The sequence below is a fragment of the Bidens hawaiensis genome, unplaced genomic scaffold, assembly GCF_021521415.1.
Source record: "Bidens hawaiensis isolate Kalapana, Puna unplaced genomic scaffold, B.hawaiensis_p1.1 tig00017853_1, whole genome shotgun sequence".
NCBI lineage: Eukaryota > Viridiplantae > Streptophyta > Magnoliopsida > Asterales > Asteraceae > Bidens > Bidens hawaiensis.
Window position 1 is genome coordinate 403,211 of NW_027492690.1, and position 144,179 is coordinate 547,389.

At 36.6% G+C, this 144,179-nt stretch overlaps 5 protein-coding genes and 2 pseudogenes across 8 annotated transcripts; 4 read left to right on the plus strand and 3 right to left on the minus strand.

Annotated features, from left to right (window-relative positions):
- Positions 1-34,500: 34,500 nt before the first annotated feature.
- Positions 34,501-36,970, plus strand: LOC143554777 (ABC transporter G family member 6-like; annotated as a pseudogene). Its single transcript, XR_013139080.1, has 2 exons — positions 34,501-34,692; positions 34,778-36,970. The product of XR_013139080.1 is annotated as an ABC transporter G family member 6-like (transcript).
- A 4,849-nt stretch (positions 36,971-41,819) lies between these two features.
- On the minus strand, positions 41,820-52,033 carry LOC143554778 (SAC3 family protein A-like). 2 transcript variants are annotated; one of them, XM_077044464.1, is made up of 12 exons: positions 51,971-52,033; positions 50,564-51,346; positions 48,770-49,237; positions 47,590-47,691; positions 47,311-47,408; positions 44,599-45,280; positions 43,827-43,967; positions 43,664-43,723; positions 43,316-43,446; positions 43,088-43,221; positions 42,305-42,534; positions 41,820-42,224 (listed from the first exon to the last, which is right to left on the minus strand). In XM_077044464.1, exons 1-12 carry the CDS (start codon positions 52,031-52,033, stop codon positions 42,123-42,125), a joined length of 2,994 nt encoding a protein of 997 aa, XP_076900579.1. In that variant the 3' UTR covers positions 41,820-42,122. The 2 variants fall into 2 exon arrangements, with proteins under 2 accessions (XP_076900579.1, XP_076900580.1); XM_077044465.1 differs by lacking the exon at positions 51,971-52,033 and having other exon boundaries at positions 50,564-50,944; positions 51,043-51,206.
- A 15,357-nt stretch (positions 52,034-67,390) lies between these two features.
- On the plus strand, positions 67,391-69,009 carry LOC143554737 (uncharacterized). Its single transcript, XM_077044435.1, has 2 exons — positions 67,391-68,433; positions 68,646-69,009. Exons 1-2 carry the CDS (start codon positions 67,553-67,555, stop codon positions 68,881-68,883), a joined length of 1,119 nt encoding a protein of 372 aa, XP_076900550.1. The 5' UTR covers positions 67,391-67,552; the 3' UTR covers positions 68,884-69,009.
- Positions 69,010-72,683: 3,674 nt separating this feature from the next.
- LOC143554738 (uncharacterized) lies at positions 72,684-79,560 on the minus strand (annotated as a pseudogene). Its single transcript, XR_013139071.1, has 13 exons — positions 79,366-79,560; positions 78,334-78,758; positions 77,366-77,521; positions 77,158-77,271; positions 76,916-76,974; positions 76,272-76,338; positions 75,961-76,186; positions 75,780-75,863; positions 74,876-75,300; positions 73,795-73,875; positions 73,295-73,396; positions 73,083-73,207; positions 72,684-72,871 (listed from the first exon to the last, which is right to left on the minus strand). The product of XR_013139071.1 is annotated as an uncharacterized LOC143554738 (transcript).
- Positions 79,561-82,202: 2,642 nt separating this feature from the next.
- On the minus strand, positions 82,203-84,580 carry LOC143554779 (chalcone--flavanone isomerase-like). Its single transcript, XM_077044466.1, has 4 exons — positions 84,429-84,580; positions 83,611-83,769; positions 83,215-83,438; positions 82,203-82,508 (listed from the first exon to the last, which is right to left on the minus strand). The coding sequence occupies exons 1-4, from the start codon at positions 84,532-84,534 to the stop codon at positions 82,305-82,307; spliced, it is 693 nt and encodes a 230-aa protein (XP_076900581.1). The 5' UTR covers positions 84,535-84,580; the 3' UTR covers positions 82,203-82,304.
- A 1,152-nt stretch (positions 84,581-85,732) lies between these two features.
- Positions 85,733-87,263, plus strand: LOC143554762 (chalcone--flavanone isomerase 1-like). Its single transcript, XM_077044451.1, has 4 exons — positions 85,733-85,863; positions 85,988-86,146; positions 86,442-86,665; positions 86,896-87,263. The coding sequence occupies exons 1-4, from the start codon at positions 85,758-85,760 to the stop codon at positions 87,070-87,072; spliced, it is 666 nt and encodes a 221-aa protein (XP_076900566.1). The 5' UTR covers positions 85,733-85,757; the 3' UTR covers positions 87,073-87,263.
- Positions 87,264-130,361: 43,098 nt separating this feature from the next.
- LOC143554780 (ACT domain-containing protein ACR9-like) lies at positions 130,362-135,710 on the plus strand. Its single transcript, XM_077044467.1, has 6 exons — positions 130,362-130,624; positions 133,224-133,442; positions 133,532-133,637; positions 133,709-134,018; positions 134,419-134,703; positions 135,384-135,710. The coding sequence occupies exons 1-6, from the start codon at positions 130,471-130,473 to the stop codon at positions 135,528-135,530; spliced, it is 1,221 nt and encodes a 406-aa protein (XP_076900582.1). The 5' UTR covers positions 130,362-130,470; the 3' UTR covers positions 135,531-135,710.
- The last annotated feature ends 8,469 nt before the right edge of the window (positions 135,711-144,179 follow it).

A 144,179-nucleotide genomic window follows, 5' to 3' on the forward strand; every position in this document is an offset into this window, starting at 1 on the left:
AGTCCTTGAAACTTTACTAACTTGACATTTTCGACACTAAACTCCAACAACATCAAACTTGGTTCGTTTTATGCCAAGGAATGAATCCGTATATTCCAACCGATGCATCGAACCATCTTTCCGATATGTATGTATACAAACCAAATCAATGGAAATCACACACCTTTTGCAGTTCATTGTTATTTTTCACCTTCATTTTTCTTGTTATTATGGTTCTAAACTCTAAGTGATACTATTGGTAGAGTAAAACCTATGAAGAAAGGATTAAGTCAAAAAGAGGAATCCTGAGTGATACAAATTTGTTGTTTACACGAAATGAAAAGAATCAAAGTCATGGGAAACAATTTTGAAAATGCAGATCAAAGAGGTTTGATTCATCACGTAAAATCCATGGGCGGGCCAATAGTGTGAGAATGAGGGGCGACCGCCCTCCATAATTTTTTTAAGTTATATATACTATTTAAAAATCCCGATCAGCCTCCACTAGTTTTGCTATTGTGTAACATCTCAGAAGTTTCGTGCCAAAAATATCAACTATGGAAATAAAAGGGCAAATTAATCTTTTTCCAAAATACTACCTCCGTCCCATTAAAAATGTCATAGTTTGAAAAACACAAAGTTTAAGTTAGATTGAATGATTATTTATGTTGTTTACCAAATGACAATAATGTCATTGAAAATTGGGGTCAATCAATATTATTTATAATGCTAGTTGTGTGTGTTTAAAGGTAAACTTGAAAATTGGTTAATAAAATTTGAAATTGGACATTTGTAACGGGACAAATAAAAAGGAAACATAGACACTTTAATGGAATGGATAAAGTATAATTTTAGAGACTAATCTCCAGCTCTGCAAAAACTTATCCCAACAGACCATTACCGGTTAGCCGAGAATCACAAGGGGCATTGGATCTTTATCTGTTATGCCAACGGTTAGTCGCCTTAGCCATGAAGTATCAACTCGGGGACGAGACTTGCATGGCGGACAACGATTCATTACTGTGTGACACGTGTTGCTGAGTCACTGCCATGATGGTCCGCCGGTGGCTGGATAAATATCTAGTGTGAGACAATTTTAACGCTTGTCCCATGACTCGATAATCTGAAGCTCAACGAACCGCCGCCATTTACCCAATAGTCTGCCAGTGATTTCGAGGACAAGCTATAAATAGCAAGCCTCGGCTAGCCATTTTGGAGCATTACAACTCCTGGTCTCAGCCTTGTCTTGTAAAATGTGCCCCGAGCTAGTGATGTGTAGCTGTGTCTCGTCTCCTCAAAGTTCGTGCCAAGCCCGATGTTGTTCTAAATTGCTGATGTGATGTTCAAGCCTAAGTGTTGCCCAATCACTAGCATCAATACCCGTTCTTAAGGTATAGGTGATTGCCTAATGAAACAAATACATTCTAGTTTAGACCCTAGTCTCCGGGCCCCCCGGAGGGGGGGGGGGGGTAGTAGTCAAGCCTTGAATGACGTATAGACAAACTAAACTTTTCATATGAAAGGTTTTGGTATAACAGATGTTTCTTTGTCAACGGTTCTTTGAAATGAAGAAACGTAAACTCATAAAATAACTGTTTTGATAAAACAGACGTTTATTCTTGATGAAGAAGCACACACATTTGAAAAGATTAATTAGACATAAAGACTAAAGGGTTATCTTGTTAAAAATGTTTTAAACTATAAAACGAGATAAACATTGTATTACAAGGTTTGAAACTACGTTGCATTACAAGGTTTGAAACTATAGTGTCAGACAAAAGATGTCTCAAACTAGATCCTATAATGATCTAAATAATTAATATAAAACTATTTCGAACTATATATTATAAAACTATGAAGGAAATGAGGTTAATTTCATGAATAAATACGTACAAAGTACATCATATCTATTAGCAAAGATAAAAGTGGTGAGGTAGTTTGGGACGTGATCTCACTGCAGTGCTAGACTGCTAGACACGGTCTAGAGGGAGTAAATATCCTAGCATTACTTCCCAAAATAAAGATGGTTTAAAATTGAATCATGTTTACTTCCGGTATCATTTTGTGCGTTGACCTTTTATGCATTGGAAATTGGCTTGGACTTTATGTCTTTATAAGAATTGTTTTAATTTAGGAACGAACTGGCCGCATTTTGCTAACACGCATGTACTTCTCAACTAGCTCTTAATAATTTTTTACTTGCATTAATTGCATGCAGTATGTGAAGTGTGAACCTCTTTTATCCTTCCCTGTCAAACCTCCATGTACACTTGCTATTTGTAACTTAAAAATAGCTTAGCGAATAATAATAATAATAATAATAATATACACGAGATCGAGGAGATCAAAGCAATTGGATTTTTATGGATCAAACATAGGACAAAATCTTTAATTTTGACTGAAAATTGAAGCAATTTCTATTTCGTAAGCGTTGCTCATCTATGGGTTTCCTTTTTACTTTTTTTTAACAACCAACTCTCCTAATCCTGTAAGGGGTACTCGCTAAATTTTCTTTTTCAAAACTTGAACTCATGATCACCTGATGATGAAAACCTTCGAGAAAACCTCCATGACAACCACATCAAAGTGACATTTATTTATGAAGACTATGATATATTTATAAGATAAATCATTTAATATATACGGGATCAAGCCAGCGTAATTAAAAAAAAATGAACAGGTTGGTCTTTGTCCGTATAGTTTAACCCAATATTTTTCAAATTAAACTTACATTAATGAAGAAAAAACACAAATGCTTATAAAAATGTTGAATAATTAAACCATCGAATCCGGCGTTTAAAGTGAGTCTTCATGTTGTAAAATTTTGTAAACAAGTAAAATAGAAACGTAAAAGTTGTATTTAAAGTCTTTTTTGCTAAAGTATCACAAACAAAGACTTAACGTTAATTTTATGAAGGTGATATTTTACCATTTTATGAATAACCTTTTGATGGAATGGAAGTTTAGCAAATCACCAATCTCATAGCTTATTTTGCTTTGAAATATCGATATCTACACCCTTTCGATATGTAGCATTTTCTTCGTTGCTTTATGTGAAAGGAATCTACGTCTGTTAACAATCAACTTTATGATAAAATGATACTAAATTTGTTGTCAAATATGATTGATGTTGAAAAGAAAAAGAAGAAAAAGTTAACTACAACTTTCGTTAGAAAAGAAAACGCCAGAACCCCTCCAGGGACAGGCAATAAAAATAATCAAAACAATTACAACTCCAAACATTTTTATCTAGACCAATCTAATTTCATATACTTTGTTTGGCCAAGTTTTTGGATTTCAATGTAAATATATGTAGTTGAACATTTCAAAAAAAAATATGTTCATGTTAACGTAAAAACAAGAAATCGGCCACATACCACTTGTTACATTAAATCAAGTAGGTTTGTGTAGTGGAGTCAGATTAAAAGTGAATAAAATATTTGATTGTTATTTTTTGGATTTCAAGTTACTTTGGATCACCATTGTAACGGAACTGTTAAACATACGTGTAACAATTAGCTATAATATTTTTAATAGCTATAATACAAACGTTTTTTTATAGCAATAAAATATAGTACATATGTTGAAAAAAAGAGAACTCTTTTCATACCAAGTATTGATGTTTTTTGTTTTACCTCAAGGTTTTCATTACATGTTTTTCCTATAATAGGGTGAGTAAACTTAACCGTTAACCGAAATTCATTGATAACCATACCATCACTAAACCGAACTAACCGATAACCGAGATTAACTGATTGTTATGGTTAATTCTATTTAACTAACCGATTAGTCGGTTATGATTATGTTTAACCAAAATGAATTAAGACATGTTTACGTCAAGATGAATATATATGTGCATACGTATATATGCGAATCAGGTATGTGTGTCAATATTGCAACTAAATCTTGAGAATATGTTCAGGCTTCATGCAATGCCCATTTGATATCACCGATTCTAAACTCATTCAATTAAATTTTACTTCAAACCTTGTTTGGTTAAGTAAGAAAAACAAACCATAACCGATTAACCGAAACCAATGTTTAGTTACGGTTGTGATTAAATAATCGAAACTTCAATATATTTCGTTTTGTACTAGACTCTTCCTAGTCAAGTGGTTTGATGATGTTCTCTCCTAGACTCACATTCATGCCCCATCTTTCGACATAGACTGAGTTGTGCATCAGAACATACTCTCCGGCCTTTGTCATTGCCATCTTTAACGTCATCTTTCTTTCACTACAATGATGAGGCATGGCCACATGATATTAAAACCAACAACCAATGTCGGCTATGAGGCAAGGCTGGGTGGTCGATCGATCTCGGCCTGACACCCTGATAGACCCGATTTTTTTTCTTTTAAATTATATATACTTTTTTGAAACAACTATGCATTCTTAATGTTTAAATTCAAATCCAATTACTCAATTAGTTGAAGACCCGTTTTTTTTTCGCCTCGGCCTAAATGTTTTCCGGATTCTCGGAGACAGCCCTGCGAACAACTAGATTAATTAAAGACTAAATCGTGTGCAACTGAGCACTAAGCTATATAAATAGTGAGCGCATCCTAGCTAGTAATGGGAAGAATCAATTTTCTAAAACTAGTAGAGATAACTTTTAAGGCCATTCAGTGATGAAACTTAAACATGTAATTTGGGGAAAAAACACTACTAGAAAATATGGCTAATGCAACTCTTTAGAAGCAACCTTTTTCATATTAGTTGCATTTGACTCTAATGCGACTTCTTTGAACATAAAGGTTGCGTTAGAAGATCTAATGCAACCTTTTTGATACAAAGTTGCAACATTATACTAAATTTGCAACCTTTTTATTAAAAAAGTTGCGAATTTATTAGATACCGCAACCTTTTTTTTTAAATGTTGCGTCAAGAACATTTATGCGCAACTTGTATTTTAAAGGGTTGCATTTGATAAACCGAGTTATTGCTTGAAAGGTTGCATTACATTGTATTTTACGACTTTGAAAAACGAGTTTAACGGTTTCATTTAGGGGTTTTGGTTTGAAGTAGATTGTATAAATCGGACCACTGTGTAGTGAAAAATAAACATACAGATTGACTTATACCTACCATTAAAACACTAAACTATAACAAAAAAAAAAATTAATTAATAATAAAATTTAATTTGAATAAACACATTACATAATTAAATTATCAATTGGTTCTCAATTAAGATTTAGGAGGTGATACTTGAAATATTTTATAATTTGATAAGCGGGAATTAAATATTGAATGTTTTACTTACCCTCCACTCATCCTTAAACAAATACTATCGGCAAAATTCCAGTCTCACTCAAACCGCATAACCAGTTCACCACCTCAAACCGCATATGAGACCTGCTAATTCTAGTGATGACCTGTGGTTTAATCGCCAGAAGGCGTCAATACCCATAAGTTGCTCGGTTCAATCGTAGGTTAAGAGTGATTAAATCGGCGCTTCAACCCACCATCAATCCTAGGTTAGTAAAAAATGGAAACGATTATGTGTAATCGATCAAGAATGTGTGATTGTATTGTTTATGTTCAACGATGCATTTCTAGTTTTTCTTTTTCTCTTTTCAGATTGAATTAAACCTTGGTGTTAATTATTTCTTTCTTAGTTTAAGCTTTTTTGTTTGATAATCGAAGACTGCTTCTTGTTTATGTTTTCTTTCGCTAACTTAGGAACTCGTTTATCTTATTGACTAGCATTAAGGTTGCCATATTTTTTTTTTGCTAAATTATCACTTTATTCTTATATGAACTATATAATTTATAGCCAAAAACGGATAAAAATTATTTACATATCAACAAAAGTTCCATTCATTTTAACATATACAAAAATTACATGTTACTATATTATATAATTTAGTGTCAAGTAATAGTGATACTTGTCGTTAGCTAATTTATCTGTTCTAAGAGAATAAATAAAAATCAAATTTTGGGATTTATGGATCGTTCAAGGTGGTGTTAAATTGTTATTGATTCAGGTGTACATTATTCTTTTCTTGGATGGAAATAGTGTTTGATATATTAATTGTTTGAAAGAATATGTATTCTAAGCCTTTGAAAGTGTCATTATATGAACCATACATTAGGTTGGTCACTGTTCATTAGCACTCTTAAACACATTAGTTATTTGGAAATTTCAATTCACCTTGACCTTACTAATTGGGTTGTAATGATTATTGTTTTATTCAGGTTGTTGATTTGGTTGTAATCTATGAATTAGTGGCAATTCAACTATTCGACATTAAATATTGTGATTTGAAGAAACGTGGATCTACTCACTGGTAGCAGATCTACTTTCCTCGGGTATGATTAAACTGTTTCACCGATGGTTCCCTTGAATCCGTGTTCTTCCACCTACAAAATGAACAGCGCCGTTACTTACCCCTCAGAAAGGGACAGAGGGGTCCTCTTTGGGGTAACCCTCCGGCGTGAGAATCAGTATCTTTGTGGAGAAGATAATAAAGTGAGAGTCAGTGAAATCTCAAGAGTATTGCTGAATCGCTGAATACTCTTGATTGTGTGACTGTGTGTTTTCTGTAACTGACTGTGAGTGAATACAATTCAATATGATTGAATGTGATATCACTGCTTGTAACTGTCAATGATTGAGTGTGAATGAATGTCATCAAAGTGGAGTTGATGCTGTATTTATAGTGCTAGGGTTTCCACTGGCTGGGCTCAGCCTCGTTGGCCTCCTCCAATCGCACTGCGCCACGTGTCCTCTGGGACACCTGGCGCTTTCTCGTTGGTTGTAATCATGTGGTAGCACATGTGTCATGCTGAGTTGTCGACCTTTCATTTGGCAGCTGTCAACATCAGCATATTCTTACTCCTTAAAAAGATGCCTTCTAGAAGAGTGTCTGACGTGCACAATCAAGGTTGCCCTGATCCTGATTTGGATAAGGACGAGGTTGATTATGTGTACGTGTGATATGCGCCCATCCTGAGAATGCGCGAAGTCTTCTTTTTATTCTCACGCGCAGATATTTCATGCGCAGGTGTGATATGCACGAGCGTGTGATATGCGCCGCGCGCTGGTGCGCCACGCGCATATGTGACGCGCGAGCATATGTGATGTGCAAGAGCATGCGACATGCGCCGCGCGCATATGTGATGCGCGAGCATATGATGCCTGAGCATTTTTTGTATGCGCGATGCGCCTGGGTTTTGGCTTTGTGCCTTCATAATGTCTTTATCTTGTGGGTTGACCCGCCTTGCTTGGTGTTGAGGCGGGTACATACCTCTTCAAGCCCCCCCAGTCTAATGTGTGTCTTATCTTGCGCGAGCGTGGTAAGATAGATATTAGACTCACTGAATTATCCTTTTATAGGGGTTTTTATCGTTTTCTTGGTTGTTTCCATCGTCGCGCGAAGTTCTATCCATTTGGTTGAAAACGAAAGGTCCAAACACGTGGTTGGTTGGTGATGACATGCGCCGTAAACGTGTCAGACGTTTCGTGTGCTCGAGGTGCTACAGTTGCCTTTCACGTCCCCTCACACAGCTGTCTTGAACACGTGTCGCACTCGCATTGGTTAGTACCTGGGAGTGGGGGCGCGTCTCTGTTCCGTGGCAGGTCGGTTACATCTTTTTGTCCCCTCACACAGCTGTTAGGGACACGTGTCGCGCCTTCGTTGGCTTGCCCCTGCGAGTGGGGGCGCGTGAAATCCGATCAGCTGCCACATTTCTCTCTCCTGGGCCTATAAAAGCAGGCCCTTAGGAAATTTTTATCTTCATCTTCATTGTTGCTAAAATTCAAATTTCTGCTTTCACATTCTGATTTGAGTGTTTACATCGATTCGAATCCTCGATTATCGGCTATTACAGTTGTATGTCTGATAGTTCATACTCGTCTAGCCCTTCAATCACCTCCGTTGCCTCTCGAAGACGCCGTGTGAAATCTGTGGTGATGTCGACATTGAAGCAAAAGGGGAAGGGGAAGAAGGTTGTTGAGACCACATCGGAGGAAGTAGGGAGGACCAAGGCCACCAAAAGGTGGAATGAAATCCCCTGCAAATTGAAGCAGGCAGATCTCGACAACCTGATCACCTCTCAGGGCTTTCCCACCCTGTTTGGCTGCATGTTGCCTAGGTCCGGGCAAACGGCGGCGGACCCGCCTGCCGGCTATATATCCCTATATAGCCACTTTTTCACCCACTGCAACCTTCGTCTCCCGATGACAAGGTTTGTGGGTGCACTGTTGAAGTTCTATGGGATTCACATATCCCAAGTCCATCCGTTTGGACTCGTGCGCGTGACTCACTTTGAGTTCATGTGCAAATCCCAGCGCGAGGAACCCACTCCTCGGCGCTTTCAATATTTTTATAAGGCCAAGATCCAAGACAATTGGGTCTCTTTTATTCCTCGCAGTCAGAAGGTGAAGTGCTCCACTGTTTCATTCATGAGCCTTCATGACTGGTCTGAGAGGTTTTTTTACATTAAGGCCGGTGTGATCCCCATCCGTATGACCATGCGCTCTATCACTTCTGCGCCTGCGGATGAGGGTGTCCTCAAGAACCCAACTGGCGCATGGGTTAAGAAACTGACCGCCGAACCATCCCCCGCGAAGAAAATTTGCGAGGAGGCGCTGGTTGGGGTCGGCATGAGCAGGCTCTGGGCCGACAGCGCGCTTGAGCCCGTTATCCAAGTCGACGGGTTGTGTAAGTTTTTTTTTTTTTTTTCCTTTTTTTTATTTATTTATTTTTTTTTTTGCGAACATCGTTCTTTTGCTGATATCATTTAACTTGGCTTTGCGCAGTCACCAAGGATTACATCCTTGCCGCTTATGATGAACATGTGGAGGGCGGCTCCGTCGAACTTGGCGCTGGGGAGGTTGGTTTCCCGGATCGCTTCGATGACCTGTTCATCCCAGTAGATCTGGATTTTGACTTTGACGGTGACGCGCCTGGTAAGCCTTCGCACTTCTGCTCATTCCTTTAGAATACCCAAGTTTATTAACAGTTCTGTCGCTTGTTTTTGTAGATGCGCTTGAAAACTACGAGCTAGAGCTCGCGGAAGAGGAGGAGGAGGAAGAGGAGGCGCCCCTACTAAAGCGCAAAGCTAAGGGGAAATCTGGCGCAGGGGCCAGTAAGAAACAGAAGAAAGATGACACCCCTGTCGCTCATCCCCATGCTCAAACGAAGGGACGTAAGGAAACCCAGGTGTTTACCACAAAGGTTTCTTTAGCTTCTCTGCCTGTGAGAGTGGGCAGACCTCCTGTCCACTTGAGGTATGGTGGCGTCGCCTCCTCCTTTCGCGCGGCTGAAGAGAGAAGTAGTGCCGCGCCTGCAACAGGTATACTTTATTTATCTTCATCTGGCTGAATTGTTACTAAACCTTTGCTCCTTTAAATGTTTGCAGAGGCAGGGACGGTAACAGATCAGCCGAAGGCGCCACAAGGTGCCACGGCTGCGCCGGGGACTCCATCGAAATCCCCTGTTCTACCCTCTGAAAAGGGTAGAATGGATTTTATGGCGATGTTCGATGCGCGAACAGAATTGCGCCAAGGTAAGTTTTGCACATATGTCTTCTGAATTTTTCCCTTTGGAGTCAGTCATAAACAATTTTTCCTTGTTTATTTATTCATAGGAGTTGTAGCTGGCGCAACAGTTGCTGGTGATACTCCTGGCGCCGCTGCCGGCGCCGCTGGTTCTGGTCCTGCTCCTGCTAGTGCTGAGTCTCCCCTTATTGGGATTACCAAGGAGCAGGAAACCGTATTGCGCGCCGAACTGGCGGCGTCGAGACCTCCCTCGCCTCCTCCTGCACACAGCCCTCCCCGCGAGGCTGGTTTGGAGCCTTCCAGGTCGCAGGAGAAGAGGCCTGTTGAAGAAGACGAGGAGGACGAGGGGGTTCAAGTTGAAGACTCCTTGGGAGACCGCGCCAGCCCTGCGATGCCGCAAGTGTTCGCAGCGCAGACTTCTGGTGGGGCTGGCGCTGACTTTCCTGCTTCATCCCCGCAGGTATGATTTGTTGGTCCGCTGCGCGTATCTCCATATAAGTATGTTTTATGACTTAGAACTTTTCTTGTGTTTTTGCAGGAAGGTGACCACGTTTACCGCCCGAGATGGAATATTAATGAAGAGAGTTCCTTTCAATCCATGGGCGTATGCGAGGACTTCTGGGCTCATGCCGTGCCTCCTACTGAAAGGAGGTATCAGGAGGAGCGCACCCGCTCGGACTTGCTGAACGACCATGTTTTCGCAGGGTCGGCTTTCTTCGCTGCTTCCCAAGAGCTTCGTCGTGATTATATTAAAGTACGCGACGCTCTTGTGGAAGCTCAGCGAGAGGCTAAGGTGGCCGCCTGGAACCTGTCTGATGCTCGCGCGCGAGCTGAGAAACTCCAGGCGGAGCTCAGTGAAAACCGAGCAAGTGCCAACATCGCATACATCAAGCGCGGGCATGAGCTCCAAGCTGCGCGGGAGAAGCAGCAGTTGGCGGAGGCCGAAGTTGCCAAGTACGCGCGCAGAGTGCGTGTCTTGGAACAGCAGGCCGAGGCGCGTGACCAAGCTATCGTCCAGAGTATCACTGAGAAATCATCACTGGAGAGCGAGGTTGCGCGCCTGAAAAGGGATTTGGCGGCCGCGCAGGCCGATAGAGATGAGGCCTTAGCGACGGCGGCGTCTAGCCAGGAAGCACTTGGTGCTGCGCAGGCGGAGAAAGAAAAAATTTTGGCGGCAGCAGCGTCTGATAAGGAGGAACTAAAAAAGACTAAGGAAACTGTTGAGTTATTAAACTCTCAGGTTCCTGCCCTCGAGACGTCTGTTGCTGGCCTCGCGCAGGATCGCCAATGGCTGGTGTCACAGGGCATGGCTCGCTGCGCTTTGGCGATGAAATATTCCGCCGAGTTTCAAGCCCTTGTGATGGACTGCAATGCCGCCGCGCGTTTGGTGGGCCGAGCTGAAGGGTTTACGGATGGGTATGAATATGGCATGTTGAGGAAGAACCCATCCGAGTACCCTTACAAGAGCGATGCGGCCTGCGCGGACATGGCCGCGGTGGGGGAAAAGTATATGAATACTCCCATCCCCATCCTTATGCAGGTACCTTGATCATAATGAGTTTTTCTTGACTAACTTTTCTAAGTGTTTTGTACTCATTACTTTTCTGATGATTTATAGATAGCTGCGCTTGCTGACCAGCCCGACCTCGGCGCGCTAAAGAAGTTGCTTAATGATTGCGAGAGGGCTGGTGGCGATGATGGTGGCGCGGGGGATGTTGCCCCTGCCAGCGGCTCTGGCGCGGCGAAAGAATCTGCTCCTGACACCGTTGTGATCGAAGACTCCAATGAGGAGGAAGAACTTGACTATGGTCAGTTCGGGGATGAGGAGCAGACCGCGCCAGATGCTGCGGGAGATGATGAGGGTGATGAAGCGGCTGACGTCGATGTGGAGACTTGAGAAGCCCTTCATCAAATTTTGTATATTTATTTTTTATACTTGTAATTTGTAACTCATCATACTTGTAAATTTCGATCCAATGGAATGAAACTTGTTCTCTCATTTTCATATCTTGCGCATTTCCATTCATCCCCTCATGTTTGGTTGTATAGATATAAGATATGCTTGCACGTTAAAATAAGAACAAGGTTGTATGGAAATTATTCACTTAACCTCTGTTCTATTTTGTTTGTGGTTCTCGCCGTATCTTGCTCATGCTGACATGCGCGCTAACTTTTCGTTATTTTCTTTTTCGCGCGTCGTTGTCGCGCGGTATGGAAGTATGAGTTTAGCCATTACATGTCAGCTTGTGTTACTCAGATATCCACTATGATTCCGCGCGCGGCCTCGACCTGAGACCTTAACATGATATGGCATGTACTTTGCCTTAGTTGTGTTTAAGGATTTTTATGATCAGGCTGCGCTGGATGTAAGATGGATGTTTGTGAGTGTTTTGAGCTAAGGCTCTTTGTTTTGGGCTAAGGCCCTGACGTTTTTAGAGTTAAGACTCATTAACGTGTTTGAGCTAAGGCTCGTAAGTTTGGGCTAAGGCCCTGACGTTTTAGAGTTAAGACTCGTTAACGCGTTTGAGCTAAGGCTCGCGCATGTATGTTTTACTTCGCTTTATTTTGTTTTGAAGTCAATATAGTGTTGTCATATTGTTCCAATTTAATAAAGGAAGTGTGAAACATGTATGCAAAGGTAATAGAACAAATATTGAAAGATAGCGCGACAAATATTGAAAGATCGCGCGAATCATCATTCATGATGGCTTAAAAGCCTTGATTACAAATTTGAACTTTTACATGAAGCATTTTCTAAGTTGTGCCGCGTTCCACGAGCGCGGTATCTTTTTTCCATTCAAATCTTTTAAAGCGTACGCGCCTTTCCCCAAATCTTCTGAAATTTGATAAGGTCCCTCCCAATTGGGGGACATTTTTCCTGGGGGTATTGCGCGACTAGCTTCATTGTTTCGAAGGACAAAATCATTTTTCTTGAAGTGGCATTCTTTAACGCGCTGATTATAATATTTTTCCAGCTTTTTCTTGTATCTGGCTTCATTAATGATAGCCGCTTCTCTGCGCCCTTCAAGCAAGTTAAGGTCCAATCTTCTTTCGCGCTCGTTATCAGTTTTGCTCATCATGAGTACCCTATGGGATGGGCATCCAATTTCTGCTGGGATCATAGCCTCTGTCCCATAGGTTAGGCTGAACGGGGATTCGCCATTGCTAGTTTTGCTTAATGTCCTGTGCGCCCACAGGACATTCGGTAACTCTTCGACCCAAGAATGGGATTCTCCCTCCAACCTTTTCTTCAGCCCATTTAGCAAACTTTGATTCGCGCGCTCCACTTGACCATTCCCCTGAGGGTGGTAGACGGATGTGAAGATTTGGTTGATGTGCAATTCTCTGAGCCAGCTTGATATCTTCCTGTCAGTGAATTGTTTGCCATTGTCGCTCACAATTTCCATGGGAAGGCCAAAACGGCAAATGATGTGGCTCCAGATAAATTGCTTCATCGCCTCAGCTGTGATTTTTGCTAGTGGCTTGGCCTCAACCCATTTTGTGAAATAGTCTATCGCCACTACCAAAAATTTCACTCGCCCTTGCGCTTGCGGCAGGGGCCCTACAATATCAATGGCCCATTTGTGGAAAGGCCATGCGGAGGTGACTGGAATCAAGTTGTTCTTTGGACGCATGGTGTTTGGCGCGTAGCTCTGACATGCCTTGCATTTTTGGATTTCTTTTAGCGCATCCAAGTACATGCCTGGCCAATAGTAGCCTGAGCTCATCGCCTTGGCAACCACCATGCGGGGGCCAGCGTGAATTCCACAGATTCCTTCATGAATCTCCCTAATCACATAGGTTGCTTCTTCAGCATCCAGGCACTTCATGAGCGGTCCAAGATAAGAGCGCCGATATAATGTACCATCAAGTAATTCATAGTTCTGTGCCTTGTGTCTTATCTTTCTCGCCTGTGCGCGATCGTCCGGTAACTTCCCCTTCATCAGGAATTCTGTTATTGGAGTTATCCAGGATGAAGGGGTTGTATGAATTACAAGGACCGATTGCGTTTGCACTGACGGGCTGCTCATTACCTCCACCCTGACATCTTTGCCAAAGTGATCAAAATTAGTTGATGCCATTTTACTCAACGCGTCAGCGGACTTGTTTTCGCTGCGCGAGATGTGTATGATTCTGAAGAAGTCAAACTGCTCAACGAGCTTTTTTGCCTGCTCTAGATACAGAGGCATTGTGTTCTCCTTGGCGTCATATAGGCCGTTGACCTGAGCAGCTACCAAGTAAGAATCAACATGCGCCTCTAGTCTTTTAACCCCAAACTTGCGCGCGATGCGCAGACCAGCCAGGAGGGCTTCATACTCAGCCTCATTGTTGGTACTCTTGAAGTCCAACCTGATAGCATAAGTATATTCACGATTATCAGGGTCCATCAGTTTGAGGCCTGCGCCGGACCCTTCGCTGTTGGAGGCTCCATCAGTGAATAGCCTCCAAACATCTTCTTCATCATTTGCTCGCGGAGGATCTACCTCGCGCTGAGCTTCTTCAATCTTTCCGTCTGGGATTTCCGTGATGAAATCCGCCAAAACTTGACCCTTTATCGCTGGACGGGGCTTATAAGTGATCGTGTGTTCACCTAATTCCAGCGCCCACTTTGTCAGCCTTCCGGAGAGCGCGGGGCGTCGCAAGACTTGCTGGATGTTGTAACCAGTCAGAACTTCAATAGGATGACCATTGAAGTATCTATGGAGCTTGCGCGACGCGTGTGTTAGTGACAAAACTAACTTTTCCATTATGGAATAGCGCGTCTCAGGGTCTGTGAGCACCCGACTCACATAGTATATCGGCGTTTGTATCCCCTTGCGATCCACCAATAATACTGCGCCGATCGCGCGGTCTCCAGCTGACAGGTACAATGTAAGGGTCTCGCCAGGAAGTGGAGCTGTGAGCGCTGGCAATTTAATGAGACATTCTTTTATCTCAGTGAAAGCTTGCTCAGCCTCAGGCGTCCACTTGAATTGGCTCTTCTTCAAACAGTTCCTCAAGATGTTAACGAATGGAGTAGATTTGTTGGCGTGGTTCGCTAGGAACCTGTTGATTGACACCAATCTACCATTCAGCTTCTGAACCTCTTTCATGGTGGATGGTGAAGGCATGTCAAGGATGGCTTCCACCTTTTCAGGGTTCACCTTGAAACCATCCTTAGTGACCATTACACCAAGAAATTTCCCCTCTTCTGCGCCGAAAGTACATTTGCTCGGGTTGAGCTTCATGTTAACCTCCGTTAGGCGCTGGAGGGTTTCCTCGATGTCTTTGAGCATTTGTCTCTCCTCCCTGCTCTTGATTACCAAATCATCGACGTAGACTTCTAGATTTCTTCCGATTTGTTCACTGAAAACCGAATCCATAAGTCTCTGATAGGTTGCGCCCGCATTTTTTAAACCAAAGGGCATTTTTGTGTAACAAAAAACACCCTTGTCGGTTCTGAAGGCCGTCTTGTCTTCATCCTGTGGTGCCATTTGAATCTGGTGATAGCCTTTGTAGGCATCCAGGAAACATTTGAGCTTGAATGGCGCCACGGAGTCCACCTTTGCGTCGATGTTTGGTAGGGGGTAACAATCTTTCGGACATGCTTTGTTGAGGTCCTTGAAGTCAATACACATTCTCCATGACCCGTTGCTTTTCTTTACCATCACAGGATTGGCTACCCATGTCTGGTATCGAATTGGGCGGATGATGTTTGCGCGCAACAGGTCCTCCACTTGCTCATTCATGGCCTTCGCCTTTTCATCCCCCATGATTCTCTTTTTCTGTGCAATTGGCTCCACCGACTTAAACGTGTTAAGAGAATGTTGCGCCAAGTCTCGCGGGACCCCCGTCATATCGGAGTGTTGCCACGCGAAAACCGACGTGTATTTTGTAAGCAACTTTTTCATTCTCAATCTCGTTTCGTCTGAAATGGTAGCGCCAATTGTGACCGTTTGATCTGGGAATTTTGGGTTTAAAATCCACTTCTCTGGCGCATTGTCAGCCATTGTAAGTTTCATTCTCCCTTCCCGCGGCGTGCTTGTCACTGCGCACAAATGATCGCGGTAAACAAATGCTACGCCTGTTGGTGTAGGGATCCCCAATGCGCCGTGCGCTGGCGACGGTACAGCATTAAATTGGGCAATCGTTCCCCTACCCAGGATCATATTGTGGCATGACGTGGTGGGCAAGACCAAGAAGTTGACAACTTCGGCTCGTTTGTGCTCATCATCCCCCATAGTTAGTTCAAACTGAATCTGGCCTAGGGGATGTATGATTTCATTTGAGACACCACAGATTGGTGCGTTCACAATTTCTAGCCGCGCTTGGTCTGCCGGGTCTAACTTTCTGAAACACTGCTCATACATAATGTCAGATTCACTTCCAGTGTCCACCAGGACCTTTGACACTTCGTAATGAGCAATGTGTGTGGTAATGACGAGAGGACTGCTTATTGAAGGGCCTCCCCTGATTCTTGGGAAGATGACTTGCTGCTCGCGCCAATCTCCGTGGATTTGCGCGCTTCTCTTTCTTGACGTCTGCCCTTGTCGTCCCCCCTCAGCCACACAGATTCTTTTGTACTTCTTGCTGGCAGAGGCTCCCTCCGGTTGCTCATCTTCTATTCTTTGGTTTTTTACCAAGTGAGCCAGCCTGCCCGACTTTACATCCTTCTCGATCGCATCCTTTAAATGATGGCATGCGTCGGTGTTGTGGCCCGGGGACCTGTGAAATTCACAATATTTGCCACTGTTTTGCGGTCCCTTGTAGTGTAGTTGTTTGGGGGGCTTGAATTGGACATTCTCAGTACTTAACACCTGTGAAGGTGTTTTAGTGAGGGGCGTCCATATTCTTGGCAAAGGTCTGCTAGGATCTCTGCCGCCCTCCCTCTTGTCACCCTCCCCGCGATGACGAACTTCTTTTTGGGGCTGTGGTGAGGTTGGTTGCGCTTGTTTTTCCGCGGAAGAAAAACTTGTTGGCTGCAACCTGGACCATACAGAGTTCTGTTTGGCCCTCTTATCTTTGCTGCGCGGTGATTCTGCCTGATGCGCTCTTTCTCTTGCCCTATCTTGGGCAATCTGTTTCTCATTTCTCGCGAAAACTCGCGATGCCTCCATTAACTTGGCCCACGTGGTGGGCATACCATCTTTGCTTACAAGAGCCCGGCGGAGTTGGTCACTGCGCGCGCCTTGTATAAAGGCCACGCGCAGGAGCTGCTCAGTTATGCCCCCGATTGCCAGGGATTCCTGATTGAAACGAGTGATGTAATCTTCAATTGTTTCATCATTCCTGCGTATGCAGTGCATGATGTCATCAGGATCGCGCGTGTGCCTGCGCTGCTGTACGAAGTGGGCTTGGAACTTTTCTAATAGTTCCTCGAACCCATCAATTTGCCCTGTCGGCAAGCTCTCGAACCATACCCGCGCTGCGCCTGTGAGGCAGCGAGCAAACATATGACACCATGTTGGCATCGTCCAGCTCTCTAGGTTTCCCGTGTTATAGAAACCTTGCAAAAAGTCATCTGGATCTGTTGTGCCATCATACTTGCCCAGACCACTTGGCATCTTTGTCTTGTGCTGGATGGGAGCCTGCGCGATGCGCGCAGTAAACTTTGAGTGTTTTACCAGGATGGCTGGTCTATAGGGCGTGGTTACGTCCACTTGCCCTCTGATCGGTGGGCTGTACGGCATGTGCAGATCCAGATCTGCTCTGGCTCCAGGCGCCATGTTCACAGGCGCGCGAAGCTGTGAGCCTCCTGCATGAGTATCCCGTGTCTTCCTCATGCTATGCACTTCTTCATCACTGAACTCAGTGTGTGCAGTGTGAACAGAATGTCCCTCTTCCGGCGCGCGCGGCCTCTTTGTAGTCTGCTTATCAAAAGCTTGCCTTTGTGCTTGGTCGGCTAGCTTCTTCTGCTTGACCATGTCGTTGTACTTTTCAATCAGACGCCGCTGCTCGTTTATGAGCCATTCATTCGGATCATTTGCTTCATCTTCTGGACCCATTGGTCCTTTCAGCTTCGCGCCGGCCATATTTTGTAACGTGTGATCGTCTGGAGGAGTTTCAGTCTGGCCGTGAGGGGTTGTGACGAAGGGACGGTTGCTGGTGGTACGCGTAGAATCACGCGGGACCCTCAGAACCTGCTGTCCGTCGTTAACACCCTCACGTTCAATATCCTCCAGAGCTTGATCAACGTTACGAACTCCAGAAACCATGGTGATTGATTTTTTTTTGTAGATCTGGATGAGATCTGATTGCCGTTTGTAACAGTGGATGGCGCCAATGAAGAAACGTGGATCTACTCACTGGTAGCAGATCTACTTTCCTCGGGTATGATTAAACTGTTTCACCGATGGTTCCCTTGAATCCGTGTTCTTCCACCTACAAAATGAACAGCGCCGTTACTTACCCCTCAGAAAGGGACAGAGGGGTCCTCTTTGGGGTAACCCTCCGGCGTGAGAATCAGTATCTTTGTGGAGAAGATAATAAAGTGAGAGTCAGTGAAATCTCAAGAGTATTGCTGAATCGCTGAATACTCTTGATTGTGTGACTGTGTGTTTTCTGTAACTGACTGTGAGTGAATACAATTCAATATGATTGAATGTGATATCACTGCTTGTAACTGTCAATGATTGAGTGTGAATGAATGTCATCAAAGTGGAGTTGATGCTGTATTTATAGTGCTAGGGTTTCCACTGGCTGGGCTCAGCCTCGTTGGCCTCCTCCAATCGCACTGCGCCACGTGTCCTCTGGGACACCTGGCGCTTTCTCGTTGGTTGTAATCATGTGGTAGCACATGTGTCATGCTGAGTTGTCGACCTTTCATTTGGCAGCTGTCAACATCAGCATATTCTTACTCCTTAAAAAGATGCCTTCTAGAAGAGTGTCTGACGTGCACAATCAAGGTTGCCCTGATCCTGATTTGGATAAGGACGAGGTTGATTATGTGTACGTGTGATATGCGCCCATCCTGAGAATGCGCGAAGTCTTCTTTTTATTCTCACGCGCAGATATTTCATGCGCAGGTGTGATATGCACGAGCGTGTGATATGCGCCGCGCGCTGGTGCGCCACGCGCATATGTGACGCGCGAGCATATGTGATGTGCAAGAGCATGCGACATGCGCCGCGCGCATATGTGATGCGCGAGCATATGATGCCTGAGCATTTTTTGTATGCGCGATGCGCCTGGGTTTTGGCTTTGTGCCTTCATAATGTCTTTATCTTGTGGGTTGACCCGCCTTGCTTGGTGTTGAGGCGGGTACATACCTCTTCATGATTCAACACGTGGTATGCATGTTTATCTTGATCTTGTTGGTAACCAATATATAAATTGTGCGTTAATATCTACAAGTTGATACAGAGTATCTGATTTTCAATGGAAAGATGGCAAACGCTACAGGTTTAAGAGGATGACACCACCTTGTTTACTCATGAAGTGAAGGTTGCCAAATACTACGGAAATGATCCAAATTCAAGGGAAAGGTTCTACTAATGGTCAACATCGCATCACAATGGTAGTTTCTACTCATAATTTTCATCAAAATAAATGCAACTAAGATGAATGATGGTATTATGGTTCAAAATAGCTTGTGTAGTTTAAACAGATGGTATTTATATTTCATAATGAGTGATGGTATTTACATTATAGCTGACAAAATGGGTGGATTGTGCAAGATGGATTACGGGTTAGGTTGATCTCCACATGCTTTTATTTAGTCAATTCATTTTGAGTTTTATAAGTAGTTAATGGGTTACAACTCCTACATTATTAAAATAATAATCTAACTTGTTTTAATAAAATGATTTACACCAGTATGATATGAGTTTCTTCAAATGATGTAGTATTCTAATTTGAATTTCTATATAGAATAGCCTACATGCTTTTTAATAGTATTCAAGCTACTAGAAAATGATAATGATCATAAATGTTAAGAGAGCTGAAGAGTGAAACCAGTTAATAGACGCCTTCATTTCTGAGACTAATTTGTTTCTCAATTTTTTTTAGATGAGATGTAAAATGAGAAATTCAGAACTCTTGAACTTAGTTCTTGTTAAGTTTTTAAACTGAGTCCTATTTTGTTATTTTTTTATTTACTTACTTGTTTTTTGTGGATCAGATAATGAATCAAGCACATCAAAAGAATTCATTTTATATGTTGATTTTGTAAAAAGGAAAGAGGCATAACACGCGGGACCTACACCGAAGCGATTTCTTGACTCTTTTGAATCATTTTTTGATGACATGTAACTCTAGTTAAACAAAAAGCTCTCAAGTGTTATTAATTGAATCCATCCTGAAGAGGTATGTACCCGCCTCAACACCGAGCAAGGCGGGTCAACCCACAAGATATAGACAAGAAGCTTGAAATCAAGACATTATGAAGGCACAAAGCCAAAACCTACGCGCATGGCGCATATCACATATGCTCATGCATCACATGCTCAGGCATCATATGCCCAGGCACCTCACATGCTCAGGCATCATATGCCCAGGCACCACAGATGCCCAGGCATCACATATGCTCACGCATATCACATATGCGCGTGGCGCATCAGCGCGCGGCGCATATCACATGCTCGTGCATATCACATCTGCGCATGAAACATCTGCGCGTGAGAATAAAGAGAAGACCTCGCGCATCCTCAGGATTGGCGCATATCACACATGCACATAATCAACCTCGTCCTTATCCAAATCAGGATTAGGGCAACCTTGATTGTGCACGTCAGACAACCTTACAGAAGGTATCTTTTTAAGGAATAAGAATATGCTGATGTTGACAGCTGCCAATGAAAGGTGGACAACTCAGCAAAACCTATGTGCTACCACGTGATTATAACCAATGAGAAAGCACCAGGTGTCCCAGAGGACACGTGGCGCAGAGCAATTGGAGGAGGCCAACAAGGCTGAGCCCAATCAGTGGAAACCCTAGCACTATAAATACAGCATCAACTCCACAAGGAGAGACACATTCAATCATATTCAATTACATTCAATCACAGAGAGTTACAGTCAGTAACACACACAATAACATACAGTCACACTGAAACAGACAATTACAGAGTATTCAGCTATTAAGCAATACACTCCAAATTCCTTACTCTCACATATTATTATCTTCTCCCACAAATACTTATTCTCACACCGGAGGGTTACCCCAAAGAAGACCCCTCTGTCCCTTTCTGAGGGGTAAGTTTACGGTGCTGTTCATTTTGTTGGTGGAAGAACCCAGATCCAAGAGAAACCATCGGTGAAATAGCATAATCACACCCGAGGAAAGTAGATCGTCAACCAGTGAGTCGATCCACGCTTCTTCATTGGCGCCATCCACGGTTACAACGGCAACAAGATCTCATCAGATCTCTATAAAAAACAAATTTTCACCATGGTTTCTGGCGTTCGTAACGTTGATCAAGTTCTGGAGGATATTGAACGTGAGGATGTTAATGAGGGACAACAGTTTCTGAGGGTGCCGCGTGATTCTACGCGCACCACCAGTAACCGTCCCTTCATCACAACTCCTCATGGCCAGACTGAAACTCCTCCAGACGATCTCACGTTACAAAAACTTGCCGGCGCGAAACAAAAAGGACCAATGGGTCCAGAAGATGAAACAAATGACCCTAAAGAATGGCTCATAAACGAGCAGCGGCGTCTAATGGACAAGTATAATGAGATGGTCAAACAGAAAAAGTTAGCCGACTTAACACAAAGGCAAGCGTTTGATAAGCAAACTGTTCATGGAACAAAAAGGGCGCGCGCGCCGGAAGAATGACATTCTGTTCACACTGCACACACTGAGTTTAGTGATGAAGAAGTGCACAGCACGAGGAAGACGCGAGATACTCATGCAGGAGGCTCACAGCTCCGCGCGCCTGTGAACATGACGCCTGGAGCCAGAGCCAATCTGGATCTGCACATGCCGTACAGCCCACCAGTTAGAGGGCAAGTGGACGTAACCACACTGTATAGACCAGCCATCTTGGTGAAACATTCAAAGTTCACTGAGCGCATCGCGAAGGCTCCCATCCAGCACAAAACCAAGATGCCAAGTGGTTTGGGTAAATATGACGGCACAACAGATCCCGACGATTTCTTGCAAGGTTTTTACAACACGGAAAACCTAGAGAGCTGGACGATGCCAACATGGTGTCACATGTTTGCTCGCTGCCTCACGGGCGCGGCGCGTGTCTGGTTCGAGAGCTTGTCGACTGGGCAAATCGATGGGTTCGAGGAACTATTGGAAAAGTTCCAAGCCCACTTCGTACAGCAGCGCAGACACACGCGCGACCCTGATGACATCATGCACTGCGTGCGCAGGAATGATGAAACGATTGAAGACTACATAACACGTTTCAATCAGGAGTCTCTGGCAATCGGAGGTATAACTGAGCAACTCCTGCGCGTGGCCTTTATACAAGGCGCGCGCAGTGATCAACTCCGCCGAGCTCTCGTAAGCAGAGATGGCATGCCCACCACGTGGGCCAAGTTAATGGAAGCATCGCGAGTTTTCGCGAGAAATGAAAAACAAATTGCCCAAGATAGGGCAAGAGAAAGAGCGCATCAAGCTGAGTCACCGCGCAGCAAAGAAAAAAGGGGCAAACAGAACTCTGTATGGTCCAGGTTGCAACCAACCAGTTTTTCTTCCGCAGAAAAAAGGGGCATCACATATGCTCACGCATATCACATATGCGCGTGGCGCATCAGCGCGCGGCGCATATCACATGCTCGTGCATATCACATCTACGCATGAAACATCTGCGCGTGAGAATAAAGAGAAGACCTCGCGCATCCTCAGGATTGGCGCATATCACACATGCACATAATCAACCTCGTCCTTATCCAAATCAGGATTAGGGCAACCTTGATTGTGCACGTCAGACAACCTTACAGAAGGTATCTTTTTAAGGAATAAGAATATGCTGATGTTGACAGCTGCCAATGAAAGGTGGACAACTCAGCAAAACCTATGTGCTACCACGTGATTATAACCAATGAGAAAGCACCAGGTGTCCCAGAGGACACGTGGCGCAGAGCAATTGGAGGAGGCCAACAAGGCTGAGCCCAATCAGTGAAAACCCTAGCACTATAAATACAGCATCAACTCCACAAGGAGAGACACATTCAATAATATTCAATTACATTCAATCACAGAGAGTTACAGTCAGTAACACACACAATAACATACAGTCACACTGAAACAGACAATTACAGAGTATTCAGCTATTAAGCAATACACTCCAAATTCCTTACTCTCACATATTATTATCTTCTCCCACAAATACTTATTCTCACACCGGAGGGTTACCCCAAAGAGGACCCCTCTGTCCCTTTCTGAGGGGTAAGTTTATGGTGCTGTTCATTTTGTAGGTGGAAGAACCCAGATCCAAGAGAAACCATCGGTGAAATAGCATAATCACACCCGAGGAAAGTAGATCGTCTACCAGTGAGTCGATCCACGCTTCTTCACATCCTAAACTGAACCCGGCCTTAGTACCCTAGTTGAGCCCAACCTGCAGATTTTGCCATGCATACATGTAAAGATTATCTACATAAGTTTTTTCTTGTTACTAACTTTAGGATATCCGAAAATGGTGAATGGTTCTGTCATTCAGGTGTGTGTTAATATATTTATTTGCTACTATTAGGATGAAAACGAAACTGATGGCCCTTGTGTCTTTTTTGTTTTTTTATGGCAGGCATTCCCGAAAAAATGGATGGTGTCGAGGAACTCATATTATTCCGGGTGGGCTTGTAGAATATTTCAAAAAGAGCCTTGAAGTTAAAAAAAACAGAGCTGTTTAAAATGCGAAAAGAAATTAAAGACGACAAAGAAAAAAGGCTAAAGATAGAAGCTACGATGTGAAGTATTATGGCAAAAGTTAATTGAAAGTACTTCATCATCTTAGATATGAATAGGAGGTTTTCGTTACTTTTAATCATTGTGATTCCCAACTTTATGTTTGATTGCATTGTTATTTTTTGTTCGGACATGTTAAATTATGATATATCTATTATATATATATATATATATATATATATATATATATATATATATATATTATTGTGTTGGTTTACCTTTGATACTTTTGTTTATATCTATAAAGTTGCATCGAACTATAAAAAATGGTTGCATTTGATGTAAAAAAAGAGTTGCATTTTAGTGTTAGAAAAGTTGCATTTAAAAGTAAAAAAGTTGCATTAGGATACAAAAAAAGTTGCATAATAAAAAGGTTGTGTTTGAGTAGCAAACATAACACTTTCAAAAAAGGTTGCACTATTTAACAAAAAAATTGCATTAGGTCTAATGCAACTTCACCTAATGCAGCATTTGATAAAAGGTTGCATTAGGCCTAATGCAACCTTTTCAAGGCCTTCTACAACATTTTACTAGAGTTGCAGTAGCTTCATTTTCTTGTAGTGAAAGCAGGGGGGGGCTACATGAATCATGAAACCGTCGATGAAGTAGAGAGTGTCATCCTGCTGCTAAGTATGCCTCATGGATTTCTGCATGTCGAAGGTAAACTTGAACATTTAAGTATCATATAAATTTTTTTTCTTTGACAGAGAATTATTCAAAGTAAATGGACTATATTTATACTTTTCACAAGAAAAAGAGAAGGTCGATGCTCTCTCCCGTCCCTTAAAAGATCCGCCCATGAGTTCATGGGTCAAGTTCCTAACTTTTTAATACTGAAGTGTGAAAAATCTTAGATTTGCAGTAATTAGAGTAGCAATGAGAAAACTTGTCATAAGTTTAATATTAGGGTTTGTTAGGCTAATTAAGTAGTTTATAATATTAATTTTTAGTTATTGGTTGGTGTAGGTTGACTTTTTCTAGAACGTCAAATTAACATATTATTTATTTAGTATTTAAAAGTATAGATAAAAGTATTACTACCAATAGAAAATCAAGTAGAATATAGTTTACCTATTTGTAACAACAATAGATAAACTAAACTGTAGATTACCATCCTCACCTAATTTGGAAAGGACCCGCTCCTTAAAACCTTTGCTGCATGCTACCGCCAATCAACTTATGCCACGTGTCAAGATTGTTTACCTTGACACTCCTCCCGCTATTCAATAGCGTCTTGGACTCTAGGCATCATATTAGGCGATGTAGGTCACCACACATCTTTCTCTAATTAATTATATCTAAGGCTTAATTTTTTAGTCACGGTAATTTGTAAAACTGAATTTTTTATGTTATCTATTTTTATTGCATAATATTTTTAACTAATAAGAACATACATATATCTTATAAGTTAATTTTTAACTTTTAAGCCAATTTAGTTTTAATTAATTACCATTATTATTACTTGAAAGACATCAAATATATTTTTTTATTAGTTTGTTACCAAAAAAAATCCTGGATTTCTATCAGTACTCTAATCAGCGAGATTGTATAACTCACAGTTTATGTTTTTAATAAGATTTTTATTATAACTAAACCAAAATTTATTACCTCAGCTAAACATCAAATAATTTACTAAAACTTTGATATAGCTGTCGAATAAATAAGTTAACCATTATGTATATATATAAAAAAAGTCCACACGAAAAGTTATAATATTCTGTTTATTTAGACTAAAATGCGACTATTATTCACACGAAAGGGTTATTTAAATTATTAGTATAAATATATGTAATATCATCATTAGTTTATTTTTTAAAATTTCAAAACAAGTTAATTAATTAATAAATGTTATTGAAAATGTAATAATTAATACAATTAATAATTATATTTTGCATCATAGCTTACACAATGTCATTCCACGTTTCTCTCTCACACACAAACCCCATGCATTTCTACTAATGTGAACATAAATTGTCTACACACACAAATACACATAATATATATATATATGAAGAGGTAGGTCCCAGTAGAGCCCAGTTGGACCCGCAAGACTCACCTTAAACAGGGACGTCTGCGCAGAGACCAACTGGATCCGCAGGACCAACCATGCTCAGAGAAGTGACGTCCTTACGCGCAGTATGCAAGCTGGTCCCGCAGGAAATGCCTCCCATGGTGAAGGACTCCGCCTGTTCCCGCAGCCTCGGATACAAGCCATGAGGGAAGGCCACCCGCGCAGCATGGCTACACGCACTAGGTACTTAGCTCTCGATCATTCAGTGTCACCTGAAAGAATGAGCAAAGCCGGGAGCAATCCCGCACAGAGGCGGGAGGGGGAATACTCCCGCCCAAATAAGCCAGTCTATACTGAAGGACCTTTCACTGTACCTGACGAGGTATGGGCGAAAGATCTGATCAGGGATACGACAGCTCACTGATACAGTATGGCGAGCAGCATGCTCCTGTACTGTATCACTATTAAGCCGCTGCCTACTCACCAACTACTGTCATACCACGTGCGTAGCCGGCAGTTGGTGGAAAGGGAATAGTATACAGCAGGCCTGGTCGCTATCAGCCGCTGCCTACCCACCAACTACCAGCAGGGCATGTGCGTAGGCTACTGTTGATGAACAGGAACACTGTTGCAGCCGGCCATACCTCCTTGGAAACCTACCTTCGGCTATAAATACCCCAAATGGTATGATCATCTAAACACAACATATCTTACTACATTATCATATTATACCTGATATCTGCTCTAGCAATCTCTTAATATACTTTTATATTTAAAGAGCAATCTAGTCTGATTCTCACGCCGGAGGGTGGTCACAAGGAGGAACCCCCCCCTTCTCAGTGACGAGCTCACGGTGTCTGTTTTGCAGGTTATCAGAAGAACCATCTTCCAAGGGTCTAACCCCTCGTGGGAAACAGCTATCCAACCCCCAGGTTACCAGTAATCTGCCCGGGGTCCGGTTGGTGTTTCTTCATTGGCGCCATCCGTGCATAAAGCTAGAACTTTATTTTTCTCTAGTTTTTTCAAACTTCTACAAAGATGGTTAGAGAAATTCCGGTAACCATAACCCCTGCTACTAGGGGGAATACCGGCAACACAGTTTTTACGAACACTACCCCGGCTACCGAAGCCGGGGCAAGCGAAGTAAATTTTACGAACACTACCCCACTTACCAAAGCTGGGGCAAGTGCAGTAAATGATCGCCTACTGGGATCCACTGATACACAGGTTGAGAAACGAAGACTCCCCCGCCAAACTCTCGATGAAGTTAAGGCATGGGCGGAGGCACGACAAAAGGAATTCCAGGCTGAGTTGGACGAACGCTTGCGTTCCGTGCAACAGGCCGACGAATTCGAATACTGGGAGGATGACTCGGAGGAATCCGACTCCGACGTGAACCCTCGCCATAGGGCAAAAGGGAAGCATAAGGAAACGGAATCCCAACCGAAAAGGCATTTTGGACAAGCCTTCAAACCAAAAAGCACAGGTGGAAGTCCACGAGACTTCTCTAAAACGTTCAGACCAAACGTTGCAAATGCAGGAACGTCCAAATTTGCAAGGGACATTGCTGAGGCAATCGCCCCAAAGAGTGCCAAACAAATGCCCAACATAGGCACATATGACGGTATATCTGATCCAGACGATCATTTGAACAGGTTCATAGCAGGGGCAACCGTCAGCAATTGGACGGAACCCACGTGGTGTTACATGTTCCAAATGACGCTGGTTGGGGCTGCTAGAGCATGGTTCGATCGTCTACCGGTCAACCAAATCTACGACTGGGCAGACTTCCAACAAAAGTTTAGCCAACACTTCAGCCAGCAACGGAAGTATACCGAGGAGCAATGGACAATCCTCAAATGCATACGAGAGGAAGACGAATCTCTGCCAAACTTCATCACTCGCTTCAACTCAAAGAAGCTAAGTTTGGGCAATATCAGTGAAGATCTTGTTCGCGCTGCCTTCATCCAGGGCGCACATGACCCAGAGCTCATCCGCACCCTAACGGGTAAAGATGGCATGCCATCCACATGGGATGGCATCATGACAGCAGCAAAACGCTATGCGGAAACAGAAAAACAACTGGGTAGAGATCTCCCACAGAGCACAAACCTCTACACCCAGAGGACGAGAGAAGACAACGTCCTCACCGCCCGATTAAATAAAAAACGAAAGCTAGGCATCTGGCAGTCAAGGGTAAACTTTGACACCTCATCCGGCTTGCAAAATCGGTTGGGCGGAAGGGATAATGTACAGTCGCACCGGAACTCCAGATGGACGCCACTCACCAAAAGCGTCACTGAGATATTCGCCACTGAAGGGCTCCCATGGCCAAAACCGCCAATAATCCGACATCGTCACGATGCAGATCGGAGCAAATACTGTGACTTTCACAAGACAAAGGGTCACAACACTGAAGAATGCATAGATGTAAAAGATATGGTCGAAGCATTTGTCAGAGATGGGACGCTCGCGCACCTCGTGGCGTAATAAAGGCTGAGCAGGCGGGTGCGTATAGAACCCCAGCTGGGGAAAACACGAATCAAATCCGGCTTCAAAATCGAGACTACATGCTGCGTAAAGAACGAGATCCCGAACCAGGTGCGTATCGGCTCGATGGCACTCCCATCCCAACAAGGAAGGGAGCTCATTTACACAGTTTGCATGTAAATCAATTCCAATTTGTAAAGAAAAGGCCAAGAGCCACTTCTAATGGAAATGATTCTCTTAAGAATATCGAAGCTGATGATTTTACATTTAATACTTTTCTGGACACTAATATGCCGGTTTTCACCGCATAATTACGTGAAGTCATTGCATGGGAAGGCGGTCCTACCCGCACGAACCCAATAACGTGACAAACCTTCACGCAGGTTAGTTGAAGGGGAAAAAGTTCAGCACCCAAAAATGAAAGTGCCGGTCTATCCGCATGAATCATTAATGAAACTGAATAATAACCTATCAACAACCGCGCGTCGAACGGTTAAAACTATCCAGCACTGGTGACGGCATTCACATTACGTGAAGTCGTTGCGTGGGAAGGCGGTCTTACCCGCACGAACCCAATAACGTGGCAAACCTTCACGCAGGTCAGTTGAAGGAGAAGAGTTCAATTATTCCATTAAATGAAAGTGCCGGTCTATCCGCATGAATCATGAAAGGAAAATGAACACTAACCTATCGACAACCGCGCGTCGAACGGTTCAAAACAAAATTCTTAAAAAGGTAAGAAAAACCTACACGCAGGTCAGGTATGGGTAAAGTTTTGCCATCCTACTAAGTGCAAGTGACGGTTCTACCCGCACAATCACGAAAGAGGAAGCAAAACTTCACACCTATTATCAACCACGTTCAAAGGTTAACTTATCCTCAAAAGGTAAGAAAAACCTACACGCAGGTCAGGTATGGGTAAAGTTTTGCCATCCTACTAAGTGCAAGTGACGGTTCTACCCGCACAATCACGAAAGAGGAAGCAAAACTTCACACCTATTATCAACCACGTTCAAAGGTTAACTTATCCTCAAAAGGTAAGAAAAACCTACACGCAGGTCAGGTATGGGTAAAGTTTTGCCATCCTACTAAGTGCAAGTGACGGTTCTACCCGCACAATCACGAAAGAGGAAGCAAAACTTCACACCTATTATCAACCACGTTCAAAGGTTAACTTATCCTCAAAAGGTAAGAAAAACCTACACGCAGGTCAGGTATGGGTAAAGTTTTGCCATCCTACTAAGTGCAAGTGACGGTTCTACCCGCACAATCACGAAAGAGGAAGCAAAACTTCACACCTATTATCAACCACGTTCAAAGGTTAACTTATCCTCAAAAGGTAAGGAAAACCTACACGCAGGTCAGGTATGGGTAAAGTTTTGCCATCCTACTAAGTGCAAGTGACGGTTCTACCCGCACAATCACGAAAGAGGAAGCAAAACTTCACACCTATTATCAACCACGTTCAAAGGTTAACTTATCCTCAAAAGGTAAGAAAAACCTACACGCAGGTCAGGTATGGGTAAAGTTTTGCCATCCTACCAAGTGCAAGTGACGGTTCTACCCGCACAATCACGAAAGAGGAAGCAAAACTTCACACCTATTATCAACCACGTTCAAAGGTTAACTTATCCTCAAAAGGCAAGAAAAACCTACACGCAGGTTAGATAAAAGTTAAAGTTTAGCCATCCTACCAAGTGCAAGTGACGGTTCTACCCGCACAATCACGAAGGAGGAAGCGAAACTTTAACCCACTATCAACCACGTTCAAAGGTTCTTATTCTAAACACTTGGAAAATTGCTAATTTAAACTAAGTATGCAAGTCATAAGTTTATAAAGCAAGGAACCCAAAGAAGGAAATAACAATCTTATACGCAAAAAGATTAATATTTCAAGAATATATTACAAGAATGGCCGGGTAACTACCCGCCTAAAAGAAAAAATAAAAAACTATACAAGTCTTAGCAATGGGAAGGGATCTTCAGGATCAAGCCTCAGGGCCGCTTCCACTTGGACCCGCTCCGTCAGAAGAACGGGGTGGTTCGAGGAACGCTTTGAGGACAGCTAACCCATCATCAGCAGCAGCTACTTCGTCCACCTTCTCCACCACTGGATGCGGGAAGGCGGCGTATTGGTTCAATGCTTGGTCATAAATGGCTTCAGTATCCACATTGAACAAAGGAAAGTTGGAAGGCGGGACGCCTTTCTCAACAAACCCTAGACCAAGCATGAAGCCGGCCTTTTCCCCATCATCATGAGAAGCGTTGAGGGCTGCGGTCATAGCATCATCGTAAGAGGTCTCTGAAAAGACCCGACGCACAACCTACAAAGAAAACAAAAGTATTAGAACCTTTTCTTACAAAAGAAATGCGTGAAGATAAATCTAAACATACCTGAGGCAACGCTTCTCGAAGAAGCCATCGGAGGGCAGCTTGAGCTTCGGTATGGGCGCGTTCGGCTTCGCTCTTGTTAAGGTTGGCAAGTAAAACTTCCTTAGCGGCAGCCTCTTCGACGCCCTTAAGCTTCCGCTGGGTCTGGTCAAGCACCCCCCTTTGGTCCAGGATTTCCTGGAGTTTCTTGGCATCCTCCATTGCCAAGGCATCATGAGCGCGTTGGAGAGCCTCTAATTTGGCCTTGAGCTCCTCATTCTCCACACGCAAAGGCTCAGCAACGGCTTCAGCCTTGGCAGCCCTCTCGGTTGCGTTTCGCGCAGTCTCCCTGGCCAGCCGAAGCTGTTCATTCACAGCTTGGGCAGCCTTGGAGCGGGCCTCGAGTCGCGCCTGAACTTCAACCTCGAGGGCCTTGAAGGCCTTCTCCTTGTCGGCGGCAGCGGCCGCCAGCTGTTGGTTCTCCTCCCGAAGAGCACGCGCCTCAGATATGTCCTTGGCGTGAGCTGCTTTCAACTTGTCGTTTTCACGACAAAGCAGCTCGACGCGCGGCTGCATCCGGGCCTGGAGAACCCGAAGCTCATTAGTTAGCCTACCCTCCTGGTAGCTAACCATGGCTTCCCCCAACGCGCCCGGAGGAGCAGCGTGGCGAGCCCAGTCCACGCACTCCACGGGTGTGCGAAGGGTTGTTCCTCGGCGTATGTTCCATCGAGGAACATACACTTCATTGGAATCCGACACTGCAAAAGAAACAAAAGCAGTAAGGAAAAGATGATGAAAAACATAAGGGAAAAAGAAAGGAACCCTACGCACCTGTAGGGTCAATGACAGACCGATAGCCGCCAAACCCATCACCTGAACCTAAAGGAAATCCATCCAACAGGTCAGGCAGACGGGAAGGTGGCAAAGATCGGCGTGAAGCCCTGCGCGTACCTGATGGTCCGGCCATCGGTGCCGGTGGCGCGGGCATGGTGGCAGCCGCCGTGGTCGCCGTCGTGGTCTCCGCCGCGGTCGCCGCCTCCTTAAAAGCAGCAGTAACCGCCCGGCGGGTAAACCTCCACGAACCGACACGCAGTTTGCTCTAGGATGGGCAACTCGTTCTCGTCCAGAGCACGAGTACCCATCCGTGCGGGACCATCTTCCTCCCGCGGATTCAGGAGCGACTGTAGGTCGTTCCCCTCTGAAATAAACAGGAAAGTTAGAAAAAAGTCAAAATCAACAAAAAGAAACAAGACATACCATAAGGGACAGAGTTCGAACCATATTCAAGGACAATCGGAACCTTCTGCGCATTCGCCGCCTTCCACACTCGGCTCATCCCCAGCATTACCATCGCTGACTCCGGAAAACGGAAAACCGGGGATTGGACCCGGGATATCTTCGAGAACCATTCCGCCTCCTCGTAGTTGGGGGCGTGAAGGCTCTGAAGTGCCTGGCCGTTCTTGAACTTCATGGCAATGGGGATGGCGCGAGCGGATATGAAGAAGAACTCTCTTCTCCACGAGCGAAGACTCCGCTCGGTGGTACAAATCTTTAAACCCTTAATCCGGGTTGTAAGACTGTACCACCCCTGGATGCACCTCCAAGTGTAGAAGGTCATCAGGCGGTCCACATGGGGCTCGATGCCCAGAATCCGGCACACCCACTCAAAATGACGAATCTTGGCGATCGCCATGGGGTGCAGCTCGGTCAAATGAACGCTGTGCCTCTCAAGGACACGGTACACAAACTTTGTCAACGGGAACCTAAGGTTCCCGTAGACAAAGAATGCAGCATAAACCCCGATCTTGCCACTAGGGGCATCGTACACAGTATGGTGGGGTTCAGGAAACTCAGGCTCGAGAGACTCGAGCATGAACTTCCTGACGATATACTGGTACAGATCGACAGGAAGAGAACACTGGCACTCGCCAGCAGTCTTCTGATCGTCGGCATCATGAGAAGACATTTTTGCAGAAAGAGAAGTGATTTCGGGAAAATGCTTGCCTAAAAAAGGGGAGTATTTGCCGGAAATCACTAAGAAGAAGAAGAAGAAAGGTGAAAGTGTGAATTGCAAATAACCCTCTTCCCCTTTATATAGTAATCGCAATTAATGCGGTGAATTTAATGCGGAGGAGAGAGAAATCAAAGGTGCAATGAAACTATGACACGTGGCAAAAAGCAGGCTGGCAACAGCTGTTGAAAGGACGTGTGCCAGTAATTTCGCGGCCACGCGCCCGAAAAATCACGCCCACGCGCCTGAAAAAGCGACTGGAATGACCATGTTCTGTCACGTCACCATAACTTCCTGCACGTCCTGACACAGTCAGAAGAAACTGTCGCACGACGTTTCAGAGGTTTGGACTGTTCTTATCTTTTCACCAACTCTTCGAATTTCAAAATTCAAAATTTAAAAAATATTAAAAAGTAAGCGGGAAAATACCCCTTACCCCTTGGCAAACAAGTAACCGTTAGACGGATGCGGGTACAGTGTAAAGGCAAAACCCTTCACATACCTAGCACCCGCAGGGAATTGAAGCTAAGTAAACCTTGGCAAACAAGTAACCGTTAGACGGATGCGGGTACAGTGTAAAGGCAAAACCCTTCACATACCTAGCACCCGCAGGGAATTGAAGCCAAGTAAACCTTGGCGAACAAGTAACCGTTAGACGGATGCGGGTACAGTGTAAAGGCAAAACCCTTCACGTACCTAGCACCCGCAGGGAATTGAAGCCAAATATTCCTCGGCAACCAAGTAACTATAAGACAGGCGCGGATACAGTGTAAAGGCAAAACCCTTCACGTACCTAGCACCTGCAGGGAATTGACGCTAGGAATACCTTGGAAGTAAAGTAACCGTAAGACGAGCGCTGGTACAGTGTTAAGGCAAAACCCTTCACATACCTAGCGCTCCGCTGGGAATTGAAACCAGGAAGGATCTTCTGGGCAATGCTTGCGGAAACGGAAATAACATCCCCGCATAGCGGGAACGTTGAGAACTACGTTGTTTGAAGCGCCAGGATGGAATTGGTGGTTTTAACATAATTGATCACTATGTTCAAAACTACCAAAACCTCATGGAGAATCCACACAACTGGGACTCAATGCTCCTGACTTGCGAGGAGGTTACAGACCTACCCGCATCATACCCAAAGACCAAGCAGGAAACTCGGGCATTTCTGCAAGTGACAAGGACTTCCCATGGAAAACCTTACAAAACCCTTTTCAAAACCCTTTGCTTAAGTCCAAAAGTTCACCTCACTTTATTAAACACGCATGAGAAGAACATTGGACTGGGGGGACTTGAAGAGGTAGGTCCCAGCAGAGCCCAGTTGGACCCGCAAGACTCACCTTAAACAGGGACGTCTGCGCAGAGACCAACTGGATCCGCAGGACCAACCATGCTCAGAGAAGTGACGTCCTTACGCGCAGTATGCAAGCTGGTCCCGCAGGAAATGCCTCCCATGGTGAAGGACTCCGCCTGTTCCCGCAGCCTCGGATACAAGCCATGAGGGAAGGCCACCCGCGCAGCATGGCTACACGCACTAGGTACTTAGCTCTCGATCATTCAGTGTCACCTGAAAGAATGAGCAAAGCCGGGAGCAATCCCGCACAGAGGCGGGAGGGGGAATACTCCCGCCCAAATAAGCCAGTCTATACTGAAGGACCTTTCACTGTACCTGACGAGGTATGGGCGAAAGATCTGATCAGGGATACGACAGCTCACTGATACAGTATGGCGAGCAGCATGCTCCTGTACTGTATCACTATTAAGCCGCTGCCTACTCACCAACTACTGTCATACCACGTGCGTAGCCGGCAGTTGGTGGAAAGGGAATAGTATACAGCAGGCCTGGTCGCTATCAGCCGCTGCCTACCCACCAACTACCAGCAGGGCATGTGCGTAGGCTACTGTTGATGAACAGGAACACTGTTGCAGCCGGCCATACCTCCTTGGAAACCTACCTTCGGCTATAAATACCCCAAATGGTATGATCATCTAAACACAACATATCTTACTACATTATCATATTATACCTGATATCTGCTCTAGCAATCTCTTAATATACTTTTATATTTAAAGAGCAATCTAGTCTGATTCTCACGCCGGAGGGTGGTCACAAGGAGGAACTCCCCCCCCTTCTCAGTGACGAGCTCACGGTGTCTGTTTTGCAGGTTATCAGAAGAACCATCTTCCAAGGGTCTAACCCCTCGTGGGAAACAGCTATCCAACCCCCAGGTTACCAGTAATCTGCCCGGGGTCCGGTTGGTGTTTCTTCAATATAATACACATAATATATATATACATGTGTATATAACTATATATACACATATTTAACATCTTCAGCTTCTTCACACCTCCCTTAACTTCTCACCTTCTCTACAACTACCTCCTCACTTCTTGGACGTACACCTTCAATGTCTAAGATACTCGCCGACAGTATAATGAAGTGTTCACCGTTTTACGACCGCCGTAAGTCAACGTACACATATTTAGTTTCGTCGATTTCAAGTGATACGTACGACAGTCAATTCGTTTTATTTAAGATCTCGTTCAAGAAGATTAAATGCCTAACCCTAGGTCTTCGGTGAGCTTCTGAAACACGTCGGAGACATCCGTAACCACGTCAACGGCGATGAAACACCACCGCATAGTGTTTTGGAGATGAGCGAAACCAGTAACGAACCTCGCTCGTTACCGTTTGTTTTAGCGTTTAATAATCTGACTTATAGTGTCAAAGTAAGGAATAAGATGGCGGTTCCGGCAGTGTTCGGTGGCCGGAGTGATTCTCCGGCGACTTCGGTTGAGGCTGTTGCCGGAGAGAGGTTGTTTTCGAGTCATAAGGTGTTATTGAATGATATTTCTGGTGAAGCGAGAGACGGTGAGATATTAGCGGTACTCGGTGCGAGTGGTTCGGGGAAATCAACGTTAATCGACGCGTTAGCGAACCGAATTGCGAAAGGAAGTCTTAAAGGGACAGTGACTTTGAATGGTGAGCAATTGGAGTCTAGGTTATTTAAGGTGATTTCGGCTTATGTGATGCAAGATGATCTATTATTTCCGATGTTAACGGTCGAAGAGACGCTTATGTTCGCAGCCGAGTTTCGGTTACCACGATCGTTGTCCAAGTCGAAGAAGAAGTTGAGGGTTCAAGCTTTGATTGATCAATTAGGGTTACGAAACGCGGCTAAGACCGTTATTGGAGATGAAGGGCATCGAGGGGTGTCGGGTGGGGAACGAAGGCGGGTTTCGATTGGGATCGATATTATTCATGATCCGATTATTTTGCTACTCGACGAGCCGACGTCTGGGCTCGACTCGACGAGTGCGTATATGGTGGTCAAAGTGTTGCAACGGATTGCGCAAAGTGGGAGTATTGTCATCATGTCGATACACCAACCGAGTTACCGAATTCTCGGGTTGTTAGATCGGTTATTGTTTTTGTCGCGTGGACAGACGGTTTATAGCGGTTCTCCAACGAACCTCCCTTTGTACTCTTCGGATTTTGGTCATCCGATCCCGGATAAAGAAAACCGGACCGAATTCGCACTTTATTTGATCGGAGAACTCGAAGGATCGCCCGGCGGGACCAAAAGCCTCGTCGAATTTAACAAATCATGGCAAAACATGAAGCGGTCACGAAACAACATCGATACTGGTAACGAAACTCCAACACATGGCTTATCGCTCAAAGAAGCGATAAGTGCAAGTATCTCTGGAGGTAAATTAGTCTCGGGTGCGGGGGCCACCAATGACATCAACCCTAATTCATTGGTCCCCACCTTTGCCAATCCCATGTGGATGGAAATGGCCGTTTTATCAAAATGGTCATTTACTAACTCACGCTGAATGCCTGAACTTTTTGGGATTCGGCTGGGTGCAGTTGTGGTCACCGGGTTTATACTCGCGACCATATACTGGAATCTCGATAATTCCCCAAAAGGCGTTCAAGAACGATTAGGGTTTTTCGCATTTGCGATGTCTACAACATTCTACACGTGTGAGGACGCGTTACCCGTCTTCCTTCAAGAACGTTACATTTTCATGAGAGAAACCGCATACAACGCGTATAGACGATCGTCATACGTTCTCTCTCACTCCCTCGTCGCAATTCCTTCGCTCATATTCCTCTCATTCGCATTCTCGGCGATCACATTTTGGGCGGTGGGACTCGACGGTGGTTTTTCGGGCTTCCTCTTCTATTTTTTCATAATTCACGCTTCTTTCTGGGCCGGAAGCTCGTTCGTGACATTCCTCTCGGGTGTTGTCCCACACGTAATGCTCGGGTACACAATCGTCGTCGCAATCCTCGCATACTTCCTTCTATTCAGTGGATTCTTCATAAACCGTGACCAAATACCCGGGTACTGGATCTGGTTCCACTACATTTCACTTGTGAAATACCCGTACGAAGCGGTGTTACAAAACGAGTTCCAAAACCCGATCAAATGCTTCGTTAGAGGGACGCAGATCTTCGACAACAGCCCTCTTGGGGAAGTTGATAACTCCATGAAAATAAGATTGCTACAAAGCATGAGCAAATCACTAGGAGTGAATATTACAGCCAACACATGTTTAACGACCGGAACCGATATACTGGAACAACAAGGAATCACTGATCTAAGCAAATGGGGGTGCTTGTGGATCACAGTAGCATGGGGGTTCTTCTTCAGGATCCTGTTTTACTTCAGCTTATTGCTAGGAAGCAAGAATAAGAGGAGGTAAAATGTAAAAAGTTGAAACTTTGTGTACTGATATGCACATTTTATGGTTAATATTACTTTTATTTTTGTGATATGTATGTATGAAAATAATAATTAAATTAATCCTTTGAATATAAGCCATAATCACTTTTAGCTGAATATAATTAGTTCCTTAACTCACTTGTTCATAACTAGTTTGGTAAACTAAAATCTCGTTTGGTATTCAAGTCGAGCTGATTTGGCTCGACCTACATGCGCGTATAAACTTTGAGAAAATATTAAGGGTTTGGAAATTGGGATAGATTTCCATACCTGATTTTCTTTTGTATTGTGAGTTTGATAATATTGTGTCGTTTTAAGAATTGTTAAAATTAAAATTGTTGTTAACTTGCTATATAAATACTAGTATAAAATATATAGAAAATTATTGAAATGTAAAGTAAACGAGTCAGCTCGTGACTTGAGTGTAATACGGGCTCAATTTCTAGTTCGTATTATAATGAGTTAAAGTCAAGCTAATGCTAACTCCAGTCGTTCACAGAGTACCCATGCTATCAACATTACTTTAGTTATTCAAGTGGACTCCAGTAAATAAGTAATAAGTGTAATAACTAAAAAAAACATGATATGAGGAAATCCGTGATAATCTTGTGTAGCAAAACTTTAAGGAAAATATAAACATATTTATGCAACAAAAGACAAGACGACAACATGATAATCGTGTGACTATAGTGAGAACTCTAATATTTTATCTTAGCTACATGAACAAAAAGCATTGTATATGAGAAGACCCATGGCACAACATGTTATCGCATTAGCATACATAGTTGACATTTGATTATAGATGGAACTCCAATATTGTAATACGCCAAAATAAGAGCATTCTCATCCAACCCCTCATATTATATGAGGGGGTGTTTTTACAATATAGAGAGTGATTTAAGGTGTTGTGAGTGAATAGTTTTTATACTTTAGAAAACATAGTGATTTTTCTAGATATTTGAAAAATTATTGTACACCCCCTATACTTTTTTAATATATTTTGAAAGTGGTTGTGAGTGAAGAAAAGAGAAATGGTAATGATAAAGGTATAAAATATTATTTAATTGAAAAGTAGAGAGAAAATATTATGTGTTTTAGTGTAATTTTGGATTTAGGGATAAGGGGTTGGATGAGAATGCTCTAAGGGCACCCGGGGCACCGCGTGATGGACCACCCATCACGCGTGATGGGTTTATCAACACCGCCTCCACTGCCTTGTCAAGCTTGAGGGAGGAGATTTGCGTGATGGCCATCACGCGTGTGATGGGGTGAAAACCAAGGAACGGAGCCGTTGGGATGACCGTTGGATGAGGAGACCGTTGGGAAAATAAAAAAAAGCAAATTTTACTTATATAAATAACTTCAATTTATCTTCAAAAGATACACAAATCCAACTCAAAAACTTCCCCTTCATTCACAATAAAAAAATATGGCATTTCCGAATTACTTGCATCCCTTAGACACCGATAGCTCTTCGTCTTCGGACAATGACATTCTCGAATGGTTCCGTTGCTATATAACGAACTTGAAGGCCCGGGCCGTCCAAAGAAAAAAGTGGTGGAGCGTGATCGTATACATGCCCACAACGTGCTAATGAACGACTATTTTGTGGAGGAGCCGAAATACAACGATGAGACGTTTAGGGAACACTTTCGTTTGCCGAAATCTTTATTTTTAAAGATTGTAGCCGATGTCGAAACAAACGAAGAATGGTTTCAAGAATCTTACGACGCGAGGGGTGAACGAAGTTTTACGGCGCTTCAAAAATGCACATCCGCTATTCGTCAACTAGCGACAGGTAACTCACCCGACCAATTCGATAAATACTTACTAGAAGCAGTTGCGTCAAATGATTTATGGATTTGGCATTCTTATTTTGGTGTTCCCGGCTCAAACAACGACATCACTGTTCTGTACACATCACCGTTGTTTCAGAGCGTAACAGACTGCACCGCACCTTTCTGTCCGTATTTTGTCAACGAGAGATATTACAGACGTGGCTACTATCTTGTCGATGGTATACCCGCAATGGTCTGTTTTTGTGAAAGCTTTTTCGTTTCCTGTCGAGACCAATGAAAAGGCGTTCAAGAAGTTGCAAGAATTGGCAAGAAAAGATGTCGAGAGAGCTTTCGGTGTTTTAAAGGGTAGATGGTGCATACTTAGTCGACCGGTTCGTGCAATGAAAAAGCCCACGATCTCTAGCTACGTGTATGCATGCATCATATTACACAATATGTTAATAAAAGAATATGGAAATGCAATTTCTCCAGATTAGGTACGGGATCCTCCGACTCAAGTTCTAGTTCCCGATGATGTCCAATTAGACTTGCGGGATGAAGATATTCATCATCGATTGAGATGAGATCTAGTTGAGCTTATAGGTTCTTTAGGTTTGGAATTTCCGGATTCAGACGAGGAGTAGACGTTTATTGTAACTTTTATTTTTTATTTCTAATTTTTAAGTTGAATTATGTTCTAGTAAACTATTGTTTGTATTTTTTAAGTTCTAGTAAAATATTGTTTTATTTTTTTAAGTTGCAAAAAAAAAAAAAAAATTCCATCACACACCACCACACCACATCACCACCCTTAGTAAAAAACCATCATCACATGTGATAGATTTAAGGTTGGTGATGTGACACCATTTGATTGGGTGGGGTGTGTGATGAGAAATTTCATCACATCCACCACCCCTTTCCCCCCTAATGTAAAGGGACTTTTTTTATCTGAAATGACAAAAATACCCACACATGTTAGGCATCATTTGAGGGGATTCTTAACTAAGTTTTAACGCATGTTAATTAATATTATTATATAGGTACGTTACAAAAAATAAAGCGTATCTAAACCTATTATTTAAAAACCTTAATACCCAAACTTGTTACTTTTTAAAAACTACCTACACTAACGGCATAATTAGTTCATCGTTTTATTATATCTTATTTGACTATATTATTATTACTTTTTTTCTTAAAAGGGCATTTTTGAAAATTTTTGTTGTATTGTACTTGCAAGATTACATTAATTATATAAAATTAGTAAGTTTGTGTGATTACGTTATAGGTTGTGCTATTACATGTAGAGTTTTTGAGAATCATTTTAAGTTTTAAGAAACTAAAAGAACTTAACGTAACAATTTTTTTTTTAATTTTAATATACATATGTTACATGTACGTAGAAAAATTACAATATTTTTTACGCACCGAGTCGAAATTTTACATAGGTGTAACGGACGTATAAAGTAGTGGAATCATTGTACAATTTTACTCTCTCTCATACTTATTTTTTTAATCAGATTTAATCTCAAAACTTAACAAGTTCTTAAATTATCCCTCCCAATTACATGTATATAACTGTTAGTGATGTTATGCATATGTTGCGTAATTATTCTTCCGCTTCATACATTTCATACAAAAACCGCCCTCTCAAATGATTGAAAAAATCAAACCTGAAATACATAAACTAAATTAACAAATTGAAAAAGAAACAATTTGTATTCGAAATTACCATTAATATACCGGTCTTCTCAAAATTAGAAAGAAAAAGAATCAGACTTTAGTATCATTTATTTGGACGTCATTTTCTTTCTGTTATATTTAAGATGTCTTTCTGTTGAATGAACTACTTTTGAGTTGTATAAAAATGAATTATACCTTGTTTCAAAATACTAATTTTTATAAAATAATTGTGAAACTTCATGCTTAACACATGATTTATCTTAGAAAATTATGACCATTTATTTAATGACAAACTCACCATCCCTAACATCCTTGTAACTTTATACCATTTTGTTTATAACATGACCAATATATATTAATTTGTGTCGTGTCAAACCATTTACACTCATGTTATGTTCGGATCATAGATTCATATCTCATCTCAACCTATTTAAGTTTCATATCACAACACGTTGACACTTTTTTTACTTTTAAAACTATACTCTTTAAGTGTTTCAAATCAACTTAATACTTTTTTTAACCTAAAAAATAAAAACAAATGGCATTTATCTACTTACAAGTATCATAAAAAATATTCTAGAAGTTAATCTTTCATTTTAGTGAATAAAATATAAAAGAGGTAAAACTAAATTTGAGCAATTTAATAAAATTCAACAAGAATCAGAATTGCATTTGACATTGGAATTGAATTCTGAATAAAATTCACTCAAATAAAATAATGTGAATTGATATTAGTTCACTCAAACTGTGAAGGATTTCGAGTAAAGAAATTGCAATCTCTAGCTACTCGCCACCGATAAAATTGCCAATTCCGTGGTGATCCCACCCTCCGCCACCATCTACAACCACCGTACCACCTATGCTACCACCTCCACAACACCGTGGGCCATGGCCATCTCCACCTTCAATACCTCAACGCCCACTATAGGTGACAGCTACAATAACGAATTCCAATTATTATTATTTAAATTGTTATATAGATTCCAAATTTTTTAGATTACAAATGCTTTTAAGACAAATTTAGTTTCAAACCTTTAAACTCGAATTCTTAAGTCAAAACTTACCAAAAAAAACAGTGACAAACTATATTTTTGTTTTAAACCATCAACTGAGCATGACTATTAGATTTTAAACCAACCTATATAAGCCGTAATTTCTCCTCCGGATAACACTACTGTTCTTTCAAACCGTCACCTCATCACCTACTTTTCCTTTATTTAATGTGAATAGGACATACCCTCAATGTTGCTTTTACTCACAACCTAATGGGAAAAGTGGCGTGTAACTTCACTTTATAAATCCAAATGGTGTCACATGGGCAGAGATGTTCTAATACAAATACACCTAAAAAACATATGATGATTTAATCTTTTATTTTCTATTTATACTCCTTGTGAAAAAAAGATTTTAAACAATAAAAAAACAAAATTGAATATCAATATCAATATTACATGTTTAGATATCACCATAAAGCAATCAAGTTGTAAAAAAAGCCCAACACAAATTCTTATATCCACAATCTGCCATACACATACCTCTACATTAAACAAACAAATTCTAATCAAAACACCTTTAACTATATCACCCGTTTCTATCCGGACGATCATACACTTCCAATCCCCATATCGAGTCCACGCCTCTATGTATAAACTCCAGCACCGTTTCAAGACCGGGCGTAAATTAGCTCATCTAGTGTTGCTACATCTTTCTTGTGTACGCTTACTATGATAACGAACGCGTCAAAAAATCATTAACAGCAAGACTCGCATCTCCATGGGCCACTGCATCATCAGGCTCGGGCATGAACAAAGAAGCCATGGATGCCTGCATAACAACATCCAATATTAATAAGTTTCGACCTGTTAACCCTACCCACCCATTTCATGACCCATTTACAAGCGTACCTTCGCGTCAAGCATTGTTTCACCAGAGCTGTCAGTTGCAAGACACGCACCGTGAGCCTTTAACCATTCGGTACACTCTTCCATCCCAGATGTGTCTTTGTCATCGGCTGAGTCGGCTGATTGAAATTGGAACCCAAGGACCTGAGCCACGTAAGATACTGGGAGTGTCGGGCGGTATGAACGGGTCATGCATTTCACAGCTGCGTATCGCATCTTTTCAACATAAAGATCTGTAGAAAAAGACGAAAATGATATATAATTGATGATTATGAAGTGTGTATTCTTTTAATAAAAGGTTGGGTTGAAAGTGGTCTGACACTCCACGTCTCCACCCGCAAACACCTTTTTGATGTTCTAGAACTATACTTAAATTGTTATACCACCTTAGCGTCAGGAGTGCCTAATGCCTGAGGTCAAAATTGGTCCAAGTTGGTCAAAGTTAGGGTTCGTAAGAGGCTATGAGGCTGCGTTTCATGCACTTCAAGGTCAGAATTGGCTAAAGTTGGTCAAAGCTGGTCATAATTAAGGTTTGTAAATTGTAAGAAGAGGCTTTGTTGGTCAAAATTAGAGTTTGTATTAGAGATTAATATGTAAAGATAGCCAAAGGGGCAAAGAAATCATGAAAGGGTTATTTGATAAAAAGGTTGATATGTAAAACAGATGAGAGAGACACGGCTTCTGGTTGTAAATAAAGCTTATTTGGTTGTACATAACGCAACGCCTCGCATACGCGATGTGAGTAAACAGATCACAATTGACCACCAAGATGGAATAGAAACTCACCCATAAGGCAGGTATTTAGATTAGGAGCGTTCTTGTATAACTTAAAGAATGATACATAATTTCCTGAGGTCACAGCTGCACGAACTGCAAGAGCATGTTTCACCCCTTTATCTTTCCTTGCTTCAGCTGATAATCTATAGATAAAACAGAAATATTTCACTCTGTTAACTATCCACTGAAAAATAAACAAACAAATAAATAATTGCACGATTATTTCACGTTGTGAACCTCGACATTGCTGATAAGAGGTCTCTATTATTATTAGAGTGCAAGATTACACAAAGTAAATTGTATGCAGAAAATTCCATATGTTGTCCCTTAATTCCTTCAGCATACAGGGTCTGCAATTGTGACTGGCACTGTAAAACAAATAAACGGTTTTATCACATAAAAGTTGCATGTAGGAACAGAATAATATATAAGATATTTAATGAAAATATATGACAAATGTACTAATGTTAGTGATATCATACAGTAAATAGCATACATAATTACACTGTGAAAAAGGATGATTTCTGTTATTTCCTTACTCTAAGGACGAAAAGTGAATTTGCTACAAAAGATTAATGAACAAACCTGGTTATACTCAGATAAGTCTCCAACCTCTATTGCTAAACGAGCATGAGTTTCATAGACCTGAACATATACATGAAACAATTAGAAAATGATAACTAACAGATATGTGAGTAAGCTTTTATGGTAGGTTACAAAAGGATTGAATGGGAAATAAAAAGTGTACCTTAACAGTTAACTCATTACGTATCCGTTGTACTGTAAGATCTTGCCTAATAGATTTTAGCTGGTCACATTTATAAAGATAGTTTTTCTGAGAATCTTGAACAAAACGCAAAGCTTTTTCTAATACTTCCTCTGGTCTCACCTGCACAAGAAGTAAGTAAAGTATTTATCTCAGAACGTTCAGTAAACCACTTGTGAACCGTTTGGCAGAAGCTCGTTTATGTTCGTTCATTTGATAAACAAATGAACATGAACACATGTTCCGTTCGTTCATTATGTTCGTTAACTCCGTTCATTTACGCTTATTTATGCTCATTCATTTACATTCGTTTATATATATTCACTTATGTCCATTATTTTATGCTTGTTTAACTATTCTTTCAAATTTATTTATTATTATTTATTAATAGTCTAATATTGATTTTTTTTAAATTAACTTTCATATTTTAAAACCCTCAAGTACAATTTAAAATCAGTTTGATATCTTTGTTTGGTTTTAAAATGTTGGATGTAATTGTGAAAATGATGTTATATTGGACCAAACTTGGATATTCACATTTACTTCAAATTGGTGTTCGTTTGTGTTAATTTATATTTGTTTAAAATATTAACAAACGAAGACAAACAAACATGAACACATTCATCTTCTTAACGAAGATTACAAACAAGAAAATCCGCTTGTTTAAGTGCCCGTGTTCTATCATTTGTTCGATTAAATTTAAACGAACGAACACGAACAATTGCTTCAGTTCGTTTACAGGCAGGAGACTTACAGTAGCGGGATCTGGAGCAGAAGTGAGACGCAAGTAACGTTTCTCAATTTCTTGGCAAGTTCCTTTAACAGTAAGAGAATCCCAATCAATATCTTCAACCGCCCTGCTGACATCAGCACCATCCGAACTATTACTATTCGCCAACACAGATGCAGACGCCCTTCTAGTATACAAATTGCCACCAACACTTTTGCCTTTTGCAAGATTTGACATTACTCGATTACCATGCACTTTTTCAAATCGCTTCGACCGACTTTCCCGTCTTTTTCTTTCCTCAGGTGAATCCGCAAGTGCAATCGCACCTGCATAATATGGAGTCAAACTTTGTTGTTCTTTATCACTATCACTTGATGAGTCACCATTATTATTATTCAATCCAATCCGTCCATCACCGATATGTTGCCTTTTAGCTGGCCTAACACCGGCTTTATTCGTTTCTTTCTGGTTTCCTAAATAAAACTTAAGGTTACTAAACCTATTATTCTCCTTGTTTTCTGGTTTTGCATTGAAAGCTTGTTTATCCCTTTCGTTATTGTTTACGGGCCCACCGTATTTTACATTATTGGAGGTGAAAGAAGGTTGTTTTTCAACAGGTTTTTCTTCTGGCAAAGGCTCCCACCTACTCTTGGTACGCCTACTTGGACTTCTTCGGTTTTTCATCAATGATGATGGACTAGTTGAACTATCAGAAAGCATGGAAAATAAATTTGTTAACAGAATAACAGTAGTTACACATATTATTGAGCATAGGGGTGTAAACGAGCCAAGCTGAGATCAGCTCGCAAAAAAGCTCGAATAGAGCCGAGCTTAACCGAGCTCGAGCCTAAAAATAAGCTTGTTTAATAAACAAGCCCAAGGCAGAGCTTCACTTATCGAGATAAAGCCGCCTCACGAGCCTATTATTTATATAACTTTTTTTAACATATTATGTAAATAAATATGACAAGAATAATTAAATGCTATATACCATGTTACATTACATATAAAATATATGTGTGTGTATACATAATTTAACAAAAATAACAAAAGAGCCATGACCAAGCTTGAAAAACTACTCACGAGCCGAGCTCAAGCAAGATTGCCAGCCTAAACAAGCCTATTGTTTATACAATCTTTATTTAATATATTATATATCATTATATTGGTAATTTGTATTATGTAAAAAATATGATAAAAATAACCATGGTTTAAAAAAACGCTGAGGCGGCGCCTCCAGTTCGAGGCGGTAACAAAACGAATTTGAAGCGGCGCCTCAGGGGATAAAAATAAACGTACGCCTCTTCATAGCTGAGGCGGAAAAAAACGGTCGAGGCGGAAAGTACGGCTGAGGCGTGAGAGGCGGGAAAACCTATTTTTTTTTACGGTAAAAATTTTGGCGGTAAAAAAATTGACGCTAGTATTAACCCTAATTTTTACCTGTTTTAACTCTGCACATCACACAAGAAAATACAAAGATCTGGACTTCTCTTCTACCAAATTGGTGTCGGGTTTCAAACTTGTCTTTTATTATTATGGTTTAGACTTTTGTGTGTTTTTCATGACTAGTGAATCTGATGATGAAATTATTTTCGAAAGTTCTTTGTTTGATGTTAACTATTTTTTTAATAAGATATATAATTTTTATATTTATTTTTAAATCCCGCCTCGAGCTTACGCCTCATTTCGCCTCGTGAGGCTATGGGAAAACGCCTCGAGGCGCGATTCCGTACTTTTAAACCTTGAAAATAACTAAATAGTATATATTATTTTGTATTATGGTTGCAAAAGTCGTTAGGCGCTCCCAGGGCGGTACTCGGGGTGTACTCGGACGTGGTAAATTATAAATAAACTAATTTTTTGGAACTTACATATATGTCAATTATCATAAATCTACTAAAATTTATAACAAAATACGTGAATATATATATATATATAATACTTCTTTAAATACTAACGCATCTAAAATTTGAAAATCATTAGCTAAAAAAATGATAGTGATTCTTTAATATTATAGAAATATGAATAATGTTTAATTTTTTAAAGTCAAAATCGGCTCGAGTTAACTGACTAGATCCAACTGTGGCGAAGGTTGACCACTTTTGATCGATTCCGAGTAACTAGGCAAAGTTAAAGAAAGTCGCCTCGGCACCATACCTTGTAGCGAGTACTCGGCGCCTAGTCGGGATTTTTAATAAAATATACATACAAAACTTAAAAAACTACTCACGAGCTGCACTCTAGCTTTAGGAATAAAACTCGAACCGAGCTGAGCTTGATCCAAGTCGAACTCTGGCTCAGCTAGGCTTGTTTACACCCCTAATTGCACATCTGTGCAATATATACTCATTGTTTAATCTATATAGGGGTGAGCATAAACCAAGTAAGACCCGTACCGATCAGACCCAGTAATATTACACTACGGTCGGTTCCCAGGTTCTGAGAATACCATTAACTGGGTCTGACTTGGTTATGTCGAGTAAGACCCGTTTGCTCCTAATCTCCTATAGTGTGATCATAAACCGGATAAGACCCGCGAGACCCAAACCGACAAGACCCGAGTATTTACAATAGGGTCGGTTCCCGGGTCCTGAGAATACCATTAACCAGGTCCAGGGCAGGTATTGTGGGTAAGACTGTTTGCTCACCCCTAAAACAATAAATCAAGGTGACAGATATAGACATAGATTATTGCGCAACTGCTTATACATAAAGAGAACTAGAGAAGTAACATACTCATTATTGATCAAATCCGTGTTAGGTAGTGGAAAAAGAGGTTCAGTATCCCAGTCGCGTGTAGAAAGAGTGCCATCAGTACTTGCCTTTGTAATAACCTGGAATTAAGCAGTATATGAGTAGTGGTGGTAATATTAACTTACTATTTAACAACTGAAGTATGGTTAAGAAACATGAAGATGGATAACAGTAATAACAAAACATAATGCTACTAAATCTTCTTCATTTTAATCAAATGTTGTTACAGAAAAGTGAACGATGATATTCGTGCTTGTTTACCTCCTTGAGGATATCTTGACAAGCTGACATCTGTTTATCATCCCTGCAACGAGCCAGAGCCCTTTCTACATATCCACGCAGGGATTTCGGAAGCATACCAGGCTGCAAGCAAACACAAATTTCAGTAGAGAGGTCCATAATAACATCACTTTGCTCTATCTAAAATCATACAGACATGCATGTGTGTGTATAGAGAGAGAGGGAGGTCCAAATAAGAACCATTAAATAACTGGAAACCAAAGGAACCACTTTTGGCCCTAGGATCATATTTTCAGTGAATTGCATAAATCTGAGACAATTATGTCTCTTCCACCCCATGATCAAAGGCCAAAGGGTGGTTTAATTATTTAATGGTTACATATACATACACATACGTATACGTATAATATACATACACACATACACATATATTGACACGTTCGTTTCACAACCATTAATATGTTGAGAACCACATACTGTATTTGTACGTAGGGGGTGTTTGGGATTTACTTATGTAAGTCTTAAGTTATAACTTATAAGTTACAAAGTTGTAGCTTATAACTTATACACTCACAAAACCTAACTTTCCCAAACACCTTATAACTTATCATAAGTTATAAGCTATAAGAAAGTAAAATAAGGAATCCAAACACCCCCATAGTGCATACAAAATAATCACAAGTAGTGTGAGAGAGACACAGAGACTGTTACATAAATAGTCTTGTGAATCACATTCAAAGCAGTACTATCAATGCATTATGCGGTTCTTTACATATTATTGGTTCTGCAACACACACACACACACACACATATATATACATACATTATTTACAAAAACGCATAATATAAAGAAAAAAGTTCCAATTTTGTTTCAATATTGTGAATTTCACTCAATTCATTTCCCACAACCTGATTACATATGCTAAAGTGGCGAGCCAAATGTGTAAAGCTAATATGGCTTGCCAGTTGTGTAAAAATATTGATAAGGTGGCACGTCAAAAAAGTATAACTAACCATTTCGGCCACAGCATCAATCTAACACAAGTGGCACACCACAACTATTTTACACAATTGGCATGCCATGTCAAAACATTGTCGCAGTAAACTTTGAATGAAACTTTTTTTAAAACCAAATAAAATCAAAACTGGGATGGTTAAATGACAATAAAATGAACGCCTGTAAGTTCGAATATAGTCTCACCTTCAGTGAAGAATCAGCAGCAGCGTGTGATGATGCATTATCATTACTCTTTGGAACTGATACACTTATATAAGCCGGTTTGGTCACTCCAGCTGCAGCGTTATTGTTTTTGGGCAAACTTACTGGTAAATTAGAAGAGATTCTAGGGTTGGTTGGAATCTGCACATTGCTTACTCGGGCCGAATCAAAGGATGCAGCAGTTTGAGGAGGAGGTGGTGGTGGTGGTGGTGGTAGTGGCAAAGAAAGATGATAAGTTTGGGCCACCTGATGAGAAGTTGCATATGGTACATATGGTTGTTGAGGGACCGGGACCTCGGCCTTTTGTTGATTCTGGAAGGTTCCAGAAATAGGATTTAAATCTAAAGGCTTCTGAAAGTTTGATTGCAAGTTACTAACATTGTAAGTTTGGAAACCCTGACCCTCTTGTTTCCAATATCCATCATGGACATTGTTAACTGGTGCACTAGGCTGAGAACAAATTGCAATATAATTTAGTCATATCAATAGCTAACACATTAAAACTGTCAATAATTTTGAAGAATTATTGAACTTCAAAAACTTAAGTTGTACAGAAAGTGCAAATATCAACACCAGAATTGATAGAATGTCGCATTTGCCCTAAAGCGGTGTTTCTAGGATATAAATAGCATAATATTTTCACACGTGCATGCATTTATAGCTTGTTATCTTTGTCTGATTACAAAATGCAAGCACGTATGGATACATATTTGTATGGAAGTAAGGTCGTTTGTATAGATGCATACATTACACAACTATACGAGTATGCCTGATTGTTATGTATGTATTTATGAACATGTGTATGCATGAACCTATGTATGAATGCATGCATGTTTGTATCATGAAATAAAAGGCTAACATGATATATAGGATAACTGCAAGCTCAATCAACAAATGAGATTCATCAATAGTATACAGGATAACTGGTTTTGGATACTTAATAGTGAAGATCATGATGATACAGTCACTTGTGTGAACTTGAAATGACCGGAAAAAAACGTCTTAAGCAGGTTTATAAAAATGAAAAATGGAAACAAACCAGAAATAGATATGTTGCCACGCAACACCTGACGTAACAAAAAAATAGTTTTATTGAGCAAAATTTCTACAAGTAGCAAGTTAGCAACATCTACAGTAGGAATATATCTTTACATAAGTAGAAGCGTATGATAACAGAGTAACAGACTAACAGACTAACTCATATACGGTTAATTCCCTTTTATATGACACTAAACGACAAACTAGCAAGCAATTCAAATTCTAACACCGCAATAAATATGACACTAAACGACAAACTAGCAAGCAATTCAAATTCTAACACCGCAATAAATATGACTGTGGATTAAATAAGGTACAATTTTGTATTTATATGGTAAAAAAATGCATCGTCAATTTAGTTTTTTTGCTTCCATGCAAAATGTGAGCACATGGACAAATACTAAATGAATACAAAAAAAGGATGGTCAAAGGTCAATCAGTAGATAGCCTCTTATTGTATTTAAAGAACATTATATGTAACCTATTAGATTAAAGATCTCTTAAACGTGTTCTATAGGTTAAGAAAACATGTTCATTCTGTGGATAAGAAAACAATAATATTAGTAATTAGAACTTATAAAGGTAACATATCAGCTAAAATAGACAAATTGTAACAGTCAGAAAGTATATTATATTATTTCTCATTGGTTATTCGTTTGGAAATAAACTTATAGTCAAGAGGAGGTTTAGCATGGAATATTATTATTATCATTGAATACAGAAAAATTAATCCCAAACCTGTACTGAGGGCAACTCAGATGCACCAGATTCTGGCCTCCAAGAAGGCGTGGCAGTAGATCCCGCCACTTGCTGGCTGTTTGGAGCAGAGTAACCACTGGCAACAGCAGGATGAGCTGGCACCAGATTGAAAGCACTGGTAGAAGCTACCTTTTCTGTTCCAGGAGCACAAGGAACTTCTGTTTGACTATAATAATCCGCCCACTGTTTATAATCGGGTTGATATTGTACAGATGTTGCAGGTGTGCTTTGAGCACTATAACCGCCATTAGATTCTGCTGTGTAATTTGGATATTGATGGCCATAATTCGCATAGCTTCCTTGATTCCACGAGCCCGTCTGAGTATTATTGTAACTTGCAGTTGGATAACCACCAGATGTCTGATAATCACCAGGATTGTAATAAGTTGTTGAATAACTGGTGGGTCCAGCATAGGACCCTGCATTCTGAAATGATGAAATAGGCTGATGAGGAGCACCTGTGCTTTGATACGCTCCTGCTGGTTGACCATATGTTTGACTAGGTTGCTGTTGAGGGTATGATTGACTCGGCTGCTGCTGATAGCTATTATAGTAACTTGAATAATTTGTGTTTGCATATCCGTATGGATCATTGTTTGGATATGCTGCATAGTTTGCATACTCTACATTAGTTGCTCCAGTACTTGAAGCGGGACCCGCAGTCGCCTGTGGAACTGAGTGGGTCCAAGATGCTGGTTCTGAGCCAGGAGGTGGCGCATAATATGACGGTGCTTGTGCATGGCTCGGATCAACAGTATGATGCTAAAAACAAACAAACAGGTAAAAAACTGTATCAGTTAAGAATCTAAAATACACCATTATCAAAATCTATAAAAAAAAAACCTGCATCTAATTAACAAATTCATCGACATAATATCCAAGTATCACTAGACCTATAACTTATAATCACAAAACTACAAGACATATATACATGCAGACAAAAGATAGAATACAATAATCCTTAACGTACAAAAATACCTATATTCACGAAATTGATCCTTGAAATCACATCACAATATCTCGGAATCATCAATACATGCCCAATTAATCATCGATTCAATGAAAAAAACAGATTTGGATCGTTAATCGAATGTTTTTGTACGTTAAGGATTATTGTACGTTAACCTAACTCTATACATATATGCATATTTTGTGCCCATGATAACTGTCTTCCAGAACACTAAACCCTAGAGACATACTATTCATACACAGAAATCACTTGAACTAAATTTCAATTAACTGTAACCTAACCTGATTTTGTTTAAAATCATTATAGAAAGACTTAATCATTGAACCAATAAGGGCCAACACAATATTGACTCAGCCTCAACAATCAACTGGCATAAATAATCAAATTAAAAGCAGTAGAATGAGTTAAATCCCAACCTCAGCTGAAGGTTTAGAATCCAGTGTAGCTCTGGTATCTGCAACTCCTCCTTGATTCATCATAAGCAGCCTCCTGCAAAAACAAATCATAAGGTTACACCTCAAATTTGAATGAATTTGCAAATCGATCATAAACGATATAAGAAAAACCCTAAGTAATTGGGCGGAAATAAGTTACGAACCCGTTGCGAGCTTGGAATACAAAATATCTGGTGGATTGATTAGATGAGAGGTGAAAAATAAACAAGGAAAAATAATATGTAAGAGATTGATTGATTGATCGGAAAGGTGGGTTAGTGAAAGAAGATTGAATTCAACAAACAAGGCAGGCGTCTACGTTAGGTCCAATTTGGGGTTGGTTCCCAAACCAATGCTCTATGCTATTGCTGCCTGAATGGAACTAGTTGTTACATTATTACAATTTGCTCTTTCCTAAAGGGCTTATATACAATTTACTGATTTATTTTTATAAAATGTTTTCTATTTTCTTATTTTCTAATGATAATGATAACGACTCTCTAATCATACTCTTAAACCCAACGCAACCATCCGTGCTAGCCACGCCACGCCACGCCACGCCACGCCACATCCCCTTCCCTAGTGGTCTATTATTAGACTGCATTTATCACCATGGTGTAACGGGCTAGCGGCGTTGATATGATATCATCTCACGTTGTATGTGGAGTGACTATTATATATGGTCTAAATGTACATATTTGTCTATCATAAGACTTTAAGCCTCGACATCTTTCCAACGCACTGTGATTAGTGTGATGCCACTAGGTCATATATAACTTTATTTGTTAAGGCACTTCAAATGTTATTATGGCGAACAAGCAACATGTATTGATATACAAGTAGGGATGGCAACGGGCCGGGTTCAGGCCGGGTATGCCCATACCCGTTTGTAAAACCGTGTCCCATACCCGGCCCATTACCCATCAGGTATTTGTCGGGTATCAGGTATACCCGTTGGGCTTTAAAGTACATTTTTATAATCATTATAATTATTTTATACATTTTATTCATACAACAATTATTACAAACTTAAATATAATGCACTTGATATATAGAAGTGTGACAATAAATAAATAATATCATTATAATTTTTATATAGTTTTTTATATATATGATTCACAACCTATAAAATACGAATAATTTTTCGGGTATATGGTTCGGGTAAACGGGTATGTTTTTCGGGTAATCGGGCCGGGTATCATCTAATCCCATACTCGGCTCGTACCCGCGAAAATTTTTAAATCCTAATCCCATACTAGGTCCATACCCATCGGGTATACCCGTCCCATTTGTTCGGGTTTCGGGTATACCCGTCGGGCTCGGGCTTTTTTGCCATCCCTATATACAAGTGAGAAGGCAAGGATGTGATTAAAATATCTTTTTGTGAATTGTGTTATGTAAGTTAAGTAACACATTTAATCTTCTCTCTCAAAGTTGGGGCATATAGATCAAACAATTTTTGGGAGTTTTAAGATCTAAGGGGGTATTTGAGATTGCTTATTTTAAGTAACTTATGACTTATTAGTGTTTGAAAAAATTAAAAGGTGTTTGATATTGTGTGTAATTGTGAGGGTATAAGTTAATAAGTTATAAAGTTGTAACTTATTAATTTATGGAAAAAACTCTAAGGAAGTAAGGGTATGTTTGGGATTGCTTTTTTAAAAATGCTTTTTGCTTTTAAAAGAGGCAAAATTTCCAAAATGCCCCTCTAAAAGCACCTAAAAGCTCCAATTTGATGTTTTTGGAGGGGCATTTTGGACATTTTGCCTCTCCAAAAAAGCAAAAAGCATTTTAAAGAAACAATCCCAAACACCCCCTAAAATAAGGAATCCCAAACACCCCCAATGTAGCGGCTCTATTGATATATTTTTAGTTGCTCGAACTAACAAACATTGATTGTCTAAATAGTAATAAGCTCATCGTGGGAGCCTATTACCTATTCGCAAGTTAAATAAAAAGCATTTCATATTCATGGGCCCAAATTTGCAGATGTTTTGTCAAAACATCATGTACGCCCTTAATTGTTAGCAAAGTCATCCCCAAGCTTCGTAATACTCTTACAGAAAAAAGATTTTTGACAAATCTTGTTTGGTATAACCATGGCCGGTCATACCAGTAGCTTTCTGATCAACGCATCTTGTGACATCATTGGTGTATATAGTTCGTATTTGATTGAATGCCACACTAATGCATCAAATGTTGCATGCATTGCTTACATGTGACAAATTCGGTGTAAACCATTTTTAGGATTTATTCATTATCGGATCTCTCCATTAGAAATGTATATAAGGTAGTGTAAGCCTTAGCCTAACGGTTGGACCGCCCGCTTGCAGGTATCTTACGAGCTATATAGAGACACCCGAAGCTATCTTAAAAAGTGTACTAACTAGTCATTAAGACATCAATTTCGAATCAGTTTGTATCATGCTAAACAAATTAGATTTATATGAAGGGCGCTTAGTGCAATTGGACTTTTAGTGCAAATTAGACTTACAAGAAAGAAAATGAAAAATTGCGCAAACAACATATTAACTTGATAACCTGAAAAATTAAACTTGATAAATAACTAGACCAAATTAATATATCAAGCAAAGACCCTAATAACTAAGGTAGCGTTTAGTATGCAGGAATAACAGGGGGAATTGAATGATTCATTACGTGGGAATGAAGAAAGTGATGTTTGGTTGCTTAATGGAATGAAATCATCCATTACACATGAAATCTCATTCCATCAAAACCATTGATTCTCACCCCCCCCCCCCCGTTTTTTTTTCAATCCATTCCTCTCTCACCTTACTTTCTCACCACTTAACAACCACCACCACCACTACCACGTCACCACCTAACCGCCACCGTCACCGTCGCCGCCACCACCATCACCTTACCACCAGCGCTGCCACCGCCACCTGCCCATAACCACCATCACCACTGTCGTTGCCTGACCACCACCTCCGTCGCCGCCACCCTACCATCGCCATCACTACCAATTCTACCACCACCACAACCACCACGCCTGACCGCCATCACCACCATTTTCGTCGCCAGAGCTACCACCACCACCGTCGCCATTTCAGTTTTTTTTTAGTAAAAAGAATATATATTTTGGGAGAGGAATGTTTTTATTATTTCTATTTCATTCCTACAATTTTTTTATACCAAACAACATAAAGTAATTATTCATTTCATTCCTATATGTTAACCAAACAAAACAAAAGAATAGTAATGATCCATTTCATTTCCTTGTTTATTCCATTCCTTCTCTCATTTCATTCCCTCTTCATTCCATTACTTTCAACCAAACATACCCGATTATTCAAACACTAAAATATAAGCATAACTAACATATACTTGTCCTTAACAGGTGAAAGATAAGCACACTCAAATAAATAAAAGAAACCAAATTAAAAACTAGCTTATTCATTAAACAAACCCAAATGTCATTCACTTATTCAACCAATTTTTGAGAATGACTATAAAATTAAGGTGTTGCCGGACACACTTGAATCGACTTGCATTCAACATCAAATTCACAAAACAAAAAAAAAAAGAATCAAACAATTCAGTGGCATACTTATTTTAGGCATATTATAGGCTTAGTGATCAATTCCGACAATACAACCGGTAATTCTGATATTTTGCCATGTGAGATAGGCCTCTATTATGAAGATGAGAAATATGTTTTAAAGTAACTTTTGTCAAGCACAAACCTCAACGCTCAACCGCAACCAACATATCAATAAAATTATGTGGACATATTGAATTAAAGTGTTTCATATTATCATGCGGCTGGTATAGTGGTATACATACATAGTTTCACAACAAAATAAATGAATATTGCTACGGTACAACTATAATATTATATGGTCAATGCTGAAACATTTTATTTTAACTTTAGTTAAACGAGGGTTTATGTTGAGAAAACAATAGTTTAAACTTTAATCAACGTTAATGTTTTGATAACTACTTAATTAACACAATGCGACATATAATAGGATTAATTCATCATTGATGCTTTATATCACATACATGTCCCTTAACACTTGATAGATAATCATTAGTTACAATTAAGCAACACAAGACTTAATCAAGGCTACAAATACTCAATATCAAATATTATCAAGTTTATGTCTATAAAGGGTTAAATCAAGATTTCTACACCAACATGATGATGAAGAAAATCACAAAACCCCATTGGAGATAAATTAACAATTTAGTTAAGATAGGTTGTTAGTATGAATGAGCAAATTCGGTACCGGTACCGAAATCGGTACCAAAGTTTGAGTTTCGGGATCGGTACAATACCGGTAGCGGTATTTCCCGAATTTTTACCTTCGGTACCGGTACTATCCCGGTACTGTACCGGTACCGAACCGAATATTTCGGTACCGATACTGGTACCAAGAATTCGCGATCGGTATTTTTGGTACCGGTACGGTACTGGGCTTATCCCTAGTTATTAGTTTTTATCAACTTAGGATAAGTTTATAAAAATATATTTAAACAAAATTGTTTAAATATATGATATATGAATTTCAAATATTATTTAAAAGGCTTATTCCAATCTTGCTAATATTCAAACTTATCCTAATATATGATAAGTCTTTGTCGTGTGGAGGGCTGTTCTTAATAGGCTTCCGACGTTCGTGGAGTTGGCGAAAAGGAATATGTCGGTTGGTTCATTGTTGTGTCCGGTGTGCGTTGCGGAGAAGGAGTCGGTAGATCACCTGTTTATTTCTTGTGGCCTAGCGCAAACGGTTTGGAGCTTGATATCATGATGATGTAAGGTCCCTTCGATTTATGCTTTCAGTGCTTGGGATTTGATGGAATTGTATAAGTATTCAACATTCTCTAAAGACAAAGCTAAAGTTTTCCATGCGGTGTGTTTGGTGTCAGTTTGGTGTATTTGGAAGAAACGTAATGCGTTAGTCCATAATGGAACTCCAATACACGTGACTGATTTGGTGGAAGAAATTAAAGTGATGGGTTTTCTTTGGATAAAGAATAGATCTAAAAAGAGTGGGTTATTGTGGAAGGATTGGTGTAAATTTCAAATGTAATTCATGTATTAGTTCGTTTACCTCGTAGGTGCTAAGCCTTTGTTGTAAGTATCGGGTCTGGTGTACGATGACTGTTCTTGGTGGTGTTCTAGTTTCTTGCTAGAATTTTTAATAAAAAAAATTGTTGGTCGTTAAAAAAAAAGTCTGTCATTCAAACCACACATTGGACAATTAAACTCATCAAATGGGCAAGTCAAATTCCTAGAAGGCAAGGGTTGAAGCATTGGATAAAGTTTATAAAATATGTTTCACCAAACTGATGAAATATTAGGTTGTATTATGTGGGAAGTGAACTGTAAGGGATGTCTTCTCACATGTGTTGGTCAACCTAAAGAAGTCAAAGTTAAAGACAATGACCATACACAATATTCATATTGGCAAGCCCAATGTAAAGTGTATTAGGCATCCATCGTGAGGTTGACTATCGGGCATCGAGTTCCTATCCTAGCATATCATTTGCTTGGATATAAATATGAGGCTTATTCAAACTAAGTGTTCACCCCCTTTGCTCTACAATATTAACACACACGCTTCAAAGCTAATCTCTTTCATTATTTAGGTTTGATCAAGCTTTAATTATCAAGAGAAGAGGTCAAAGTGTAGAATAATAAGAAGAGTCTCAAAGCTATCATCCAATCTACTATCTTACTTGTATTTTGAGAGGTCAATAATAAAGGTTGTTCTAGTGTTTTTTTTCTTCAAATAAAGACATGCTTTGGTAACGGACTCATGGAGCAGTGTCATTCCAAATTTCCAATACCAAACAACATACATATATGGTAATTAGTTATGTACATGTACCCCTCTTTCTAGACCTGCTGTAAAACACCTGTTTTAAATACGACACATTTGGACCCGTTTTGTAGTGTGGAAACACCCAACTGAAACACAAAACTAATAATTATCCCTCAAACTTACCCAAGACTGTAACCCAAAATTATAAACATGCTTTTAAAGTATATGTGTAGACTATTTGAATTTTAGGTGATATTTTACACTATAATACAAATGGCCTTCAGCAACGGATGACGCCATCAGTGTAGTGTTATGCGTCGGTAAACATAGTGTCATACATATTTACTGATGAATTATACCAAGTCACATACATAATATTCGCTTACCACATTAGTGTTGAGATTTCGTATCTCCTCCGATCACGCATTTCTTTTCATTGTCAAAAAAAACTTAATAAATTGTTTCTATTTAAATAACATATTTCACAAACTAAGACATGTAGTAAAAATCCAATTATTTTTCCAAATATGTTCATTAATGAGTCAATTTTAATGCCATTAATAATTCATTACTTGTAGAATCAATCATTTATCACTATAATTTGTGCAATCTTTTTTGATACTTAGAAGTCCTGTATATATATATATATATATATACTTTGCTTATATTATAGATCAGTTCTCCATGCATGTAATAGAAAACATGAATATTATGATAAACCTACAGCTAAAACATATCTGTCACAGCAGAGAGAGAAGTCACGGTTGATGAGAAAGATCCAGACGACATGATAGTCAGCTTGGTCGAGTTCTCATTTAGGATGTATATTAGTGATGGGGATTAGGGTTCTTGAGAAACCGAATAATATATGGAGAGAGAGGGTCACGAATTATTATGTGAGGTTTAGGGTTATGTTGTGTGATGTTAATTAGCCTCTCCATATATTTATATACACCCAAGGGGAAACCCTTGATTAGCAAGAAATGGTAATTTGGTCAATCAACAATTACCTAGCTAATATATTATAAGATATAATTTAATATATTGATCTAATTATTATATAAATGATAATGATGGCCATATATAAATATATATATATCCATATATTTATTCTTACATTCTCCCACTTGGCCGAGTAATCATTTATTATGAGCATTAGATTAGTCTGTAGATTTTAACACTCATTTTAGCTTTAAACTTAAACTGGAGCAGAGAAATACAGTCATTGAATTGAACATCAGCTCAAGACCCCCATTAATCATACTGTAGTCCTTGTTTAAAACCTAAGTAGTTATGATCAAAATTTTATAAGTAAGCCCTTCAAATATTGATTTGTATACTAATTTGTCTATATGTCATTACGTATGCAGAACATATTAAAAGACATACAAAATCAAAATTGATGAGGAAAGTTAATAATTAGTCATTCATTTAACGATATACAATTACATGGTCATTAATAATCCCGTCTTTATTATAAGCGCTTTCATAAGACTTATGGGTGACAAACCTTTTGTTATAGGATCCTTAAGCATATCATGAATGTATTCGATATGAAAATGTAGTTTCCTCAATTCGTTCATAAACGATTAATGTATTTCAAATCGAAATTTAATGCAGCACCTCTCGAACTGTTACTGTTTGAGAAAACAGGGTAGCTGACTTTATCACAATAAGTTTTCAATATATAATTTATATTGAGTTAATAACTTGTGAGTCCAATGATAAATTTTTCAACAAAATTTATTGACAATTACGTTGTGATTTAACCAACATATTATGCCATTAAAATTTAGATTGTTGTTATCAGTTCATTATGACTCCTACATGAGATAGATTTATCTGCTGACATAATAATATCCCGAAAATTACATTATGTTATATTTGAATATAACAAAGTTTTAGAGTAATCAACCGGTTTGAATTCTCATTTCTTCTTCTAAATTATAGTATTTCGCTTCTTTTAAAGATATTTTAATACTCTTTTAAATGCTTCACATTAATCTAGATATATCTAGTGTGTTGCAATTTGAGTAAGAGTATAAACTTGAACTTATATAAGGCTTTTACTTGATGAAGCATAAGGAAATAATCTATGTGATCCTATTATCCTCTAAAGTAGAGCAATACTGTTTGTTACATATGTAAAGAATATCTCTTAGATCTATAATATCAAAGTATGCGTGAAAAATGCTTTGACTCATGTAACATATACTTGTCAGAAGAATGTAATCTATATAAGGACAAGTTTGTTTTTAGTTGCTCCCACTCATCTTGAGGTATGTACATTAATCCACTTGTTTTTGATGAAAATAATTGTATAAATATTTCATCATATTTTGATGTTTGCATTAACCCATATATGGATTTTATTGACGTATAAACTAAATGTTCTTTGACCTTCAGTTTATAACTTTTAGGTTGTTTTATGAACATATAAATATGTAAGCCGATTGTTAGGGAAAGTTGTTTTAATGTTCATCTAATGTAGCTCTTAACTATTATAAGCTACTATAACAATAATTATCCTTAAAAAAATCTTTTGTCATATTGGTAAGAAGATTCTTTGATAATTGGTTTACCATTGAATATAACCTTTAACAATCAATCGTGCTTCTTATTGTCTTAACGTTTCGTATTGGGATTTAGTTTAGTTATGAACACTCTTAGGTGATTCAACCAAATCTCAAAACATTAGCCTGACTTATGAAGTCAATTATGATTGATGCTAATGGTTTAATTATAATGGGTAAGATCATTAAACTTTTCAACATTCATTTCAACTTTAGTTAAGTAGGTTACATAATCATCAGTGTTAGTAGGTTTTAAAACCTAGATGGCCTCCTGAGTTAATTATTGGGTAATTCTAAAATCTCGGTTTTATGGATTAGCTCTTGGTTAGGTTGCTATCATTTTTAGGATTCTAAGTATGTAAGAGTTGGTGCAGTATGGTGTACAAGAGGTGCAATTGGAGTTTAAATATAGAGTAAAGTTTAATGACTCTCTTCCCCCCGCCTCTTGTACTTCTTACAAGTCATTTTAAGGACTTTTACTGCTCCCACTGACCTTAAAAGCCTTTAGGAAAATTTGCATGCTTAGGGTCAATATTTAAAGACCAATAGATTCTAATAGAAAAACGAGTTAATGATGTAAGTCGTCGTAGTTTCTCTTGTGAGGATTATTTCAGTAAGAAATCGGAGTATGCCCACATTTAAGAAACACCGAAACTTTTGTAAGAGCAGTAGTAAATTCTACAGAGATAAGTTTTGATGGAATAGTGTTGTGATGGATCAGTGTCTTGTACAAGAGGTGTAATTAAGATAATATCAAGTTTTCACTCCCCCACCTCTTGCAAATCTTGTAAGTTATGATTGAGACACTTAAGGCTCCCACTAATATTCGATATCTCTACGAAAACTACATGAGAAGTTTCAATGATATACGTGACGTGGGAATTTGTCATACATACGTTAGACTTAATTTGATTTCCTTTATGTGTAATAAGAAACTTAGGGACATATTTAGAAGAAATCATATTAAGTATATATGAATGTATCTCTTTAAGACCATGAATGATAGAAGATATATTAGATACAAGTAAATAGCCTTTTAAATGACAAAATAATTATGTCTGAATATTCCGTTTGAATAAGTTCCACTAATGTAAGTGAAATATAACTTCTGGTGGACCTATACTTATTTCTTAAGCCAAACAAATGTTTAAGGCATCTAACACATAATTTAAAATCACTAAGAATGAGATTATATGAAAAATCACCCTTATTAACCATGTCATGATTTCTCATGAAATTTGGTTTTAATGGATAAATTTTATATGTCTCGTTTGTCTTTTGTTAAATTTTTATTTGCATGATAACAAAAGTTGTGAAAGTATATAGTATCATCTAGTTGTATTTTATAAATGTTTCAATCCAAATATTGATAACAAATCATATGAAAGTTTAAGGTAATAGTGACTTTATGTTGGCTATGCAAACCTTATAACTGTCATAATGTAGCTTAAGTATTGATACTAAATTCTGATTAATCTCCAGAATATTTAAGGTATCATAAAGCGTAATTTGAAGACAGCTTATCATGGTTCTAATAACCTTAACATTTAAATTTGTCACTAACCCTCATGTTAGTTATTTGTTGATTTTTGGGTAAACATATTGAACTAGACTCAACCAATCATGTGTTAATGGGAATATTAGGATTAGCCGACTTAAATATCATTAATATACAACTATCAATTTAGCCAGTTGTTCTTTTGAATTATGGATAGTCTTGTTGCTTATGTATAATCTAATGACATATATTTGCAATGAGACTTCTCCTTATAGAACTTAAAGCTAAAAGTAATATTTTTATTTTGTCCATGAACTTTAGTATTATCCTCTTTTAGGTTTTATTTAATGGAAGTGAGTTGAATAACATCTTACTTTCTAGTACCATACATTTCTTTTCTTGTACATATGTCGCTGATCAACACACTCATTTTCTTTTGGTACTTTTGAGTGTTATAGTTGATTCTTAAGGCATCAACTTGTACCATTGAAAATTTTAGTATATAATGTACTGGAAAATTGTACTTATTTTCATGTGTGAGCCCTTAATTTTATGGGTCATGAAACTGTATATTATGACGTATTCAGTAATGCCATTTAACTTTATAGTTAGAATTTAGAAGGAATGCACACATCTTAAGAGTTATTTTGGTTAGTTTCTATATATTATATTAGTTTTAGGGAAAACTAAATCTAGAATAACTCTATTTGATAGCATGAGTTTATTGATTATCATAAGAGACATTATGTTTGACTCATCTCATTTGTCATGCTCCAGATTTCTTCTTTATTACTATTAGTAGAAGGAGCAAAGTGATGGTCATGCCTTAAGGGATAATAAAAAACGATAGGATCTAAAAGTTAATTAAACTCTTTATGAAACAAAACATATTAGGTTTGAGATTATAGTGAATGATTTGAATGAGATATTAATTTATAGGAAGAAAATTATAGTGAGTAATGTAATAGGATATTAAAGTAAGACAGATTAAATTTTATGATCATTAGATTAATGAAGGATCATTAATGTGAGAATCATTATATTTTATTGAAGATGTGATATGTCTATTATTAACATCAAACTAATAGACTATATAATTAATAAAATTCTACTTAAATAAAAGATAAATCACCTTTGGGCAGAATTAAATTTTAGTTAAGTATATGTGCAAAACAATTGTAACACATCACCTTTGGGCAGAAGTGAGACAACCATTTTAATCATGCACGAGTTAGTTTTGCTTGATATAGATGTATCGCATCACCTTTGGGCAGAAGTGATACATTTAAATCATGTTTAAGCTAAACTAACACAGTGTGTATTTAGACTTGAATGATATGTTAGATGTATCACATCACCTTTGGGCAGAAGTGTACATCATCATTCATTCAAGTTAAGCTTTTTGTATGTTTTGTAAAAGTAATTAATATGAATTTTAAGTATTTACAAAACATTGGTACAGTTAATAGCAAACATAAATTTTTAGTGTACTGTTCACGAAAAAATTTAGTCTCGGGAATTTAGTTTTCTGGTTTGATGCGTTTTCAGGTTTTAGTGTTTTCGGAAACTCAATGTTCTCCGAAAACTGTTTTAGCTGTAAACACATACACCTATAAGTTTATGAACAGTTAATAATGTTTGATTTGAATTCTTAGGGATTGTTTGTTTATCCAAGATTTGATTATTGTCAAAGTAATTTCTTTATTATGTTTACAGAATTCGAAATATCTTGGTCTAAATCTTAATAAAAAATTTAGTAAAACATTATAACAATCCAAATATTGAACCAGATTATACCAGATTTTCGAAAAACTATTATGAACACGAAAATCATTAATTTATCAGATTTCAAAAAACTATAAGTTTATATCAGATACGATTTTTAAAACCGAAAAATTTTTAGGGTTTGTTTATTTTCGGGTTTTAATCAAAACAATAAATAAATAAAACGAATTAATGAAAACTGAAAATTGTTAGGGTTTATCAGGTCATGTCTTCTGGTTTAGATCCTGAGTTAATGGAAGACATGAAAAACTGATTAATCAACATCGCTCTTAATACTACATGTTGATCAGTTATTCATGTATGTAATAGAAAACATGAATATTATGATAAACCTACAACTAAAACATACCTGTCACAGCAGAGAGAGAAGCCACAGTTGATGAGAAAGATCCAGGCGACATGATAGTCAGCTTGGTCGAGTTCCCCTTTAGGATGTATATTAGTAATGGGGATAGGGTTCTTGAGAAACCGAATAATATATGGAGAGAGAGGGTCACGAATTATTATGTGAGGTTTAGGGTTATGTTGTGTAATGTTAATTAGCCTCTCCATATATTTATGTACACCAAAGGGGAAACCCTTGATTAGCAAGAAAGGATAATTTGGTCCATCAACAATTACCTAGCTAATATATTATAAAGTATAATTTAATATTTTGATCTAATGATTATATAAATGATAATGATGACCATATATAAATATATATATATATATCCATATATTTATTCTTACATATATATATATATAGGTGGTTTGGATCAAATACAAATGAAATTAACGTGCTAAACGTAAGAATCAAGTAGAGTAATTATATATACAAGTAGAGTAATTATCATAGAGTAATTATGAAATTACTCTATGATAATTACTCTAATTGTATATATAATTACTCTACTTGATTCTCACGTTTAGCACGTTAATTTCATTTGTACGTTAACCTTCCCCTATATATATATATACACATCAAATAAAATACTACAATTTGAGTAAGACTACCAAGTTGACATCGTCCAAATTTGTTGCTCGATCTTCTAACTGTACTGCTAATTGTATCATTTGTTTCAACTCATGCGAGTACCACAGGTAGCGTAGGTCTCAGCTTATTACATATTAAGAAATTGATATTTGATTAATATATATAATTTATATATTAAATATAGGATCACGAAGAATACTACAAATTCATTGTACAAAAGCATGTTGCAAAGATGTAGACTGTAATGCATTATGCGAGCAACGAGGAGGCGGGGCTGGTACTGGAATATGTGAACCTGATAAAGCTTGTGGTAGCGGAGAAGTATGTTGTTGTGTCCTGTGACAAAAAGTTCATGTCGTTAATTACATGGATGTTTTGGTTACGATTCTCAAGTATTTTCGTAAATCATTATGAACATTTTAACTAGGCTCTTAATTTTATATAAATTGAAATTAACATGCCATGAGTCAAATGAAAGTTTAATTTTACTCGTAAAATTGTTATTATTGTGATTAAATAAAATAAATGAATAAGAGTTTTGCTATGATTAGAAATATAACCTTATGGCTCATTTATAAAACACACAGTATTGAAACAGAAAGAGTCACCGTTAAAGATGGGAACTCTTATAAGCTTCTTTCACAATCTTCTTCCTTTTCTTTTCCACAAAAGTATAGAACATCATTATACACAATGATCCATCGGGTGCGAGAGCCATCTCTGGCACTACACATATTGTCGTGGTTGTAGCATGGGAGACAGACACGTTGGTCTAAAAAGAAACGCAAAATTTGTTTTAAGGGACTCGTGTCGAACATGAATACTCAATTAGCATCAATGTGTTTAGTTGTTCAAGTGTTGTAGTTAAAAGCAAAGCCAAAAACACTTTATATTGACAGTCTATTGTTGAATATCTTTACAGTCAAATAAGTATATTTTTTATATTTTTATTCATATGGTATGATACTATTAATTCGCATATGAGTAAGAGAGTATCTTAATTAAATTTTATTATTATTTTTAATAAAAAGTGAACCTAATTCCTACATTAACACGCGATTGAAGAGAATACAGATGAATTATATGTTGAGAATGTTATATTATGACGCTGCCACAAAGCTAGTTGACATAAGCAATATACAATATGCAGGTTTCATCGAACTTGTGCATTTATGCTTTGGGAATTGTTAAGTGTTGTGTTTAGGGGTGTTTAAAAAAATTCGAAATCAAATCCGTTTCCAAATATGAATTATTCGAAAATTCGGATGTCCGGGATTCATATTCGGATAGTGATTTGAAATTTTTATCCGAACTACCAAATTTTTTAAATTATTAAATATTAATTATATATTTATAATAATTTTGGAATTTTCGGATAATTTTTCGGATATCTATGATAATTTTCGGATATTTTGGATAATATTTCAGATGTTTCGGATAATTTTCGAATACTTCGGACAATTTTTTGGATATTTCGGATATTCAAAATATTTTTAAAAGTAGTTTTTAATTTTTTTTTAAAAAAATCGAGTATCCGTTTGGATATCCGAATCTAAAATGTTCGGATTCAAAATCCAAATATCCGACTTTGAACTCCCCTAGCTATGTTGTATGGATATATTACCGGTATGGCGTAGACAAGGTCACCTCTAATTAAAAAATTAGCCCTTACATATATTTATTTCAAATTCTTTAGGCTTAATTTAACAAAACAAACTAATTGCTAATATAGTAGGCCCTATTTCTAGATTTTTTGGCCCAATTAACAACAACAAACTAATTGTTAAATTATTGTAGATCGAGATATCCTATAATGTAGTAGAGATTGAATATACTGCTAATCATGTAATATGTTAATTTATTTAATTCAAAAAAAATACATCAATGTCATACTTAATTTAGAGGTAATAAAATGTTTGTTTTTATGGTGTAATTTTAAAAAAAATATATTAACATATGATGAAAATGTTATAATCGTTTACAAAATCGTAAGAGAAAAATAGTTTAAAACTCCTCCAAATGTTTAAAATTATTGTACAACATGTTTTGAAATTTAGTTACTTAAAATCTTAAAATTTTCGATTCTTCTTACATGAATTATAATATGGTATTATTAATTAGTTTAATATAATAATACAATATATTTTTATATATGCAATAATATATGATAACCAATAGAAACCGTAAATATGCAAATTAACTATATATATATTTTATTCTTGTATATTTTGAAAATTATGTTCTTTTTGTTTAAAAAAACAACAAAGTGGATATGTAATTTGATACTCCGTAAAATGATTAAGAGATTTCTAAAATTGTATGTTTTCATTTATTATATGAATTATTATGAAATTTGGTATTATATGTAAGGAATGAATTAATGTTTATAATAATTAAAAAGAGGGTCTTTATTAAAATGCATATTAATTACTAATTTTACTAGTTTGAATTAAAATTTTGAATAGTTGATGGAAATGCATGTTTATTGAATTATTGGAAAATAATTAACTTAATTAACTAAACTAAACTTCTAAGGAAATGAACAATTAATTTTAATCTTACTTAAGTGTGAACATAGAAGTTTTATACGTGTAGCATTAATATTTTGTTGATTAATTAAATGACTGAAAAGAAAAAAAGGTTATAACATAAATAGCTATATGTAGGCATTTATTATGTTTATATAATCAAATTCTTCAAATACATCAATAAAAAGTAATAAAATAATTATACAAAAATATATTTATAATTAATGTTTTGTAAAATATATTTTGCCTTGATTTCAAAAATTTTAACAATTGCGCCACTTTAAAGGTTATTTTCGTCTTTTAAACACAACACCTTAAAGGCTTAAACCCTTAACTTTCCTATACATTTTGGTATAACCATTTTAGTCACACAATACACACACACACACTCAAGTTCACATTTGTAACTCCAATGGCTGATATCTTTGTATCACCAGACCAACATGCCCTTTTTCCTATGACGGTTCCATCGCCGTTGGTCACGAGGGAAGATTACCGTCTATTTTACAAGAAAGACCGATGTTTATTCACTATTTTGCTTGTAATCCTCCACCGCGAGGTTGTCCAGTCGATACTCGTGATGGGGTTTTTGATATGGCTCGAAAGAGAAGGATACACCTCAAAGAATCTTGTGGAAACGATGATAAATTCCTTGACACCTGATTTAATCGATCGGGTTGCGGATGAGGTTGTGACATGCCTAAAGTTCTTGGAAACAAAAGCCAACAACTTGGGCTTTGAAGGAAGCAGCAGAGGCTTTGACATTTCATTGCTCCAATGCTTTCTTGATCGAAAAGGTCTTCGTTTGGAGGATCTTTATCGCGATAGGGTTTTTATTTTCGATGAGGTGTCACGCATGGCGAAAGAGGTTTCCAATAGGGCGTTTGATGACATATTGGAAACGTTTATTAGGTGTGGTGAGCCTTTGGTGGTTCATACACCACAAGAGGTTAAAGTTGGTGGTGGTGTTGGTGGTTTTAGGTATGTCGGTCCGGTTGCCCCCTTTCCTTCGTATGATATTAGCAAATTTGCGGGTTTTCATCATCAGCAGCAGCCACCAATGGTTACGGATGGAGAGCATCAAGATGCATATCATCAAGCTCTTATTAACCTGGAAGTTTATCTAAGAAAACAAAGGAAGTTGGTTTTGAATCGGTTGTCCGCTCGTAGTCATTCTCCATCAGTTGTACGAGATTCGAAAGAGGAGACACCACAGGAAAATCGGACTATCTTTCTAACGTTTTCGAAAGGATACCCGATTTCGGAACTTGAAGTTAGAGAATACTTCACTAGGTATGTAACCGTAATTTTTTTTGTTTTAGGATTTAGGACTGATATTTTTAGGTACTTTTGAAGTTTAAAAATATTAGTCCTAAATGTAACTTTTTAGGTCCTAAGCAACCTACCTTAAAAAAAGAATCTTTATAACTAAATATATTTAATGTTTATGTTGTTCTTTAATTGTATTTGTTTTGTTGTTTAACCTTTTTTGTTTATATTATCAGAATGTTTGGAGATTTTATTGAGGCGATATTTATGCAACCGGTTGAACCCGATAACCAACCGCTCTTTGCTCGGATTGTGGCTCGAAATCCATCCATGGTTAGTGCGGTGGTTGATAGAGACGGTACGGATGGAAAATCGAAATACTATATCAATGGGAAGCATGTTTGGGCTAGAAAATATGTAAAGAGAACACCATCTAAGGACACTAGTGAAGGCATTGAATCACAACAACCTTAGATCATGGTCAAATGACTTTGATATATCAGGTTATTCATATCTTAATTCATTAGAAGTTTACTTTGTTGTATAATTCATGTCTAATGGAGTGGATCTTATTCTATATGCCTTATTATCATTTTAAGTAGCTTTGGTTAATGTTGCTTAAGTTAACTACAACTAATACTTACTAGATAAATTATAAAAAGATTATGTTTAATATAGATATCATCTTAAACAATAAAGTTAAGGAAGTTGTTATGTATTTTTATGCGTTTTGCATATTTAAATCAGAAGTGGTATACTACTGAGCCTCAAATAAAGATGAAACAAGTACTTTCATTTTAACCAATATGATCCGAATTTTCTTTTCTTAATTATATATATTTTAATAATTTACAAAAGAATGAAATTCAATACAACTTAACTTTCAGTTAAAACAAAATCATGAAATTATATTTTATGCATAATTCATGTCATTAAGAAAAACTAAACTATATGTTACATGAAAAAAAAAAGTTTATATTAAATTTATTTATCCCAAACAAATGTTAAATGTACCTTTTTTTTATCACTTTAAGTTTCAAACACTTCAAATATACTATTTGAGACAGCCAAAAACTTAATCTCCTAACGTAAAAAACAAAAAAACACTCTTAAAAAAACATACAATACATATGAACTTTCTCATTTGCCTTTTTCTAACTGAATCCTATGTTTTCAATATTTGTTATATTTTTAAGTATTGATAGTTTGATACAATCCATTAATCACTTGAGATTTAACATATATTAATTAATTATAACACTTAATTACTAATATATCTTAGTTTTATATCATGTGGATCCGTCCACATTCAAATGACTCAAGATTTTGTCTGGACTAAAAAATGTAATTTATCATATTTTTTAGATAAAAAATAGGTCATCTCTCAAATCTTTTTTTTAAAAAGATAATTAGTGTAACTTCTCTTTGTAGTCGGTTGTTCTTGGCTCTAATGCCTTTCTAGTTTCATCATTTTTAATAAAAGTTGTCGTTTGAAAAAAAATATATCTATGTAATATTAATATATAACCTGATCTTTCCACTAAATAAATGTGAATGTATCATTTTACAATCACACTTGTAGAGAGTTTGTTTGACAAGTAACTGAAAAAGTGAGTGTAATACCATCATGTTAATGACAGTAAAAGTAATAACGCTTTACTTGGTTTTCCGTGAAAAAAAAAAAAAGAATATGAATGAATCGAATACATAATCAAACCATAGAGGTGAACAATAACCAAATCATTAACCGTAATAAAAATCGACGAAACCGAACTGAAATTAACCGATAACCGGTTATTAGTAATTTTCTGAACCCTCAAAAACAGAAAGTAGTTGAACTGAATAATTCATAATTTCATATATTTTTAGTTTTTATACTTCCGTTTCATGTTTTATATCACCATTTCATGTATTCATATCTCAATTTCGTGTATCTAAAAAATTTAGCCCATAATTTATTTTGATTATAACCAAACCAAAAAATCAATCAAATAAACCAAACCGATTAACCAAAAACAGATTAATTAATTTGATTGAGGTTAAAAGCCGAACTGAACCATGCAGACCCTAATTGACAGTACTTAAATTATTTTAGTTTTTTAACTAAAGGGATAAAAAGTGATTGATGCGTCACTATCACATAAAATGAAAAGTAATAATAAAAGAACAAGTGTCTGCATGTGATTGGTGAAACACAAGTGGGCCCATGCTCAAGTGCCCTCACGCCCCCAACAAGGTGACTTGTAAATTAACGAGACAAACTCAAACTCTTGTAAATTAATAAGTAAAGCTCAAGTTTAGGCAAGCTTGGACTTGGCTTGGCTCTCTTTTAATTTTGCTTCTATATAATTGTAAATTATTCTGAATTTTATACCTGTAAACTTAGTGATTTAAATCATCTAATGGAATTATCTTCATTTCCATGTTGACATTATAGTTATGCATTATCAATAAACTAGTTCCATTATTGTGTCACTGTGTGTCTTATACGAGGGTTGAATTTGTGAACTGTGTGAGAACCCAAATCGTGTATGCTATTTATAAGAGCCTAGCATAACTAAGGTTGTGTTTGCTTTTGTTTATAAGGTCTGAAAGGAGCCTATGTCTGCCTATGTCTGCGAGCGCGCAGACATAAGCTCTTGAAGACTGTTTGTTTTAAAAAAAAAAAGATCCGAAAACTACTTTTATGGTCTTAAAAAATAAGCTTTTTTCTTCATCTTCACACTTCTTGACACTTTTTAACATCATACCAAGTACCAACACCCAATGTCCAACACCACCACCACCCACCGTCCGCCGCCACCACCACCCACCACCACCTTCAGCCGCCGCCACCACCACCGTCCACCACCACCGTCGTCAACCACTCACCACCACCACCGTTAACCACCCACCACCACCACCGTCGGCCCCAACCACCGTCCACTACCACCACCACCACCCACCGTCCGTCGCCACCACCACCTGCCACCACCACCACCACCCACCGCCCGCCGCCACCACCATCCACCACCACCCCCCCGCTACAACCATCCACCACCACCATAGTCCACCACCCCGCTACAACCATCCACCACCACCATAGTCCACCACCCACCACCACCCATTGTCGGCCACCATCATCGTCCACCACCACCCATTGTCGGCCACCATCACCGTCCACCACCACACACCGCTCACCGCCTACCACAATCGTCTACCACCACCCACTTCCATAGTTCGTACACCGCTACCAATTATTTTAGCAGTATACAAACGTTAAATGACTTTTATTTACTGTAATATATATGATATGTAACTAATTTTCAGCTTATGCAGACGATTTTCAATTTATAAAACAAACAGTATTATATTTTCAGATTGTAGACTTTCAGACCACATCTTCAGTTGCAGACATTAAATCAGATGAAATCAGATTGCAGACAATTTTTGTCTTAAAAAACAAAACAGCACCTAAATTGTATCTTAGAACATAACAAACGAATATATGCTATTACGAGATCAACAGTAGAATCGATGTATGATTGTTGATGACGTTTCATATAGTTGCAGCAATGAACTTGTTCATTAAATTGGTGAGAACATAAGGAGATGGTTACATGGAGACATTGCTGAAATCCTAGTACTTTTTGTGGAATTAGTCGATTAAGTTCGGTGGATCGTAAGTGACTCCAGAAGAGTAGCCAGCCATATGTGTGATGAGTTTGATAAAATGGCATAAGATATGTGCGAGGTAGAGAAAAGGTTGGTAAAAATGACTCGACTTTAACGTTATGGAAGCACTATTGTACTATGGGAACACACTAAATGTAATTTCATAAGAGGTATCTGTCACATTGCATATTGATCAATATCTTGACACGGATTTCTAGCTCATTGTGTATCATGAAAAAAAGTATATATATTATATATAAATTAATACATTGGTGAATGTGAACGTGTAAAAATGAATGGCACAAATCTGAACTTGTGAACCAAATACACAAGTAAAGCAAGGTATGACCGTATGACTCTTAATGCACAAGGTACAAGTAAACATATAGCATAATTATGGTACCTTTCAGCCCAGGGATACCTCCTCCATTTGATGACCATTGGTGTCTTCAACCACCTTCTCCTATAGTTTTTGGTAGTTAGTTATAGTGAAATATAAGAGCAATCAAACATTCTTTTTTTCCTTTTCTACCCTTGATCTAATGATCTCTCATTACAAAGAAACTTCAATAGCTTCATTGCTTGCAAGGGTAAAAATGGAAATACTGTGAAGTCTATAACTACAACTGTATATGTGGGCATTAAATGGCTAGCTTAATTTATAACGTTTTACAAACGGGAACAAAACTATGCAAGCTGATGTAAAAACGAACCTTATTCTTGTCGAGCCACCCGAATCCAAACGGTCTAGATAACAAACTAACTTTTCTTGTGCGTGTCTTGTGATATCTCTTGATTTGTTGATGATCTACAGGATGGACAAAGAAGCTAATTTCTGAAGTCCTTAAACGATTAAAATAAATAGTAAAATCCAAATAAGGCAACATCAGTAATACAAATCGTGTCTTTTTTTGTTGAAAAGTTTACCAAAAATGAAATGTTGCGGGTTACACGAAGTCACGAATGGAGGATGTAAAATAACATAACATACAATAAAATTTGAATATAGAATAACATACCTTGGGGAAGGTAATGATTTATGTTGGCCAGATTGGTATTGCAATGTAGCCTCCAGCATTGATTCTGCCATAACAAGTCTCTCCTCCATTTCAGCAAGGGAAGTAGTTGCGGCTTCGTATTTTTCCTGCTTAATGTACAAAATTTGAATTTTACGTCCTATTGTTTCGTTTTGAGTGTTCCATTTAAATAATGATTGTATTTGGAAAATCACCTGAAGCACATTAACAGCATATCTTTGGGCTGCAGCATCTTGCTCGGCATATATGCGAGCATCTTCAGTCGCCTTTTGTTCTTGCTCTACTCTCATCAAAACCTTCAAAATAATAATGAAACTTTTACTACGTACCGAACCAAAAATCAACAATTCGGTTTTTTTTTTTTGGAGGGGGGGGGGGGGGCTTTGGGTTTTTGAAAACCGTTTGGTTTCTGTTTCTTCGGTTTTCACATTGCGTTCAGTTCAGTTTCAGTTTTTCCATTTGGGCATGAAATTTTTGGGCTGAAAAAAGAAATGGTCCAATTAATGAATTTAGGCCTGAAATTTTAGACCTCCACTTTTTGCTTACTTGACAATTAATTAATCATAAATTATAAATTACGGTACGGTTACGCCGATTATTTTGGTTTCAAATGCACACCCCTAAATGAATATACATTTATATATGCATATATGATATATATATATATATATATAAGTCATAAATTGAGATAAACCTGAAGCATGGCACTCTCCTGTTCCTGTTTGCAAGCAAGGGCCTGTTGTAGCTCAGCAACATCCCTCCCTAATTGTTCAACCTATTAAAAACATTTGCAATGCTTTTAATTGTAATATTACTAAATGTGTTAGAAAACGATCATAAAAACCACAAGCTTTTAGACACTTATAAAAATGGCATGACATGTCAGCATCTTATTATCTTATAAACCTTTTTTCATAAACTTATTCTTCACCATGCAATATACATAAACCAGTAAAAGATTTTTAATTATTCCATGATAACTAATAAAAACTAGTTTATTTCTAACTAGTTTCGACAATACCTCTTCACTTAATTGGCTTCGATTATCCTGCTCATTCTTCAACCACAAGATCTACAAGCAGAAATTTTAGGAGCCATCAGAAACACAGAGCCAAGATAGCTACAAGTTGTTCACGAGCCGAGCTGAGCCAGGACAAGCTCAGGCTCAAGCCCGAACTTATACGAACCAGCATGGCTCGGCTTGTTTATTTTAATGGCTGAAAAGCCGACTTCGAGCTTGGCTAGTAAAAAGCTCGAGCCGGCTCGTTATTATTAATTTTTTATTTTTTTTTTGCAAATATTGATATGTAAATAACAATAATAATTTTTTAAAATACACATAATACAAAATTTATAAACAAGAGAATTTATAATATTATATGTTTTATTTATTTATTTATTTTACTTTTTTTTAAGATCGAGAGGCATATTATATGCATTATTTCTGTTTTTACTTTCATATATTTATATGTTATAACTGTTATACAAATTAAAATTTGGGGTTTAATTTAAACAAGCCAATCAAGCGAGCCAAAAGCGAAGCCAGTCCTGGCTTGGGCTCGGCTCGTTTACAAATCGAGCCAATTCGTCTTGTTTAGACAGGAGCTTTTTTCAAGCAGAGTTTTTTTCAAGCAAGCCTCAAGCTTTTTAAACAGCCTAGCTACAATCTAGAGTAAAAAAAAAAATCTTAATATATTTTTCTGCATTTCTAAAATAACAAAAAACCTTGTAATAACTAATAACAGTCAAAAGAAGAATAATTATTTATATAAGATATTTTGGCCCGTTACCCAACCTGCCCGTTTTGCCATGCATTTGAGAAAATGTGAAACCTGTTCATGAAGATCTGGAACAGAATCAATCTCCACATCCCCAGATACACCCAAATAAACTTCATCTCCATTAGAAGATTCAGAATTCATCCTTGATAATTCACCCTTTGCCATTTTTACCCCTGTGGGGTCCACTTCATCTTCTTTTGAACCACACAACACACGAAGTCCTTTTAATCTTTCCTCTAGTTTAGCTTCTACAGCTGGTCTATGTTTATTTCTCAAAACTTGCAATCTAGACTCGTTTACGTTATGGTAACCCATGCAAGCGGTCAACACGAGTTGACTACTGTCAAATGTTGACCCAGCCAATGACTGCAACAATGTTATGGCGTCTCCAGCATCTTTTGTTGTGACTAATGTGGGTCCTACACAATACTGAACAAAAGTAAGTAGGCCTATAAATTAACCAAACGAACACAAACGCTGCAAGTTCATGTTCGTTCATTTAACTTGATTGATAGAACATGAACAATTGAATGAAGGGAGTTTTTTGTTTGTGATCGGTTGTTAAGAAAATGAGCATGTTCATAAACTGTAATGGGTGAATTTTTATGTTCATAGAATATGATGAAATGTTAATGAACCTAATAAATTTAAATGAATATATACACGGGCGAAATTAAACAAACGTTAACTAACGAACAAAAATGAACGAACGAGACACCTCTTCATGTTTGTTCATTTAATAAATGAACAAAAAATGTTGTTCGTGTTCATTTGTTTATTAAACAACAAACTTCCCGCCAAACAGTTCACTGAACATTCGATTCTTTTGCAAATCTAGCCATAAATTGTGTGTTCACACATTTTAAAAAGATTTTAAAAAAGACAGACAGTAAGATACCGTACAACTCCATCAAAGCAAGGGCTGTTCAAAACAGCATAACACGGTTTCCTTGAAATAGAAGCACATCCCACACTCTAAGAACTGGAATCATCATATTAGCGAAAGAACTTAAGTTTCATTATTTATATTTAACAAATAATAATAAATAAAATCTGGTTAATGAAAAATAGAAACTGACCACTTTCCCAAGGAAGCATATTCATAAATATTGAAAGAAACCACGGTGTAGAGACCCAGGCTACTTGCACTCCAAGGTAATCTAGATGATTAACTGCATCGGGTGATTAGATGACATCAGCAAAAGAAAACAATCACACAAGTGTGGAAATGCGTAATAAAATAAAAAAACTAACCAATTTGGGAAACCACTCACGCACCAACTCCTCAAACACAAGTTGATCAACCTTACAATATACGACTGATAGATATTAATATTAACACAGCTTCATTTCATGTGATTCAAAGGCAAAATACACACATAATAACTACCTGAGACTCTATCATTTCCTCTGAATAATATCCTTCAAAATAATCATCAAGAATTCCCAACAAAGCCCTAATATCAAATTAAAATATGAACACTTCAACATAAGCGTTATGAGTTACTCAAGTTGCAAGAAAAAGCAAAACGTAAACATCTATTATTCGGGATGTGGGTGTGCACGTGTCGATTTTGGGCACAAACCGAACCAAAAACCAAATTTTCAGTTTTTTTCTAGTTTTTGTAAGCCATTCGGTTTCAGTTTTTTGGTTTTTTATAGGGGTTCAGTTCGATTCATTCGGTTTTCCCATTTGGGCTTGAAACTTTTGGACCTGAAAAAAATTTGGCCCCAAATATAGCAGTGGGCCTAATTTTTTTTTTTGTTGATTAGTAACTAACTGATTAGTATACATTGTTGGGTTACACTTAAACAATCATAAATTAATTAAAAATGAAAATCCAAAAATTCTATTTGTTTGATTTTTTTTTTGTTTTAATTATATCTAAAACTGAACTAAAAGTTCGACTTTTTAAGAAAATAAAACCAAATCGTTGGTTTTTGTTTGAACTAGATTATTTAAAGGAAAAAAAAACAAACCCTTAAAGAGTTAAAGAATGAGCAGATAAAAATCTGATAAAATCTCAAACCTACCAGAAGGCATTTTCTTCAGGCATGAGTAGCAATAACAATCCAGCAAAGAAATTCATGGCCTATATATATCCAGAAATTGATCAAATACATGAATATGTATGATTAGAAGTTATATTTTTTTCTTGAAACCTAGAGAAAACTTATAAAGCAGCTACAAAGTCAGTGATGAGCATGAACCAAATACTGCATGAGAAAAAGAGTGACATCAGCTGACATCACTATGAGAGTGCAAATTTATGTACCCGACAGTAGCCAACTGAAGGATTATGTCTAGCATATGCAGTGAGTAAACGTCTCAAAGCATTTCTACCATCACCATCTAAAACAGGATGACCTGGAAACGTTCGGGGCAAGTCCTGAATAATAAACACATTATATAATTATAAGTTTATAACTATGTGTATATTGTAATCCGCCTTAAAACAAGCATGTGTTAGTTTATATGATCACCTTCTCAATCTTCCCTTTCCATTTCTCGGATAAGCATACAGGTGCCGTAGTTGATGTATTATTATTATTACTATCACTCGTTGTGTCGGGATCCAAAAGATTTTGATAATAATTTTGAATGTGGCGTGCCTTTACACCCACAAAAGCTTGCCAGAGCTGCAATAAATGGTGAATGCTAAAAAATCAGTATTTAAAACTTAAAAGTAAAGGCAGCATACTCCCCATCCATTCATCTATGAATGGATCAATTCCATTCATGTTTTATCTCTGTAACTAGGCCTGTAAACGAACCGAACGTTCAATGAACCATTCGTGAATGGTTCGGCGGAAAGTTTGTTTATTTATAAAAGAACACAAACAATTTTTTTGTTCATTTAGTTAAACAAATGAACATGATCAATGTCTCGTTTGTTCATTTATGTTCGTGAAGGTTCGTTCATTTATATTCACTTAATTTTGTTTGTTTACGCACATTTATGTTTGATTGTTAACACATTCATTAAAAAAAAAATTGGCCCGTTACAATTTTATTTAGTTTCATCAGATTAAATTATGACCAGTTACAGTTTAGTCTAATTTTACTAATTTTTAGGTCTGACATATTAATGTTCATGTTTACTTTTAATTACTGTTCGTTTACAAGCCTATCTGTAACTTTAAAGGAAACCGGTCGTAAGTCCGCCAAAGTGAAGTTTAATGCCAAAGCCCTCCTAAATCATTTCATTCAAAAAACTTAGGCTAGAACAAAAATAATTACATTCTTGTGATCATACTTAACACACTTAACTAGTTATAAAAAATTATATTACCTTTTAACATAAAGTGTGTTGACCAGTTAACCAAGTCCACCTGTTTATACCCAAAAAAAAAACATGGTTTGACCGGTCAACCACACAACCCTCCCATTTTACCGCCAATATTTAAAAACGAAACTGATATAGGAATCAAAGTTCATACATGCAGCCTACCTCTCCTCTAAGAGCCATTGGAACTCCCCCCCTGAACAAGACATTCCGACTCTTCTATCAAAGGAATTGATGATTCCATAACCGCAACAGGAGTAACTAAACCATCACTTGAAGGAACATTTTGAGACAGGTCCAGACCTCTCCAAATCATAAAACTCATCTTCTGAATCTTCTTCATTACATGCCTTTTCAGGTCTAGCATCTTGAAACGAAGAATTTTCAGTTTTGGCAAAATCAATCTTCTTCCTAACACGTGCATTCATCAAATCCTCAATTACACGAAGGGATGGTCTAATATTTGACCATATTTGTGTTTCATCTCCTTTTGTGGCATTATTTTCCTCAGTAGTATCGGGAAATTGAGCAGATTCTGATTGCCGTTGCAGAAAATCCTTCCATCTATCTGATCGTTCCTCCTCTTCCTCCTGAATCCATGAAAAATGTAAAGATTTTTTATCCTTTTATATATAACACAAACCGAACTACATCTGGATAATGGGTAAGCGAGCAACAAGCTGCGCCGCTATCCCCTTTTGAATCGCAAAGCCTATTCTACTAAATATAAATCCTTGGTTCCAATGAAAAACTTGTTATCAATGAAAAACTTGTTTAAGGTACGGATGGCTGTTTTCTTCATGTTTTCAAGTTATGAGTTCTTATATGATTTACAAGTTTATGTATTTTATTCGTTCATGACTTTTTACTAGTTTTCAAGTTCACGTGTTTCAAGTTACATTTTAAGTTACAAGTTCATGATTACAAGTTACATGCTCAAGTTTATAACTTTATGTCAAGTTTTATGTTTTATTAGTTTTAGGTCATCTGCCCACTGAGCGTTATGCTCAGACGTGATTTTATTTTGTTGTTTTAGTGCACATTAGATTACAAGGTCTATCTGGGAATGCACAAAGGATTTATCAAGAGTTGGAAAGAGTATATGTAATAATTTAAGTAGATATTCATGTTAAATTATGTAAAGTTTGTTCAAGTGCCAACAGGCAAGTGGAAAATGATAGATGGATAGAGTAATACCTTGTATATAGTTGAATATTCACGGTATCACTGTGCATGTTGAGGTCTCACTAGAAAACCATAAGCATCTCTGTCCAAACAAGACCAAAAGCAGTTCGTTTTTATCATAGAATCAGGTTTAGAGTTAACAAACAAGCCATTGAACAGTTAATAAACCAAATTTAAGCTAATAAAAAGCACTATACATCATCAGTACCTGTACCATATTTTTCATGTGATGGAATTTATGCAGAAAAATATAAGCTCAATACATTTTATAAAAAAAAAAATCATATTTCAAGTGTATAATCAGTGGTCACCACAGAAATGAAGATAGCAGTTACAGAGTAAGATTAAAACATCTCGTAACTAGCAATTGCTGTATAGTCGGCTTTCAATAGACTAAGATCCAGTTAAATTATTCACTAATCTAACAATATCATTAATAATAATAATAATAATAATCGTTCCAATTATCTAACAGTCACATCACATTCAAGTTCAAAATTCTCGCCATAACTAACTGGCACGATCGAATCGTGTTATCACAAATGATCGGATGGATTGCAGCAAGTGAGGAGATAGATCTTACGGTTAACAGACAGAATAAGAATAAGCGAGTGAAATGGTAATGCCCTAATTAAACGGATGATACGAAAGTGAGTGGAATAAATTATAATACCTCTTATTATTATTATTATTATGTTCGATTGAAGGCTTCTTCACAATTGGTGATTTGGGCGCCATTATGGATCTAGTTCAACACCTGGTGTGAGTGAGTGATTCACAAGTAGTTCAACTGCCTTCCGATTTCTACTACCAAATCCAAGTAAGATAGAGAGAGTAGAGTGGTGGTAGAACCATTTTCCGGAAGTCACGGGGAGAAGCCCGCACGTCACATACGCGCTTGCTTGTCAGGCGTGATTCATTTATTATCTAACTTTTTCATTGCTGGCCTCCATTTTAAATTTCCACAGTGGGTGCGCGTGCGTGCGTGCGTGCGTGCGAAAAAAAAACCAAAATTTTGGTTTTATGAAATTTTTAAAGCCATTCAGTTTTCGGTTTTGGATGCGGTTTTTCGGTTTTGTTAGTCGAGCCAAAAACCTTTTGGGCAACAAACCCAAGATATAGAAATCGGGCATGATTGATTAATAGAATATTGAATATTTGGACTTCAAATATTAAAAGCTAATAAAAGATATAATTAAAATTCAAAATCAAAACATAGTTTATTAGTTATTAACCATATCTAGAAACCAAATGTTAAAACTAAACAAATAGTCATTGGTATATGTTGCTTTAGTGGCTACGGACTTACGGTTAAGATATTATGGTTATTTCAATTTTTGGTTATTTCGGTATGTTCGGTTTTTCGGTTCTACAAAACCGAACCAAAACCAATATTTCGGTTTTTGCTAAAGTTCAAAACCGAACCGTCGGTTTCTAATACGGTTTGGTGTTTTCGGTTTCGATGCGTTTTTTTTGGTTTTGTGCAACCCCTAGTTCGGGTTAATACGAGTTCAGAGTAAACTGGGATCAGATCAAAACGTGCCGAAATAATTCTGCCCCAAAATTTTATCTACGAGTTTTGGGTGTAATGGTTGTAAATGAGGATTCATTGGTGTGAGTAATACCAAGATGAGTAACCTCTTAGAAAGTCTTGACAACTGTTTAGATTTTAGGGCAAAGCATATAATATTGGTGTTTACACACTCCTGAATGGATTACCAATGATGGGGTTCAACCCCGCAGCCCACGTAGGAATACTAGTATGGAGTCAATGTTACTTCTTTTCATTTCAAGATGAGAATGCTCAATACGAGAGAACTAAAACAAGTGCTGATGTTGATAACATTGCTCTAAGGTCTATTAGAACTATTTTGTTCCAAAAACGTTACTGACTTTGTTATTGAGCTTGAACTAAAGTCTGGCCTAGAAATAGTCAATTACCCAAAGCTATCAGCTGGAAACTTGTGTTTTGGTTCTACATTGAGCATAGGAGTTTTAAGTTTGGAGACGTTGTTAGATCAAAATTGCAACAACATGTTGTTTCTTGATCTTTGGTTGAAGTTGAGTATAAAAGTATATCAACTTGGATGTAACTGTAAGAAAAATTGAAAGAATAAATTTTAAATAAGTAACACTAATTAATAATATATTTTTAGCCCAAGCAACAAGCATGTAACTCAATATGTATTTAGCCAAATGAATACACATTCACCCCCTATCAATTTTTTAGCCCAATAAACCCAAAAAATAATTAACGGGTTGGATCTGGTGAATCGAACCGTCACGACACCAGGATTGCTAGATGAACTACGAACGAGCACAAATCTCCGATCAGAATCAAACCATTCAGACAATCGATCAAATCAGCATTCATCAAACATTCAAATGATTTCCAAACACAAGTCAACATCCAATAGCTATCGAGGACGATTTATATGAGAGTGTAAATATGTATGATTAATCAACAACTTTGCTTATAAAATACTAGGAGATTCTCACTAATCGTTTAACTTTGTTTTGTTGTTTATTGTTTTAACTTTTTATTTGTTTTTTCGTTGATACACTAACTTTATTTTTCTTATTATTGTCACAATTATTATCAATATATGAAAATAAAATTTATATATAAGGACCCATTTTTTAATACTCGCTAAAGCACATCTACAACACATTGTTGCATATTGTGGCGCATTAGGGTTTGCATGTTTAGAGCATGTTCTGTTAGTTTGTATTTCGTATTATAAATCACCGAGTTTCCAGTTTATAGATTGTAAGATGTAAAAAGGTTTGTTGAAATATTAAGATCGAGATTTGAGAACAGTATTGAGTAACCTTACAAATTTTCTACCGGAATATAAACACATACATTATTTATTACGTAATGAAATGAAATGGTTCGATGGGTTTTTATTTGACTACAGAAAAAGCAGACCGCACTAGTAAATAATTTTCTACAAACCATTTTTGGCTACATTTCCCTCTTCATTTGCTTTCTGGTTTATGAGATCTGAGAGCCTTGATGCTAAACTTTGTTTGGCAGATGGGGAAACACCATGTTTCCCGATCATCGACTCGATTATCGCTTCTCCTAGTTTGTCATTCTCTAAAACCACATTCCCAGCTTCTGGGATGCTACCATCTTTTGAGAAACTTATCTGAATTTAAACAAACATGAAGAAAATAAATGTCTTAATTTTGCAACAAATATGTAAATTTCAGTTTCAAATGAAAAATATTTAAAAGAACAAGTCAAGTCGTTAAGAGTCGCCCGTAAAGTCTATTATTATTATAGACTTATTGTATTCTTTTAGGAAAATTGTCAAGAAACATAAGGTCCCAAATTTGACAATTTCAGGAATAAGAATCTCTGTCTCGTGAAAGTTCAACATTGGACTATTCAGGAGTTAACTTTAGCTTTTAACTTTAAGAAACTAGGAGCAAATTCTGACTTTGTGACAAATCAAAGACCAAACCAATTAAATTTCTTGCCATTCACTTCTTAATTTTAAAAATAAATTTTCTATTCTTATTTTCTGATAGGCTAAAATTTTACTCCCGTTGGTGAGAGAACTATTGCGATGCGATATTTGGTTACTTTTCGTTCCAATATAAAAATTGTCTGTTATATTGTTATGTGATGCTTGGTTACTTCTCGTGTACATATTGTTTTTGTTTTCATAACAAACCCATTCTCTACTAAAAAGAAACCTAAAACTTGATCTATACTTATAGACACGTTATCCACCCCACCCGCTAACCATCTTTAATATCCTTGGTTATCTAATAATAAATAATATATGGCGGGATTTCTAATATACATTTATACTACATAAGCATATATAGGATTGAATTTGAACTAACCGTTAGTGATCCACTAGGTGAAATTGTAAACAGAATAGATGAGCCTGGTGGGAAGTTTTGGTCCTTGAAAATCTCCAAAAACTTGTCAATAGTTTTAGCATCTGCATCTGTATAAATCCCGAGCGATTTCCAAATCGCTACGCAATTTTCCGATACCTTTTCAGCATACTGCTGACCGCTTAATGGCAATATCATTGTCACCTGAGCAAATTTTTCAAAGGGACCTACAAATAAATAATGATCATTGTTATCGAATTTGTTATACTTTTGATTTATCGACTTTATTTTAACTCATTTTTCAATTCGGTTTATTCAGTTCGGGCTGAATATAAAGCACAAAGCAAATAATACATAAACACGGACAAAATTCATAAGCAAGTAACTAATTAACTGTACCAGTAACGATATCCCTGAAGAACTCGACGGAATCCGTTAACTCCTCAGCCGTTTTGCCTTTCCACTTAGCGGCAAGTGAGGAAACAGCATTGTCCTCCAAGTAAACACCAATTCCAGTAAACTTAACGAAATTGCCTTGGATCTCCAAACCTCTCACACCTAACACATGATAGCAACATTATTCACACGATTCAATCAACTATACGTATCAACATTAATAACAACTAAGCTGCTATATATATTTGATGAGTCCAAATTAACATGATTTCCTATCAATCGATGATCCGAATTGCAAATTTTTATATGTGAAGAAACATTGCAGTGCGGTTTTGGGCAAAAACCGAACTGAAAACCAAAGTTTCAGTTTTTTTTTTCAAAACTGTTCGGTTTCGGTTTTTTTCGGTTTTGGGTTTTATGGTTCAATTCAGTTTCGGATTCGGTTTTTTCTAATCCAGCTAGTACTTTTCTAGGCAAAAGAAATTTGACCCATGATATTTTTTAAAACAATCAATAACTAATAGAATATTGTACATTTTGGCTAGATTATTAAGAGCTAATAAAAATACTTACATTTAAAATGATTTAAAAAAATTCAAATCATCAAAACATAACCGCCTAACATTAATTAAAACAAATATCCAAGTGTATAAAACATAAACGGATTTAACAAAAATTAGTTTTTTCGGTTCAATTCGGTTCTTTCAGTTTGAATGTGAAACACTATACGACACAATTCGATCTGCATTAAAGGCACATGCACATCAAATTATGAACGTAACTGAAGACCAAAACGACTAATTTAAATGCAGAAATAATACCTGCACCACCAAGGAAGAAAGTGGTGGTTGCACCAGGAGGCTTGACGGACGGCGGAAAGACGATGGATTCCACCTGGACACCCGTGTCAGACGGCAGCTTAGCCATGGCAGTAGAGTTGAGTTTGATTTTTGAGAATTATGACTTGCTAGATGCTACTATTAAATTAAATAATGGAAACGGTGGTAGATAGATCGTGTGGAATATAATCTTATGGGGTAGACGAAATTGACGGTCGAGATCAAAATTTTGTGATATTATTTTATCTGAATTTAATAATAAAGATAATTAATAATTTTTTTAATGGAGTTATTGTTTTTGGGTGACTTTGAAATGAATTAACATTAGACTATACCCATAGACGGCTATCTGGTATCTACTTATCTACGGACGGCAACTTGATACATCCAAAATTTTAATAATTTTAGTTAGAAAAAGACATAAGTTATGTGTTATGTGGCTTAAAGCATTCACATCTTATATTTTCTCTTTCTATTTATCATACACATAAACACTGTTTTATTATTTTTCTCTTTTTTCATGATCACAACTTACATAGAAATCATATCTTTAACTTAGAGAATATGATGTGAGGGTAAGGAGCATTCATAGTATGTTACTCATCTTCATCCCCTAAGTTTAACTAGAATCACTATTTTCTAAATTTCTCATCCATTTTTTAAAACTTTCCATGTCTCATTCCTCATATTAACCCTTATTTCAATTAATTGATATTTATTTATTCATTTTTTATTATTCTTTCTAATTTATCCACTTACAAACAATTACATAAAAATATTTATAAAGGATGGCCAGTGACCCTCAAATATGGGGGGAATATTGAGGGATCCGAATAACTTTAAGAGCTTCCCTTAAAAGTTTGTGAGATTGAGAAGAGGGGGGGGGGGGGGGTTGTTTCGAATAACTTTAAGAAGGGATCCGATCGATATTCATGCAGTTACGCATCCGACGCATGGCGTAGATTACACTCCAAGCTCGGTAGCGTGTCCGACACTAGTTAACATTTAAAAATACTTTAGTAAAAATAAGGGTAAAATAGTAATTCAGTAAATTAATATTAATGAAATGGATAGATAGGTAATATATATGCTTTAAGATGGGAAAATATGTAGATGCCAAGTTGTTGTTATTTTTATTATTATTATTATTATTATTAATTTGACAAACACAAGTTTTAGTATTTGTCCAAATCCCTGGAAATTGGATTAGAATTTATTCCACGATACCCATTTCATAGCTATATATACCACTTCAATTTCATTTATAATCAAGTCATATATTTCATTCAAACACACCTATTAGCTCTAACCATGGCTATTCTTCAGTCCTCCGCCGGTGTCCAGGTTGAGTCCATCGTCTTCCCACCGTCCGTCAAACCTCTTGGTGCAACCAACACGTTCTTCCTCGGAGGCGCAGGTATTTTTGCATCAAATAAGTGAATATATCATGCATCAACCATGTTGTTTTGGTGTCTTCATGCATGTTAATGGTTAAATGTTATAAATATAATATTTCTATCATGCTATATATTATGCAAAAGGTGTGAGGGGAATTGATATCGAAGGCACCTTTGTCAAGTTTACCGGGCACGGTGTGTACTTGGAGGATAAAGCTATTTCTTCACTTGCCATTAAGTGGAAAGGCAAAAGCGTTGAAGAGTTGATGGATTCCGATGAGTTCTATAGGGATATTGTTATAGGTAAATCGATTTATACTTAAATTAAACATTTCTTTGACATCGTGTTATATTTAAAACATACTTTAGTTTTGATACTCAATTTTTAACAAATTTACTCAATTTTGTTTAGAACGACGACTTTTTTTTAACAAAGTTTAGAAAAAAAAATTATACGAAAACCATATCTGGATTTCTTTTAGTAGTAAGTATTACCAACGAAAAGACAAAATCATGGTAGTCTATGAGAATGCAAAATTCTTCGAAGAATAATCTATTATTTATAATATTATTATGTGATGATCTTATGTCTATGCAGGTCCCTTTGAAAAATTTGCTCGGGTGACAATGATACTACCATTAACAGGTAAGCAATTCTCTGAAAAGGTGTCAGAAAATTGTGTAGCGATTTGGAAGTCATTCGGGATTTACACAGAAGCAGATGCCAAAACCATTGACGAGTTTCTAGAGATTTTCAAGGACCAAAACTTCCCACCCGGCTCCTCTTTTCTCTTTAAAATTTTACTTGATAAATCACTAATGGTTAGTTCAATCCTACATTGATATAATATTCAATTATAAAGCTTTGTTAATTAGCTATATATGATGCATTATTAGTCAATTCTACATAACAATACAATATAATTATTATAATTATAAAAAATAGAACCTACTCAAATCATATCTCAAATCATATCTTGCAATTATACATGTCAAAGATAATTACAATATACCTTAACTAGCTAATACATGTATGATCTGTTTAAATGCAGATAAGTTTCTCAAAAGATGGTGGTATCCCGGAAGCTGCGGAAGCTGTGATAGAGAATGAGAAATTAGGAGAAGCAATACTTGAGTCGATGATAGGCAAGCATGGTGTTTCCCCCGCAACCAAACAAAGTTTAGCATCAAGGCTCTTCGATCTCATGAACCCAAAACCAAATAATTAATAACTGATATTGATTTGTAGAAGCCTGGAGGCTAATATATGGAGTTTGAAATAAATGTATTACATAATATATTAATACTAAATATCAAATAAAAGCTACACAAAGTTCCAATTGCAATGACACATATTGCTGCTAAAAGTCAAAACACAAATTACAATCAAAATCATTTCATGAAAAATGATTTGATCCAAGGTTTATATATAAACCACTAGTTTTTATCTCCCGTATTATAGGGGTTATTTTATATTGTTTGTTATAATATTTATTTATTTTTTGAATTCATATTTTTTTATTGTATGAAAGTTAAAAATATACTTATGGTTTAATGTTAAATTATTTCACAAATAAACGAGATTTTAAAACCCGGTTTATACGGTTTTGATGAGACACAAGACCCGTTTATTTTTTTTTTATTTTTTTACTATCAAATTGGTTTTTTAATTTAAATAATATATATATATTTTTTAAAATAAATAAGATATTAATTTTTATTATATCCTATTTTATAGGATTTTTACATCAATAATTTGGTGAGAATAATTTTTAATTTAATGAGATGTTATAACTCATTTAAGGAATATCTGGGTTTGGTAAGACCCATACTCATGAATTCGGGTCAAATGCATGAGAAACCTCCATTTAAAAACCAAACAAATCTGGTGACTCCAAAAAAAGGGGGGAGCGACCACATCGCGACACGTAGGATTTTTATGTCTTTGTTTATATATATTATAGATTCTAATCCAACAAACTTAAATAAAGTGACACAATATTAAAATTCAAGGTTACAGTTTAACTATGTGTCTTCAATGAAGCCTACATCAACTATAAGTTAAGGATGCTAATTTTCGTCACAAGTCATAACACAACCATAAATTACTCATTGGCCATTGTATTAAGCTGCAATGGAGGTTGCCATTGTGCCCGTAAATCGTGAAATTAGGCTTCTGTTTTGGTGGGTTTTATGTATACGAAAGGTTCGATGGTCTGAATTGGGCTTAACAAAATGTAACACAATGCCAAGTTGAATAAAAAATATAGGTTTTCTCAATTATGTTTTTTGCTCAAAGGCTCAAAGGTCAAAAACTTAAAATATTTAATACATGACACAATCATACGGATAGTATGATGGTATATGGCCCAATTATGTGTCATACAAGATTATATAAGGGTATACAGCTCGTATCCTGTTAAAACGAAGCAGTTTTTAGAAGTCTGAGATCATACGGACCGTATGTGGGCATATGACATATATCGTCGGAGTCCGTGCATGATTCGTGAACTTATGGCCATATGAACCTATGATGATACACAACACGTATCACTCTTGCTCAGAACAATTTCGGGTTTAACTTAGTTGTTGAATCTAATTCAACTTTTGAACTCCTTTCATTTCTTTTTATAATGAGAACACACACGCCAAATTAAATCACACTTTTTTTTCAATCTTAAAGAATTTATGTATTGCTTATTTTCTCACTTCCCTTTCTTGATTTAAGATTAAATAAAAATTATATGTATATAACCTACATATGCGAAGATTAAATTACGTACACATATCTATACGCATGTGTAGATAAATGGTACTAGACTAAAGAAAAAACACAAATTTGATGGTTTTTAATGTACATATACACCATACACATCTCTTTTAGGCTTATTCTTATTTTTTTCCTCGCAATATTTTAGATTCCATAATTATTCTCATAACATGAGGACAAATGAGGTTGATACTCACCTCAACAAAATGGGAGAAAGCATAATACTCGCATTACAAATTGGTCTTCCCATGTCTACCATACACGTACATAAGTATTATGAAATAGGTTATTTAGCAATAAAAGTTAATTAATCTTCATCTTTATCTGACTTGTCTGATTGATTGTCAGATATCATCTTTTGAAGCAAAACAATCATCTCAGCTTCTGACATTCCGTTAGATCGGCCTGAAGATTGGAATTCTGAGTATGTGTCGAAGAACTCCTTGTTCTCATTCTCTAACTCGTTCCATACTGAAATATAACAATCATATATTCTTTTAGAGCTCACAATTTTAGTTCATGTTTCAAAAAAACAACTTATAAGTGTGTCAAGTCTAGAAGTATAATTTAATCCATAGAACCGAATAAATAGTTTCATTTGGAGGTTTATATAATTACAAATGTAGAAACTGTGTTTGTTTATGTTATTGTATCTAATGCATTACTTATTTCCTAACATTTTAGAAAAAACGAACATTACCGTGCTAAAATGACTCATTAGATGTATGGCATGTCACTCATCTATTAAGTACATAAGTCATAAGACGAATGTGACGAGTGTGTACATGTTTACATTCAAATGATCTTACTATATAGGAAACTAACCAGTTGAAGTTACGACTGGCATGATATTTGCATGTTTAGAAAGGGCTTCCATGCATTCTTCTTTGCTCATGCGAAATATCAAACACTTCTCTATCATATGTTGTACCTAGACCAAAACCATAGTATACAAGATCATGATTTGGAAACAAAAGTTTATATAAAAATAAATCTTGTTTTATTGTTACCTTGTGTATGTATGAAGCTGAAGTGTCACACATCTTATAATTATCACTCTTTACACTGCTTTTGTAATATAAACATTAGAAAGTTATATATTGATGAACATAAAGGAGACGGTGGGGTGACTAGAGGACACATCCTACATGTGATCCATCGGTCCCATTCCCCAATTCACTGACCCTAGTTGGAAAAATGAAAAAAATGTGCATTTACCATATAAAGCCAATAAATTTATTATCCTTAATAATCCTTACAAATCAGGATGTGACAAGCGGCATTCTTGATGAAACCGCTCCTCTATTCCGAGTGAATGCGCATGGGGTATGCTGCTTGATGCATAGTATTTACTATTTAGAGCATCTAATTACTAACTAACGTACGATAGTGTCAACTCGTACCAACTCAATGATGCCGAGATGGACACGGACACACAGTATTAGAGGTGCACAAACCGTTTTTTTTTTTAAAACCGGTTCGGTTATTAACCGGACCGGTTTTTTTTTGGCCCGGAAAAAAACCGGTTCGGTTAATAACCGGACCGGTTAATAACAGGTTTTTTTCTGTCAAAACCCTAACCGGTCTAACCGGTTAGGACCGGTTTAGAAACCGGTTAGAACCGGTTAATAAACCGGTTTTTTTATTAACCGGTTTTTTTTTATTAACCGGTTTTTTTTTTTTTTTTAAATTTCGCGGTTTCAAATACGAATATTTGTTTTTTATATTTTGTACTTAATGAAGACCATTATTTTTTCACAGTATAAACAAACCGGTAACTACAAGGCAAAACGGACTGACCGAAGCCATTCTTTGCTTTCGTTGTTAGGGTTCTTTGCTTGGAAGATGAGTATGAGTGTGTGTTGGTGAATGTGTTTTCAACAAACCAAAGATTAAAAACACATAACTTTCATTTATAGTTTTTACATTAAAAATACAAACATTAAATCGTTATCGCATATTCGTAACTCAAAAATACAAACATTAAATCATTAACACTGAAGAAATCTCTGCCAAGAACTGTTGTTCATGATTTAACTCAAAAATACAAACATTAAATCGTGAACTAGCAGATGCTCCTGTTGTTCCCAATCGCAGTTTGTTCATGATTTGCCTCCATGTTTGCTGTTTCTTTAACTAAATTAGAAAAATCCAAATCAACAAGTAAATAAGAGCACATATTAGGAAAAAGAATGCTTAGACACGATTACATGAACAACTTGCTGTTTCTTACTCATGATTTGCCTCCATGTTTGCTGTTTCTTTAACTAATTTTCTTCGCTACCCGATCCCGAGCTATTTCTTAGGTAATCGTCGTACGCGGCTTCTTCATCGGTCATTGGTTGAGTGTGTCCTTCATTGACCTCGTCTTCATACAAGCCCGCTTCATACTCCATTTCCCCCTCGAGTGAGCGTTGATGTTGTGCCCTATCTAAAGAGTCCAAGTAATCCTTGTAGCAAATCGACATCTCTATAGCTGGTGCAGTGAGTCGAGTCCTCCTAATCGATATAACCCTGCCAGAAACAGAAAAAGCAGACTCCGAAGCTATCGTGGAAGCTTGGACCGTTAGTAAATCTTTGGCCATGGCGGCGAGGATCGGAAATAAGAGCGTATAATCGAGTATGAAATAAACGAGTACGAGTATGAAATAAACGACTACGAAATAAGAGCGTATGGAGTGGTAATGTGGTATAATTGAGTGTGAGATAACAAAATAATCGCGTATGAAATAAACGTTTAGAGCTAGTAGAGTTGTATAATCGAGTGTGAGCTAACCTACCCAACCTAAACTATATATAGTTGTTTGTGGGGGTAAAATGTTAAAAAAAACGGCTAGAAATCAAGAAAAAACGGGCAAAAAAGGACCCAAACGGTCATATGGCCGTTTTATAAGGTTAACCGGTTTTTGACCGTTAACCGGTTAACCGGTTTTTAGGTTAACCGGTTTTTTAATAACCGGTTTTTAAATTTAACCGGTTTTTTTACTAACCGGTTTTTGTCCACGAATGAGTAACCGAAGTACTAACCGGCGGTTCAATAACCGGTCTAACCGGTTTTTTAATAACCGGTTTTTCTATTAACCGGTTTTCGGTTAAACCGACCAAACCGGTTCTATAACCGGTTTTTTTGAACACCTCTACACAGTATAACCATAATATTTTTCCTATGCTGTCAGTAATCCGATGTTTGAATTTCCAATAACCCAGCGTAAGATTTTCGGGTCGGGTAAAATGATAGAAACGAAGGTCACATGGATTTTATAATGCAATCGATTTTTATTTTTATTTTATCTTTTTAACATTTAGGTTAAACAATTGGGGAATTAAGAGTTATTTGAAAAAAAAATGATCTTTTTTAATTGGTAAATGATTTGGTTTCATTTAAAAATAAAATGAATGGGCTTTTATAAATTTTAAATAAGACTAATTCTTTGATTGGTTAAATTTTAACAATAACTTCCTTATTGGTTAAAGTTTTATAAAAAAATCATTAGTAAAATTTTCATGGGTAATTAATTAGTTCAAACTTTTGTCTATAAAACCAATGGGTTCAATCATTAAAAAGATTAGTTTTGGTCGAAACTATCATATTACACATTCTATATAAAACATCAAAACACGAAAATGAATGGTTGTCGGTTGAACCCGACACCATGTAACTCCGCCAATATGGACACCTCCAGTTTCTCTTCTCCCTCTCTCTCCTCACATTGACTTTAGGAGGCCACGGCTTTCTTACAAACAAGCCGTTGGAGATGCTATTATTGTTGTTGCGTCAAGTGTCAGCATATAGGATATTTAGTCCACAGTGCATTTGTGTCATTGTGTGCTCTATGATTGGTTGGCAGGCAAAAGATCGACTAGAGAAAGAAATCAATGATCTAAACTTCTTTTGGTTCTTTACACTCCAAAAAACTTCAAATCATTGTTGATGTTTCTGGTCTTTTAGTAGAATCCTATGAAGCGGTTAATTGGTATTCTTGTTTTGTTGAACAAAAAGTTTCAAGTGGAATAAACTATCAACAAAGCTGATCGAATACATGCAAACGTATCTACTCATTTTGTTTGGATTTTTGTGTGTGTGTGTGTTTTGGACAGTCTACCGACGTATATTTTGTTGCAAATTTATGGGCACCTTTTAACAAAATTCAAAAATTTTCAAATTTTAAGTGTTTCGACACTAATTTCAGATCATTTTTAATTGTTGAATTAGCGAAGAGTTGTCGTCATGACACCCTTTTTGTATAGCAGGATGCATGGCATGTCGGTAATTCTGATTATGAAGAAAACATGAGTTATAGGATACAAAATTTTTTTGAACAAATGTTTAATAATCTATACAATGCATAGAGTGAAATGCACAAGTTGACAAACTGAAAACATAGATTCACACAAAACAACATTTATATACCTCACATAGGATTAAAACATGTAAATTATACACCTGTACAAAAAAAACATGAAAATTTACATATATGTATATATTATACATATGTGTATATAATTTAGCTAAACCGAGTTTTTTTTATGAAACCGGGATAATAAAATAAGAATTTTGGTTTTTTTACTTTTTGATTTTTGTGTTTTTTTTATTTTATGATTTTTTTTTATTTTTGGGGTTTTTATGGTCCAAAATGGTTCTCATAGTTCTCAATTTCAAAAAAGTTCTCTCATGATCCTAATCCTATATATATATATATAGGGTAAGGATCCTAAGAGAACCCTTTGAAAATTGAGAACTTTGAGAACCATTTTAAACCACTAAAAACACCTTTAAAAAAATCATAAAACAAAAAATAATAAAATTTTAAAAAGGTAAAAAAACCAAAATTCTTATATTTCATTCCGGTTTCATTAAAAAAAACGTCGTATTATACACATATGTATAATTTTATATAATCTTTAGTTACGTAATATACACATATGTACAATATCATTTATCTTAAATTATACATATGTGTATAAAAAAACATGTAAATGTACATATATGTATATATTATACATATGTGTATATAATTTAGCTAAATCGAGTTTTTTTATGAAACCGGGATGATAAAATAAGAATCTTGGTTTTTTTTACTTTTTTCATTTTTGTGTTTTTTTTATTTTATGTTTTTTTTGGGTTTTTTGTGGTTCAAAATGGTTCTCATAGTTCTCAATTTCAAAAAAGTTCTCTCATGATCATGATTATATATATATATATATGTTGTTATTAAAACGAAATATGTATATTTAATGTTTTACTCTAATTAAACAATAACTAGGTTGATTTAGTGGTAAAAAGGTTTGAGTTTCAATCAAAAGTTTCAAGTTCTACTCTCACTTGAGAGACACTTAAGTTTTTTTTTTTTATATACTCAACCTAAATCATGGCAAAGTAAACCTATTTAAAAAATTAATTGTTTATACTAAACAAAAAACCAATTTACATAAGGCCTAAACTTTTTTTGCTTATAATATTTCGTTACTCATTATAGTTTACGGACCTTTTTATTTCGGCTCGGCCGAGTCATATAAATTTTCAGAGACGGCCCTAGTAGAAACCCAAAGTTTTGAAGTGATTCGTTTTTTTTTTCATCTGAAATACTTTGATTTAGCTACTGGGTGTAGTTTAGGTTTTGGTATGGATTCATTTTCTTTGTGTGATGTGAGTGATAGGTGATGAAATTTGGTAACACTTGATAATTTTTGTGATAGATGATGAAAAACAATACTGATTGAATGTTTGAATGATTGGTAAAAAATATTAATTACTATTCAACAATAACTTTGATGTTTAAATGGTGTGATGAAAATATTTAGGTAGCGTTTGGTATGCAGTAATGAAAGGTGGAATGAAATGGCCCATTGCAAAGAAATTGAGAGAAGTGTGTTTGGTTGATCAAAGGTATGGAATGACCCATTACCTAGTCCATTCCATTCATTCTAAAACACCCCAAATTCATTCCATCCATACCCTCATGTTTTTTTTCATTCCATTCCCCCTTTCACCTTACATCACTTCCACCACCATCAACTCCCACCACCAACACCAACCACCGCTACCGCTGCCGCTACCACCAACCACCACCATCACCGTTACCGCCGCCACCACCCACCGCCACCAACCATCGGCATCAGTGTCAGCCGCCCACCACCGCTACCCGTCGCCACCATCGACCCCCCCACCCACCACCACATGCCGCCCACTACCCACCGTCACCGCCACTGCTACCTCCACCGTTACCGCCACCACCCACCCTCAACACCACCACCAACGTCCAACGACCATTATGGCATTATCTCCCGTCACACACCACCACACGCCATCGCCAACCACAATCACCACCCACCAATGCCACTATCGCCACCTACCGCCCACCACCACCGCCACTCACCACCATTTTTAATTTTATATTTTTTTTCTTTTTTTCCTACCTATCAAACAACGCAAAGTAATGATTTATTTCATTCCTATGTGGTAAACAAACATCTCATTGGAATGGTAATAACCCATTCCATTCCTTTGTCCATTTCATTACCACGTTCATTCCATTTTATCGTTCATTCCATTACCTCATTCCAAATAGACCCTTAATGAATAATTGAACGTTTGAATGGTTGGTAATATATTTAATGGGTAGTAAATAAACTTCTAAAAAATATTAATTACTATTCAACATATGTGCACCGATTGAAAATTTATCTTAAAAAAAGAAGAGCAAAATATATATAACTAGTTTGATCCTATCGTGTTATAGGGGTTTATTTAAGTTTTTGTTTTTAATCGTTTTGCTATTTTATAATGATTTATTTTATTTATTAACGTATTTTTGCTTTAATTTAATACATATGTATTAGTTTGTTATTATATTTTTTTAACGTTTGGGTTTTTAACTTTTTTTCAGTTGAGATGTGTAAGACATTTAGATTTTTAACGAACAAACATAAACGAACACGGGCATATTGATTTTGTCTAATGAAAAAAAGGGACGTTGATGTAGTTGACAATGGTGGGTAGTATCGGAAGTTAACCGACGATGAAAATGATAGACCAACAAAAGAGAACATGTTAAGAAGATAAATTAAATTCGGGTTTGATGATGAAAGTGTTTACCAATAATTGAGATCTTATAACTCATTTGAGGTTTATTAAGGTTTGGTAAGATCCATAACCGATGAAAATTATTCTTTGATGATTAATAGGTTATTTCACAAATGAATGAAATGTTATAACCCGTTTAAGAGTTATCCGGGTTTAGTGAGACCCGTGACCCGCATAAATTATTGTTTGATTATGAAAGAGTTTCATAAATAAATGAGATGTTATAACTCATTTAAAGATTATCCGGGTTTGGTGAGTTCATACCCGCAAATTCGAGTTATATGCATGAGAAGCCTCCATTTAGAAATCAAGCAATCTGATAGCTCTAGAGAATGAGGGAGCAACCTGAGAGCGACACGTAAGATTTTATAGTTGACAGTTATATAGATTGTTAGATTGGATAGGTATAACTTATTGGATGAAACTTTTACACAATAATAAAAAAAATAGCATGTCCGTGCAATTGAGTACCTTTTCAATTCAAATGGAAGTTAATGCGCATGTGAATATGATACTTTGTTATGTCATCACATGCCGGTGATTGTACAGACAAGTTAATGATAATCTTAGGGGTAGAGGAAATTAAATTATCTGAAATTGCCATGTGAATATTATGACTTGCTAGAGGATACTATTAAATTAAATAACGGAAACGGGGGTAGATAGATCGTGTGGAATATAATCTCTGGGTAGAGGAAATTGACGGTCGAGATCAAAAGTGTATGATATTATTTTATCTGAATTTAATAATAAAGATAATCAATAAATTTTTGACTAAAGTTATTGTTTTGGTTATATGGTGTTATGACGTTATCTAAAATGTTTTTATGTAACTAACTTTCAAATGAATTAACGTTAGACTGGATATCTGGTATCTAGATATCTACGGACAGCAACTTGCCGACCAACCTCGGCATGCCACAAAGGAAATAAGTTGTATGACTTGGTATACATCCAAAATTTTAATAATTTTAGTCAGCAGAAGACATAAGTTATGCGTCTTAAAACGTTCACATCTTATATTTTATCTCTTTATATTTATTATACACATAAATACTGTTTTATTATTTTTCCTTTTTTTTACAATCACAATAAGAAATCATCTCTCTATCTTTGAGAATTTGATATGAGGGCAAGGAGCATTCATAGTATGTTACTCATCTTCATCCCCTAAGTTTAACTAAAATCACTATTTTCTAAATTTCTCATCCATTTCTTAAAAACTTTTTACATCTCATTCATCATATTAATCTTTAATTCAATTAAATAATGCTTATTTATTCATTTCTTATTATTCTTTATATTTCTTACACTCACAAACACTTACAAAAAAATAAATAAAAAAATTGATATAAAGGATTAGGGGTGTTCAATGGGTTAACCTGATCGGGTTTTGGGTTAATCGGGTCGGGTTAGTCGGGTTTTGTTAAAAATATCTAACCCGCAACCCAACCTTGTTAAGGTTCGGGTTAGTCGAGTTCGGGTTATTCGGGTTTCGGGTTAGTCGGGTTAAACATGTTACTTTATAGTTTTAAATTATTTTTTGTGTTTATACCTTGTAGGTTGCAAAATTTCTCATTCCACTCAATTTTCAATTTCTTTTACAAGTAATTATTTTATAATTACATAATAGGCTTGTAAACGAACCGAACGGACAAGAATAAAGACATGTCCGTGTTCGTTCGTTTAACTTTTAACGACCACGAACACTTAATTGAACAAATATTTGTGTTCATGTGCATTAGTTAAAATCTAAACATGTTCGTGTTCATTTGTGTTCGTTCATTTAACATCTAAACGAACAATTCACGAACTAAAATGATCATAATTAAACAAAGACAAACGAACATGAAAGAACATATATGTACATGAACGAACGTAAACAAACTTAAATAAGCGATCATAAAGAATGTTCACGAATATAGATGAACGAGTGAAATATGTGTTCATGTTCGTACGTTTAATTAAATGAAAACGTCATAAATGAACTAACGGTTCATGAACAAGTAGAATATTTAACTCCTCTATAAAGTACTTTTTAGTTCTTATTTCACATTTTAATCACTATATTTGAATTTAAGTATCACCACTAATCGGGTTATTCGGGTTAACTCGAAACCCGACTTTTTTTTCTTCAAAAATGAACCCTAAACCCTAAACCCGACCTATTAACAATTTGGGTTATTCGGGTTAGCCCGAATAACCCGATTAATACATTTTGACCGTATTTAACCCGACCATAATTAGCTTATTCGGGTTCGGGTCGAATTAATCGGGTTCGGGTATTTTGGACACCCCTATAAGGGATGGCTAGTGACCCTCAAATATGGGGGATTATTGTAGCTTCCCTTAAAATATTGTGAGATTGACAAGAAGATGAGGATATGATGTTGGGGTTGAATAAATTTAAGAAGGGATCTGATTGATATTCATGCAATTACGCATCCGATGCATGGCGTTGATTACGCGCCCAGCTCGGTAATGTGTCAGACACTTGCAAAAATTTAAAAAATACTTTAGTAAAAATAAGGGTAAAATAGTAATTTAATAAGTTAATATTAATGAAATAGATAAAATGTAATATGTATGTTTAAGATGAGAAAATATGTTGTTTGTTTTGAAGAAAAGCATAAATATGTAATTTATAATCTTAAGAATAAGAAATATACAATTGATTTTTTTAATATGGAAACATATTTAATTAATAATGTTAAGAAGGAAAAATATATAAATGTCAAATTTTTGTTATTATTATTATTATTAATTTAACAAAAACAAAGTTCATTTCCATTCAAACATAACTTTTAAAACATTTCTAATGGGTTCTCTATCTTCATCTTTAAAATTTAACTAAAAAACATAATCTTAATTCCTAACTATTTTGTCGTATTATCATTTTCATTGTAAATTGATTTCTAATATATATTTATAGAATGGTAGTTGGAAATAGAGTATTATGGCAACACTCTAAATTTGGAGGTTACCTATATCATTTCACTAAAATTTATAAATGGAGTTTGGAGATAAAGAATGAGTTGGAGTGATTATTTTGATGTTCATTCTAAAGTTTGGAAATAAAGATGGATATAGAGAAGAACCTATTGGGAATGCTCTTAGTATTTGTACAAATCCTTGAAAATTGGATTATAATATATTCCACGATACCTCATTTACCACTTCAATTTCCTTTATAAGCAAGTCATAACTTTCATTCAAACGCAACTTTGAGCTCTAACCATGTCTATCCTTCAGTCCTCCACTGGTGTCCAGGTTGAGTCCATCGTCTTTCCACCGTCCGTCAAACCTCCCGGTGCAACCAACACGTTCTTCCTTGGAGGCGCAGATATATTTGCATTCAAATAAGTGAATATATCATGCATCAACCATGTTGTTTTGGTGTCTTCATGCATGTTAGGTGTGGAATTTTATTCGTGTCAACGGTTAAATGTTATATATATAATATTTCTATCATGCTATATATTATGCAAAAGGTGTGAGGGGAATGGATATTGAAGGCACCTTTGTCAAGTTTACCGGGCATGGTGTGTACTTGGAGGATAAAGCTATTTCTTCACTTGCCATTAAGTGGAAAGGCAAAAACGTTGAAGAGTTGATGGATTCCGATGAATTCTACAGGGATATTGTTATAGGTAAATCTAGTTATATTTAAATTAAATATTTTTTGACATCGTGTTATATTTAAAAGATACTTTAGTTTTGATACTCAATCTTTAACAAAGTTCACTTAATTTTGTTTAGAACGACTTTTTTAACAAAGTTTAGAAAAAAAATATACGAAAACCATATATAGATTTCTTTTAACAATGACTTTTTTCCAATAATACAAAATTTAAAACGACAACTTTCTTTTAAACTTTATTTCCAATTATCCTTGCTTATTTGTCCCTAAAATTAAAGTAACTCGGTCACAAACTTTAAATTCAAATTCATAGCACACAATGAATGTAGAAAGAGTACATGACACAGTTTGAACGACCATAAATATATTTGAAACTGAAATTTTCTCTATTCTCTATTGACCATTAAACATAAAATGACAACAAAAATACATAACAATGCAGGAACAAAATTGCATATCTATCTATTCTAATAAAAGTTTACCACTTTTGCCACTTATTAATATCATAGCCATTCTCATATTTTTTTCAACCAATTTTCATATATGGTCATTGTCTTTTAAGTTATTTCAATATATGACATTAAAATTGTAGGTTTATTCCAACTAAATCCATTAGTTTATATAATAAGTATTCTCCATATGGATTGAAAAGAGACAATTAGTGAATTTTGAAGTATTTATTATGGTTTATATTCAAAATAATAAACAATAAACATTCGATTCATAATATACGGAATGAGAACAATCAACTTAGACTAAATCCTGATGACGTCAGCGGCAAGGCTTAGCCTTGAATACCTAAAAATACATATGATTTTAAAACTAAAAGTTTTCAGGTTGACCCGAAATCTAGAATTCAGACCCAAGAACCAACCCGAATTACTTCGGTTGAGGTTCTGGTTAGTATTTTCTTAGGTTCGAGTTTCTCGGGTCGGGTTAGTTTGGGTTCAGGTACGGATTTTCTTGGGTTGGGTTTCATGTTACAAGTAAAAGTGACAAACCTACTTTTAACGATTGTATATAAGAATCACTACATTCACTTTATGCAACTTTAAATTTTCTAATATTCTTCTAACTCAGAATAATCACTATTATTTAAACATGGTTTTAATGTTAGTATGTATTTTTCATTTTCCTGGAAATTACATTCATATGAAATAAACAAATCATTTTGTTATATTTAAATTTTCGGTTTTTTATTTTGCTTGATTATACAACTTTTAATTGTAAAATATAAAGTCAATTAAAAATTTGTCATACACAGAATATTAATGACAACAAATTTATAATGATCAATCAATTTCAAATTGTAAAGATTCTAAGGATGATTATATCATCAAAGTTCAGGTATATGGTTTTTGTATTAATCAATTTTTTTATAAAGATGAGCAGATGTTCTCAAATGACAGCATATTATTAATTGATTAAAAGCTATGATATTTATGTGTATGAATATTTTTTTTATTAGTATCATACATATATATTTTCATTTATCTAGAGTTGGTATGTATTTAGAGAACATTTTTTTTGTCATACGGACAACTATATATGGCTATATCAAGAGTTATAAGCAGACATATATGTTACTTTATTAATAGTTACAAGCAGACACGGACTAAAGATTTTGATTTTTGATAAACAATGTATACATGCTAATACAATCACAAATGTAGTGTAAAATAAAGTTTTTACCTATTTGTAACATATTTACATATTTGTGTAATCTTAGTTATGTAATTTTAATTTAATTGTAATTATAATTAACAATATATGATTAATTTGTTAAATGTATTTCACTTAATAGTCAAAGTTTAAAATTTTCAACAATTACCCGTGTAATACACGAGCCTCAAACTAATAATGGATGAACAGTAATTGTTATACAACATTGAACTAACTAATTTTATACAAAATGTTAATGCAGTTTATTGCTCTTTTAATTAAAAAATGCATATATGCTTTGACAAATAACAAAAAAAAAACATATACAGCCATGTAGTATTCATTTGGTATATATGTTGGGACTCGTTAGTCCGGACTCGTGCCGGCTTGGGCTACCTTTAGCTAATATGGGGCGCGTACGAAATAACTGTCGTTACTTAGTTGGTCGTTCAAAAAAAAGTATTCATTTGGATTTAAGTACAAAAAAGTCATAAAAAGGGTTCTATGGGATTTTAATGTGGGTCCGCCCCCTGGCCACGTTACCATAGTGATTTTATGACTAAAATAGGTGTATTGGATAGAATCTTCAAATTATTACTATATTATTATTTTATTAAAAAAAAACCCACCAATCACATTTCACCCATTTCCCCACCCGGCGTTGTATGGGAAGCGCCCATCCCCTCCATGACGGGTGTTTCCGGTGTTATGAGACGCCTTAGTTGGGGATGACACCCCACTACAGGTGGTCTAATGGGTTTGATTGTATAAATGAGTTTACTTGAAAATAAGTTTTAAATGCTAAGATAGTCAGTTAAGTTTATTTGGGTTAAATAGTTAATTGATTAGTTATGGTATTTGGATACGTAATTTGTTTAAAATGGACAAAAACTAATGTATGCTATTCAATTCCACCTTTAAAGCTTGAAGTCCAACTAACAAAGCCATGTTCAATAGTAGCTCATCACCTCAATCAATTATCCTAATTGCAAGTTACTAGCTATGCATAAAATATTTGTGGGTTCCTTTGTAACATACCTTGAATAACGATCGAAAAGAAAAGGAAAAAACAAATCAAAGATATGAAAACTTTGAATTCGCATTTTCATAAGACGTTTTAGAAAAACCTTTTGTAAAATGACCAACTTAAAAAAGTCAGCAAAAGTCCCTTTATAAATTAAAACAATCTGTTATTTATAATATTATTATGTGATGATCTCTATGTCTATGCACGTCCTTTTGAAAAATTTGCTCAGGTGAGAATGATACGACCATTAACAGGTAAGCAATTCTCTGAACAGGTGTCGCGAAGTTGCGTAGAGGTTTGAAAGTCATTCGGGATTTACACAGAAGAAGCAGATGCCAAAATCATTGACGAGTTTTTAGAGATTTTCAAGGACCAAAACTTCCCACCCGGCTCCTCTTTTTTCTTTAAAATTTTACTTAATAAATCACTAATGGTTAGTTCAATCCTACATGGTTATATTCAATTATAAAGCTTTGTTATTATGCATTATTAATCAATTCTATATAACAATACAATACAACTATTATAATTATAAAAAATAGAACCCACTAAAATCATATCTTGAAATTTATATACATGTTAAAGATAATTACAAAATATCTTAACTAATACATGTATGATATGTTTAAATGCAGATAAGTTTCTTAAAAGATGGTAGTATACCGGAAGCTGCGGAAGCTGTGATAGAGAATGGAAAATTAGGCGAAACAATACTCGAGTCGATGATAGGGAAGCATGGTGTTTCCCCCGCAACCAAACAAAGCTTAGCATCAAGGCTCTTCGATATCATGAACCCAAAAGCAAATAACTGATAATATTGGGTTGTAGAGGCCTGAAGACTAATAAATATGGAGTTTGAAATGCCTATATTATTATTATTATTATTATTATTATTAAAAAGTTTGGCGACACTATCATGTGATTGGTCGTCAAACTTTTTATTTGCTTTTATTTTGTTTTATATATTCAAATTTGTATCGGTTCGCTACGGTAAAATACGGATTTTCTTTTATCGTTGATACTATTAAATGATTCCGGCCAAATATATATAATAATTAAGTAGTTTTGCGACACAATCACGTGATTGGTTGCCAAACTTTTTATTTGCTTTTAATTTGTTTTATATATTCAAATTTGTGTCGGTTCGCTATCGTAAAATACGAGTTCTCTTTTATCGTTGATACCGTCAAATGATTACGGCCAAATTCGCGTCAGGTCGCGGTCGCAACCCAAGGTTTTTTTTCCCGTGAGTTATTTTAGTCCATTGATTCTGGACGAACCCGCGTCAGGTCAAGACCACAACGCGCCTATATTTTTGGTTTTTGCCATGGTCTTTTTTATGTAAATATGTTAATTTGTTGTACTTTGAGTGTGGACAAATTAACTTATTGCTTTTATTTCGGAGCCGTAACCTTATATCAACCGAACCTGTGTTGGTTCACCACCACAACACATGGTTTTCTATGTACGATTTAGTCTCGATAACGTCAATTCCGACTGAATTAGCATTAGTTCTCAAAAGCAACACCTGGGTTTTTTTTATCACTTTTTGGTGTCCCTCAATTCCATAATCAACGAATTCATATGAGTTCGTGATATGGCCTGAAATATATACATTATTATATAAATATTTTCTACACTTTGAAGTACTTTTGAGCTAGATTTTTATTGAATATTATTCTTAGTTGGCTCAAATGTGGTTTTTAGGGATTTTAAGAGACAACGAGCTAAAATGGAGTAATTTACCAAAACTGAAACCAACGAGTGAATACCCGAATATTTTAATGTTCCCATTATTATATTATTGTGTCTTGATTAGTTAATTATAATAATAATGAAATCATTTGAATTTAATTAACAAAATATATTACAACGTTTTATATTGTTTTGCATTTGTCCAGTGATAAAAGAAGAAAAACATGTCCAAGAATTAAGTATTAATTTGGACCCATTATATGTGAGTTGGGCTACTGATCGAAAGTTGGGCTGCAAAACAAAATTAGCAGATACGATTTTATAAAAGGGATTTTGGACTTTTGGAGGGGCTCGGCTGATTGGGAACAGAGCCCTACGCACACAAAGAAAGAAAAAAAGAAGAGAGTTCGAAAGTAGAGATGATCAAAAAAACCGGTTCCTGGAACCGAACCGGTGGACCCGAACCGGAACCGAACCGGTTCCTACCCGTTTTTTGTAGGAACCGGACCCTATCTGATTCAACCCGATGATCCGTGACCGGTTCTTGCATTTCTGAGTGGGGGCGGGTAGGAACCGGAACCGGTTCTGGAACCGAACCATCCGGAACCGGTTAGAAACCGGTTCTAGCCGTTGGATTGAGTATAGCCGTTGGAAATCGTTTTTTTTGGCCGTTTTTTGACCGTTGGGGTCAAAAATGGCCGTTTTTTGGCTCCCCCAAGCACCCCACTACTAGTATAAATAGGTATTTGGTGTCATGGGTTCATCACAACACTCAAAACGCAAACCTGAACGCAAAAAAATACAAAAAAACGCTATTACAACGTTTTGAGTTCTCTAATCTCTTGTTTTCTCTTCTTCTATATTCATATTTATTGTTATGGCTGCCTCACAATCATCGGTTGGTCAAGGTTCCAACGCCGAACCAAGTTTCGTTCGTATTGTACCTCATAATCGTAATCAAGAGATTTGGTGCAATTGGGATTTGGTTGAATTGAGTGACCGTTCATTGAAGGCTCGGTGCAAGTTTTGTGGGACTTATTTAAACCCACTTTCGAATTCAAATTTGAAGAAACACATCGAAAAACCGTATTTGAAGGCGTTGAAAAAGAACGTCGATTCGCAACAAACGCAAATGGATGGTGAAGGCGGAATATTTACATACCAAATTGATCGAGTTCAAGATCGTATGGCGAAGTTTGTGATTCAAGAAACTTTGCCGTTTAGCCACTTCGACAACCCTCGCTTAACCGCCATGATTCGAGATACGCTTCAACCACAATACACTCACGTAAGTCGTCATACTCTTAAACGTTATTGTTTAAAATTGTGGAAGAAGGCCAAAGAGGTACTAATTGCATATTTTGAAAATATAAATACGGGAATAAACTTAACTAGTGATGTTTGGTCGGCTCTACATGGTCTACCCGAATCTTATCTTTGTGTCACCGCTCATTGGGTAGACCCGTCATCGTGGGAAATGATGAAACGCACCATTGCTTTCGAACTCTTTGAGTATCCACATACGGGAGATAATTTGTTTGAAATTTTAGATTATGTTATAAAAACTTATAAACTAGAAAATAAAATATTTTCAATGGCATTTGATAACGCGTCGAATAATACATCGGCGGTTGATAAATTAAAATTAAAATATACGCCGATTTGCAATGGTGTATTTTTTCACTCAATGTGTGTTGCACATATCATTAATTTAACCGTGCAAGACGGACTTGCTTCGGATGAGGTTACATCGGTTATAAACGATTTTATACTAATGATACATGAAGTTTTTAAGAAAAGTAAAAAAAGACAAATGAAATATAGAAAATTTTGTAAAGATACGGGAAAAAAAGCTTTGGGAGCTAATTGGGATGTACCTCATCGATGGAATTCCACTTGCATAATGTTTCAAAGTGCTTTGAAACAAAGAGAAACTTTACAAATGTTTCATTATAGTCTTGCCGAGAATGATTTGGCAATCCCCTTTTCAAATGAGAAATGGGAAATTATCAATGACTTATCGACTTTTCTTGAAGTTTTTAAAACATCAACTACGAAACTATCGGGAACGTATTATCCGACAAGTCCCTTGGTTATTTCGGAGTTATTTTTAATCGTTAACAATCTTAAAGAATTTGAAAATAAAAGTCCAATGTTTTCAAACATCATATTACCAATGAAGTTTAAATTAAAAAAATACTTTCTTGAATTGCCACCGGTTTTTACTTGCGCCGCCGCTTTAAACCCAATGTTAAATGTTACGGGGGTTGAATGTGTGATAGACGAAATTTTTTCAGCCTTAGATATGCGTGAAGTTGACCCAAACTTTTCAACAGAGGCAAAAAATGATTTTAACTTGAATTTTAAATTTATGTATGACTTTTATTTAATTAAATATGGGTCAAACATACGCATGCCTATGCCGGGGGGGTCTTCATCAAGTTCAAGTGCTACTAGAGTACGAGATCCCATGATTAGCTTTATGAACACCGTTCGCAACGTAACGGCTAAAAAACAAAGGGGTAACACCCCTTCAAGCGAACTAGGAAGGTATAGTGCAAATGATTACTCTACCGGTTTATCCGAAGAGGAATATGACACTTTTGATGTTTTGGCTTGGTGGAAGGTAAAGGAAACCGAGTTTCCGATTCTTGCCACCATGGCCCGTGATTTACTAACCGTCCAAGCTTCTACGGTAGCTTCGGAATCCGCTTTTTCTCTTAGTGGCAGGGTAATATCGGTGAGAAGAACAAGACTAAATTCGGAGTCGGTGGAGATGTGCATTTGCTTAAAGGATCACTTGGACTCAATCGATCGTATTCAACACGTAACCACTCTCGAAGATGAAACACCACTTGATGTTCGAGTGCACGACGAACAAGAAGACATTTCTACAAGTAATTCCGATGAAGAAGTCGCCGCTCAATAATTACGACGAACAAGAAGGCTTTTCTAGAAATAATATGTCACAACTTTATATTTATAAGTTTAATGTTTTGTTAGTTTGTTTTTGAAGATTTTAAAACATGTAACCTTTTTTTTTTTTTGAACTTCTTAAAGTAAATAAAATGAATTTTATGTTAATTGTTTTGTTTATTTTTCATGCTATACAAATACGAATCGTAGTTTAGAATCCAAATCGCAAACGAAAAAAAAAAAAATTTACACTGTAACCGGTTGGAACCGGTTACAGTACAGGAACCGGTTTAGGAACCGGTAAGAACCGGTTAGATAGGTTAGGGGTCCGAGGGTGGGAGAACCGGTTCGGTTCCCTAACCGGTTCGAGCCTGGAACCGGCTTAAAAGGGGGTTTTGAATATAGGAACCGGTTAGGAACCGGTTCCGGTTCCTAGTCCCAAACCGTTTTGAACATCTCTATTCGAAAGGAGTTTTGAGGTTTTTGTAAGAGAAGAAGGCTTGGTTCGAGCCGAGAGCGTTTGGGTTCAACATCTACTCTATCAAGCATCATCATAGTTCGGTTTGAATTTATTATTTTAATTACGAGCTTGGTTGTTGAACTTAATTATTTTTGTTTCTTTGATTTTAAGATGCTGAGCTAAACTTATTAGACTGCCTAGGCTTGTGATGAACCATTGTTTGAAGTTTTATTTTATTTGGAATTTGCTTTTTCGTTATGGTTTTATGATTCAGTAAATTATTTGGTTTATTTGATTGATGCGTATGCGTACTTGGTTTTGGTTGTTCTAGTTTTATTATTCCACAAAATTCTTGGTGATTGTTTCATATGATAGGATTTTGTTAGGTCATCTACTGTGTGTTTTTTACTAGTTTATGATTGAATTCGAATAACATCAAAGGAATAATATTATTAGTCAAACGAATAAAAGTGTGTTGTTAACCTAGAAAGCTGTAAGGTGATAGGTTATTGCTAGATCTTTGTTGATTGAGATTGCTAGATTTAGTTCTTCGTAAGGAGTCCGTCTATATTTGATTAATTAATATTGTCTAGCGATTCAATTAAGTTCGTCAAATTACCTTTGATTTCCGCGCTGTAAGGTAGGATTTCACTATAAAGGTAATTTATCATAATTAATTAGATAACCGTAAGGAAGTCTAATATTAAAACTGGTGTTTTTAAGAACTTAATAGAAATCCATATGTGTCTTCTTGAGAAGGGTCAGGGGTCCTGTTCGGGTTTTCTGTTAAGTGACTATTTTATGATCACGGTTCCATAACAAGTATTTTCCGAATAATTGATAACTAAAACTTTGGGGATTCTAGCCTATGTGGTTTTTCATCATCATCTTATTTAAATCAATTAAAATTATCTTTTGTTTATTTTACTTATTTTTCTTAATTAGTTTAAATTTAGTTTTTAAGTAAAACCCCCTTTTAATAATATAAAATAAATAGTCGTGTCAGTTAATTGAGTCTAATTAGTTAATTTACGTAATCTAACGAGTCTATGGGTTCGATATCCGGACTTACTAAACTCTACTAGAGTCGACCGGTACACTTGCCGGTTAGTAGTTTTACTTAAGTTTACGAGTCTAGAATTTATTACTTATTGTCTAGATTAGCGTGTTTTTATTTTACTACTTTTAGCACATCAGTTCGCAACTGCAACGCGCATGTTTTTTTTTGTTCGCCACATTTTTTAACATTTTAAATATGTTAAATTGTTGTATTAAAGAGTGAAAGAATTTATGGTTTGCTTTATTTTTTGGGTCGTAACAAGATACCAACCGAAGTGTCTTCGGATCGTAACTGCAACGCGTGTTTTGTTATGTTAATTTGTTGTATTTTTGTGTTAACAAAGTTTTTTTTTGTTGGGGGGGGGTTACTGTTTTTGTAACCTGGCACCCATCGAATTCATCTCAACTCGCAGACGCACTACATGACTTGATAAGTTGTACGGGTACGACTGTCAATAGCATCAACCCGGGGCAACGCGCTGGGAATCTTCCTAGTTAATCCTAAATATCAAATAAAAGCTACACAAAGTTCCAATTGCAATGACATATATTGCTGCTCAAAGTCGAACACAAATTACAATCAAAATCATTTCATGAAAAATGATTTCATCTAGCGTTTATATATAAACCATTCTAATCCAACAAACTTAAATAAAGTGACACAATATTAAAATTCAATGTTATAGTTTAACTATGTGTCTTCAATGAAGACTACATCAACCATAAGTGAAGAATGCTAACTTCCGTCATAAGTCATAACACAACAATAAATTACCCATTGGCCATTGTATTAAGCTGCAATGGAGGTTGCCATTGCACCTGTAAATCATGAAATTAGGGTTCTATTTTGGCAGACTTTATGTATATGAAAGGTTCGATGGTCTGAATTGGGCTTAACAAGATGTAACACAATGCCAAGTTGAATAAAGTTAGAGGTTTTCTCAATTAAGTTTTTTGCTCATAGGTAAAAAACTTAAAATATTTAATACATGACACAATCATACGGATAATATGATGGTATGGCCCGATTATGTGTCATACATAGTATATATGGGTATGCAACTCGTATCTTGCTAAAACAAAGCAATTTTTTACATTTTTTTGAGATCATACGGACCGTATATGGGCATATGACATATATCGTTGGAGTGCATGCATGATTCATGAATTTATGGCCATATGAACCTATGATGATACACAACACGTATCATTCTTGCTCAGAACAATTTCAGGTTTAACCTAGTTGTCGAATCTAACTCGACTATTGAACACATATGCCAAACTAAATCACCTCATTGTATTAAGCTGCAATGGAGGTTGTCATTGCACCCGTAAATCATGAAATTAGGATTTTGTTTTGCCGGGCTTTATGTATATGAAATGTTCGATGGTCTGAATTGGGCTTAACAAGATGTAACACAATACCAAGTTGAATAAAGTTATAGGTTTTCTCAATTATGTTTTTTGCTCAAATGTAAAAAAACTTAAAATATTTAATACATGACACAATCATACGGATAATATGATGGCATGGCCCAATTATGTGTAATACAGAGTAATAAGGGTATATGCAACTCGTATCTTGCTAAAACGAAGTAGTTTTTTACATTTTTTTGAGATCATACGGACCGTATATGCGCATATGACATATATCGTTGGAGTGCATGCATGATTCATGAATTTATGGCCATATGAACCTATGATGATACACAACACGTATCATTCTTTCTCAGAACAATTTCAGGTTTAACCTAGTTGTTGAATCTAACTCGACTATTGAACACACATGCCAAACTAAATCACTCGTTTTTTTCAATCTAATGAATTTACTAATGAAAGAAGATGGTATAGATGTATTGCTTATTTTCTCACTCACCTATCTTGATTTAAGATTAAAGATGACTTATATGTATATAACCTATGTTTGTGAAGATTAAATTACGTACACATATTTACACACGTGTAGATAAATGGTAGTAGACTAAAAAAACACAAATTTGATGGTTTTTAATGTACATATACCACATACACATCTCTTTTAAGTTTATTATTTTTTTTTCCTCACAATAATTTAGGTTCTTAAATTATTCTCATAAGGACAAAAGAGGTTGATACTCACTTCAACAAAATGGGAGAAAGCATAATACTCACAATAAAAATTGATCTTCCCATGTCTACCATATACGTACATAAGTATTATGAGATAGGTTATTTAGCAATAAATTTAATTAATCTTCATCTTTATCTTACTTGTCTGATTGATTGTCTGGTATCATCTTTTGAAGCAAAACAATCATCTCAGCTTCTGACATTCTGTTAGATCGGCTTGAAGATTGGAATTCTGAGTATGAGTCAAAGATCTCCTTGTTCTCATTCTGTAACTCGTTCCATACTGCAATATAACAATCATATATTCTTTTAGAGCTCACAATTTTAGTTAATATTACAAAAAACAACTTATAAATGTGTCAAATCTACAAGTGTAATTTAATCTTTAGAACCGAATAAATAGTTGGAGGTTTATATAATTACAAATGTAGAAACGTTATTTATGTTATCGTATCTAATGCATTACTTATTTCCTAACATTTTAGAAAAAACGAACATTATTGTACTAAAACGACTCATTACGCGTATGACGTATCACTCATCTATTGTACATAAGTCATAAGACGAATGTGACGAGTGTGTGCATGTTTAAATTAAAATGATCTTACTATATAGGAAACTAACCCGTTAAAGTTATGACTGGCATAATATTTGCATGTTTAGAAAGGGCTTCCATGCATTCTTCTTTGCTCATGCAAAATACTCCGTATCAAACACTTCTCTATCATATATTGTACCTAGACCAAAACCATAGTATACAACATTATGATTTGGAAAAAAAGGTTTATATAAAAATATCTTGTTTTCTTGTTACCTTGTGTATGTATGAAGCTTAAGAGTCACACATCTTCTAATTATCACTCTTTACACTGCTTTTGTAATATAAACATTAGAAAGTTATATATTGATGAACATAAAGGAGACGGTGGGGTGACTAGAGGACACATCCTACACGTGATCCATCGGTCCCATTCCCCAATTCGCTGACCCTAGTTGGAAAAATGAAAAAAATGTGCATTTACCATATAAAGCCAATAAATTTATTATCCTTAATAATCCTGACAAATCAGGATGTGACAAGCGGCATTCTTGATGAAACCGCTCCTTTGTTACGAGTGAATGCGCATGGGGTATGCTACTTGCTGCATAGTATTTACTATTTAGAGCATCTTACTAACTAACGTACGATAGTGTCAACTCATGCCAACTAGCTCAATGCGGTTGAGATGGACACGGACACACAGTAGAACCATAATATTTTTCCTATGCTGTCAGTATTCCGATGTTTGAATTTCCAATACCCCAGCCTAAGATTTTCCGGTCGGGTAAAATGATAGAAACGAAGGTCACTTAGATATAATGCAATCGATTTTTTTTGTTTAGCTTTTAGGTTAAACAATTGGGGAATTAAGAGTTATTTGAAAATAACAAAATGATCTTTTTTCTAATTGGTAAATGATTTGGTTTCATTTAAAAATAAAATAAATGGGCTTTTATGAATTTTAAATAAGATTAATGGTTTGATTGGTTAAATTTTAACAATAACTTCCTTATTGGTTAAAGTTTTTTTTTATATATATATATAAATCATCTAGTAAAATTTTCATGGGTAATTAATTGGTTCAAACTTTTGTCTATATAACCAGCGGCTTCAATCATTAAAAAAGACTAGTCTCTGACGAAACCATCATACTACACGTTCTATATAAAACATCAAAACACGGAATGAATGGTTGTCGGTTGAACCCGACACCATGTAACTCCACCGATATGGAGGCCACGGCTTTCTTAAAAACAAGCCATTGGAGATGCTATTATTGTTGTTGTGTCAACATATAGGATATTTAGTCCACGGTGCATTTGTGTCATTGTGTGCTCTATGATTGGTTGGCAGGCAAAAGACCAGAGAAAGAAATCAATGATCTAAACTCCTTTTGGTTCTTTACGCTCCAAGAAACTTCAAATCATTGTTGATGTTTTTGATGTTTTAGTAGATTCCTGTGAAGCGGTTGATTGGTATTCTTGTTTTGTTGAGCAAAAAGGTTTCAAGTGGAATAAACTATCAACAAAGCTGATCGAATACATGCCAACGTATCTACTCATTTTGTTTGGATTCTTTTGTGATGGTTTACAACGAAGTGATTTAAGTGATGGGTCTTTGTGTGTGTGTTGGACGGTCTACCGACATATATTTCTATGCAAATTTATGGACACCTTTTAATAAAATTCAAAAATTTACAAATTTTAAAAGTTCCGACACTAATTTCGGGTCATTTTTAATGGTTAAATTAGCGAAGAGTTGTCGTCCTGCCACCCTTTTGTATAGTAGGATGCATATGGCATGTCGGTAATTTTGATTATGAAGAAAATATAAGTTATTGAAGAGGTAGGTCCCCGCAAAGTTCAGTTGGACCCGCAAGACTCACCTTGAAGAGGTACGTCTGTGCAAAGACCAACTGGATCCCGCAGGACCCACCATGCTCAGAGAGATGAAGACCTTACACGCAGTAAGCCAGCTGTTCCCGTAGGAAAGCCTCCCTTGGTACAGTACCCTGCCTGTCCCCGCAGCTGTGGGTACAAGCCAAGAAGGAAGGCTACCCGCACTAACAGTAAGGCTACACGCATAAGGCACTAACTCAAATACTTCAGCAATGTCACCTGAAAAAGGAATGAGCAGGGCGGGAATATTCCCGCCCAAAAGAGCCAGTCCGTACGCTTCCAGAAGATCTTTTGTACTATACCTACCAAGGTATGGACAAATAGACAAGATCTGACAAAAGCAGCCCATGAACCAATCACAGGGTGACAGCTCACTGACAATAGTACGAGGAGGAGCACGCTACAGTACAAAATGTCACTATCAGCCGCTGCCTACCCACCAACTCCCATCGTGGCACGAACGTAGCCCGTAGTTGGTGGAAAAGGAATATTATACAGCTGGCCGTACCTGCTTGAAAACCTACTTTCGGCTATAAATACTCCAACACCTTGGAACGGTATCATCATCTTCTCTCTAGCTATTTCTCTCTATATACACTTATATTCAGAGCAATCTAGCCTGATTCTCACGCCGGAGGGTGGTCACAAGGAGGAACCCCCCCCTCTTCTCAGTGACGAGCTCACGGTGTCTGTTTTGCAGGTTGAGAAGAATAACCATCTTTGCCGGACCTAACCCTCGTGGGAAACATCTATTTACCCTAAGTTTATCCTTAATCTGCCGGGGTCGTTTAGTGTTTCTTCATTGGCGCCATCCGTGCATTAAGCTAGAACTAATTCTTTTTCTCAGTTTTTTCAAACTTCTGGAAAGATGGTTAAGGTTACTCCGATGCCAAAGCCACCGAGTGACCAAGAAACTCCTGTAACCACAACCCCAGCTACTGGGGGGGACACCGGTGAATACACGATTGTTACGGACACTACCCCGGTTACCCAAGCCGGGTAAAGTGCAGTAAACAATCCTCTCCTGGGATTCATTGATACCCAGTTGGGGAAACAACAGACGAGACTTCCGCGACAAACACCAGAACAAGTTAAAGCTTGGACAGAAGCACGCCAGAAAGAATTCCAAGCCGAGTTGGACGAACGTTTACGTTCACTCCAACAGGCCAATGACGAATTCGGAAGCACTCGACAACAGCTCAACATGAGCAATGATTGCGAGCATTTGGATGACAAAGATTGGGAAGAATCTGACAGTGACGCAGACCCTCGTCATAAGGCGAAAGGGAAGCGTAAAGAAGCAGACTTCCACTCGAGAAGAAATTTCGAGGGAACCTTCAAACCAAATAACACGGGAGGAAACCCACGTGACTTCTCCAAAACTTTCAGACCAACTGTTGCAAATGCGGGAACGTCCAAATTTGCAAGAGACACTGCGGAAGCAATCGCTCCAAAGAGTGCCAAACAGATGTCCAACATAGGCACTTACGATGGCATATCTGACCCGGACGATCACTTGAACAGATTTATAGCGGGGGCAACCGTCAGTAGTTGGACGGAACCCACATGGTGTTACATGTTCCAGATGACGCTCGTCGGGGCAGCCAGAGCGTGGTTTGATCGTCTACCGGTCCACCACATCTATGATTGGGCAGACTTCCAGCACAAGTTCAGCTAGCACTTCAGTCAACAAAGAAAATATACTGAAGTGCAATGGACGATCCTCAACTGCATCCGAGAGGAAACCGAATCTTTGCTAGACTTCATCACTCGCTTCAACTCAAAGAAGCTAAGTCTGGGCACTATAAGCGAAGATCTTGTTCGCGCCGCTTTCATCCAGGGCGCTGAGTACCCAGAGCTCATCCGCACGTTGACAGGTAAAGATGGCATGCCATCCACGTTGGATGCCATCATGACGGCAGCTAAACGCTTTGCCGAAACGGAGAAGCAACTGGGTAGAAATCTTCCCCATAGCACAAACCTCTACACGCAGAGAACAAGAGAAAATAACGTCCGTACCGCCCGACAAAATAAAAAGAGGAAGCTTGGTATTTGGCAGTCAAGGATAAACTTTGACACCTCATCCAACTCTCGCCCTCTCTTAGGCGGAAGGGACAACATGCAGTCGTCGAACCGGAATCCCAGATGGACGCCACTCACCAAAAGCGTCACCGAGATATTTGCCACCGAGAGGCTCCCATGGCCAAAGGCTCCAATAATCCGACAGCGTCAAAACGCTGATCAGAGCAAATCCTGTTACTTCTACGGGACAAAAGACCACACCACTGAGGAATGCACATCCTTGAAGGATGTCGTCGAAACATTCGTCAAGGATGGGAAACTCACACACCTCGTGGCGTCAATCAAGAACGGAGGGAGGAAAGACAATCGGTACAAGGGCAATGGAAGGAAGCCCGTCGACATCAGCATTCACATGGTTCACGACAACATCAGCGGAAGAAAACGACGAACAACAGAGCCAAGTGCGTGGAAGGAAGCAGAAGTGCGCTTCCCGCGTGTGCCAGGGGGGCCCAACAAAGAAGGCCCCATAGTCATCAAAAGCCATCTAGGGCACTACATCACCTCCCGCACCCTTGCTGATAATGGCGCTTCCTCAACGGTCATGTATTGGCAGTTCTTCGACAAGCTAGACGACGAAGACAAGGAACGCCTAGAAACAGTTTACGCCTCGATGGAAGGGTTCGACGGCAGCACAAACACCCCCTTGGGAATCTTATCTTTCCCCGTCACTCTCACGGACGGGAAGTACTCCCGCACGGAAGACGGGGACTTTGTTGTAATGAGGAAGCCACACCAAACATACGACATTCTCTTCGGGAGAGACGGGATGGCAAGATTTAATGCCGTGGTGTCTTCGGTCCATAGTATGATGGGATGGCCAACAGCTGAGGGCGTCGCGATGATCACGGGCATTCCCCAGGTATGCATCGCATCCGTCTCATCTAAACCCAAACCAAAAATGGCTAAACCAACCATCTCAAACATGGGTTGCAAATCCCGTCATGGTACCAAAATCCAACAAACAATGGCGCATGTGCATAGATTTTAAAGACCTAAACAAAGCATGCCCCAAGGATTGTTGCCCGTTACCCGAAATTGACCTTAAGGTAGATTCATTAGCACCGTTTCGCCGTAAATGTTTCCTTGATGCGTATAAAGGGTACCATCAAATCCACATGGCTGTTGACGATCAGGATAAAACCGCATTTCGGACGCCCGATGGCACATTTTGTTACCAAATGATGTCATTCGGACTAAAGAATGCTGGATCCACATACCAACGCCTGATGGACAAAGAGTTTCATGCCCAAATCGGGAGGAACTTGGAAGTTTACATGGATGACTTGGTCATCAAAAGCCTCGAGCCAGAGGCGATGTTGAAAGACATCGAAGAAACTTTCAACACGCTCAGAAAGATAAACATGAAGCTCAACCCGAGCAAGTGTTCCTTTGGGATGGAAGAAGGGAAGTTCTTAAGAGTCATCGTTACCAAAGATGGCTTCAGAGCGAACCCTGAAAAGGTCGAAGCCATTATGAAAATGAAATCACCTGCTACCATCAAACAGGCTCAGACACTGAATGGACGACTAGTCGCACTTAACCGCTTTTTGGCAAATCATGCGGATAGGTCGTTCCCATTCGTGTCAACATTGAGAAATTGCTTGAAGAAAACGCACTTCCGCTGGACACCAGAAGCGGAAGCAGCTTTTCAAGAGATTCGGTCACGCTTGATTGAACTCCCAACGCTCACAGCACCAGAAGTGGGGGAGGAATTAATTCTCTACCTCTCCGCCACAGACAGAGCAACCGGGGCAGTCTTACTAGTAGAACGAAAAGGCATCCAGATGCTCATCTACTATGTAAGCCGCGTCTTAACAGACGTGGAAACCCGGTACTCCACCCTGGTAAAATTAGTCTTAGCGCTTGTACAGGCTTCACGCAGGCTAAGACGATATTTCCAAGGCCACCCAATCACCATTCTCACCAACTTCAAACTTGCAAACGTTCTAGGCAAACCCGAGTTGTCAGGGCGTCTAGCCAAATGGGCAATTGATTTGGGAGAATACGCGATAAAGTACAAGCCAAGACCAGCCATAAAAGGTCAGGTCTTGGCCAACTTTATTGCAGAAGTCCCCGCTTTGCGGGAAAAAGAGTGCCAGGAAGAGCCAAACTGAAAACATAGATTCACTCAAACTGAAAACATAGATTTGAACACGATACAATGCATAGAGTGAAGTGCACAAGTTGACAAACTGAAAACATAGATTCACTCAAAACAACATTTATATACTTCACATAGGATTAAAACAAGTACTAGGACCACTTACCAGTCTACAATAAATTGAGAGGTGAAAACTGTTGAGGAAAATTCCTACCATAAAATATATATCGACATACTTTAAATAAAAATATATATAATTTTTTTTGAAAGTTAATATATATATACAAATACAAATATTATTGGACACTGATAAATAATGTGATATTTATATGACTAACTTATATCTAAGAGCAGTCTATACAAATTTTAGCAAAATGATTATGAGTTATATAGTGTGTTGCAAAATAATCAAAAAAATGCAGAAGAAAAGATAATCTTCTATAATATATATAAACGAAGACATAAAAAACCTATGTGTCGCGATGTGGTCGCTCTCTCTTTTTTTGAAGTCACCAGATTTGCTTGATTTTTAAATGGAGGCTTCTCATGCATTTGACCCGAATTCATGGATATGGGTTTTACCAAACCCAGATATTCCTTAAACGGATTATAATATCTCATTAAATTAAAAATTATTCTCAACAAATTATTGATGTAAAAATCCTATAAAATAGGATATAATAAAAATTAATATCTTATTTATTTTAAAAAAAGATATATATATTATTTAAATTAAAAAACCAATTTGATAGTAAAAAAAATAAACGGGTCTTGGGTCTCATCAAACCATAAGTATATTATTAACTTTCATAAATATTATTTATAATTAAAAAACTAATTTTATAGTAAAAAAAATAAACGGGGCTTGGGTCTCATCAAAACCATATAACTTTTAAACCGGGTTATAACATCTCATTTATTTGTGAAACAATTTATCATCAAACCATAATTATTTTATCAAAAACTAGTTTAATTATAAAGTAATAAAAGTACAAAAGGGAAATAAACAGTTAAGAAAGGTGAAACACATGGCTCTCTTGTTCCTAGCCAGGTACACGCCAATGTAAAGGAGTCCTACTAGCAAGATGCCATCCCTAGCTTCCGGACACTACTTGCATGCCTGTCATATAAACCGTATGACATATACACTGTTTGTATAAGTGGACTGAATTAACCCGTCAAGTCTAAGCTAACATACAGATCGTATAAGATTTATGATATGCTCATAAATATACATAATTTCATGTGTATTAAACCCTCGTTTCAGGCATTTTATTAGCAAATTAAGTCACTTGAACCGATACTTATTTTGTTTATATCTAAATTTGCAGTGTTACATGGCTCCTCGTTTGATCGGTGGAATAGAATTAAGCAAGTGTTAGGATTAAACACACACACGAACCGAACACAAACATGAAAGCAATAATGAACACGAGGATTTAACGTGGTTTGGTCTAAACTGACATACGTCCACGGGTGGCAACTAACTATTTCTTTTATTGAGTGACAATGATTACAAGTACATAGCATTGTTTAAATAGAGACTTGTCTAGGGTTTGTAACTTATTGAACAAGAAATTTAAACCGGGCCGGGCTTCGGTTTTACCACCCTACACCCGTCAACCCTTTAGACTTCAAATAATAAACCGTCAGCCCTTTAGACTTCAAATAATAAACCGGGCTGTAGTTTCTTTCATGACGTTAAACGCCACATCTTCCGACAACGACAATGTAGTATAAGCCCTGACTTTCTTGTCTAACTTATTCCACTCTGCTTCTGACAACATTTCTGGTTTTTCATCCTCAAGCACTACATCCAAGTCTTTCTGACAAAAAAGCGCTTCAATCTGCATCTTCCACCAACCAAATTTCTGTCCATTAAACTTTTGTATTGAAACATTTCCGTCTTCTGCCATAACAATGACTAAACGAAAAACTTGATAAAAAACATAGACAGACACAACAATGGCACGAGCCTGAACTTAACGGTTGTTCTACTGAACTCTGTTAAAACAATCAACCTATTTAAACTTTGCAGCGGAATAACGAACTGAAAATCAGAAACTGAAACTTTAACTGAAACGAAAAAACCTGACAAACGCGGTTGACATTGGTTCTTAGTTTCGTTAATGTTCAATCTGATTAACAACAGTTCTTCACAAAATAGGATCTTGATTCAACGTTCCGACCTTTCACTTATGCTCGAACCCTTACGGCTAAGCGGCGACCCACGGTGGTTATACTGGTGGCATTAAAAAAGAATTCCGGCACAGCGGAACCCTACCATCGGCGACGGCGTAGACTGCCGGCTTTCTCAACTTTCGAAACAGAACCTCCACAAAACGAACGTCAGTGGCTGGGAACAATCCCTAACCGACCGTGACGGGGACCAGCCGAATATGACGGAACCCTAGCTCCGACTTCATGTGCGGCGACGACGAGCGGAGCTGGTTCAATGTGTTCTCGTGTGATCCAAACCTAAGCTCTAGATACCACTTGTTAGGATTAAACGCACGCACGAACCAAACACAAACACGAAATCAATAACGAACACGAGGATTTAACGTGGTTCGGTCTAAACTGACCTACGTCCACGGGTGGCAACTATTTATTTCTTTTATTGAGTGACAATGATTACAAGTACATAGCATTGTTTTAATAGAGACTAGTCTAGGTTTGTAAATTATTGAACAAGAAATATAAACCGGGGCGGGCTTCGGTCTGGCCGCCCTACACCCGTCAACCCTTTAGACTTATAGCTTTGCTATTGGTGGGATATACTGAGTACGATGATGATGATGATGATGTTGTCGCTTCTACCCGAAACCCGAAACTTAACTTGAGAAAACCCGTACCCGAACCCGAACTAACCGATCCGAGAAAAGCGAACCTGAACCGAAGTAATTTGGGTTGGTTCTCAGGTTTGATTTATAAGTTTCTGGTCAACCCGAATAACCATTTTAGTTTTGAAATTAAATATATTTTTTAGGTGTAATAGGATAAGTCTTAGACACTATATATATCAGAATTTGGCCCTAATCGACTGTTGTTATTCCAACTATTATGAGTCGATTGTTTAGTGTTAATTTATGTTTTCCTTTTATTACTAGCAATCATAATTGAACAACCAAATCACTCTCGACTGAAGACGATTATGGTTCGAGTTAGTTTTACTGTTCTTTTGAATTGTTTTATCAAGTTATGTTGGTTTCTTATTTGATTATTTGCGTTATGAAAAAAACAATACAGGTTTTAATTTTATCATTGTACTTTTTTAAATTTTTTTGTTTTGTTTTCTAGGATATTCGAAGCCCGATTAAACCAACCCAAAAAAACTCGAACCCGAATTTCCCGAACCCGAAAAACCCGTGAGAGATTTGGGTTGGGTTTTGGGTCAATATTTAAAACTTTGGAACCTAAAGAACCCAACCTAAAAAACCCGAAACCCGAAAAACAAGCCCGGAGAACACCCCTGTTCGGAAGTACATAGGTGAGGTCCAAATATAATATCGTTGAGATGCTAAGATTAAAGTGGGCTGTTATTGGGCTGGTGAAGAGGAAGTTGGTTCGTCGAATTGAAGGTGGGCTTTTCGCATGTAGGAAAAAAAAACCTACTGTTGCCAGTTGACGTAAAGGAGAGTAAAAGGGAATTGAAGCAGAATGAAGAAAAGCGAGTGAGTGTCGACGAAGGAAAAGATAATAAAAGAAACAAGTAGGCTGCCATGCACATCATGGTTATACTTAAGGTACGAGTAATCTTAGTTGTTATTTAAAGAAATATATGGTTAAAAACAGAAGCTAGTGGAACAAACACAAATTATGTTTGAAGAAAATAAGATGACCATGACTGAAATTTAATGAAAAAGAAATTACGAATGCTCTAGGTTAGATGATTATATTTGATGAGCTGTCGTTTACTTTTATCGAATGGATGGGGTTTAGGTATTAGACGAGTAAACGTCAAATATCCTTTATGGTTCCATTTAGAACCATAACTACAAAAGATGTATACAATTTCTATATATATCAGAAAGCAGAACCTGGTCAGTTTATTAGAAAAAAGTTAGTAGGGGACCACCGACTTTAGACTTCAAGTCAACAATCCAATTACATGGATAGACATTGGAAAAAGCATTTGAGAAATATTTATTGGAACGGGTAACTGAAAACGTTTTCACAGTTCTAATTACGTGGTAATCAACTTATTGAAAACAATATTTTATAATTACATGTCTTTTAAGTGGTAAACGAACACACATTAGATATTCCAAATTTTTAAACTTAGTTGTGCAATTTAGAATTAAACATCTTTATATGACGGTTGAATAAATTAGGTGGATTAGACAATCACCTTCTAAGCTAGACAAATTTAAGATTAACAAACTTGTTAAATTTATCTTGGCTAGAAGGTGATTGTCTAATCCACATAACCATCTACCGAATGTTTAATTCCATCTTGCACCACTAAGTTTAAAATGTGGGTTAAAAGCATCTCATATGGGTCCATTTACCATTTAAGAAAGACACATGTTGGAATTATGAAATATCTGTTTCAAAAAGTCGAGTGCCACGAAATTAGAACTAGCGTTATCAACCAAAGTTGTGAAAATGTTTTTAATTCTATATTCTAGTAAACATTCATCAATTGTTTTTCCAATGTCTACCCCACGATGACTTCTCTCAAATTCTACTTGTTGTCTATGAATGTATGAAGTGGGTGTTTCACATGTAACTGAACTGTTACCTAAATTCCAAATGTCAATAGTCAAACATTTTTTTTAATCTTTACAGTGTTACACAAATGGCAGACATCTTTTGTATACATGCAACTATGAAGGATGGCTGACATATGTAATACTTAAAACCCATCCTCGAAAAAACTAAATTGCAACTCATCAGGTATAATCATGTATGCTAGAGTCTTCCTAATTTATTTTTGATTAAATTTCTAGGAAGTCAATATAGTTTTTACAAAAACATTTGAGTTTAACCACTACCATTTTTGCCATATATGCGTTTCTTTCCTTTAAATGACCACTAAGGGGGTGTTTGGCCTAGCTTATATTTTTGTGTTTATGCTTATATCTTTTTGAAGTTTATAGCTTATTTTATATCATTTGATAAGCTTTTTTTAAGTGTTTTGATTAACTTAGGTGCTGTTTGTTTTTCCTCAGAAGCACTTCTCCACCTCTTTTGTCTGCACCGAGAAGAGGGCGCGCAGACGTTGGGCTCTGCAGTGTGTTTGTTTTTTCGAAGACGTTTCATTAAAAAACGCCTGCGCGCCCTCTTCTCCCAGAAGTGTTGGTATTATTACTTCTTTAACCTCTTCTCCCAGACCGATCATCATCCTCCTCCTAACCCTAACCACTCCTCCTCCTCCTCTCCACTGCCGCCGTCCGCTCCACTCACCAAGCCGGCTACCTCCACACCGCCGGCCGCCGTCCGCTCCACTCACCAAGCCGGCATCTTCTTGAAGGTATGCTTTCTTTCTATTCTTTTCATTTTAGTGTTGTACGACATCTGTCTTTTCAATTTTCATCTCATATTAATATTATTATAATAATTATTATTTATTATATATTACCTAGCTTCTGCCTATCGCCACCACCGTCCGCCACAACCGTCGGCCACCACCGCCACCGTTCGATCCAAATCCACCATAACCAGATCATCGTTCCAAATCCTTAACCGATTTCACATTCCATTTCGCTAAAACGAACGAACCTTCACCAACACGTTACTCAACCTAGGGTTTTAGAACGTAACTATAATTAGGGTTTTCTACTCGTTATTTTCATACACGCGGTCTAATTTCAATCGATTAACCAGATCAATTTCGCTAATCCAAACTGTTAATATTTGATTTGATTGATTTCTAAACATGCGAGGGCTGCAGAAATCCAAACGAGTTTCCTGGGCCTCGGATTTAAGTCTGTGTCAGGTATACATAATACGCGGTTACGATCGGTTTCGGTTCGGTTGTTGGACTGTTAATTAATTAAGTATTACTTCTGCAATCTAATACAGAGCTGCATGTTGACTCTATTGACTTAAATATATTGATGATATAAAATTTTAAAACTTATTTTGATGAAATGATTGTCATCTGTGTTAAATAACAACTTATAATGCTGAAATGAAATGATATAATGTTAGTGTTGAATTTGCATTATAGTTTAAATGGTTTCGGAATTGAAATACTTGCATTATCTGTGGTTGAATTGTTTGCTGTTGGATACTGTGTTTTCTGATATTGATGATGCATTGTGACTTCACAATTTGTGATGAAATGAGTTAATAACTGTCATCTGTGTTAGAAATCTATAATACTGAAATGATAATATTGGTGGTGAAATGATAATGCTGGTGTTAATTTGCGTTAACGTTTAAATGTGGTTGTTTAAATGTGGTTCTTGGCATGCATTAGTTTGGCTGAGGATGAAGTGGTTTCTGAATTGAAGTACTTGCGTTATCTGTGAATGAATTTTTTCATATTGTTTTTTGTTGTAGTGATGATGCTTTGTGACTTAAGATTTTTGTTGGATGATAAGTTATCACTTTATAGGTTGTATTTATATAGTGGGAGGATGATTTTCTTCGAATGTATACATAATGCTTGTTTTACTTGAATATCTTGAGTTAATGAATGAATTATACATTTGAATGTGGTTCTTGACATGCATTAGTTTGGTTGAGGATGAATTTGTTTGCTGCTGGAAATGTTCTTTTTGTGTTTCGTTGGATGATAAAGTTATCACTTTGTAGGTTGCATCAAGCTTTGTGACTTCACATTTTGTGATGAATTGAGTTAATATCTGTAACCTGTGTTAAAGATGTATAATACTAAACGATAATGTTGGTGTTGAATTTGGTTCCTTTATTTTTTCGGATGTGTGAGGTTGTAATGTTTCTTGACATGCATTATCTGTGATTCTGTGAATGAATTTGTTTACTGATCTCTAGGTCAAAAAGTGGAATGAGATGCTAAAATAAACATTGAGAATACTTGGGGAAAGGTTGCTCTGTTTTGACATTTGCTAACATAAAGACAGATTTTAGCTACTAATCATTTAATAACTTTTTTGAAGAGTCAAAATGGGTTTTTTTAACAGAATTGTTGTTTTAATAGAATTGTTGTTTTAATAGAATTGTTGTTTCTTGTTAGTTGATCATAAAAATGGTAGAGAAACAACATTGGTCGAATGAGCAAATAAAATGTTTATTAGAAACATGCATTGAAGAGAAAAACGCTGTGGGTAAAAAAGGGTTGAGTTTGCACAAAGAATCGTGGGCTAAGGTAATACGGGTTCTTAAGGAAAAGTTTGGATTGGATTTGAGTCAAAAACAAGTCAAAAACGCCTATGATAATCTTAAAGCCAAATACATAGGATGGTTGTATTTGAAAAACAAAACCGGCAACATCTACAACCCTCAAACAAATACCTTTACCTTAACGAACGAGGAATGGGAAGACTTTAAGAAGGTATGTTCATATATTTTTATTTTTTAACATCTACCTCTACCTTAAAGTCCACCCCTAGTTTATTTTTTAACATCTACCATTATTTTTTTAGGGGCATTCGAAAGCGGCATCCTTAAAAACAACTCCATTAGCATTTCCTGAACTTCATGCACAACTGTTTGATGAGAACATTGCCACGGGGAATCGCAAGTGGACCTCAACCCAAACATCAGTGGTTGGATCATCCTCTTGTCATCGGCTCCAATCGGTCCAACAACTGATGATTATAGACAACACAGAAGATGATGCCTGCACTAGTCCTACTACCGGGCCTACTACCGAGCCTACTTTTGAGCCTACTCCTGAGCCTACTCCCGAGCCTACCCCCAAAAGGGCTAAAACCTCAAAACCATCATCATCTGTCACTTTTGAGGATTTAGCACTTCACATGAAAAATGCTTTGTTACATTTGACTAGGGAAAAACCTGAAAAAAAACGCCCGGTAGTTACAACAGTTGTTGAGTGTTCTGAGAAGTTAAGTTTGGTTGGGTTAGAGCCGACGGACCCTCTATATTTGGTTGCTTTTCATATTTTTGGAATGTCCACGGACATGAGAGAGGCGTGGATGGCATTGCCAAATGTTCCCGTCGTGTTAAAAGGGTGGATCGAGATGACGGCTAAAAATTTAGGACTTTTGAAGTAGTTTTTGTTTTGTTGAAAACATTATTTGTTTTTGGTGTATGTTTTTTAGTTATGTTGAAAACATTCTATGCTTTTTGGTTAAGTTTAACACATTGTATGTTATTTTATGGCTATGTGACATGGTTGTTTATGCTTTATGATAATGGTTGTTTATGCTTTATGACATGGTTGTTTATGTTTTATTAACAGGTTCATAATGAATAATGATGAGAAAATACTTCTGGTAGTTGTTATGTACTTGTATATCCGCTTTCTTTGGAAGAGGGGTTTGAAACGAAAACGAGACAATGATTCGTCAATGACGGGACATAAATACACGTTAGAGTTATTGCAAGGAAATCCCAAACAATGCGTTGAATTGTTACGCATGTCCCGTGAATCATTTGTTCGACTATGTGCACATTTTAGAACAAATTATTCGTTAAAGGATAGTAAACATGTTTCGGTTGAGGAAAAGATGGCTATGTTTTTGATGATAATCGGCCATAACCAACGTTACGTGGTTATCAAGCGTAGATTTCAACACTCAAAGCAAACAATTCATAAATTCTTTCATGAAGTGTTGGATAAAATGATGCTTTTCGCCAAAGATATGATAGTACCAACTTCTTTCAATCCGAATCCAAACATTCCGGGACATAATAAGAGGCTACGAAAGATTTTTAAATGAGCGGTTGGTGCACTTGATGGGACCTTGATACATGCTGTTATTCCTACTAGGCAACAAGATTTATATAGAGGAAGGGGAAAGGGTGATTGTTATCAAAACGTATTAGCAATTTGTGATTTTAACATGATTTTTACTTTTCTTGTGGCCGGATGGGAAGGGGTAGCACATGATTCTAGAATATTATCAGAGGCATTATTAGATCCACACGCGCCATTCCCATTTCCACCATCAGGTATTTTTATTGTTTGTTAATTATTTCTATGTTAGTTTAATATTGTAATTAATTGAAAATATTTACAGAGAAATACTATATTTGTGACGCCGCGTATGCACACATACGAGGATTTATGGCTCCATATCGTAATGTGAGGTATTGGCTTGGAGATTTTCGTCGGAGACGTGCGTTAACCAATAAAGAAAAATTTAATCATGCACATGCAAAACTTCGAAACGTCATTGAGCGTGCTTTTGGTGTCTTGAAAGCAAGATTCCCTATATTGAAGAGGATGGCACCATTTCCATTGGAAACACAAAGGAACGTTACCGTTGCATGTTTTGCACTACATAATTTTATTAGGAAACAAGGTTTGGACGATGAGTTGTTTACACAATACGATCAACCCAATGTGTCGATTGGAAATAGTCGTGGGCAAATTGATGCTGATGAAGACGAGGTTGAAGCACTTGGCACTGCATCAGATCGGGAATATATGACTCAGTTAAGCGATGAAATTGCTGAGCAGTTAATGCAAAATACGGAATAAACGATTTAAAAAATGTTTGTGGTATTATGAATATTATTTCAGTGTTGTTGACTATTATTTAAATTTTGATGTTGAAGACCTTTTTTATTTATATTTCAGTTTATTTAAATTTCAGCTTATTTTAGCAGTCTGCAGATGTTAAAAAACAAACAGTCTTCTTGTTGCAGACTGCAGAGTTTTGGTCCACCTCTTCTGCTACAGATGTTGGCAGATGTGGTTTCGCAGTCTTCTGACATTTTACCTCTGAAAAACAAACAACACCTTATATTCTACAAGTTGATTATACATCTTAATAAATTGTTAAATCCATCATTTTTCATTTGTTATAGTTATAAGTTATTTCAATATTATTAATCCATCACCATTTAAAGGCAAATGAGTAATTGACCCCCTTAAGCAAATAAGCTTCTTCAAATAAGCTAAAAAACCATCTTCAAATAAGCTTCTACAAATTAGCTTATATAAAGCTTATAAGCCTAAGCTAAAAAAGCTAAACCAAACACCAAATGAGCTAAAAAAGCTATAAGCTTTGCTAAAAAAGCTAGGCCAAGCACCCCTTAAGATTAGTTATACCTAGAAACCTGGTTGTGAACTCTAAATCCTTAACTCTGCATATGTGCCAACTTCCTGATCTTGATTATGTGCATGATTAAGGTACGACAAGGGCATGCCAAGTGTTAACATGATCATGCCAAATCTCTTAAAAGTCCTAACTTCAGTTTTCTTCCAATTCACTTTTTTCTTTCTTTCAGCCATCATTCTATCTTGGAAACTAATTGCAAATAAACAATCAATTCACATAAACTTGCGTTCTACTTATCATTTTAATCACATCTACATCTAATTTTGTCCTAAAATGGTTGAAAGTTCAATTTAACATCAGCATCTAATTTTTTATTTTTATTGTAACATCATTTTTTTTGCTTACCATTACGAATCTAAAATGGGGTAGTTAGTTGGAATGAGTAATGGGGATGCTTTTGTTAATCTGGAGTTCACTAAGGGCAGAGGAACACGATGGGACTTTCAGTTTAGTGTAAGGATTGCTTGAAAATGACAGAAAAGTGCAGGATCATGAGCAATCTGAAGGGTTTCGAGAGGGTGGGACGAAGGCAAAACTTAACCCTATCTATCTAATCCCACATCACTTATCTTATTCAACTTTAAGCATCAAGGGCAAAACAAACCATCTATATATACCCACGAGAAAAGTTTGATGGAAATGCAATGAGGGATCAAAAATATTATGTCACGAGTGAGCAGTGGAGACCAATAATGAAACAAATGTAACTTATATATCATGCATTCGTTGTTACTATCCGTGTAATTCTTTTTTTATTTTATTACATTTGATTTCTTTAATAAAATTATAAATATTATATTATCTTCAAGTTTAATATAAGCTAAGAAAATAAATATAAAATACGATCCCCATGTGAAAAACGAGTATGTTTATAAAGAATCTATATCTATAATAATATATATAAACGAAGACATAAAAATCCTACGTGTCGCGATGTTGTTGCTCCCTTTTTTTTGGAGTCACCAGATTTGCTTGATTTTTAAATTGAGGTTTCTCATGCATTTGACCCAAATTCATGGGTATGGGTCTTACCAAACCCAAATATTCCTTAAACGGGTTATAACATCTCATTAAATTAAATATTATTCTCACCAAATTATTGATATAAAAATCCTATAAAATAGGATATACTAAAAATTAATATCTTATTTATTTTAAAAAAGATATATATATTACTTAAATTAAAAGCCAATTTGATAGTGAAACGGTCTTGGGTCTCATCAAACCATAAGTATATTATTAACTTTCATAAATATGATTTATAATTAAAAAAACAATTTTATAGTAAAAAAATTAATGGGTCTTGGGTCTCATCAAAACCATATAGCTTTTAAACCGGGTTATAGCATCTCATTTATTTGTGAAACAATTTATCATCAAATCATAAGTATATTATTAACTTTTATACAATAAAAAAAATATAAATTCAAAAAATTAAATATTAGAACAAATAATATAAAACAACCCCCGTAATACGAGGGATAAAAGCTAGTTAATTATATATAAAGATACTATATATATATATAGGGGGGAGATCTAGAGAGAACTCCTCTTAAAGAGAGAACTAGAGAACTACTAAATAATTATTTTTAATTATTTTTAAAAAAATATTTTGTGATTTTTTTTCTTTCCTCCTAATAAGATGAAAAAAAAACTTGTCAGTGTATTACTATAGTGCATATGTGCACTAATGCCTATTTCATATATACAATAGTGTTTTATTGCATATAATACAACACAATTGTATTATCCAATACACACTATTAAATATATGCAAATACGACACTAATAATTGCATGCAAAACACATTATCGCATATATGTAATACAACACTAGTGCACATATGCACTATATCGATTTTTTTTTAATTTTTGTATATAATATAACATTATTGCAAATATACAATACAAACAACTATATATATGCTATTCAACACTATTTCAAATATCAAAATGCACACTATTGCACATATGCATTATAAAAAAAGTCGGTGTATTGCATATATGCATTACTCGTTAATTTTTTTTATTTTTTTGTTTTTTTTTGTTTTTATATTTTTTTGTGGTGAAGAATAACAATATATAAGAAGGATGAAAGAAAAAAAAAATTAAAAATATTTTTTTTAATTAAATTAAAAATACTTCATTATTAGTTATTTAGTTCTCTCTATAAAATGGAGTTCTCTCATAATCCTCTATATATATATATATATATATATATACCGTTTCAATGATGGTTGTCTGGCACACACAACAACCGAATAGGTTTGCATTTTTTATTTTTATTTTTACAGACGTTTTTAACAATACCACTCAAATTAAAATAACATCATCTTAACAATTAGGGTTGTTCACGAGCCGAGCTGAACCGAGCGAATGGTTGCTCGTTGCTTGGCTCGTTTACAATTGAACCGAACGAAACGGCTGAAATTCGAACCGAGAGAAAACCGAAACGAACCAAAATCGAATCGAGCATTATTCGATCGAACATCGAGCAATTTCGAGCATTATTTATTTATTTTTCATTTTAAAACTTTTAATAAGAAACAAAGTTGAAGGTTGTAAATAATATATTTTATAAATAAATTAATAGTTTTTAAGAAAAACATGTAATATATTATAAATTTTTATTAAAAATAAGTTTGAAGTAAAATATAATGATCATGTAAACAAAATTCTAGTATTCTAAAAACTTGAATCGAACAAATAAATTTATAAAATTGACGTAATATGAAAATTTTTAAGGGGTAAAAATAATTGTATGCTTATATTTATGTGTTTTGTCTATATATTTATATATTTGTTCATATATAATTATATATAAAATAGATTAAAAAAATTCGAGCTGAACCGAACCGAGCAAACATTTGCTCGTTGCTTGGCTCGTTTACAAATCGAACCGAGCATAGCGGCTCGTTTTCAACCGAGCGAGCATTTTTCAAGCAATTTCCGAGCGAGGGACGAACAAGTTCTAGCAACGAGCGGTATGGACGCCCTGTTAACAACAAACATAAATAAAAATAAAAAAAAATCAAGTGACACAAGTAGTTATTTGGCCAGAGCGACAATGAGTCACAACCGCATATATCTTAATAATAATAACCCTGGAAGGATACGTCTAGTATGTCGGCTAGTGCAGCCGCTGACGTGGTAACCACACAGCATGGGGGCCCACATGGGACGCCGCCACCCGCCACATGAATGAACTACACCCCCATCATTAATCCACACAAACCAACACACCCAACTAAATTCTCTAATCTTCTCCTCTTCTCTTCTCTTCTCTTCTCTTCTCTTCTTAAAAGTTAAAACAATAAAACAACAACACGCCGCCTCCGACTACATTCCGGTTACTCTCAACTGGATTTAGTCGTCGGTGGTGAAAACTAAAAATTTAAAACCAATGGGCATGTCATCGGACGACGTCGTTTTGATCGAGGAAGGTAAGACTTCCGGTGAGCCGACTGTTGTGACGGTTAACTGTCCCGATAAGGCTGGCCTTGGGTGTGACCTCGTACGGAATGTGTTGGAATTTGGACTCTATGTCACCCGTGGAGGTTAGTTAATAGTTAGTTTGTTAAACTCTTATCTGATTTTGTGTACGTTTTTCTGTTTATTGAATCATTTGTGGATATCGGTTAAGTGATTGCTTATTTTTGCATCAATATGTTTAACGATTTTGAGGGTTTAATATGTTTTGTGTTGCTTAGTTTTTACATAATTTTGGTGGCCGTCCTATGTTACATACTTCTTGTTTTATAATTTATATATTATACTTCTTTACTATTTACTTTCTTTGTCATACTGATACATGTTCACTGTTTTACTGTAATTGTTAGCTTAATAATACTATATTTTTTTAATAACTTTTGCTATCTTCAGTTTAGATTCTGTTTAGATTGAATCATGAGAATCTATATTTTTTTAGGGAAAATTCCCAAAATAGGTATTTATGATTAGGGTTTTCAGGTTTTAAGTGCCATTTTCAACATATCCCCAAAATAGGTATTATAAACTAGTCGTGATGAATAGTTTATGATTATTCACGAGTAGTTTGTATAACCAATTAAAACTTGTCACGTGTCTATAAACTAACCGTAACGACCTGTTTCACTAATAATCTACTCGTAAAGATTAAATAAGTTTAAACCCTCGTAATCAGCGCCACACGAGTAAATAAGATATTCTTTAGTCGCGACGAGCAGATTATAAAACCTTAAGAGTCGCGAGTATTTTATCAAACTAACCACGACGATAAGTTTGATTACCAAATGCATCTAACTGGTTTGTTTTACAAAACACTAACTGGAATGGTTAGTTTGTTTGGTCAACTAGTCTTTACGAGTAGATACAGGTCAACGACTACTTTATATCCATTATACGAGTATTTTGTTGGTAACTAACACGTCTCGATAAGTTTATCTGGTAAACATTACGCTTACGAGTAGTTCATTTGTAGTTAACTCGTCGTGACTAGTTTACCTTGTTTATATTCCCAATACGAGTAATTTATTGTTAATCAACTCGTTCTGATAAGTTACCAGATTTACATTAACCATACGAGTAATTTATTGGTAGTTAACTCGTCTTGTCTATATCTTGCTATAAACTAGTCGTGACTAGAGGTGCACAAATCGGGTTTTTTAAATACCCGGGTTCGGGTATGGAACCGGGTTCGGGTATTGAGAAAACCATAGTAACGAGTTTTTTCAGGTTTTTTCCGAGGTTTTTTCGGGTATAAATTGGATTTTTTAAAAGTTTGAACTTTTTAGGGGTATTTTTAAGGTATTTTTCAGGTATACATCGGGCATTTGAAATACTTGGTTTCGGGTTTTGGAAAAACCCGGTTCCGAGTATGGAACCGGTTCAGGTTTTCGGGTATTACCGGATACAAATCAGGTCCAGTTTGGGTTCGGGTTTTAGTGCCAAAATGCATTCCCTATCAGTACCCTACTGGTAAGGTCGGGTACGGTTTAGGTATTAAAAACCCGGGTATTAAACAAAACGGTTCCGGGAACCGGGTTCGGGTTAAACTAGCCAAGATGAGTTAATTACTACTTAACTACTCGTATAGGAATGTAAACAAAGTAAAGTAGACAAGACGAGTTAACTACCCATAAATTACTCGTATGGTTAATGTAAATCTGGTAACTTATCAGAACGAGTTGAGTAACAATAAATTACTCGTATTGGGAATATAAATAAGGTAAAGTAGTCACGACGAGTTAACTACAAATGAACTACTCGTAAGCGTAATGTTTACCAGATAAACTTATCGAGACGTGTTAGTTACCAACAAAATACTCGTATAATGGATATAAAGTAGTCGTTGACCTGTATCTACTCGTAAAGACTAGTTGACCAAAGAAACTAACCATTCCAGTTAGTGTTTTGTAAAACAAACCAGTTAGATGCATTTGGTAATCAAACTCATCGTCGTGGTTAGTTTGATAAAATACTCGCGACTCTTAAGGTTTTATAATCTGCTCGTCGCGACTAAAGAATATCTTATTTACTCGTGTGGCGCTGATTACGAGGGTTTAAACTTACTTAATCTTTACGAGTAGATTATTAGTGAAACAGGTCGTTACGGTTAGTTTATAGACACGTGACAAGTTTTAATTGGTTATACAAACTACTCGTGAATAATCATAAACTATTCGTCACGACTAGTTTATAATACCTATTTTAAGAATATGTTAAAAATGACACCTAAAACCTGAAAAACCTAATCATAAATACCTATTTTGAGAATTTTCCCTTTTTTTATATAATGTCCGGTTATATATGGTTTAGAGTTTACTGCATCCACCCTCCTTAGACGCCATCAATAGCTTTGGTATAAGTGAGAAAAAAATCGATTTAGTTGTTTACGTTTAGCAGTATATTTTTTATTTAAACAACTGACTCAATCCTGAACCACATGAGGAGGAATTGAACACCTTTGCTACAACTTGATACCGCAAGGCTACAAGTTCTTTGGTGTTTAACGATATATATTAGATATAATATATTAGTTAGATTTATTGTAATTATTGCGATCACAATTGTGAGAATTGATTTAGTTTGTAATAGATCTCATTGAAATTATATATAGTTGATCAATAGCATACAATAACTTATGGGGTTTTTATTATTCTATATCTGTGTTACTAGATTTCTCTACAGACGGGAAGTGGTGCTATGTCATATTGTGGGTCGTTTCACGTCCAATCTCACTGAAAGTCGACTGGGCGAGCTTGAAAAACAGGCTCTTATCTTGCTGCCCATCGTTTCTGCCCTCATTTTATTTGAACCAGTTACCCGATCGTTCTACATTACCTCCATTATATGTCTTAAAGGTCTTCTCCCTCGATCGCCAAGGCTTAATTCACGGTAAATAACTGTCAATGTTATTGTTTTGATTTCAATTTCAATTTTGAAACTTACTTCACTTATTTTAATACAAAAATGCAAATTCACAGATGTCACAAAAGTACTTTGCGAGCTCGAGTTAACAATTCAAGGTTTAAAAGTCATGACTACACCAGAAGGCAAGGTGTTGGACCTTGTCTTTATAACCGATCATTTGTAAGTCTCTTTGTATATCTGTTGGTCTTGTATATTGATTCTAAACTTATAATATAGACCCTTAAATGTAGGGACATGTTGCACACGCAAATTAGACGAGAAGAAACATGTGAGCATCTTAGTGGTGTGTTAGGGGAATGTTGTATCAGCTGTGAGCTTCAGTTAGCAGGCCCCGAGTTCAAATGCTACCAAGGGTTTTCTTCAATATCAGAAGAAATTGCTGATGAGTTGTTTAGCAAAGAAGTTTCAGATGTTAAGAAGGCGGTTATTAATGTGGATAATCTAATGAGCCCGGCTCATACGTTGCTTCAAATACAATGCCTTGATCAGAAAGCGCTCATTTATGATATTTTGAAGGTCTCCAAGGACTGCAATATTCGGGTATTCTATTCCCGCCATATAATATTTTAAATAGGTGGGGTGGACGGGTTGGGTTATGGGTCAGGTCAATATGTTGAATTTGTGGTTTGGGTCTAAATGGTTAGAGTCGAAACCAATATTTTTGGAATTAGTCGCCTTACTGGTTCACTGGTCAGACCGGTTTTAAAAACCGGAAAATGTCATGAATAATAAAAGACATAAAATGTATGCATATATCTAATAAAAATATGAAGATTATTATGTTTTGGTGTTAATTTGTAATTTTAGTAAAATATAAAGACTTGAAATTAATAAATAATAAATGATTCATAAAATGAAATTTTTATATCAGTCATATGCCTTGCACGGGATTTTGGTCATTTTTACTTTCAAATGAATAACTTCCATACTTCTTATTCAGATTGCATACGGAAGGATCTCTACTAGTGTTAAAGGGTACCGGAGTTTGGATTTATTTATCCAAAAAGATGACGGGAAAAAGATTATAGATATCGAGAACCAGGTTACATTTTGTTCCCGGTTAAAGGAGGAAATGCTACATCCACTGAGAGTCATCATCACAAACCGTGGCCCCGATACAGAACTTTTGGTCGCTAATCCCGTTGAGCTTTCGGGGAAGGGAAGACCACGTGTTTTTTATGATGTCACATTTGCACTGAAGACACTCGGAATATGCATATTCTCTGTGAGTAGTAGTTTAATCTGCATTTATAAATTAACTAAAAAAGAAACGGATATAAATTATATATTTAATGCATACCGCCTATAAATAGTTTTGTTCGAAAATTTAGATCACCATGGTAATGGCTGATGATATAATTTGTTGATCATATTAAATTTGAACACTATTACCTTTTCTGGTTACAGAAACATGTACCAAAGTTTAGGCACTGGTAGCAAAAACAATCACCACTTTGGACCGTTACCAATTCATATAACCGCCTAATTTGCCACTTGGAACTTTGGGGTGTCCCATGAAACCAAAAATGTCTTTTCTAGGGACGTTTCAGTTTTTATGGTTACTCCATAACTTCCACGTGCCAATTTTCATGGTTGAGTAGCGTGTCAAAAACATGTATTTTGTCGGATTGGGTTGACCTTAAATACGTCCGGTCACATTTGTACAGTTTTTTTGTAAATAATTAGCGTGCCATTATCATTAGATAATTAAGTAATAATATAAACTTCGAGGGAATGCCGTTTAACATATATTATTAAATTTTCGTCAAAACCGGCCAACTGGACCATGAACACACACCCCCCTCCCCCCTATTTAGGTTTAGGAGGTTTAATAAACAATTATTGTGTCTACAATTTTTTGACTTGTTGAAAAATAACCTTTGTAGTTGTTTGGTTGTGTTACAGGCTGAGGTTGGAAGGCACTCAACATCAGAACGAGAATGGGAGGTGTACAGGTTCCGCTTGGATGAAACCCGTGGGCATCCGTTAACCAGCAACCGAGCGAAGCTGGATATAGTTGATAAAGTCAGAGGAACACTGATGGGATGGTGAATGAAACCACAAGCGTCCGTTACATGTTTTAAGTTGTCCACAAGATTTCACCTTGAAAGTTATCTTGGTCTTGCTTTATCATTTGATTTCCGCATACTGTTGTTGTAACTGTGATTAAGTTTTAGTATTTTAGTGTTTAATTCTTTTGGAATATGATAATGGATGTGTAGATCACAAAGATATATTGCACGTACGACAATCAAACTTATCATTTCAGACTAAACTGAACTACAATTTGGTTTTATTTGTCAGTTTGGTAAGTATCTTAAAAAATAACCGCAAACTTTAAAATACTGCCATGAGCTAAAGTTGTTTTATCGTAAAACTCGAGATTGACATGCTTAAGCTAGACTCGTCTACTTTAAAAACTCAAGACAAACATGTCTAGTAGTGTAGAGCAATATCTATAAAGATTGATTTTGAGCTGTGAGAGTTCAAGTGTGACTTGCTTATTCAACAACGTATCCATAAAGCTAAGTTATCTGTGGATCCAGGGTATACGAGAGCTGCCTCGACTTGAATTTAGCACCAAAGTTCTATGATCAACCTTTATTCCTTATGAAATGTCTAGTAAAATATAATTCTAAAATAACTGCCTGAAGATCATTTCTCAAAAATTGAATAAAAATTGAAAATTAAAGGGCCCAACCGGGTTCGAATCGGTGACCTCTTGATCTGCAGTCAAATGCCTACCACTGAGCTATAGACCCTTGACAATATAAAATGCTACTCCACTACCTAGAATTTAAGTAGTTACTTGTAGTTCAAAAAGCCTTTATATGTCGTTCTTAATCTTTCTTTTGATTTGATGATTAAACAAATGTTGATCAGTAGAAGATTACAAGAATAATTAACTATCCAGAGTTATTTTTTATAAATTTATGGTGATTAAATTGTCAATATACTTGTTTTTGTTGTCAAATACAAGAACATTAGAAAAAACGTAATTAAGGTTTGCAAAGTGTTATACACTGATTGTGATACACAAAAGCAACAACAACAATAATAATAATAATAATAATAATAATAATAATAATAATAATAATAATAATAATAATAATAATAATAATAAGTGTTATCTTGTAATTTCAAAGACACTATAAATGAGAAGCGAGAAATGTGTTATTATATATATCTTTAAAAAATCTTCAATTTACTTTTAAAAAACGGATCAATATCATCTATGCCTAGACTTTGTCGTCTTTCTTAGATTAAAAACAACTTAACCCGTATACCCTATTCTCACACAAAGTAAATGATGAGGTAGCTATTTTTGAGAAGTTCTAATGAACATACTATAATACACGTAACGCCAATAAACTATAGCTATAGTGGGAGTTTCACGTGTCTGAAGAATTGGATCTTCCTACCCAAAATTCACTCTTTGAAAACTTAGCATAAAGTTCTCCTATTTCCTGCTCGAGAATAGCCCTTAGATGTTCCTTGTGTTCTTCCTTACTTTTCGAGTAAATCAAAATATCATTGATCAATACGATTATGAACTGTCTAAATTCAATTTATAGATTATATTAATCAAGCACATGCATAACACCGATGCATTCGTCAAATCAAAAGACATGACCAGAAACTTTTAATGGTCATATCTAACTATGAACACCATCGGTTCTTGCATCTTTGTCAAAGCTAACTGGTAAGACTATTTTTTTATAAGTGCATTGGTGTAGCACCGTACTAGTCTACTAGGTCTATTTTAAACACTTGTCTATCAAATGGCATCCGAAACAAGTATTTGGAAACACCCCAGGGCTAAAATAATGCGACAATTTAAGGTAAATAATTAACAGTTAGATTTGATACTTTTAAACTAAAAGCATTAATGCTTAGGAGATTAATTATATATTTTTGGGGATATTTGATAAAAGCACTATAAATTATTGCATAATGAGGTGAATTTCAATATATTGTTTTTCCTTGGCGTCACTGTTAAAAATTGACATATGGTTTTGGACTATTACAACCCATCACACAAAACCCGCAACATCACCTATCACATTCACCCCGTGGTCGAGTATGACTATGATATATTTGTTTTTTTTCATGACTGAAAATATTATTTATACATAAATAAATAAATACTTATATTATATATGATTCAAATACAACTCTTTTATATTATCTTAGAAGATTCATGCATCTTGTTTATCCAACATCCGACCCGAATCCATCTCACAGGGTCTATATTCTATAATCTTGGGTGGGCCAATAAACATAAAATCAAAACATACATTTTAAGAGAAATATTACTTTATTTATGAAAGTCTTAAGTCAATAAGTCTTGTAACATAAATGCAAAATTTAAATTGGTCAGCCAAGAAAATGTGTGAAACAATAAAGTGCATTATTGTCGATAAAGTCAAATAAAAACTTAAAATTGAGGATATATTTAGTAACACTAGAGCTGCACGTATAAATTCAAAGTTGAGAGCTTAATTATAATTACTTATCAACTATCAAGGATATCAAGACATATGACCAAAAATGTAATTGTTGTTAGATTAGAGGTTGTCATCTAAAAGATTTTGAAAATCTTTTTTTAACAACATTTAAAACGACCCCTAGTATACGTGTGAGCCTTCCTGAGACGAGATGCAACCGTCCATACTGATTTTGATTACTTATGTCCGACTCACCTAGGAACACCATCGAGAAAACAAACCATTGTTGAATAACTCCCTTTAGTTATGTTTTAAACCTAAGATCATAAGATCCTAAACCTTAACCAACACCTCATATAATTTGATGAAAAAGACTCATCCTTTAAATACATTAAAGGTTGTCATTACTTGATAGAATATGATCATATTATCATCTTGTATGAAAGAATTAAAAAATTTTGGTCCATAGTAAATTGCAAATAATGCATTAATGTTTTGCTAGTCAGACATGCCTATAAAAGATATGTGCTTATATTTTTCTAATCAATTGAAACAAGTTTTGTTAATCATGTAAATGGGACTCAATAAACACATGGTTGGGGATCTTATGCTATATGTTTATGAGAGGAGGCAACGAAAGTCTCACATTAAGTTCATACAACATTATTCAATGTAAAGAATTATGCATCAAGGAATCGGGTGGCGAATTATTAACCACAAAAGTTCTGTGCAACTTTTACCGACGACACTAATCACTTAAATGATACATATTAAAATGAGGGTGAGCATTATACAAGTTGCATTCTTTTCCCGTTCTCCAAGTTGTGTCGTTGGTTGTTTTTAGTAAGATTTTTAATGAGACAATATACATGATCTAGAAAATCAATGGGAGACAATACACATTGCACTATTATCCCTTAGTTATGACTTTCTCCTATTAAGTTTTCTTGATAAGATTTTTAATGAAATAACATATCTAAGTGTATTAAGTCGATAACCAAGAGAGAGTGTGGTAGATATACTCGTGTTATCAACAAATTTATGGACAAATTGAATATTGTACTTGTCATGTTATTCAAATGGTTGTTATAGTTATAGAATGATTAGGTTTCTTACTCCAATATATACCACATCATATATCATTGACATTGTGTTGTATACTGGATCAACGAAATATTAGATCCCTTTCTCCCTATATTTCTTCTCGTTTAATTTGCTATTAAACTAGTTTTATAACAATTTCTTGATTATATAAATTACAATTAAGCATAACTATGATATTTTTGTACATGGTTTCTTTCGTAAACAATTATTTCTCAAGAAAAAGAGTGAAAAGGACATATATCTGTCTAAGTCGACCTTCTAGACGTTTTCAAATAGTTTTCCCATATACTTATAAACATGGCCATTCGTAAATGTTAAGGTAAAGCTAATTATTGTAATATATTTTATATTAAAACAATGAACAATGTCCGAATAGAAAATATATTAAACAATTAAACAAACTTGATTCCGTATTAGTTAAATGAATGGACTATATAATAATTATTCCAGATTTTTCCTATGAAAAGGATTATTATATTTGACATAGGGATGCACTTGTTATGGCATCGGTAGTAATCGATACAGATCCCGAAAATCTTGATCCTGAAAATTCAAAATATTTTGTACTGGTATTGAAATGCTTGGTTCGGACCGGTAAATACCAGTATCGGTTCGGCACCGGTATTTCGTGCAAAAATCGGGACATACCGGTACCGTACCGATACCAAAAACTAAAACTTGGTACCGACGATACCAAATCGGTACCGAATTCGATACCGTTACCAATCGGTACCGTAGGGCCAGCTCCAAGAAAGTAAAAAAGTTTTGAGTCGAAGGCGGAAATTTTTTTGAGCCTTAAATAAAAGGAGTATTTTGTTATGTTTAAACTTTAATTTTTATATGGCTGTTTAATAAAAATGCCATAAAATACTCAGTTAGTTAAAATAATAATTACATAAACACACTTCGAAACAAATAAGCTAAACAAGATAAACATAACAACTTGTCAAACCATCCGGTTGACCTGCACATACGGTTGGAGGTTGTATCCCAAACTAACCCGTAAACTTACTGTTAAGGCTTTGTTTAAATATTGGTTAGATACAAAAAAAAAAGAGTAAATTTATTGTTTTATCAACTATTAAGTTTTTCAAAACTTAGAAGTAACTTATTAGTATCGATTATCATGATCACATGATGACTGTTCTGGAAGACGATTTTTTTAATGTTAACTTAACTTGTTTAATGATAATTAAGTGTGATGTTGAAATGGAGGATATTTACAAAATATCCGATATAATATAAAAGTCAGCTTCTGATTAGTTATTACAAGAAAGGTAATATTTTATAAATGTCCATAAAGTGTACGTGGTTTTGGAAATATGTAAGAAATATGTAATAGAGATTAATGATTAACCACAGTTTTGTATAAAATAGAATCTTGGACGAATTAATTCGATAGGGGATACTGTTTTAAAACAAATCAATTTTTTTTCACGACCGTTTGAATCACTGACGGGATAGTAACCCACCTAGTTATTACCATTCCACTATCGAAAGGAAACCCATCAAAAATAAATAAAAAAACCTTATGACCCAACCCGAAACCCCCTAATTTTTGTCACGAGTAGGTGTTTTAACTAGCCACCTTAAATTTGAAGTATTTGGGCGCCTCACATAAACAATTTGGTTTTGTGTAACAATTTGGTTTTACACAAAAGATCTTTAATGTTTGATACTAAAAAGATCATTTTCAAAATTTTAAGTGTTATAAGACTTTTATGTATCACTATAAACTTTAGGTTATTAGAAAGCAACAACTTGCCTATATTGTCCCAGCCACCATGTCCAACAATGTTAAATCACATTATCCACACATACATACATGCAATATACCTACATATATGTACAAATACAGTAAAATGACTAGTGATATAATTATGAATGATAGTGATGTCTTATAACTAATACATATCTAAATATCTAAACAAGGATGCAATCCGTTGCATTCAAACACAAACAGAAACTAAAACAACACGGCACTTTTACGAGTAAGCCATGATGTGTTTACAATAACCTCCCAAAAGCAACTAGAACGTATTTATAAACTAAATCATAATATATTTCAATATAAAGAAAAGAAAAAACTACTTCAAAGTACCCTCTTTATATCAAATTGTGCTAGGCACGGGGTGGGTAATATCTTCTTCATCACCCCCTTACCTTTGGTTGGCAAGCTTTGTGGTTTTATAGGATTTAGTAGGAGCCTCATTTGACGGTGACGATAGTGGTGGAGAGATGACATTGTTGGAGGATGTTGCGGTTTCCGAAGAAGGTGGTGGTGTACAAGTTATAGGAGATAGTGATCGTGATAGAGGAGATGGTGGTTGAATAGATAAGCGACGTTATGTCCAATGACGGCACCTAGCCTGTTACTATTATAATATATATCATAAGCTGACAGTTATATCATTCTAAACTAGACGGGCCAAAAATGAAACACACCTTCTACCTATCCCACATACACATTTCCTTAAGAGGACAATGGTGTTAGCGATTTGAAGACTGGTGTGATCTCAATGATTTGCTCACCGTCGTTGCGAGAAATGATGAATGTGTTAGGTATTACGTGTACGCGGCTGACCCGAAAGGAGTCGGATAGGGCAACAGAAATCAATACAATACAACGGTATTTCTAAAACGAAAATGTGCAGCGGAAACAAACGAGAAGTATAACGGAACAGAAATTAATAACCCCAAAAATAATCAAAACACGAACCTGAAACAAGCGACGACTTCTGTTTCTATTAACTGACTTGTTCCTGTCGAATGATGATGATGGGTGGTTGACTTTTGCAATACACTATTGCAAAATTAATTGATTAATCGGTGGTGACAGTAGACCTTTTTGCAAACAAATATCAAAACTCCACTATGTAATAATGATTGATGGCAGTAGACTCACGAGCTAATCACCAAAAAAACAATCACTAGTGTTGCAATATATTAAATAATTATGGTAGCAGTGGCAGTGGGTTTCACGAACACACAATTACAATTGTAAACAAAACAATAATTATAATAATCGTAAAGCAGAGAGAAAAAGATACGAGCACGGGATTTACGTGGTTCGGTCACGGTGTGTAACCTACGTCCACGGGCAACGAACAGGGTCTCTTCTTTTATTGAGGTGCTCAAGAAATTACAAGATACAACATTGTTTATATAGGGAGGCTAACTAGGGTTTTATTTCTTCCTCCATAAGTTACAAGAAATAATATAAAAACAGGCCACTAAAGTTAAGTGGGTGGCCAGCCCATTCAACCCTTCTAGTCTTCAACTGCCCAACCCAAGACGGGCCGGGGCTACACCCGTATAGAACCCAACAATCTCCCACTTGGAGCCTCGGAACGTCTTCACTTGCTCCACCTGTAAACACACCAGTACCTGTAATCTTTTGTCTTCAATATAAACCATGTCTTCTACCTGTTCGTCGCCACCTCCTCAACACTATTCCTGGAGACCAACTGAAGCTACACATAGCTTCAGTTTGTCCAAGGTCACAACCTTGGTAAACATATCCGCCGGATTCCTGTCTCCCCTAATGTTGTCCAACCGAATAGTCCCATCACTGACTAAACCCCGAATGTAATGATAACGCATATGAATGTGCTTTGTTTTACGATGATACACAGGATTCTTGGCTAATTTCACAGCACTTTCATTATCGCAGTACAATGGATAATCTGTTTGTTCCCTGCCTAACTCCTCTAAGAAAGTCCTCAACCAAACAGGCTCTTTACTCGCTTCAGCAGCTGCCATATACTCAGCTTCTGTGGTTGAGAGTGCCACACTCTTTTGCAGTCTAGACTTCCAACAGATTGCAGTATCCCCCATAGTGAACACATATCCCGTAGTACTCTTATAAGTCTCCTTACATCCGCCCAAGTCAGCATCTGAAAACCCTTTAAGAATTGCATTCTTGCCTTTAAAGCATAACGCCATCTTTGAAGTTCCCTTTAGGTACCTAAGCAGCCACTTCACTGCTTCCCAATGTGCTTTCCCTGGATTTGACATGAACCTGCTAATAACTCCCACTGCGTGAGCGATATCAGGTCTCGTGCATACCATTGCATACATAAGACTACCCACTGCAGATGCATAAGGAATCTTTGCCACATCTGCCTTTTCTCCATCAGTACTAGGAGACTGATCCTTAGAAAGTTTAATATGACTACCCATAGGTGTACTTCGAGTAGCGGTTTTCTCATCGCTTATGTTAAACTTCTCTAAAATCTTCCATATGTATTTCTCCTGAGATAAAGTTAGAGAACTGTCCTTCTTGTTTCTGGTGATGCTCATGCCAAGAATTTGCTTGGCTGGACCTAAATCTTTCATTTCAAATTCTTCAGACATCTGTCGCTTCAACTTATTAATCTCTGACATGTCTGAACCGGCAATCAACATATCATCTACATACAACAGTAGAATGATATAAGAACTGGCGAATTTCTTGAGATAACAACAGTGGTCCATCTCACATCTTTTGTATCCATTCCTGCCCATAAAATCATCAAACTTGATATACCACTGCCTGGGCGCCTGCTTCAACCCATAAAGACTCTTCTTTAACTTGCACACCATGCTTTCTTTACCAACTATTTGAAACCCCTCTGGCTGTGCCATGTAGATATCCTCCTCAGATCACCATGCAGAAAAGCTGTCTTCACATCCATCTGCTCCAGATGTAAGTTTTCTGCAGCCACAATACTAAGCACCAGTCTGATTGTAGTCATTTTTACCACAGGGGAAAATATCTCATTATAATCAACCCCATGCTTTTGTTGGAACCCTTTCACTACCAATCGTGCTTTGTATCTCTTTGTATCATCACTTTCATCCTTGATCCTGAATACCCATCGGTTCTGAAGAACTTTCTTCCCGGCCGGAAGCTTTGTAAGAACCCAAGTCTCGTTCTTGTTAAGTGAATCCATCTCTTCTCTCATCGCTTTCTCCCACTGAGACGAGTCTTTCAAGCTCATTACTTCAGAGTAACACTGTGGTTCACCATTCTCTGTCAGTAGAAGGTAATTAACAGAAGGAGAATATCTCTTAGGAGGTCTAATGGTTCTGGAAGACCTCCTAACCTCTAGCTGAGGTGTAATCATTTCTTGTTCTAGTGGAGACTGTTCAGTATTAGGCTCTGAAC

Coding starts and splice junctions, on each gene's coding strand:
- LOC143554778 (XM_077044464.1), bottom strand. CDS start 52,033: ATGATGAATCAAGGAGGAGTTGCAGATACCAGAGCTACACTGGATTCT. Junction 51,347..51,970: donor ATTCTAAACCTTCAGCTGAG/GTTGGGATTTAA, acceptor GTTTGTTTTTAG/CATCATACTGTTGATCCGAG. Junction 43,222..43,315: donor CTCTTATCAGCAATGTCGAG/GTTCACAACGTG, acceptor TTTTATCTATAG/ATTATCAGCTGAAGCAAGGA.
- LOC143554737 (XM_077044435.1), top strand. CDS start 67,553: ATGGCTGATATCTTTGTATCACCAGACCAACATGCCCTTTTTCCTATG. Junction 68,434..68,645: donor GTTAGAGAATACTTCACTAG/GTATGTAACCGT, acceptor TTATATTATCAG/AATGTTTGGAGATTTTATTG.
- LOC143554779 (XM_077044466.1), bottom strand. CDS start 84,534: ATGGCTAAGCTGCCGTCTGACACGGGTGTCCAGGTGGAATCCATCGTC. Junction 83,770..84,428: donor TTTCTTCCTTGGTGGTGCAG/GTATTATTTCTG, acceptor ATCATGTGTTAG/GTGTGAGAGGTTTGGAGATC. Junction 83,439..83,610: donor CTTCAGGGATATCGTTACTG/GTACAGTTAATT, acceptor ATTTATTTGTAG/GTCCCTTTGAAAAATTTGCT.
- LOC143554762 (XM_077044451.1), top strand. CDS start 85,758: ATGGCTATTCTTCAGTCCTCCGCCGGTGTCCAGGTTGAGTCCATCGTC. Junction 86,147..86,441: donor CTATAGGGATATTGTTATAG/GTAAATCGATTT, acceptor ATGTCTATGCAG/GTCCCTTTGAAAAATTTGCT. Junction 86,666..86,895: donor TACTTGATAAATCACTAATG/GTTAGTTCAATC, acceptor GTTTAAATGCAG/ATAAGTTTCTCAAAAGATGG.
- LOC143554780 (XM_077044467.1), top strand. CDS start 130,471: ATGGGCATGTCATCGGACGACGTCGTTTTGATCGAGGAAGGTAAGACT. Junction 130,625..133,223: donor ACTCTATGTCACCCGTGGAG/GTTAGTTAATAG, acceptor CTGTGTTACTAG/ATTTCTCTACAGACGGGAAG. Junction 134,019..134,418: donor CCAAGGACTGCAATATTCGG/GTATTCTATTCC, acceptor CTTCTTATTCAG/ATTGCATACGGAAGGATCTC.